The 136,849-nt window shown below is 50.7% G+C and overlaps 2 protein-coding genes, 1 long non-coding RNA gene and 1 pseudogene across 5 annotated transcripts; 1 reads left to right on the top strand and 3 right to left on the bottom strand.

Annotated features, from left to right (window-relative positions):
* The first annotated feature begins 15,507 nt into the window (after window positions 1-15,507).
* IDH2 (isocitrate dehydrogenase (NADP(+)) 2) lies at window positions 15,508-34,618 on the top strand. Of its 2 annotated transcripts, XM_082736084.1 has the most exons (12): window positions 15,508-15,532; window positions 16,481-16,700; window positions 26,013-26,104; window positions 26,978-27,143; window positions 28,330-28,490; window positions 28,580-28,723; window positions 30,438-30,574; window positions 30,761-30,912; window positions 33,376-33,488; window positions 33,641-33,738; window positions 33,833-33,925; window positions 34,299-34,618. In XM_082736084.1, the coding sequence occupies exons 1-12, from the start codon at window positions 15,515-15,517 to the stop codon at window positions 34,381-34,383; spliced, it is 1,479 nt and encodes a 492-aa protein (XP_082592210.1). In that variant the 5' UTR covers window positions 15,508-15,514; the 3' UTR covers window positions 34,384-34,618. The 2 variants fall into 2 exon arrangements, with proteins under 2 accessions (XP_082592210.1, XP_082592209.1); XM_082736083.1 differs by lacking the exon at window positions 15,508-15,532 and having other exon boundaries at window positions 16,484-16,700.
* Window positions 34,619-35,889: 1,271 nt separating this feature from the next.
* Window positions 35,890-101,805, bottom strand: ZNF710 (zinc finger protein 710). The gene is made up of 5 exons (XM_082736082.1): window positions 101,682-101,805; window positions 45,881-47,372; window positions 42,918-43,109; window positions 42,237-42,411; window positions 35,890-38,577 (listed from the first exon to the last, which is right to left on the bottom strand). The coding sequence occupies exons 2-5, from the start codon at window positions 47,342-47,344 to the stop codon at window positions 38,411-38,413; spliced, it is 1,998 nt and encodes a 665-aa protein (XP_082592208.1). The 5' UTR covers window positions 47,345-47,372; window positions 101,682-101,805; the 3' UTR covers window positions 35,890-38,410.
* Window positions 62,712-75,785, bottom strand: LOC309867339. The gene is made up of 3 exons (XR_014313120.1): window positions 72,612-75,785; window positions 64,336-70,258; window positions 62,712-64,294 (listed from the first exon to the last, which is right to left on the bottom strand). It is a non-coding gene; the product is annotated as an uncharacterized lncRNA (long non-coding RNA).
* A 20,386-nt stretch (window positions 101,806-122,191) lies between the features above and the next one.
* LOC309868127 (cytochrome c oxidase subunit NDUFA4 pseudogene) lies at window positions 122,192-123,185 on the bottom strand (annotated as a pseudogene). The gene is made up of 3 exons: window positions 123,153-123,185; window positions 122,467-122,636; window positions 122,192-122,254 (listed from the first exon to the last, which is right to left on the bottom strand). The product of its transcript is annotated as a cytochrome c oxidase subunit NDUFA4 pseudogene (transcript).
* Window positions 123,186-136,849: the final 13,664 nt, after the last annotated feature.

The raw sequence follows: 136,849 nt of genomic DNA, 5'->3' as shown, positions 1-136,849 counted from the left end.
AGGGAGAGAAGAGAAGCCCAATGAGCAACGGTAGTTTGGATCTAGACTTGGAAACATTTGAGGACAGTGGACTGGTGGGATCTGATTGTCACGGGCATGCCTAACCCATGAACACAGTCATGGGGCTGGGAGCCAAGGAGCAGGCTGCGGCTCTCCTTCTGTCTGGACGACCTTGGGAGCACCTGACATGGTTCAGCAAATGGCTGGCCATGGTGCCGGGCATGTCCGTCCTAGGCATTCCTGAGATAGTCTGTCCTGAAGTGTGTGTGGTGGGGGGTGGGGTGGGGTGCTGGTGGCTTGGGAAGATAAATAGCCTAGAGCCAGGAAAGGGAAAGGTCACCTTCTGGACTGTGTCATGGGGGAGGGAACACAGTTCCCAGGGAAACGAGCCCTGGTCCTTAAAAAGTTCATTGAGCCGGGGCGCCTGGGTGGCTCAGTGGGTTAAGCCGCTGCCTTCGGCTCAGGTCATGATCTCAGGGTCCTGGGATCGAGTCCCACATCGGGCTCTCTGCTCAGCAGGGAGCCTGATTCCTCCTCTCTCTCTGCCTGCCTCTCTGCCTACTTATGATCTCTCTCTGTCAAAGAAATAAATAAAATCTTTAAAAAAAAAAAAAAAAGTTCATTGAGCCTGTCCTCAGCACTTGCTGTGGTGCCAGGTCCTGGACTACAAACATGAATGTGATTTGTCCATGATTATGGGCTCCAAAGGAACACCTGAGGACCAAATTACTGATGGCCAAAGCCAGTTTATATAGGTTCATGAGAGTTAATTATGACATTTTCAGGAATTCTGCAAGCCAGTTATTTAACACAGTCAACATTAAAAATTAAATTACACAGGGGTGCCTGGCTGGCTCAGTCAGCAGAGTGAGAGACTCTGAATCTCCGGGTCATGAGTTCGAGCCCCACGATGGGCATAGGGATTACTTAAATAAATACTAAACTTAAAAAAATTAGGTTATATAAGCCTATAATTAAATAAGTGATATTTTAAAGATTTTATTTATTTGACAGACAGAGATCACAAGCAGGCAGAGAGGGGAAAGCAGACTCCCCAGTGAGCAGAGAGCCCGATGGGGGGCTCGATCCCGGGACCCTGGGATCATGACCTGAGCCGAAAGCAGAGGCTTTAACCCACTGAGCCAGCCAGGCACCCCAATAAATGATATTTTAAAAACTCAAAACTCATCGCTTATTTATTTTACTAGTTATCTCTTCCCTGGAGGATATCTACATCTATTGTATCCATATGATAGAAATAGAATATAAGAGAAACACTATAAACTCTGTTCGGTGATCTTCTGTGAGTAGTTTGAAACTGATGGGGGCTGAAGTGCTTAGGTCAGGAAATCAGCGTGCACGCACATGCACACGCACATGCACACGCACACGCACGCACACACGTTCCTGGAGCCGACTGTTCGTGACATTGACCAGCACCTCACACGACAATCTCAGGTCAGGAGTTTGGTCCTAGCCACGTCTCATCCGTTCCAATAATCCGCATCTGCCCCAGATATACAAGCACCTCAGTCTTCAGGTTTCCCCACCACATTCGGATCAGAGTCTGCTGCCTCCGACCGGCAATTGTCCCCGGCCCATACTACCAGCGGTGAGAACACTGGCGGCCACTACGGACCCCAGAACTCGCCGTGTCCTCCCTCAGTGAGCTCTCCATTCACTTTGACAACACCCCTGGGAGGTGGGCGCTGAACTTTGACTCTGCCCATTTCACAGATGCTAGAGCGAGCCACTGAGAAGCCCAGCAGCTCTCCCCTGAGGCTGCTGGCTAAGATCAGCGTAGAATCCTCTTAGAACCTTCAGCTCTGCCACTAAGGACTAATCCCCTGATCCGACAAGGGATGCGGCTTCAGAGGCTCAGGGGCTATTCCTTCCGCTTTGGTTTCCAACTACCACAGAGCATTCGTTTCCCGATGGTTTGATCGTCCCTGGTCACATCCGTGAAACTGCGGACAACAGGAGGCCCGTCCCAGGTCTTTAGGAGACTTTCAGGAGTAAGTAAGGCAGTTCTCGAGTTAATGATCCACCATTTCAGTGGACACAGTCCTTCTAAGCCAATCAATTATTAATTAGCAGTTGAGGAACTACATACCCACCTCGGCTCAGGATCTGGACACCCCCGGGAAAGGTAAAACCTGGAGGAGTTCATTTATTTTATTTTTATTTTTGTATTTTTAATTAAGAAAAAAAGATACTATTTATTTATATGACAGAGAGATAGAGAGCACAAGTAGGCAGAGTGGCAGGCAGGAAAGGTAGAAGCAGGCTCCCCTCAGAGCAGAGGGGTCCTAATGCAGGACTTGATCCCTGGCATCCTAGGACCCCGACCTGAGCTGAAGGCAAACGCTTAACCACCTGAGCCACCCAGATCCCCTAAACCCCACAGCATTTAAATAACATGTTGAAAGTTACACAGTTTGGAAGAGACTAGGACAGCATATTCACCAGCCCTGAGTCCAGAGCCCCTGTGTCGGGGGAGGCATGTGATGAGTATTTGGCAGCCATTAAAACAAACAAACAAACACCTTTTATAATGGGATGCTTGGGTGGCTCAGTGGGTTAAGCCTCTGCCTTTGGCTCAGGTCATGATCTCAGGTTCCTGGGATCGAGTCCCACATCAGGCACCTTGCTCCGCAGGGAGCCTGCTTCTCCCTCTGTCTGCAGCTCTCCCTATTTGTGTGCTCTCTTTCTCTCCGGTAAGTAAAATTTTTTAAGGGTTTTATTTATTTGTGAGAAAGAGAGAATGAGAGAAAGACAGAAAGAGCATGCGAAGGGGGAGGGTCAGAAGGAGAAGCAGACTCTGCCTACGCAGGACTGGATCCCGGGGTTTCAGGATTTTAACCTGAGCTGAAGGCAGTCACTCAACCAAATGAGCCACCCACGTGCCCAGATATATAAAATCTTTTTTTTTTTCTTTAAAGATTTTACTTATTCATTTTTTAAAAAAGATTTACTTGACAGAGAGAGAGAGAGAGAGAGATCACAAGGAGGCAGAGAGGCAGGCAGAAGAGAGAGGAGGAAGCAGGCTCCCTGCTGAGCGGAAAGCCCGATGGGGAGCTCGATGGGGAGCTCGATCCCATGACCCTGAGATCATGACCTGGGCAGAAGGCAGAGGCTTAACCCACCGAGCCATCCAGTGGCCCCCAGATAAATGAAATCTTTAAAGAAAAAAAAAAAACCTGGAAAAACAAACAAACAAACCAAAACCTCTTAATAGAAGAACACCTAATGGCCAAGAAAAATGCCCATAAAGTATGAAGTGAAACACAACAAAAACGCCACAAAAAAATTGAGTTTAAAACATAACTGTATTTTATAAATTTGGGGTACATGTTGTTTTTCTCATTTTAGCATATCTGAAATACAGTGCATCAAAAATCAGTTCCAGGTAAATTACAGATATTAAAGTAAAAGGTGAAATAATAAAGATTCTAGAAGGTTCTAGAAGATACTACAGGAGCGTATCTCCATAGTCTCAGGGTAGGAAAAGATTGAATAAGCAGGAAACAAAGCATAACCATAAAAAGTGGGATAACTTAAAATTAAGAATTTCTGTGCAATCAAAAGACATATTAAGTGGGGTGCCCTGGGGCACGTGGGTGGCTCAGTTGCCTAGCCTGACTTCGGCTTTGGTCGTGATCCAAACCCAGGGTCCTGAGTTCCAGCCCCAAGTAGGGCTCCCTGCTCAGCAGGGAGTCTGCTTCTCCCTCTGCCCCTCCCCCCTGCTCACAGGCTCCCTCCCTCTCTCAAATAAATAAATAATTTTTTTTTTTTAATAAATAAAATCTTTTAAAAAAAAAAGAAGAGGGGAGCCTGGATGGCTCAGTCAGTTAAGCATCTGACTTCAACTTAGGTCATGATCCCAGGGTCCTGGGATAGAGCCCCGAGTCAGCATAGAGTCTACTTCTTCCTCTCCCACTCCCCCTGCTTGTGTTCTCTCTCTCCCTGAATTTCTCTGTCAAATAAATAAATAAAATCTTTAAAAAGAGAGAGTAAGTAAGAGAATGAGAAGGTAAGCCACTGAATGAGAGAAAACTTTTACAGTGTACGTGTTCAAAAAGGGGACTTATATCAGAATGCAGTTCAAACTCCTACAAATCAGAAACAGGAAGAATCCAATGGAAAAAAAAATAAGCACAAGACTTGCAACAGGCACTTCATAAAAGAAAATAATCAAATATTAAATATTAAACACATGAAAAGGAGCTCAGTCTCATCTGTTTCCAGGCAAATGTAATTTAAAACCGCCAGAAGGGGTACCTGAGTGGCTTAGTTGGTTAAACCCACTGACTCTGAATTTCAGCTCAGGTCGTGTTCTCAGAATCCCGGGAAGGAGCCCAGCATCTATCTGTCTGGGCTCTGTGCTTATCATGGAGTCCGCTTGGGATTCTCTCACCCCCTCTGCCCCTCACCCTGCTCTCATACTCACTCTCTTTCTCTCTTCAAATAAATAAATATATCTTTACAAAATAAAAAACAGGGACGCCTGGATGGCTCAGTGGATTAAGCCTCTGCCTTCAGCTCAGGTCATGTTCTCGGGTTCTGGGATCGAGCCCTGCATAGGGCTCTCTGCTCAGTGGGGAGCCTGCTCCCCCCATCTCTGCCTCCCTCTCTGCCTACTTGTGATCTCTGTCTGTCAAATAAATAAATAAAGTCTTAAAAAAACAAAAAACAAAAAACACAAAAAAACCAGTTTTAATAAGTAAGTAAGTAAATAAATAAATAAATAAAAATAAAACTGCCACGCGATACCTCTACACATTCAGGAGAACGACCAAACCCAGAAGAATAGCACCAACCGTCAGCAAAGACTCGGGAGAAACTGAAACTCTCATACAATGCTGGTGGAAAATAAATTAGACAATCAGTTGGAAAAACCATCTGACAGTGTCTATGAAAGCCGAATGCTTATGCAGTAACCTATGAACCACTAACTCACTTTTAAGTGTCACCCAACAGAATTTCCTATGTACCTTCGGCAAAAGACAACTGCTAGAACATTCATACAAGCCTCACTAATAATAGCCCCAAACCAGAAAAAAATAAATGTCCATTAAGAGTCGAATGGATACATAAATTGTGGCAGATTCATAAAATGGGATTTTGCATAGCAACTGAATAAATTTTAGCACATTATGGGAAAGTATGGATGAATTTCACAAATGGAATGTTGAGAAGACACAACCTTGTGCATACATGCTGCCTGATTCCATTTCCACCCAAAACGAATATAGACAAAACCAGTCATTTCAGGGCACCTGGGTGGCTCAGTGGGTTAAATTATTATTTAAAAAAAATATACTATTTATGGGGCGCATGGGTGGCTCAGTGGGTTAAAGCCTCTGCCTTCTGCTCAGGTCATGCTGGGCTCGATTCTAGAACCCTGAGATCATGACCTGAGCTGAAGGCAGAGGCTTAACTGAGCCCCCAGGCACCCCTGCTGTCCTAAATTCTACTGAAATGACTGGTTTTGTTGTTGTTGTTGTTGTTGTTGTTTTTAAAGATTTTATTTATTTATTTGACAGAGAGAGATCACAAGTAAGCAGAGAGGCAGACAGAGAGAGGGGAAGGGAAGCAGGCTCCCTGCTGAGCAGAGAACCCAATGCAGGGCTGGATCCCAGGACCCTGGGATCATGACCTGAGCCGAAGGCAGAGGCTTAATCCACTGAGCCACCCAGGCGCCCCATAAATAGTACATTTTTAAAAAATAATAATAATTTAATTTCTAAATGAGTAGAAATAGATGTATAACTTCTAATCCAGTAAAGGGGGTCAGGGAGCATAAAGAAATCTTGACTGACCCAACAGAAAACTAAAAAAGATGTGGGGGAAAAAAGCAAACGAAAGGCATGGCAAGCAGAAAATGGGGAACAAAGTGATGGAAATAAGCAAAACATCTTCAGTAATCTCTATAAATGTGAACAGTTTAAATGTGCCTTTTGTAAGACCAGGACTTTCAAGTATAACTACAAAAATAAGATTCGGCTGCATGAGGATACATGTAGAAACTGGTGACAGAAAAGATGGGTGTAAAAAGCATGAAAAAATATGTAGCAGACAAAGGCCATCCAAAGTCAAGCTGGGTGTGGCAATATATAACATAACACGACATAATATAATATAAATATATTTTTAAAAGATTTATTTATGCATTTATTTGAGAGAGAGAGAGAGCATGAGAGGAGAGAAAGTCAGAGGGAGAAGCAGACTCCCCATGGAGCTGGGAGCCTGATGTGGGACTCGATCTCAGGACTCCAGGATCATGACCTGAGCTGAAGGCTGTTGCTTAACCAACTGAGCCACCCAGGCGCCCAATATAATATAAATCTTTTTTAAAAAAGATTTTATTTATTTATTTGACAGAGATGACAAGTAGGCAGAGAGGCAGGCGGAGAGAGAAAGTGGGGGAAGCAGGCTCCCCGCTGAGCAGAGAGCCCGATACGGCGCCTGATCCCACAACCCTGGGATCATGACCCGAGCCGAAGGCAGAGGCTTTAACCTACTGAGCCACCCAGGCGCCCCCCCCAGTATAATATAAATCTTAAAGCAAAAAATAATATAAGGTATAAGGATGACTGCTATTTATTTTTTTAAAAGATTTTATTTATTTATTTGACAGAGGATGATTGTTATTTAATGATAAAAAGAGTAATTCACTAGAAAAATAGACCACGCATGAACTTATACTTAACATAGCTTCAAAATATATACGTTACCACGTATGGAATGCAAAGAGAAAAAAACACCCCACCACCACCATGGGGGGCCTTAACACTTCTCTCAGAAACTAACAGAACTTCTAAAACTCTGTAAGAATGTAAGTTCAAGGAACACAATGGAGAAGTGTGTTCTCAAGGCCAGACGTAGAACTCTCTACCTTCGAGTTAGGGGCCCTATTTTTTGTTTTCAGAAACACACGGAACATACAGATATAGCCACATATTGGACCACAAAGAGTCAGTAGTCAGTTAAGTGCCAAAGAAGACACAGCATTAGACATAGTTCAAAAAAATATATAAAGGGGCGCCTGCGTGGCTCAGTGGATTAAGCCTCTGCCTTCAGCTCAGGTCATAATCCCAGCGTCCTGGAATGGAGCTCCGCATTAGGCTCTGCTCAGTGGGGAGCCTGCTTCCCCCTCTCTCTTCTGCCTGCCTCTCTGCCTACTTGTGATCTCTCTCTCGCTCTCTTTGTCAAATAAATAAATAAATAAAATCTTAAAATATATATAAAATCCCAGTTGGGGGTGCCTGACTTGCTGGGTAGAGAAAGCTATATATCCAGGTGACTCGAGGTATTGGGGTTCTCAATTCGAGCCCCACGTTGGGTGTAGAGATTACTTTTTTTAAAAATTATTTTTTTTTAGAGATTACTTTTTAAGGAAATCTTTAAAAATAAGATTCCTACCTTAGTTGGGAGAGTTGTTCACATTTTTGCCCATCTCTTCCGATCTGACTTGGTGGAAATAGCTGGTTCTTCGACCTGCTTCTGCCTTCAGTCCGTTGCTGGATGGGGTTTGGGTTGAGGTTAGATGAAGATCCAGCTTCACACAGATCTGCACTTGGGTAAAGAAAAGGGAAGGGGGGGTTTTTTTGTTTTTGTTTTTTAAGATTCATTTGGGGTGGGGCAGAGGTAGAGAGTGCAGCAGACTCTCCGCCAAGCAGGGAGCTACAATTTGGAGATAAACTAGTGTGCTCTATCTAGACACTTGTGTTAGCTATTAGCACACCTTTCTACTTTCTTCCCAATTCCCAATTGGAGCAATTCTCCAGTCCTTAGCAGTGAGGTGGTTTTGGAATGTAGGTGAGGTTCGGTGGGGTGGTGTCCGGAGACCACCCCATCTTGAGACTTTAGCAAAACGGTGATTTTATTAAAAGCACGGCGACAGGATGGGTGGACGAGAGCTGCTGCTCCGGGGTTGTCAGGAGGGGCTGATTCTATACTTGGAAGTTGGAGGAAGTCAGGAGCAGGGAGGTTTCAAAAGGGTTTTTGTATGTTAAAGAAGATCCTCAGGATACTAGAGGTGGGGGGGGGGCTATATCAAGCTAAGGTTGTTTTTCCCTATGGCAAGACATTAACAAGAAGATGTTGGGAGATCCTGTAAGAATGTCACCCGTGTCCCCTCACCCCAAGAGTGCGGGTGAGGGGAGGTGGTGGGGTATGAGCTTAGCCTTCTGCTCCCTCACCAGCAGACCAAACGTCCTGCAATTTAATTAACTTAATTCTGATACCATCCACCTGGAGGAGACATCAGATCCCACAGGATAAGGGCTCACTCCCACCAGACTGATGCCAAGTGCAGATCTGGGACACTGGAACTTCGGATCAACAGGCTCTAAATTAGGGATTCCTGTGACCCTCTCCCGTGGTCCCCTAGTTTGCTGGAAGAGCCCACAAAACTGAGGGAAATGTGGATTTACATTGACCAACTTACATTAAGGGATTTTATAAAGGATCTGGATGGACAGTGAAATGAAGACGTACAGAGAGGGAGGTCCAGTGGGTCCCGAGCAAAGGAGCTTCTGTCCCTCCTGATGAATAACAAAGGACACTCCTATCACTCAGGAAATTCCAAGGGTTTTAGGAGCTCTGGGCTTGGGTCTGGAGACAAAAAGAATGATGTCCAGATGGAACATCTAAGAAGCTACATTTCAGGAGGTAAGGCTTTCATTTGAGTTCAAGCTGAATGTCTGTCTAAACCTGTTTTTTCTTTTTTTAAAAAACTTATTTGACAGAGACAGCGATAGGGGGAATACAAGTGGGGGAGAGGGAATGAGAGAAGCAGGCTTCTGGTTGAGCAGGGAGCCCAACGCCGGGCTCCATCCCAGAACCCTGAGATCATGACCTGAGCCGAAGGCAGGCACTTAACTGCGCTATCCAGGCGCTCCCAAGACCCTGATCTTGATTGAGTTAGAGAAAGTGATGTGTTATTTGTCCAAATGTACACAGTTGCTTCCATGTAAAAAATCAGCTTTCTCAGGGCACCTGGGTGGCTCAGTGGGTTAAGCCTCTGCCTTTGGCTTAGGTCGTGATCCCAGGGTCCTCGGATCGAGCCCCACATTGGGCTCTCTGCTCAGCAGGGAGCCTGCTTCCCCCTCTCTCTGCCTCTGCCTGTCACTCTGGCTACTTATGATCTCTCTCTCAAATAAACAAATAAAAAATTTAAAAAATTAGCTTTTTAAAAAAAATCAGCTTTCTAGTTCCTTTCATTAAAACATATTCTGGGGGCGCCTGGGTGGCTCAGTCGTTAAGTGTCTGCAAGCGTCTGCCTTCAGCTTGGGTCATGATTCCAGGGTCCTGGGTTCAGGACCCACACTAGGCTCCCTGCTCCGCAGGAAGCCTGCTTCTCCCTCTCCTATTCCCCCCCACTTGTATTTCCTCCCTCCATGTTCTCTGTCAAATAAAATCTTATTAAAAAAAAACAACAAAGAAACAAAAAGACACATTCTGATCAGATAATCTTAGGCCAGATAGCCTAGCTTCAAGGCTGCAATGTAAAAACAGAGAACAAATGATCACTTTTCTGCTCACTTATCAGGTTTAGGATCTTTACCAGATGCATGTTAGCTTTCAAGAGCAACAGCTATGCTGTCTGTGCCAAAAATTTGTTGTATTGTCCTTGAGTATGAAAACAGTCAGCCGGTGGTACACGGTCTGCACTGGTCCTCCCACAAACAGTCTTGTGACTGTCACGGGGTTGTTTTCATCCTGAAGCAGGAGGAGTTCTAAGGTCACCCTTTTCCGTGAAAATCTGGATCCACTAGTCCTCTTCATTCTTTCAACATCAAGGGATCCCCTGCCAGCCAAGGGGGCAGCAAGTCTTACATCCAAGTATAACTGCTTCTTACCAAATGCCTTTATCTTTCTTCCTTTCTTCCAATTTGTCTTTGCATGTGGTTATTATGTCCACCCACGAGTAGTTTCTTGTTTTCTAATTCCGGACCATGCTCACATGTGTCAGCTTTCCAGGAAAGGGCTCTGAGCTGCAGGGCTCCTCCATCCAGGCCGACCATGTGGCCAGGCTCTTGGGTTATACATTGGGTTATACATTGGGGGGTCCTGGGACTCACCCCTGCATCAGACCTGCACCCCGGTCCTTCCCCAAGGGTGTACCTGGGCATGGTAAACACTGCAAGCACCAGGGCCACCCCAACTTGCATGGGTCAATCTGGACCAAGGCCAAGGTGGCTTTTCTGCTCCAGGTATCCGGACGCGACACTGCCCAGACTTGGTTTTCTGCATTTCCTGGGGTTTCCTGGTCTCTGAGACTGGGTGAGACCCCATCAAGGTTGAGCCACCCAGGCACCCTTTTTACTGCTTTCTTAAAGATACCTTCATACTGCTTTCTTTAAAAGCCAAAAAGGGGGGACGCCTGGGTGGCTCAGTTGGTTAAGCGGCTGCCTTCGGGTCAGGTCAGGATCCCAGGGTCCTGAGTCCCGAGTCCCACATCGGGCTCCTTGCTTGGCAGGGAGCCTGCTTCTCCCTCTGCCTCTGCCGCCACTCTGCCTGCCTGTGCTCTCGCTTCTCTTTCTATGACAAATAAATAAATAAAATCTTAAAAAAAAAAAAAAGCCAAAAAGGGATAGGTGGTGGGCAATAAAATCACTGCTCCTGTAGCCAGGCGCCTCGGTGTCATGATTCACGGTAAAGTGCAGCTGTTTTCCCACCTGTGCAAACAACACAGGCGGAAAGGCACGTGACCATCAGCAGGAAAGCAAGTTTGCCCTCCTGGATACCGCCGCTCCTCCCCCTCCAGGTCCGCGGACCACACTTTGAGAACTGTTGCTCTAGGTGGCACCGTCTTCTCCTCGTCTCCATCTCAGTTTACATTAAGTTATCACCATTCCTCGTTCGGTGCTCCTGGGACCTGCGCCGGGGGCACAGAGGCCGCAGGCGGGGGGCGGTGGCTTCCAGCGGAGGGGCGTGGCCTGCCGCCGGGCAGCCAACATTGCCCGCGGGGCCCCTCACCCTTCTTTCCTGACCTCACTTCCTCTTCTCCTCCCCCAGCCTCTTTAACCCTTCACGTCCCCCGGGATGGAAGGGAAGCCCCTGGAGTACTCCTGCTGTACCACACCTCATTTACTGGGGCATTTGTTTAAAAAAAAATAAAAAGTCTACATCTTGGGACGCCTGGGTGGCTCAGTGGGTTAAGCCTCTGCCTTCGGCTGGGGTCACGGTCTCAGAGTCTTTGGATCGAGACTCATTGGGCTCTCTGCTTGGCAGGGAACCTGCTCCACGCCCCCCCCCGCCCCCCCCCCCGCCTCTGCCTGCTTATGATAGCTCTGTCAAATAAATAAATAAAATCTTAAAAAAACAAACAAACCTGCATCTTGATTGTTCTTTTTCTGCTTATAAAACTAATAGGGGCTTATTATATAATATTCAAACACAGAATTGTATATAGTAGAAGTTGAGAGTCTCCCCTCACCACCACACCCCCCCCCCCGTTTATGTGGCTTCAATTTTTCATATATGTGGTTTTTTCACAATTTCACAATTTTCTTTTTTTTTTTTTTTTTAAGAATTTATTTATTTATTTGACAGAGAGAGATCACAAGTAGGCAGAGAGAGAGAGGAGGAAGCAGGCTCCCCGCTGAGCAGAGAGCCCAATGCGGGACTCGATCCCAGGACCCTGGGATCATGACCTGAGCCGAAGGCAGTGGCTTAACCCACTGAGCCACCCAGGCGCCCCTCACAATTTTCATATATGTGATTTTTTTATGTGGCTTTCAATTTTTACATACATGTGATTTTCACACATATGTATGTATATATTGATAGGGTAGTTCTCTGCAACTCAATTTTTTTTAAGATCGATTTATTTATTTATTTGTCAGAGAGAGAGAGAGCACAAGCAGGCAGAGTGGCAGGCAGAGGCAGAGAGAGAAGCAGGCTCCCCGCTGAGCAAGGAGCCTGATGCAGGATTGATCCCTAGAACCCTGGGATGGTGACCAGAGCTTGAAGGCAGCCACTTAATGGACTGAGCCATCCAGGCGTACCCGCAACATTTTATTTTCATTTAATGTATCACATTACAATTTTTCACATCAGCAAATATAAGTCTACCTCATTCTTAGTATAACTGACATTGGACATAAAGTCGTTCGTAATTTTCCCCTGGTATAAACAGTGTCGCAGTGAATAACTTGCTCTTTTATGTCTCTAAACAATCTGGTGAGTATTTCCATGGTGTCAGTCTTTCAGAGTGGAATTTCTGGATGAACAGAGCCTTCCTCTCTGCCTACTTGGATGAACGTGAATGTGCATTTTATAAAAGGATGGAGGCTACCCAGTTACCCTCCAGAGAGATACTAGCCCACACTCCTTCCAACCACATCCACGGTAATTTTAAAATGGCCTCTTTACACATCCATCTCTCTGACACCCCCAGTGGCTTGAGGTCCCCGCACCCTGCTTCTCCTTCCACTCCCCCTGCTTGTGTTCTCTTTCTCTCTGTCAAATAAATAAATAAATCTTAAAAAATAAATAAATAAAATCTTCCAAGTTTGCTTCTGGACCCTGCCTGTTATTGTCCGCAGATTTCTTTGACAAAGTTAAAATTAAAGTAGTATATGGTGGGGCGCCTGGGTGGCTCAGTGGGTTGAAGCCTCTGCCTTCCGTTCAGGTCATGGTCTCAGGGTCCTGGGATGGAGCCCCGCATCAGGCTCTCTGCTCAGCAGGGAGCCTGCTTCCTCCTCTCTCCCTGCCTGCCTCTCTGCCTACTTGTGCTCCCTGTCTAGCAAATAAATAAATAAAATCTTAATAAATAAATAAGTAAATAAAGCCTCTGCCTTCAGCTCAGGTCGTGATCTCAGGGTCCCAGGATCGAGCCCCACATCAGGCTCTCTGCTCAGCGGGGCACCTGCTTCCTCTCTCTCTGCCTTCCTCTCTGCCTACTTGTGATCTCTGTCAAATAAATAAATAAAATCTTTAAAAAAAAAATAAAGTAGTATATGGTGCTCTTTTATTGGGGGGGGGGATTGTTTACCTTGCATGATGACTTAGGTGTATATGAATGCTGTGTGCCCCTCAACACCAGAGCAGGCTTGAGAAGGTGGGCTTGACTGATGTGGGGGGTTGGGGAGTTTGGGGTTAGTGTGGGACTTGCTGGAAGGACGGGCTGTACGAAGGCTCAGAGTCAGGGACTACTTGGAGGAATGGCTAAATTTAGAGTTTTGGGGAAGAGGAAATAGTAGGAGAGAAGGATGGTGAGGAGGTGAAGGTGAGTAAAAGTTACAAGCCATCAGACTTGACTGTATGGGGCCTGGAGAGCTACTGTCCAGAGCTAGCTGGGGAGTGACTGCTCAGGGCTGTGCTTCAGGCCAGTGGCAGTGTGACTGGGAAGGGGAAGGGACAGGCTTCGGGCAGGGACGTCAGTTTAGAAATGACCATAAATAGGGGCACCTGGGTGGCTCAGTCATTACACGTCTGCCTTCAGCTCAGGTCATGATCCTGGCTGGAGTCCTGGGATGGAGCCTCACGACAGGCTCCCTGCTCAGCGGGGAGCCTGCTTCTCCCTCTCCCACTAGCCCTGCTTGTGTTCCCTCTCTTGCTATCTCTCTCTGTGTCAAATAAATAAAATATTTAAAAAAGAAAGAAAGAAAGAAATGACCATAAATAGCTTGGCTATCAACACACACACACATACCCACCCATGCCCCCCCCCCCCCCACATACCCTGCCTTCTCTGCTTTTCTGATTCTAATAATGGCGTGACTATCCCTCCAGCCCCAGGGATGGAAGTCTGAGTCACTCTGACTCCTCCCCCAGCCCAAGTCCTGCCCACAGCGATTCCTGCCCATTCCATCTCTGTAACACCTCTGGTCTTGAGGGTCCTGCCAGGACCTTGGGTGAGGCCCGGCCCTCCTTCAGGGACTTGGACCTCCGCGGCCCAGGACCGATCCCCGGATCCCCAATGTCCTGTCACTGCTGTTGCCAGATGTTACCCCCTGCCAACAAACACTGTGCACCTAGTGCTCTAGAGGGTCCACCGGGGGAAGTTCAAGTCGCTCCCTCTCCCAGACAGCCTGTTCAAGCTCCTCCCAGGTGGTAAATATCCTTAAGAGCCAGCCAGATGTGCAGTCCTGCCCTAAACCAGCCAGAGTCTCCCCCACCAGAAGTAATTTTGTGTTTGGTGCTTTGCTCCCCACTTAAGCTCCTCTTGGGACACTTTCTTCCTGTGCCCGGTTTGTGGGGATGGCACAGCTCTGTGTCTGGCTCCCCAGGGGTAGAGACCGAGTCTGGTGCCTCCATGCGAAACTTGCAGAAAACCTCGATTCAGTAACTAATTGCCGTTTGTTTGATTAGAAACATGGAAGTGTGGAAGTTTCTGATTCTGCTGACCCCACACTGGAGGATCTGGGCATTTTTCCTTTACACACCATCTTTCTATAAAGTGGCTTTCAGGTCCAGTAGCTGGCACTGCCAGGAATTCCAAACAAGTACAGTAAATAGGGACTCTGTTTGCTCCTTCTTTCTTAAAAGAGTAACAGACTGTGAGCCGGGTCTATGGGTATGAGCTAGGGTTCTGGTGCTTCCCAGCTCTGTGACTTTGAGTGTGTGTCCTAACCTCTTTGAGCAAATGCGAGCTGTGTCACCAAACAGGCACCTTATGGGGAGGGCTGGCATGGAGCGGGAACCCAGGGACGCAGGGTGCAAGAGGATGTTTATTTTTTATTTATTTTATTTGACAGAGAGAAATCACAAGTAGATGGAGAGGCAGGCAGAGAGAGAGAGAGAGAGAGAAGCAGGCTCCCTGCTGAGCAGAGAGCCCGATGCGGGACTCGATCCCAGGACCCCGAGATCATGACCCGAGTCGAAGGCAGCGGCTCAACCCACTGAACCACCCAGGAGCCCAAGAGGATGTTTAATCAGAAGACCTCGTCTCACTGTCCTGGGCTACTGCTGGATTTGCAAAGGATACATGGGCCCCCACCCTCTCTGCAGGTGACGGTTTGACTCTGGAACACCCCGAGGCTTCAGGTCTGCCTCTCACTAGGGCTTCTGACACCCTAGTCTGCCACACAAAGGAATAGATGAGTGCCTCGGGGTGGGCAGCAATTTCTTCATGGCCATTTCAGAAGTGGTAGAATGGGCAGCTGACAACCATAACCGAATCTCACTGTTCAGGCTACAAGGATCTTCAGGGGGTCCACGCTCCCTGTTGACAGGTATGGACACAGAAGCCCAGGTGCCTGATAATACCGGGATGGCAAAAAGGCAAATACCAGGGGCTCTCAAGGTCTTCAACTGTGTTTTGAATAAGAGGACTGGGAACAGAGTGAAAGGCATCATGAGTCATTCTGGGACAGGCTGGCCCAAGATCAGGCCTTTGACTTGAGACCTCAGACTTGGGCAGGGAGGGGTGTCCAAAATCAATCTCAGGGCCAAAGCAGTAGATCTGCCTGGTTGGGACAGGGAGAAGGAAGTGTTGAAGTCAGAAATTCAAGGTCGCTTTCTTGGCCCAGCCCCATCTGGCAATGCGGACTGTGAGGCAATGAAGGGGAGAGCTGGGGCCACAGGGCAGAAAAGAGGTTGCTAGTATGTGGAGTTGGTGTGACGGGGAAAGCGGGGGCTGGGGTCAGATTTTTCTACATAAAACCCGACCCAGCTGGTGTCTCATTTCCAGAACAGGGGCGATGAGACTTGGGTCGCCTGTGACAGAACCAATCATATTGTCTTCTGCAGGCCAACAGGCAAAGATGGGACTGTTTGCCAGGGTGGATCCTGACCGCTTCCAGATAAATCGGGATAAGCACCGACCACAACCGTGGAGCCGAGGGTGTGCCCCAACACTTTTCCTTGCGTTATGTCACCCACCTCTCCCGGCAGCCCCGCTACGGTGGTAATTCCCATTTCGCACGGGAGAAAACAGAGTCTGGCGGGGCTGAAGGACTTCGAGGATTAGCAGCTTGACCTTCTGGTGAGAAGCAGAGGAGGAGAGATTTCAGCTCTTGACTCTTTGCCGCCTTGCCTGCCCAGCGTCCCCAGGAGGGGGACAGTCTGCACAACTCGTGGACGGGACCGGAGTATCCGCGAGCGCGAACTTGAGGAGAGCCGACGTGCCCGTGGCCTCAGTCCAAGAACGCGGAACCCGCACTTGGTTCATGCCAAGGAGTTTCAGCCCAGCCGACGCGAAGGGCGCAGGCGTTTGCTCACTTTGGGGGTTTAAGCTGATTTGTCAGCAACGGACACCCAGGTTTAAATAGGGCATCCCGGAGAGAGGGGTTTAGCCTCGTTGACAGGTGCCCTAAGCCCTCGGCTCCCGCCCCAGCGCGCGGGTCGCGGTGGGTCTTTCGGCCTCTTGCGGCAGCCCCTTGGCGCCAATGGAAGCGCGCGCTGGGCGCTGGGGCGGGGTCCGGCTCGTGCGCGGTTGGGGGGGGGGGCGGAGGAGTCCGGCCCGGCCCGGCCCCGGCCCCGCCTCCTCCCCGAAGAGGCCCAATCGCGTGACGGCCTCCGGCAGCCCCGCCCCGCCCCTGCCCGCGCTTGGGCGCCGGACGGGCCTGGGCTGCACGCAGCCAGGCAGCCGGGGGCAGCACCGGCGCTCGCGTCTGGCCTGCTTGGCGGGATGGCTGTCTACCTGCGGGTCGTACGTTCGCTCTGCCGAGCCTCCGGCTCCGGGCCGGCCTGGGCGTCCGCAGCCCCGACGGGCCCCAACTTGCAGGAGCAGCCGCGGCGCCACTGTGAGTGCCACGAGGAGGGTCCGGGCGGGGCGCGCGCCCGGCACCGCGACGTGGCGGCCTCCCGGGCGGAGACCTGGGAGCCGGAGTCGGAACAATCGCTGGGCTGGGGACGGCGGGCTTGGCACACACACAAAGAGCGGGGGGCGGCCACACGCTCCCCGGCCCCCGACTCTCTGGCCGCGCCAGGCGCAGGGGTGGGGACTTGAAGGACGGTGGCAACTGGTGGCCCTGGCGCGGCGGGTCCTGCGGCCCTGCGCGGGCGGGGTCCCGGGCCCGGAGGGTATTTTGCCGCCTTGCCTGCCCAGCGTCCCCAGGAGGCGGACAGGCGAGCGAGTAGGGGGCGGGTGCACCCGGCCCGGTGTTCCGGTGAGAGCGAGGGTCGCGGCGCGGGCCGGGCTCAGACAAAGGCGGGGAGGAGGCATCCACTTCCCCTTCCTTTGCAGCGGGGCGCTCGGTAATCCCTCCTCACTGTCAGGCCCGCGGCCGCTATTTTTGGAGCCTTTCACGCGACCGCTGGAGGAGCGTCCTTTTTATTTTCCCTATTGTTTGGTGACCCCCACCCCCCACCCCGCTCCGCTCGGGTCTCAGGAGCCTCTCCGCGGCCCGACCTGCCTTTTCTCGCCAGTACGCCCCTGCACTGCTCCTTGGCTCGCTCCTCTCTCCTGCCTGGGCAACTGGGCGGTTGGGCAGCGGCACCAAAAATGCCACTTTCCTGAATAGTTCCTCACTGCTTCTGTGACACCCTTAACGTCCCGCTTAGAAGAGAAAACAGTAATCAGGTCAGAATAAGCAGGATTTAGCCTGAACCTCCATTACCAGCCTCGGCTGCCCCCGACCCCTAACCCCGTGGCATGTTGGGCATTGGCCAGTACTGTGACTCTCCACTGCCAGCTACAAAAGGCAGGGAGAATGTGGGTCCCTTGGCTCTGTCCCTTGCCTGTTGCCACGGAAACCCCTTTCCTGACCTGGCCTGCAGCCCCCTCCGAGTGAGCCAGGACAGTGAGGAAGAGGGAGTGGGGCCCAGGCAGCTTGGCCTTACTGTTAGGGTAGGGTAATCTTTAACAAGTGTGGGAGCAGCTGACCAGAATTGAGGAGGGGAGGGGGGAATCGCTGGCCCACCCCCCTTCTCCTGCCAAGAAGAAAGGGGCATTTCTGCTTTTGTATTTCTGGGATTTGTCTCTAAGTAGTCCGTCTTGCAATTCTCAAGATTCCAAGTGGCCACAGGCCTCAAAACGGAGTTTTCCATATGGTACCAACTTTAGCAAAATAGAGTGGGAGTTAAAGACATTCTCCGGTTCTTCCTATTTCTCCCCTGCACTGATTGTAAGAAAGAAAGCTTTTTTAGTCGTAGGTCTTTCCAGATGTCCCCAAGCCGTTGGTTTATTAATGGGGCCAGTACATAGTATTTGAGTTGGACAAGAGATTCCAACTGGGCTTTCTGCTAGCTTGTTACCTGGCAACGCTGCAGGAGACAGAATGATTTGGCATTCCCCTCGAGGACAAGGAAAGAATATATTTTCTTTGGCTAAAACACTCGTGTGTCTTTGCTGCTCGGTAATTCATGCATGGCTCTAGTTTTGGAATTCCTAGGCCTCCAGCGACTGCTGGTGGTGGTTCCCATATGCTGGCTTTCTCGGCTTTTGGGAAAGTGAGGGTAGGCTCGGCCCAAGCACTCACGGGGAGAATGGTCTTGTCTGGCCTGCCTTACCTCCACTCCTCACCTGGGAACTTCTTGATTTTCTCACCCCACCTCTTAACTTTTCAGACCTTGGTGACTTGCCTGCACTCCTAGATTTCAGGGAGTCACTTAATGATTGTTCAAAGTTCTGCAGACCCACCGGTGGAGGGATTTTATTATTGTTTTGTTAAGTTTTATTTATTTGAGAGAGAGAACAGGAGAGGGGGGAGGGTCAGAGGGAGAAGCAGACTCCCTGCTGAGCGGAGACCCTGATGTGGGACTCGATCCCCAGACTCCTGAGCCAAAGGCAATTATCCAACCCACTGGGACACACAGGCACCCCCACTGGTAGAGTTATTATGTGTTCTCTGCTGAAGCTGGTTTCAACCACAGCAGGTAGGACCACTGCTGCCCCATCAGAGGTATTTTGGGTGGGCATGTTTAGGCATGGCAGGTTTAGAGGAACATCCTCCAGAAGGCCTGGGGCCAGCCCTCATATCCTCCCTGGGAGGTTGAAGCCTGTTGCGCTGGTTCCATTCAGGGTACGAGGTGCTGGACACTGCCCTCTGATTCCTGGAAGCCAGGCTCTGTGACCTGTCCTGGGGTTTACACTAATGGAAATGCATGTTGAAAATGCCAGTGCAGGGACCCCTGGGTGGCTCAGCCCGTTAAGCACCTGCCTTTGGGTCAGGTCATGATCTCAGGGTCCTGGGATCCAGCCTAGCATCGGGCTCCCAGTTCAGTGGGGAACCTCTTTCTCCCTCTGTCCTTCACCCCACTCATTGTCTCTCTCTCTCTCAAATAAGTAAAAACTTTAAAAGAATATAAAATGCCAGTGGATTGCATATTTTAACACAGTGTAAAAGTGTGAGCTTTTCCAGGGCAAGTTACCCACTGCCTGGCAGAGATGGCATCCATGTACATTTGTGATGGTCTAGGTGCTGGGGTATAGCTCAGTGGTAGAGCATTTAACTGCATTTGTGATGGTCTGGTGCAGTCTGCTGATGAGAATTCCTCCGTCTCTGTGGCTGTGCATTCCAGGATGGGGGGAGGGGACTGGAGGGGAGGGGGGAAGAGCGCATTTCATCCCAACAGGAGGCAAGGGCAGGACAGACCAGATTGACTGTGACTTGACATTTCATTTGTGACTTCAACAACTACTGTGTTCTCCTGTGGGTCAGGCGCGGTGCACGGTGCTGGGGATAGAGCCAGGGGTAAGAGGCAAAGATTTCTGCCCTTGGGGAGCCCAAATTCTGATGCGGGGACAGTCAGTAAAACAAGGCCAAAGTTGGCTAGTGTGGTGTAAAGTAACACAAGCTGAGGGGAACAAATCAGCCAGGCAGGTATGCGAGAAAGTTTGGATGGGACGGCGGGGGGGGGGGGGGGGGGGGGTGGGGGGTGGGGGGGGTGGGGGGGTGGGGGGGTGGGGGTGGGAAGACCTTGAATCAAGTCCTAAGGCAAGGAAGCAAACAAGGCCATTCATTTGGTTGTCAGGTGCCAAGGCCATGCTGGAGGGGACCACCTTTGCTTGAGGGAGGAGTGCCCGAGGCTGACACAGAGTTAGGACCGGTGGTTAGGGACCGATTAGGTCAGGCCTCATGGGGGGCCTTGCATTTCTGAGGGCTTTGACCTTTACTTTGAGTGCAAGGGGAAGTTTTGGAGGGTTTTGAGAAGATTTACATTAAACAGGAGTGCTCTGGCTGCAAGGTCTTCCTAGGAGGCTTGTAGTCCTAATCTGGCAAGAGTTGGAGAAAAGAAAAAAGAGGGGAGTAGCGCTGGGGGGTGGTGAGAAGGGCTTGGATTCCGGATGCATTTTGAAGGAAGAGCCCCTCACCTTTGCTGATCTTAGCTTCTCTGCTGACCACAGCCAAGGTGGGAAAGTGGTAAAGCACTCACTCTTCGGTGGCTCTCTCGGGACAGAGAGACCTTCAGCCTTGAGTTTGGAGCGGCAGGCCGATCTTGAACCTGGGGAACAGGCTTTGAAATCCTTACTTCGTGTTGGGTGCTAGCGGTCCAGATGGGGAGGAGAATTGGCCTTCCTGGCCGCCGGCGGCTGCTGTAATTCCATTCCGCACTCTGGCCGAGAGGATAGCATGCAGTATTGCATGGAGGCTGGCCCTTGGAAGCTGTCAGGGAGGTCCATGCGCTCTGTTCCTTGGATTTCAGATTACTTGTCATCATTGTCTCCCAGAGAGGGGCAGATGCTAGGGTGTCTCTGCCATATTGGCTGAACCACACACCAGGTCTCCCAACTCCGATGCCTTGGGGCACACGACCTTGGAGAGTAGGTGATAGGCCTGGAATGAAGGAGAAGCTGTGCCCCCTGCACAGCCCATCCTAGCTGTGGGTGAGCGCCAGCTCCGTGTGGGGAAAGCAACTCATGCTTCAGGAAGAGACTGGGGGGCTCCGGGGGGTTCAGTGGGTTGAGCGTCTGCCTCTGGCTTGTGACATTCCAGGAGTTCCTGGAAATGCTGGGTCAGGCTCCCTGCTCCCTGAGGAGCGCCTGCTTCTCCCTCTGCCACTCCCCCGCTTGTGCTCTCTTTCTCTCTCAAATAAATAAATAAAATCTTTAAAAAGAAAAAAAGAAAAAAGAAGAAGAGACTGGATTTTTATGTAAAATCTCCTGGGTTGTCTCTCCCTCCCACCCCCCCCACGGGTTTAAATTTTTAAAAACTTAAAAAAGATCTTATTTCTTATTTTGTATCGTGGTAAACAACTACACAACAAAAATCTCTATCTTGACCGCTTTTAAGAGTGCAGTTCACTAGTGTTAAATATTTTCACATTGTTGTTGTACAGCCAATCCCCAGAGCTCTGTAATCTTGCAAAACTGAAACTGTACCCGTTAAACAACAAGGCCCCACCCCCTCCTACCCCCAGCTCCTGGCAGTCTCCGTGCCACTTTCTGTTTCTTTCTTTCTTTTTTTTTTTTTTTAAATATTTTATTTATTTATTTGACAGAGAGAGATCACAAGTAGGCAGAGAGGCAGGCAGAGAGAGAGAGAGGAGGAAGCAGGCTCCCTGCTGAGCAGGACCCTGAGATCATGACCTGAGCCGAAGGCAGCGGCTTAACCCACTGAGCGACCCAGGCGCCCCCCACTTTCTGTTTCTATGAATTTGACTACTCTAGGTACCCCCTGTAAGTAAAAATAAATAAATAAATAAATAAATAACTAAATAAATAAATAATATATAGTAACTAGCTTATTTCGGTCCTCATAATGTGCTCCAGGTTTATCCCTGTCATAGCTTGTGTCAGCATTTTCTTAATTTTTACGGCTGAATAGTCCATGCTCTATATACTCATTTAAAAAATAGTCCACTGCCTTCCACTTGGGTCGCGATCCCAGGGTCCTGGGATGAGCCCCACATTGAGCTCTGCGGGGAGGCTGCTTCCTCCTCTCTCTCTCTGCCTGCCTCTGCCTGCTTGTGATCTATGTCAAATAAAATCCTAAAAAAAAAAGTCCATTTGAAATTTGTTGACCTTCTGAGTAAAATACAGGAATTGGGAAAAGCATAGGCAGTATGGTTATTAATTCCTTGCGTATTTATTACGTATGTTACTTGCAGCTGGATTGAAAGTGTTTGGGATGTAGCGGTGTTGTCTGTCTGTGTAAGTATTCACATGTTGAGTCTGCCCGCCATCCCGGGGGAAACGGACTTTGTGGAATTTGAACCTAAAGAACTTGAGCAGCAAAAGCTGTTGACTTAGCTCCAGATCCCATTCATCGCTGTCAGAAACCTTGGCAGTACTGCCTTTTTTAGCTTCCGAGCAAGTCCATTCATATTTGAGTGGTGGGGACCCCAGTCTTGGAGAAACTTGGAATTAGGAACATTGTTTAACGTTTGGAGGGACATTTCTCTTAACCTTCCTGGATTTGTTTCCAGAGTCGTCTTCTCTCCAAGGTTCCTGTCACATTTTGTTCATCCGTTCCTTCCTTGACAGACACTTGAGTTGCTTCTGCCTCTTGGCTGTTGTGAATAATTCTGCTATGGACATGAGTGTACAAATATCTCTTTAAGACCCTGCTTTTAATTATTTTGGATATATATCTAGAAGTGGGATTGCTAGACAGTGTGGCAGTTCTTTTCTTTCTTTTTTTTTTTTTTTTAAGGGGGGAAGGGCAGAGGGAAAGGGAGAGAGAGAATGCCACGCAGGCTTCACGCCCAGAGCAGAGCCCAAGTACCCCCCACCCCCAACTCCATCTCCCCACCCTGAGATCATGACCTGAGCTGAAATCAAGAGTTGGATGCTTAACCCACTGAGTCCCCCGGGGACCCCTGGACAATATGGCCATTCTATCCTTAATTTTTTTTTTTCTATCTTTAATTTTTTGAAGAACCATCATACTGTTTTCCGTAGTGGCTGCAACATTTCCATTCTCACCAGCTGTCTTACACAGGATTTTGGTTTCTCCACATCCTCACCAGCACCTGTTGTTTTGTTTGGGGGAGGTTTGTTAAGTTAGTTTGTGTTTTTTGATAGTAGCCATCCTTGTGGGTGTGAGGTGGTATCTCATTGTGATTTTCATTTGTATTTCCCTCATGATTAGTGCTGTGGGGTGACTTTTCATATGCTTATTGGCCATTGATATATCATTTTAAAAAATATTTTATTTATTTATTTGACAGAGAGAGATCACAAGTAGGCAGAGAGGCAACAGAGAGAGAGAGGGAGAAGCAGGTTCCCCGTTGAGCAGAGAGCCCAATGTGGGATTCGATCCCAAGACCTTGAGATCATGACCCAAGCTGAAGGCAGAGCCTCAACCTACTGAGCCACCCAGGCGCCCCCCATTTATATACATTTTTGAATAAATACCTATTCAAGTCCTTTACCCATTTATTAATTGGTTATTTGTTGTTACTATTGTTTGAAATCACCTGATTTTAAAACCTTGGTCACCAATTAATATATTTTTAGAAAACCTGCCTGAGCAGTGTCTTTTTTTTTTTTGTAAATTTTTCATGATTTTGTAATTGTTGGTGTTTTTTTTTCTTTTTAAGATTTTATTTACTTATTTGACAGACAGAGATCACAGGTAGGCAGAGAGGCAGGCAGGGAGAGAGGAAGGGATGCAGGCTCCCTGCTGAGCAGAGAGCCCAACATGGGCTCAGGACCCTGGGATCATGACCTGAGCCGAAGGCAAAGGCTTTAACCCACTGAGCCACGCAGGTGCCCCATTGTTGGTGGTTTTTATTTTATTTTTTTAAAGTAGGTTCCATGCCCAGTGGGGGGCTTGAACGCACAACCTTGAGATCAGGAGTTGCGTGCTGCACTGACTGAGCCACCCAGGCGCCCCAAGCCTCTGCTGCTTTGCCTCCCATGGCTGCGCCCATCTCTGGCAAGTGTGCCTTCAGGGAGGCTCTACTTGTGACTTTTTTTTTTTTCCCTTAAAGATTTTATTTATTTATTTGACAGAGCAAGTGAGAGAGAGCACAAGCAAGGGGAGCGGCCAACACAGGGAGAGGGAGAAGCAGGGTCTCGGCTGAGCAGGGAGCCCGATGTGGGGCTCGATCTCAGGACCCTGGGATCATGACCGAAGCTGAAGGCAGGCGCTTAACCAGCTGAGCCCCGCAGTGCCCCACTCCTGCCTCTGTTAATAGCCCCTGCTTGCCCACTCTCTCCATCTGTAGGTTTCCCCTTACATACTCAATCCTTGAGGTCTGCCACTGTTAGATTTTTCTCAGTGTTTCAGGAAGAGGTACTTAACATCTGGTTGTAAATAAGTGGGCCCTGTTGTTTTCTGAGGGTTTGACACCTGCCGGCACAGCAGGGAGGGCTTCCCGCTGTGATCTTGCCATTGAGCCCTGGGTGCAGGGTGTCCACGGCCCACAGGTTGCTGTGTCTGAAACCCAAAACTTGAGTGGAGCCCAGTTGAGGCTGAAACCTTTAGGACTGGCCCCGGGTGAATTCTCCTTTGGGATTATAATTACGGCAGATTGAGTAGTTAAAAAAAAATCTTCATTCGCTCTCATGACATTAACTCATAAGAGATGTTCTTAAAAACTAAGCGGGCTGTGCAACACCTCAGTAGACTTTCTGCAGGTCCTAAAGCCCTTTTATACTCAAGCTTTCAACCAAGAAGGGTGGAGGAATTTTTTAACTTGGGTCCAGAGGCCCCTTCGAGTCCTGGAAGGGGTGGTAGATCGCTGCCAGCCAGCTGCGTCTGCCTTGTTCTCTAGGGAACGGAATGTTTGGAGTCTGTGTTTGCTCTCTGCTTCTCTGCATGTGACCCACGAGGGTGTCCAGAGCCGCTCTTCAACCAGAGACCTGGGATCTAGTCTGACTTCTGACACAAGCCACACTCCTAATCTCATTTTTTTTCCTAAATAATCTCTCCCATTCTTTTTAGGTTAAAAAAAAAAAAATCTGTTTGCATATCCTTGGGAGATTATTTTTAGATTAAAAAAAATCTGTGCACATCTTTGGAAAGTGAGTCATTTTTGCTGCACATAATTCACCTTTTTCTTGGTGGGCCGGGGATGTCAGCATGAGTCACACGCTGGTGCGTGTTACAGGACGGTGATAGGCTTGCGGTTGTGGGGTTTTGGTCGTTTCTGTTTTAAAGGTGTGTAGGTGGTCCTGCTTGTTTAGTCTCAGGCCTGCTTTTCAGAGATTTCTTTCTCTTGCCAGCCTCCCAGCGGTGGTCACTTCTGATGTTTTTAAGTGAACGTCCTGGTCCCCTCTTAGGACTTGCTGTCTAATCTCTGGTGAGGCAGAAGACCCAGAACAGTGTCTGTAAGGATTGTGTGCAACGTAAGAGTCCGTCGGCCCTGAGTGAGGGCTGAGGCGGCTGCTGGGGACAGAGTCCCGCTCTCAGCTGTCCTCCTGCCTGAGCTTTCTGGTGACAGAGGCCCGACTGTAGGTTTTACACAGACCCGCTTGCCTGACTCTGGAGGCCCTGCTTCTTCCCCGGCTGTGGGCAGAGCGACCTGCTGGAACAGGATACCTCTCTGTCTGCTACAGGCTAAGGTTCATCACGCTCTCCCTCCAGGTAGCCTGCACCGATTGAAGGGGGTGGGCGGTTTCCTTGAGTTTTCTTTGGAATTCACTGCTCAGACTGTTGATTTGTCTCTTGAGTCAGACTTTCCTTGGAGAGCACCCCCCCACACACTTCTCTTGTCCTCTACCATCTCCCTGGACCTTAGATGCTTCTCTGACAGGACTGGCCTCCCTGAGTCAGCTTGGCTCGAGGATTCTGAGTTCTGTTCCAGTTGCCCTAAGCCTATGCTTTCCATGGATTTCGAAAGGTGTGAATCCTGGATGTGTTGTCTTCAAGCAGTGTAACGGAACGGGGTGGCAGCGGCTCGTAGGTGTCCCTCCCTGACTTACTGCTGGATGGGGTGACCCCAGCTGGCTGTTAGGCTCTGTGTTGGTCTCTGCTGCCTTCAGATCCCAGGGCAGAGGGTCTGGTGGGCCAGACTGGCATCCTGCTGGCCAGTTCTGGGCAGCCGTCCTGGGCGGGGGAATCCAGGCCCCCCCGGTGGCCGGGGAGCTGCTCCTGCGGAGGGGGAGGGAACATGGCTAACGGGGCCCTGTTCCCTCCTTGGTGAAGGGCAAGTCCAGCCAGGTAGGAGAAGGGCTCCCCCTCGAGCGTCCTAGAGCTGTGATCGCTGCGTGGGCCTGGTTTCAGATGCCGACAAGAGGATCAAGGTGGCGAAGCCGGTGGTGGAGATGGATGGCGACGAGATGACCCGGATCATCTGGCAGTTCATCAAGGAGAAGGTAGCCCCTCCCACAGCGGGTGGCTCTCCGCTCGGCCCCTCATCCCTGTGACGGCCCCCGGGGCTCACCTGCCACCCCGGTGGGCAGCCGCAGCCCCGTTCCCATCCTTCCATCCACCCTGCTGTCATGTCCACACCGTGCATGGTTTTCAGGTCGTCGGGCAGGGGCCCCTCCTCAGCCATCTGTCTTGTGCCAGTGCCGGTGCTGAGGCCCGCGTGTTTTCCAGAATGGGGGGGGTGCACGTTCAAGGCCTGTCCTGTATGGTGTCCGTCTTGATGTCCCACGGTCCGGTGGGCGTTCTCAAGGGAGTGGGAAGAGCAGGGTGGCGCGCTCACCTTTCCTCAGCGGTTCAGGGACGTTATCTGGGGTCGGGGCCGAGGTGTGTCCTGACAGCCGTGGGTCTGAGCCATCATGGTGGATGCTCCCAGCGGGGCTGCCGGGCTTCTCCAGAGTCTCGTGGTCTGGATCTGCCTGGAGAGCTTGTTGGCCATGTAAAGACCCCCGTCCTGTATTGTATGGGCGTCCGTAAGAAAAAGGTCGAGAATGGCCACTTCTGAATGGGGAAGAAGAGGGAACCCATTGTACGGAGAAATCTAGATTCATCTCGAGTTGGTGGGCCATCGCAGTCCATGCTAGGAGCTGGGCCCTCTGAGGGGCTGCAGCCTGGTCCACTGGCCTCTTTCCAGAGAGCCCTGGCATCCTGACAGCTTCCGCCTGGCCCCTCTGAGGAATGGCTGATCCTACCCCCCCCCCCGCCCCCGCCATGCTGCCCCCTTCCCTCATCCCTGCCCTTCCTGGGTGTCCTGTGCTATGGCCCTCACAAGCTCCTGAGACACACACACACTGATGCCTGCCCCCGTCATCTGTCCCTAGCTCATCCTACCCCATGTGGACGTCCAGCTCAAGTATTTCGATCTGGGGCTCCCACATCGTGACCAGACCGACGACCAGGTCACCATAGACTCGGCGTTGGCCACCCAGAAGTACAGTGTGGCCGTCAAGTGTGCCACCATCACCCCTGATGAGGCCCGTGTGGAAGGTATGAGGGTGTGGAGGGGAGGTGGGTGGGTCGGGGCAGTGGGGGCTATGCCATGAGCCCGGTCTCCCTGCGATAGCCGGGGGGATAGGGGAGCCCTAGGGGTTCCTGCAGATGAGGCTGGGTGGGGTGGTGCTCCCAGGCCGGTGGTGCTTGTGCTGTGCTGTGTGGCTCTGGCCAGGGTAGGGGTCCTTGGCGACAGCGAGGAGGAAGTTCATGCTGATGCTGTTATAGTAAGGACAGGCTCTCTGGGCAGCCTGCCCCTCTGGCCTTCTAGACTGTTCCACAGGCAGGTTTACGTAGACACTGGGGCCACCCCTGTCCAGCAGAGTGCTCTATGTCAGGCATGTATCCTTGAGAGCCTCAGGGCTCTCTGGCTTGTATCTCTCCACTGTCTGGGCACCACAGCTCTGTGGCCGGGGAAGGGTCTCAGAGAGGTGCCCTCACCAGGCTTGGACTGGCTGCTGGGCCCTGGTTCTGGGGACCACTTTCAAGGGTTCCATGAACTCAGGGACCATTGTGTGGACAGAGGGGCCAGGTTTGGAAAATTTGAGAAAGAGTAGCTCAGGAGTTTGCAGAACTCTTTCTCTGTTGCTACGTCCTGCAGTGTGAGGGCTCTGGGAGAAGGCATTCAAGGCCCATTTCCAAATGCCCCAGAGCGCCTCCTGTCTTTCGGGTGGAACCTGACCATAGGCTGTTGGAATCATCTTAGTTAGTGTGAAGCTCTTTTTGCAGTTTTTCTCTCACTTCTCCGGAGTCCTGGGATCTATGCATCCCTGTTTTGTGGACGAGGAAGTAGGGAGTCACCCTCTCAGTAATGCGGGCTGGACCCGGTGGCTGGAACCGCACGTCTGCAGTGCGGCCAGGTGCTGCCGCATCTGAGCATGATGTGGGAAAAACGGCAGATGCTAGCCATTTCTAAGTTTATTTAATTGCCCAAAGGCTAAGTGTTTTAGCAGTCATTTCATTTTTCAGCTCAGGTTAAGTGACTTGCATAAAATTCACAGTTTGAGGTGGTGGAGTTAGACCCAGAAGCCAAGAAATCTGATCCCACAGCCTGCACATTCGAATCCCAGACAGCCCTGGGCCGACTTCCAGGGCTCCCGTCTGGCTGCGTTCTTGCTGAGGGTTCAGATTTTGGTTGGAAGGTGGGGGCTGCAGCGGGGCCACTTTGACTCTGTCCTCACAGAGTTCAAGCTGAAGAAGATGTGGAAGAGTCCCAACGGGACCATTCGGAACATCCTCGGGGGGACCGTCTTCCGGGAACCCATCATTTGCAAAAACATCCCCCGCCTGGTCCCGGGCTGGACCAAGCCCATCACCATCGGCAGGCATGCCCATGGCGACCAGGTGGGTGCCGGCGAGGGTGGGCTCGCACTGGCCGGGGCACCCTCACCCAGACCCCCCCCCCGGCCTGAGCCGTGCTCTCGTCTCCATAGTACAAGGCCACGGACTTTGTGGTGGACCGGGCCGGCACGTTTAAGATGGTCTTCTCACCGAAGGACGGCAGTGGTGCGAAGGAGTGGGAGGTGTACAACTTCCCCGGCGGCGGCGTGGGGATGGGCATGTACAATACCGACGAGGTGAGGCCCCCGCGGCTCCTGAGTGTGCCCCTCCCTGAGCCTGGACCCCTCCCGGGCCGCTGCGGACTGTGGGTTCTCACTCCCCCTGTGTCCGTGGCTGAGGCAGGTCTGAGGCCTGTGAGCAGATGCAACCAGGACACGTTCAGGGGAGCCCGCAGTGTGCCTGGGGCACAGTGGGCGGGAAGACTCCTGATTAGCGAGCTGCCCACTCCCTGACTCTCTGTGCTCTTTCTCCTCCACCCCGACCTCCTGTGCTCCTTCTCCGACACCCCGACTTCTGTGCTCCTTCTCCTGACACCCCGACTTCTGTGCTCCTTCTCTGACACCCCGACTTCTGTGCTCCTTCTCCTGACACCCCGACTTCTGTGCTCCTTCTCTGACACCCCGACCTCCTGTGCTCCTTCTCCCGACACCCCGACTTCTGTGCTCCTTCTCCCGACACCCCAACTTCTGTGCTCCTTCTCCGACACCCCAACCTCCTGTGCTCCTTCTCCCGACACCCCGACTTCTGTGCTCCTTCTCTGACACCCCGACTTCTGTGCTTCTTCTCCGACACCCCGACCTCCTGTGCTCCTTCTCCTGACACCCCGACTTCTGTGCTCCTTCTCCGACACCCCGACCTCCTGTGCTCCTTCTCCTGACACCCCGACTTCTGTGCTCCTTCTCCGACACCCCGACCTCCTGTGCTCCTTCTCCCGACACCCCGACTTCTGTGCTCCTTCTCTGACACCCCGACTTCTGTGCTTCTCCGACACCCCAACCTCCTGTGCTCCTTCTCTGACACCCCGACTTCTGTGCTCCTTCTCTTCCACCCCGACCTCCTGTGCTCCTTCTCCCAACACCCCGACCTCCTGTGCTCCTTCTCCTGACACCCCGACTTCTGTGCTCCTTCTCCGACACCCCGACCTCCTGTGCTCCTTCTCCCGACACCCCGATTCTGTGCTCCTTCTCCGACACCCCGACCTCCTGTGCTCCTCCAACACTCCGACCTCCTGTGCTCCTTCTCCGACACCCCGACTTCTGTGCTCCTTCTCTTCCACCCCGACCTCCTGTGCTCCTTCTCCCAACACCCCGACCTCCTGTGCTCCTTCTCCGACACCCTGAACTCCTGTGCTCCTCCGCCTCCCTCCTGGGGGCACATTAGTTGGCAGCATGGTTCGCTTAGCCAACTGGATAAGCATTTTTCCCTTCCCCAACTCTGGGCTTTCGTGTCTTCCGCGGTTGCCCTCATTCTCGGGCTGTGAGGAAGTGGCCACAAGGAACCCCGGCTTGTCCCCTGCCAACTTCGTTGCCCTGTCAGAAAAGGGCCTTGTTGTTCATGGTTCTGGCAAGAGTGCCAGGCCTGGTCCCAGGACCACCTCCGAGCCAGGCATGGAGGGCTCAGAGAGGATGAGCCCGGACACCGGTACCCTCTAGAGACAGGCAGGTGGGTGGGGGGAATGGGGGAATGAGACCCACCCCAGCCATATGGTCTCCCCATATGGGGAGAGGAGGGTAGTTCCCAAAGCAAACTTGAGGGGCTGCTTTCTCCCAGAAGTTGGGAGGAGGCTGCTGGGCCAGTAGAAACAGCTGCGGCTCCCTCCAGGGTGTGGGCGGGTGGTGTGGAAGGAAGGAATGCCATTCCAGGGGTCGGACCTGGTGCCCAGCGACCAGAAAGGGCTGGCGGTCCCCAGGCTGGGGAGCACACCAGGGACCTCTCTCTCTCCCCCCGCAGTCCATCTCGGGTTTCGCACACAGCTGCTTCCAGTACGCCATCCAGAAGAAGTGGCCGCTCTACATGAGCACCAAGAACACCATCCTGAAAGCCTACGACGGGCGCTTCAAGGACATCTTCCAGGAGATCTTTGAGAAGTAATAGCCTCTTGCTTTATTGCTCCCTAAGGATTCCACAGCCTTTCTTGCCTGTCCCCCTAGCCCCCAGCCTATGGGGGTGGGGGCCACTGTCCTGGTGCATTTGGTTCAGCTCTGAGCTTTGGGGGAGAGCCCCAACCTGTCAGCCTCCCGCCCTCTCCGCACAACAGGCCCTTTTGCTCCCAGGCACTACAAGACTGACTTCGACAAGAATAAGATCTGGTATGAGCACCGGCTCATTGATGACATGGTGGCTCAGGTCCTCAAGTCTTCGGGCGGCTTCGTGTGGGCCTGCAAGAACTATGACGGAGATGTGCAGTCGGACATCCTGGCGCAGGGTATGCTGGGAGCATCATTCCCCGAGGGGGTGGGTTGTTGGTCTTCTCTGGCTGCGGGATTTTTCAGACCCTTTTCATAGAGAACTTCTCTGGCGTGGCGCGCTGGCTCGTTGCAGGATTTCCCATGGACAGCAGGGGGCAGAAACTCTCTGACATCTGAGGGAGGAAGGCTTCCCAAATTAGGTTTGGACTAGTGCAGTACAAAGGCTACTGTTAACAGAGAAGAGAGAACAAAGGAATTCAAGTTCTAAAGGGCTACGTGTGTCAGCTTTGAGGTCGTCCCTGTCCAGAGGCCAGGTGACTGTGGCTCCGGGTTTGGGCTAGGGTTGGCTCTGAGAGAAAAATGGGATTGAGCGCAACCGGCTGCTTTTTGAGGCACAGAGAATTCATTTTGCACAGTAAATCTGTTGGATGCAGAGTATTGGGGAAGGTGGCAAAGCCCCAAGCCCTAGAGTGTTTTAGGGGACAAATTGGCTTGCGGCAGGAGTGTGAATGAGGCCGTCAGATAGGTAGCGGGAGAACTAGCCCAGTCCTGTTGGGAAGGAGAGCTGGAAAGGCTGTGGGAGTTGACCACAGGGGAAGTACAGTGAGGGAGGAGAAGCAAGGTTACAGGAGATGGGCTGAAGTCTAGCTCCTGATCAGGAAGAAAGTGAACTCCACCCAGGTTGTGATGAAAAAGCCTAGGGGCCCGATGTTCTATAAAAACCTTTGGCTTTATTATTTCAGTAAGTGCAGTGGTGATCCTCTCGCTAGAACAATTCCTGTCTAGGACGGAAGGATGAAAAGACATAGCAGACTAGAGAAAGGCATGAAAGTTACCCTTACGTAATAAGGAATTGGTGAGTGTGAGGGTCCAGTAAACGCGGAGAAGAGACACCCTCCCCCCAGCCAGACATTCTTAGACAACTAATTTCCTTTTCCTTTTTTTTTTTTTTTTAAAGATTTTATTTATTTATTTGACAGAGATCACAAGTAGGCAGAGAGGCAGGCAGAGGGGGAGGAGGAAGCAGGCTCCCTGCTGAGCAGAGAGCCCGGTGCGGGGCTCGATCCCAGTTCCCTGAGATCATGACCTGAACCGAAGGCAGAGGTTTAACTCATTGAGCCACCCAGGTGCCCCCACCTCGCCTTTTTTTTTTTTTTTTTAAAGATTTTATTTATTGGGGCACTTGGGTGGCTCAGTCATTAAGCCCTGCTCCGTGGAGAGCCTGCTTCTCCCTCTCCCTCTGCTGCTCCCCCCAGCTTGTCCTTTCTCTTTCTTGCTGTCTCTGTCCAATAAATAAAATCTTAAAAACGTTTTTTACTAATTTATTTATTTGAGAGAAAGTGAGAGAATACAAGTGGGATGGGGCACAGGGTTGAACAGAGGGAGAAGCAGGCTCCCCAATAAGCAGAGGGACCGACATGTGGCTCCATCCCAGGACCCCAGGATCATGATCTGAGCCGAAGGCAGACTCCTAACTGACTGAGCCATCCAGGTACCCCTTAGACAACTTGTTTTGTTAAAGAAGTTTTTCACTTTTTTGGGACGCCTGGGTCGCTCAGTCAGTTAAGCATCTGCCTTCAGCTCAGGATGTGATCTCTGGGTCCGTGATGGAGTCCTGCATTGTGCTCCCTCCTCAGCAGGGAGTCTGCTTCTCCCTCCGCCTGGTGCTCCTCCTGCTTGTGTGTGCATTCTCGCTAGCTCTCTCTCGGACAAATAAAATTAATAAAAAAAATGTTTTTAATAAGTTTTTGGCATTTACTCTTATTTATTTTTTGACAGACAGAGATCACCAGTAGGCAGAGAGGCAGGCAGAGAGAGAGAGAGGAGGAAGCAGGCTCCCTGCTGAGCAGAGAGCCTGGCGCGGGACTTGATCCCAGGACCCTGTTACCATGACCTGAGCTGAAGGCAGAGGCTTTAACCCACTGAGCCACCTAGATGTCCCAATAAAAAAATTTTTTTTCACTTTTTTCTAATTCTTGGGACTTAGAATTCTTATTTTGGTGCCACGGGGTGCTTTTGAACCCCAGGAGACCTTGACCATAGGAACGGTTGACATCTGGATTTGGGGAGATTTGGAAATAAGTCTCCAGTTTAAAGTCACCTAAAAGAGCAGTGGATAAAAGTGATGTTTATGCAGTTGTCTGCTCTGTGCTTGAACGGGCCGTTTGGTTATGAGCCAGGCTGGAGGGGGTGGGGGGAAGGAACTCTTGGGGTCTGGGGCCCTGGGGGCCACAGGCTCGGGGACACCTGGTGGCGGGGACACAGATGTATGTTCACAGGCTGATGTACACCCCGCTGCCCTGTGCGGGGCTCTGGAGACCCACAACAAGGGTAGACAAGCCCGAAACGGGGGCCTCCTCCCAGGCGCCGTCGGGGGTCCTGAGCTGAGAGGCAGCTCCCAAGCAGGAGGGCAGGTGGGCTCAACCTAGTGGTCTGCGGAGTGGTGTTGGCACTGAAAGGAGGGCCTTTCCCATCCACAGGTTTTGGCTCCCTTGGCCTGATGACGTCTGTGCTGGTCTGCCCGGACGGCAAGACCATCGAGGCCGAGGCTGCTCATGGAACGGTCACCCGCCACTATCGGGAGCACCAGAAAGTGAGTGGGAAGACTGTGGTCGCATGCGCTTCTACCCCAGGGAAGCTGGGGCTGGCTTGTCAGTCTGGGAGCGGGCACCTGCATCCAGGCGGCCCCCTTGTCAGCTGCTTTGACTCCTGAGCCCCCTGTGACCCCTGCCTCCCCCCACCCAGGGCCGGCCTACCAGCACGAACCCCATTGCCAGCATCTTTGCCTGGACTCGTGGCCTGGAGCACCGGGGGAAGCTGGACGGGAACCAGGACCTCATCAGGTGAGCGGAGCGGGAGGGGGCCTGAGCTGGCCCAGGGTGGGGTCCGGGCCCAGGCTCTGTAAGCTGGGGCCTCACTCTGCCCCACTGCCTGCAGGTTTGCACAGACCCTGGAGAAAGTGTGTGTCCAGACGGTGGAGAGCGGAGCCATGACCAAGGACCTGGCGGGCTGCATCCACGGCCTCAGCAAGTGAGTGGCCTGTGGCAGAGAGAGGGGGGGGCTGGCCTTCCCGGACCTCAGGGCTGGGTGGGGAGAAGCCTGAGGCTCCTCTTGGAGGCAGCTTCTGGAATGGGCTTCGCTGCCACGGGCCTAAAGTGAGACAGGTCCACAGTCCTGAGGCCCAGTGAGTTTGTCCCCATCCCTAGTGGCTCGAGCTTTGCCCTCCCCTTCCGGACGAGCGCCTGCGCAACTCCAGGCTAGGTGGCCTGACAGGCGGCCTGGGTGTGCTGCTCCCTGTGGGCCCGGGAGGGAAGCCCCCCCCCCCCAAGGTTCCTGAGCCCCAGCTCTGCCCTGGAAGGCCTGGCGGGACCTGTTCCTCACTCGAACCGTGTTCTCTCGGCAGTGTGAAGCTGAATGAGCACTTCCTGAACACCTCCGACTTCCTGGACACCATCAAGAACAACCTGGACAAGGCTCTGGGCCACTAGTCGGGGCTGGGCTGGGCCGAGCTGGCCGCTGAGTGACCGCCCCCCCCCCCCGCCTTTCTAGGGGACATTTTTTATAAGCAAAATGTTTTTAATATCTTCGTGTTTCGCCTCATGGTGATGTGAGGGAACAGCGTGTTTTACCTCAGCCCGTCAGTGTGTTTTGCATACTGTAATTTATATTGCCCTTGGAACACACGGTGCCACATTTAGCTACTAAAACAGCTCTTCACAAAAATCGGCTGCTGTGTTTGTGCCCGGGGGAAGGAGGCCGCCCAGCCCGGGCCCCGGAGACAGAGGGCCTTCGGGGCTGGTAGGTTGTACCCAGGACAGACTGGGACCCTGCAGACCTGTGTCCCGGGCCTCCATCCGTCAAGGGCCACCTGGAGGGGAGGGGACAGGCAGCAGCATGAGCGTCCTGAGTTCCCTCAGAGCTACCTGATGAGCCGCTGGGACTCGGGGCGTGCAGGCCTGTGGGCTCCCTGGAATGACCTCGCACAATCCTGTTACTGTACCCTCCTCTCTCTCTCTGCTTTGGGATGGCCATCACTTCCCGTGAGATTTGGGTTTTTTATTTTGTTGGTTCAAACCTCAACATCTCCAGACCTCTTTCTGTGGCCTTTTCTTGGACTTCAAAATGGATCCCACACAGCAGCTGCCCCTACGTCCCCTCCACGACTGCCTGGGGCTTGGGGCTCGGACCCGGACTGGGGGGGGGGTTGGCGCGCAGTCTAGACCACTGGGTTCCAGACTCAGGTTCATCTTCACTGTTCTTCGGCAAAACCGGAAAGGTAAGATTATCAAGTTGCTGTAAAGCTGGAGAGATCCGTCAGAAGGGCTGGCTTTCATGCAGGGATTGCATTCGACTTGGTGTCTGGTCCCCTTCACTTGCTACAATATATACGTGGCAACCCTAAGTCCATTTCCCCAGTCACGGGAGGATTCTCCTGGCTCCTGACACTGGACAGTTGGGACCTTGGGAGCCTGGATTTTTAGCCCCCACTCGCTCTGGTGGCCTCCATCTGGTCGAGGGACTACTTACTCTCTTCGCCAATACCACGGAACTTCCCGGGGCTGTAGGAGGAAAGCTGGTGTGCTAGCTCCGCATAGGCCCATCTCCCGGGGCAAAGCGCAAGGTTTCCGGCCCTTTCATGCCCATCACAAGGAGCTGGCAGCCTCCGAGTGCAGTCTGGCATTGTGAACTGGCTTCGGTCCTGGTGCCCTGTTGGGTCAGGAGGGAAAGTGGCTTTCCTCTGCAGGTGGTGGGAATTCTGGGGCCTGGGCCCTGGGCTCTTGGGGGGCTCTGGGAGCAGCTCCCGGTAGGCACCTGGCCCTTGCAGGTGGCCATCCCCAATGAGGCAAAGGATGGTCTGGGTTTCCTCCCCTCCTTGGAGAGAGATTCCCCCTGCTGTGCGGGGTTTGGAAAGCCTTGTTGCGGGTTCCTTGTGGGGGAGGGGTGAGGACCGAGTCCTCAAGAACCAGGGGAAGAAGCACTCACAGTCACCTCGCTAAAGAATATTCATTTATTTATAATTATTGCTAAGTAAACTTCTCTTTTAAACAGGAACATAAAAACACAGTAGGGCTTTGCACAAGTGGAATTTCTAAACAGGTGGTTTGTATACACGTCAAAATAAGTTAGGATGGAATATGTCCAGGAGTTTCCAAGTCACCCAAGAGGCCGCGCCGGTGCCTCTCTTGAAAGGTCGAGGGAGGGGTGAGGACAGGAGCCTTGCCGAGACCACCCCCCAGCTCCGGTGTGTGAGTTGTGCTGTTTCCTTCTCTTCGCTTTGCCCGGGTCCAAGGCACAGGGCAGGGGGGCGTTCAAGTATCGAACCTCGCAGAGGGCCGGTGCTGATGGCGGGGCTGGGGGAGGAAAGGACAGCCCCACCCTGGGGGCAGACCTACTCCCTTGGGTTTCCATGACCAAGGCCACTGCACTGGCAGGAAAGAGGAGGAGGACGAGGAGGTACAGGGTTCTTTTTGGTACCAGGGGAGAAAGACATTGTGGGAAGAGGTAGTTTGCAGGGGGTGAGGCTTCTGCTCAGCAGGAGAAAATGTCTTCTACAGTGACGGGGTCACTGCCACCTGAGGGTCATCATGGCGGGCACCTGGGGGGCCGGGGGGAGGGCCTCGGGGTTCTGGAGGGGAAAGGCTCCCGTGAGCCCCCAGCTCTCTTGTCTGCTGCCTCTTAGCGGGAGGTTTAGCAGAGAAGGAAGGGGCACTTGGCTGCCTGCTCCCGAGGCCACCTTGTCCTCCCTCAGTCCTGATCACAGCCACCCTGAAGCCTGGCTTGGTCCTTCACTAAGGATACAGCTTTGGGGGCAGCTGCATTTCCGGCTGGTCCTCCCGTCCACCCCGGCTGTTACCCCTCCTTTCCTGGTTTCCGGGCTGAAGCTGGTGGCTTCACCTCCTTCGCGCCTTTGGGGACAGCCCCGCCTGCCCCTCCCCACCGAGGCCTCGGGAGGCGAGCGGGCAGGAGTCCGGGTGCCCTAGCGGTTCCTGAATGTGCTATTTCATGCCCCGGGCGGCCTGTCTTCAGTTCCCAGGGCGGGAGCTGGCCTGGGGACAGAGGCCAGGAGAGCGGGCAAGCGAGGGAGCGAGCCGCCGGCTGAGCAGAACCAAGCGGCTCCCGCCACTGGTGCCGCGCGAGTCACTGGCTGGAGGGGCCGGGCAGGGAACAAGGACCTGCCCGGTTCGGCCTCCCGCCTCCTGCCCCGGCCCGAGGCTCCCCGCCGGCAGCCCGTCCCCTCCGCGCCTGAGCCCTGCCCCGCCAGCTGCCCGCTCGAGGTTGGGCAGGCACGAAGCACGCACAGCACATGAGGGAGCTTCCGTTTGGAAAAAGAAAATGATCTCCATCAGAAAAGAATAGGCTACACAGAAGTGGAAAGGAAAACAAAATAAATTACCTTCAAAATACCCCATTTGCTCAAAAAAAATTTTTTTTTTTCTCTATGGTCTTCATTTTCTTTTTAACTAAGTGGCTCTTCTTGGGAACCTGTTGACTCTTGGCTGTCCTGCTTCCTCAACACGGATACTTGTCAATAATACAGCACCCCAGCCACCCCCAAGGTGGTCCTGGGCCGCCTCTGAGGACAGCCCCTCTCGGTCCCCTGCCCCTCATTTGAGGGGCCTCCGTCTGCTTAGCAAGTGCCCAGCCAAAGGCACGTCCCTGCTCTACTCAACATCGGGGGACCCTGGTGCAGTGACCCGTTCAGCAAGGAACTGGATGACAACTGCTGCAATCTACTTTAGGGACACCCACTTTCAAACTGCTGGAAGGTGGGGGCCTTCGGGGGGTTGGCTGGGGAGGACACCGGCTGGGGGCTGGGCTATACCCCGCTTTCCTGAGGCCAGGACCGGGCTGCATGCATGCCTGGCTCCGGAGAGTGTGGGAGGCACCAGGAGGTAGAAGGCAGGGGGTCCTGCCTGGCTGTTGACGGATGGGGTGGGGAAGGGGGCTCTGGGGCCTGAGCGGTTCCCAGCCCAGGGCCTGGTGGGGGAATAGGGTGGGGGTGGGGCGGGCAGTGCTGACCAGCACAGGAGCTCAGACATCCCTAGAGGCAGGAGTTGGTGGGAAAAGGAAACAAGGCCAGGCTCAAGTTCTGTCTTCCTCCAGTGCCAGGACCCCTGAGGAGCTTTCAGGAGGCCCCGCTCACACCGCTGCCCCAGCTCTGTGGGGCCTGGACAGACCTGAGGACCTGGGCCCTAGTGTCTTGGCCCCATATGGCCCCCGCCAGCATTTTTCCCGCTCTCCCACAGCAGCAGGCCAGGGCGACCCAGAGCTGGGCCCCTGTGTTCTCCTTCCTTCCCCAGATGCCTGGGGCCTGTGCCTGGGTCACAGCTGAGGCCAGTACAGTCTCCATTTGGTCTACAAGTCCCTAGTGGTGCAAACGACTCGGTGGGAGGGAAGGAGGGCTTAGGACCGTGGGGCAGTAGCTTCTCCGCTGCGGGAGGGGTGGCCCGCAGCACGTGGGTCTCCCCCCACATCCCCCGCCCTCCCCGCCCCCTCTGGATGGCCCAGCTTGTGCTATAGCACATTGTAGTAGGCCATCTCCTTCATGGCCTGTTCGGTGAGGACGCTGGCCTCGGCGCTGCTATCCACACCGGCATAGGCGTAGGCGTTCTCGAAGTCCTCCATCTCCTGCTGGCTGTCGAGCTCGGAGGGGTCAGTGCCCGTCAGCTCCATCATGGGGTCTGCAAGACAGGGGCACAGTTAGGCCCGGAGGCTGCCTCCCGGGAAGAGCCAGTCACTTCTACACGGACGCCGAGGGCCTTTGTCAAGAAAGGGCTTCCTAGTCATTGCTTCCAGAGGATTCTCCACGGCTTCTCTTCCTTCCTGTGCCAGGAAGCCCCAGGCTTCTCAGATGTGTCACCAGACCTGAGCGCTGAAGGTGGGGAGGGGGGCGTGGGGAAGGGGGAGCGGTGCAGGCTTGGCCTTGAACTCTCGTTTGCCCTCCTATGCATCCTCTGCAGTGTTTTGCATTGATCCCCTTGGCCACATGAAAGCCTGCGGCTCTACATCATGTTTATACACCCATTTAGCCCCTACTGCATACCTGGAACTTTCCAAACACTGTCTCCTGAACACACACAGCAATCCCATGGAGGAGGCCAAAAGGAAGTTCAGAGAGGTTAATCAACTTGCCAAAGGGCACCCAGCTGTTGTTTTGATCCACTCTGCTGCTCTGCCTCAAATGGCCAGAGGGAGCCCTTTCTAACCTCTGGCTTCCTACCAGCCTTAGTGCTTTAAACCAGCTCTGCCCAGTGGTCTCCCTGGGCCTTACTCTTCAAGGACAAACACCCAAGGTAGGTCAACAGAGATGCACGAGGCAAAAACTCGAAGAGGCCTCTTGTAATTTAGTCAATTTGAAATCTTACTATAAAGTTCTTAGCGTCAGAACAAAAGCCAGATGGAAAGCTCCACAGGGCGGCCCGGGGCTGCCTTCCATCAGAGGGAGGGAGGGAAGCCCGGGGTATGATCTGGGGACCCTGGGAAGCTGGCTGGCAAGGACTGTGGCTGAGTCCCAGTGCACCTAGGAGAAGTGATGTGTTTTGGGGACAAACAGACCCCGGTCAAGGGGGTGGCCCTAACAAGTCTAAGGCAGGGTTTTGGCACTATTAACATTTGGGGCCAGAATTCTTTGCTGCGGGGGGCACTAGGATGTGCATGGTATGATGGCTAGCAGTTTCCCTGGTCTCATCCAGATGCTGGTAGCATCACTGCAGGGACAGCAACCAAAAATGTCTCTGCACTTTGCCAAATGTCTCCAGGGGGCAAACTCACCCCCAGCTGAGAACCAGTGGTCTAAGGGCAATTCTGTCCCTTGTCAACGAGTGGTTCAGGAATGAATTCAGGCCAGTGAATCATGAGGAGAGGCCTGCTTGTACATTTTTTGAGTTCACACAATTCTCATCAGTTTCACAGAGCAAAGGGAAGAGTCTCTTACTTTCCCACTGGTTGTGCAAAAGGAAAGAAGGGCAATGGCAGCCATCTTGTGACCATGAGGAAAATCAGAGCTAATCAGAGCTAATGCTGTGAACAGACACAGGGAACCTCATCCTGGTGTCATTGTTGAGGGGCTCAATCAGCCAACTCTGAAGACGGCCGGGATTTCGAGTTCTTTGTGAATCTACTTCATTATTGCTTACGTCAGTCTGAGTGTGGCAGGTCTACTAGGCATGCCCAGAGCATCTGACCCACCATGAGTCTTCCTGACTTTATAAAACAGGGTCAGCAGTTTGAAATCTTGAAGACACTAGGCTGTGTCTTCCTGAAAATCCTAGTGCCATACCATCATATAATGCATTTGATTAAACATTAAAAACAAGCTAATAGCATACCACTTTTTATAAGGACATTGATCCATCTCCCAAATTAGAGTTCCAGTTTATTAGATGGTTCCTTCTAGAATATACACTGCCTTTCTCCTACATCAGTGTGAAGCCCGAGCTTTTTAGACCAAGGTTGTATGTGAGAGGCAGGCTGGCTTGGGTCCCAGCCATTCCAGTGCCAATCACTCCTGTACTGCCTGTCATCTGGAGAAGTCAGGAAGAAAACAGTCCTATGCATCCCTGTTACTGACCTCAGACAGAAAGAGTGTGTGCCTCCACCATTCCCTGGGGACAACGTGTGCAGGGACAGCTGTTTCCAAAAGGACAAATTCTGCTCCGGTCCCTCCTGGTTGGGTTAGGTACATGGTGGGTCTGCCAGACTGTGGCTAGTCAGACCCTAGTACACACAGAATTATCTAAAGTGCTTTAAAGTGCTGATCCCAGGCCATATGCCAGATCACTTACTTCGGACTCTCTGGAGTTGGGACTCAGGCATCAGCATTTTAAAAATTCCCCAGGTGCTTCCGATGCACGGCCAAGTTAGAGAATCAGACCTTTAGAGTCCAGATCAAAGGTTCTCCAAGTGAGGTCCTTCATTGGCAGCTTTGGTATCCCCTGAGAACTTGCTGAAAATGCAAATTCTGCAACCCTATCCCAGACCTACAGATTCAGATGCTCCGGGGGTGGAGCCCTGCCATTTGTTTTAACAGATTTCCAGGTGATTCCAATGCAAACCAAAGTTCGGGCCTCTAAAACTCTACTGTGTGACAGATTGCCCTGGGATCTTTTTTGAAATGCAGATTCTGATTCGGCAGGTGTGAGGGAGGGCTGAGTCTGCAGTTCCAGCAACATCCCAGGCGATGCTGATACTGTTGGTTCTCATACCACATTCTGAGTTGGAAGGGGCTGCACAGAGCACGTCTGTGCAGCTAATGGGGTTGCATCCTTGCTCACAAGAATAGAAAACTGAAGGCATCCGTTTCTGCCAGAAAACCCAGGCCACTCCCTGGTTAGCTGCTGCAAAACCAAGTTAGGGTGCCCGCAGCCATACCCAACCTCTGACTGACTGCCTGCGAGTAATGTCATCCAGGCAGGTTAACTCACCCATATTGTTCCCTGCTATGTGGTCTGAGAAGGCATGCCGGACAGTCAGCTAGCTCCAGACCACCCAGGGAGCCTTTCCAAAGTGCTATCAGCTCTTTCTTCCAGTAGAATCTCTAAAGTCCCTTCTTCCCTCAATAAGGCCAGAGAGACTAATGTTCTTCCACAACTGATGAATGTGGAGGGCACAGGCTGTCGCTCACACTTAGGGATGTCACAACACCAGCCTATGAAACGGCTACCGACTGCAGAGGTGAGGCTCCTCCTCTAAGTGCGTGGCCTACATGGTCTTTGGCAAGCACCATGAAAAGTGTGATGGATTGTGGTCACACTTTTTGCCTTGGCTGCTGGGAAGCTCAGAGCTCTCCCTGGGGCTGTCCACACACCCTCCCGTAGATGGGACTGGGACCTCACCCAGCTTCCCTCATCTCTCTGACTGCCCTATCCCCTTTTGTTATTTCCTTTCCCAGCCAAGCTTTTTTTTTCTTTTAAATGTCACTGTCACAGTCATACAAGTGTCTGTCCTCCCCCCACGCCTAGGTGTTGTGATCCTCCCTGAGTACCTAACTTCTCTGTCCTTCAGCTTCTGCATCTCTAAGATGGGTATGATTAGCAGAGCCGACCTCCCCATGTGGAGCCCCTGAGTTAATAAAGGCCTGGCACACAGTCAGCACTCAATCAATAGTGGTTAGTATTTTTATTTATCATAGTTTACGTGAGCCCGCTGAAGTCCTCTGAAGCATACATACACGCCCCATCGCCAGCACCACCTTCCAGGGCGCCTCCCGGCCAGCCCTCAGCCCAGCCCAGTGAGGTCTCAGGCCTGGCCAGCCTTCCCCGGCCCCTGATTGGACAGGAGGCTCCCGAGTGAGCTGTGATGGGACCGCTCCGGCACCGCCCACTGTGCGTGGCCCACCCACCTTGGCTGTCCAGGCCGATGTCCATAACACCGTGCTTGACCTTCATGTGCCGGCTCAGGTTGCCCTTGAGGTTAAACTTGCTGGAGCAGTAGGGGCACTTGAAGGGCTTGCTGCCCGCGTGCAGATGCATGTGACCCAGCAGGTTGTACATGCGGTTGAAGGACTTGCCACACACCTGCAACACGCCGACTGGGCATCAGGAGCCTTCCGGGGGGCCCGCCCCTCTCCCACCCCCAGCCCGCTCCCACCTCCCTGCGGGGGCTTGAATCTCATTCGCTATGGACAGTGCTCACTCTGTCCTTTCCTAGGTGACCAACCCTAGAGGCCTGAGAGTCATAGAACCAAGGTCACTGCTCTACTCTACCTGAGCCAGAGTTACCAGAAACCCAGGGCTGGGGTCTCCAGCCACACTGAGTCCCATGCCTGGGCTTCTCCCCTCTGGCTGTGCCAGGACCTTCACCCCCTCCCCACCTTCCAAAAAAATACCACCTCAACAGCATATAGGCTCTGAACACCATGACCCACGGTGACCCACCCCCGCAACCCTGAGCCTCGGCATTTTCACCCCAAACTGGGCTCCCCCTGCTTGGTCAGCTCTGGGCAGGTCCCAGCTGCCGCCATCATGCCCACCCAGGGCCACCCTTGGGGATGTCCTGCCCAGGGACGCTGACAGCCCCATACCTTGCATTTGAATGGCTTCACAGGCGAGTGTACAATCATGTGGGTCTTGAGGGTCTGCTTCTGCACGAAGGTCTTGAAGCAGATGTGGCACTGGTAGGGCCGGACGCTGGTGTGGATCAGCATGTGTCGCTTCATGTTTGCCTGCAGGGTGAACTCCCGGCCGCACACCTCACACTTGAACTCCTTCACGCCCTGGAGGGGGTGGGGGTGGGGGTAGAGATGATGGTCAGGCCACACGATGGGCACAGCCTCTGGAAGAGTGTGGGTGTGTGCAGGGGTAGGGGCACAGTGTCTGAGTGTGTGCACGGCTTCCAGAAACCGACTTCCTGGGGGTGTTCTGGATGGGTCCCACTCGTGGAAAGCCACTGGGAGAATGTCAGGACAGGGCCACCGTCTCCAGAAAGCCTTCCGGTTCCTACCCACACACCTGCTGTCTCCTGCCCACCTGGGCAGGTATACCTCTAGGTCTGCCCCAAGGCAAATGTGTATACTCATTCATTCGTTCATCCAGGAACCATCTACTGGGAAGCATCATGCCAGGCATCTGGGATCTGTGGTCAAGGAGACAGCCACAGCTTGGTGGACTGTCCTCAGGTCAAGGGCACATGTATGTGTTTTTCCCCTTAGTGTTCTGTCTCGGCGGTCCTTCTGGCTCACGGACCCCCCTTGACAATCTGATGGAAAGTATGGACACTAAGGAAAAAATGACACTTCAGGGGCGCCTGGGTGGCTCAGTCAGTTAAGCGTCTGCCCTCAGCTTGGGTTGTGATCCTGGGGTCCTGGGATTGAGCCCCGCTTCGGGAGCTCTCCTAAGCCTCTGCTTGTGTTCCCTCTCTCACTGTGTCTCTCTCTGTCAAATAAATAAAATCTTTAAAAAAAAAAAAAAAAGAAAGAAAGAAAAATGACACTTTCATCTGAATGCAGAGTTCTCAAACCTCTGGAGCCCATCTAGTTTACCCCTTGAGAGTTTCCCAAGCTTCCCTGGTGATAAGAACCAACCGCCTTGTTGCTCACACAGTCTCTGGAAGATTCCTCCCTGGAGGGGCCGGGCCCAGGAATCTTTGGTCTCAACAGGTTGCTGAGATGATTCTTATCATTGAAGTAGTTTGGGACACCTGCCCCGGGAGACAATGCTTCCAGTGGCAAAGCCTCTGGTTTGACTGTAACAGGCTTGTCCACGGTCTGGAGGGGACCCCAGAATGGGACAGGGTGTTGTGAGCACAGGAGGTCCGACGTATTGTTGGGGGGAATAAAGTCAGGACAAATGCGGGGACCTGATCTCTCTGCTGAGCCAGTCACACAGTAGACCCCCAGTGGGACAGACATGTGTTTGGGGTCACAGCTGCTGTCCAGACTGCTTACGTGAGTTTTGTATTACAAGGTGGCAGCGCCTCTGTCTACCTCCTTCAGCAGACGGGGCTGTGTGTCCTGTACCTGGACTCGGGGGACACACTGAAGATGTGTCTGACCACCAGGGGGCCCCACCTCCGGGCGCTGACTCCCTAAGTACATATATGCACGCACTGTGCAAATCCAGACTGACGACAGGCATGTTTTCCATCTTGCCGGCCTCTGATTTTTGTTCTCGGATTTTCTTCACGGTATTATTTCTCTTTTAACACTTTGCAGACTTATGGGGCTTTTTAGTAGAGAAGAAAAATGGCACAGAGAGGGTCCATGTGCTTATGGTTCCCACCACCGCCCCCTGCAGACATGAAGTCAGTCAGTCGTCTGGTTTCACTCGACACACGGTCCCACTTTTATGGCCGAGCCTGGACTCAGCTTCAGAATCCTTCTTAACATCACACTCTGGGCAGCTGTACCCTACTGACTGGGGAGCAGCGGCCAAAGCCTACAAGTCATCTCTGCTCTAGAGGAAGATAGTCTCCGGGTGGGGAAGGAGGGAGTCACCCCCAACCCCACCACTCGCTGCAGCGTCCACTGGGAGAGGTGAGGACGCAGGCTGGACCCCGAGGGGCCTACAGCTGCCATTATGGAACAAGGGAGCTCTTGCACGTTGAGCTGCAAAACGTGAAGTTGGTTGGATTCAGGGTGGAGACGATGGTGTAAGCTGAGGGCCGAGTGAGGCTGTGGGACCCAAAAGGCCTCATTCCATCAGCCTGGACAGAAGGCCCTCTCGGAAGGGGTGACAGTGGCTGAAAGGCAGGGTGGCTTGTGGGGAGGAAGAGGGTGGTGGGGGACAGTGGGTCAAAGTAATGTCTCGAGGACACAGTGGACAAGGCCAGTGTGCTCCATCTTTCATCCCTACAAATCGCTCTGCCTGGTTTGTGTCCTTTTCCATAACAGATATTTTTCCTTCTTTCGGTTCCCTTTTAAAATGAAATATATTTAAGCTTTTTCCTAAAGGGAAACCACAGGTTTGGACACAGTTCGGTAATTACAAGGAGCAAAGAAAACCTCCACTTCTGACCGTCTCGTCCACTGCCCTGTGGCCTCCGCCCTCTGGGAGGGCTGGCTGCTTCGGAGGTTCTCCAACTGGGTTCCCCAGGGCCTGCTGGGGCTTCTCCAACATTTTATTCAAAAACTTCAAAAATTAAGTTTTACTGTTAAAAAAAAAAAAAGCCCTGAGTTTCAACTGTATTTTTTTTCTAATACGACTCCGAAAGAATATGTAATTATAAACATGACAGGTTCATCTGCCTCCCGTCTCTATAGCTCCCTAAGGGATCTGAAGCAGGACTTTGGGGAGCACTGGACAAGGCCTGCAGGAGGAGAGGGAAGAGCCTCAGGCCTGGGGCCAGGCCCCTTGGGGGGAAGGAGAGGTGCTGGGGAGGATGTGGGGGGGAGGAGCAGAGGCGCCAGGGCAGCCCCCAGGGAGGGCCGGCAGCTAGGTCCCCTCCCCCAACAGTCCCAGGAGGGCAAGTGGCTAGAGCCCCCCTCCCCCCTGGCAACCCTCCCCCCCAGTGCAGGTGGCTTGGTACCCCCCCCACAAGCCCCCCTACCTTGTGGGTGAGGGAGTGCTGCTTCAGGTGGTGGATCTGGCTGAACTCCATGCCGCACTCCGTGCACACGAAGGGCCGCACGTTCTGGTGCTTGAGCATGTGGTTCTGCAGCTGGCTGCGGTAGTGGAAGGACTTGTCGCACTCGAGGCACTGGTACAGGGTGGGGCCCTGGTGGGAGGCCAGGTGGCGCTTGAGCTGCGTCAGTGTGGAGAAGTCCAGGCCGCACTCCACACAGACGTGGCAGCGGCCGCTCTCATGCTTCACCTCGTGCGCCTTGAGCTCGCTGGGGTAGGCGAAGCCGCGGCCGCAGAAGTGGCAGCTGTAGGGCTTGACCTCCGAGTGCAGCAGCATGTGGCGCTTGAGGTGGCTGGTCTGCGTGAAGGCCTTCTGGCACACCTGGCACTTGTGGGGCCGGGTGCCCTGGTGCGTCAGCAGGTGCGTCTGCAGGTGGCTGGGCTGCTTGAAGAGCTTGCTGCAGTGCGGGCACGAGTGCGGCTTGATGCCGTTGTGGCCCAGGATGTGCGTCACCAGGTTGTACTTGGACGTGTAGGACTTCTCGCACATGCGGCACTGCCAGCGCTTCTGCCGGTCGCCCGCCTCCACCAGGTAGGAGTCGTCGATCTGCACGTTGATGTCCAGCCGGTCCAGCTGCGCCTTCTTGTGGCGCTCCACTGTGGAGCCGGCCGCGTCCGCCTCGAACTCGCTGGCCTCCTGCCACACGAAGCCCTGCTCCGGCTTCACGGGCTCTGGCGACTCCAGGGCGGGGGCCTCGGGGTCGCCCAGTGGGGCCAGGTGGGGCGCCTCGAAGCTACACTCGGAGGACGGCAGGGGCTCCGGTCCAGGCAGCGCCACGCCGGGCTCTGGGAAGCCATCCCGGGCCGGGTCGGGGAAGTGGGGGTCGTAGGCGGTGGCGTCCAGCTCTGGCCGCGGGGCTCGGGGCAGGTGGCGCAGTGTCCGGGGCTTGCGGCTGAAGGCGCTCAGGTCGATCATCTTGACAGCGCTGCTCTGCACCAGGGCCTCGCCACCGCCGCCGGCCACCTCGGCAGGGGCCTCGGGAGGGCCCACATCCTTGTCGTCACCGGGCACGGAGACCTCGTAGACCTCCTGCTCCTCCTCCTCCTCCACCTTCTCAAACTTGACCTTGGGCACCAGCCGTACAGGTGGCCGCGTCTTCCGTCGGGTGTGCTTCTCAAAGGCGGCCTCCACCTCCAGCACCTCCTCTTCCACCGGCTCCTCCAAGGCCCTCCCGTTGCAGGCCAGCTGGTAGACGTCGGGGCCGGGGGGCCCGGGCTCCCCCATGGCCGTCCCGGACAGCTCGGGCCCCAGGTCCGGGTAGAAGGCTTCGGCGCTTATGGTGGCTCCGAAGAGCTCATTTTCCGAGACCAGGCCCAGCACGGCAGCCTGAGCCAAGGACAGCACCACCACGGCATCCGTCTGTGTCCCTGAGTCCATGAAGCCCTCCATCCCGTGGCGGCTGGCTAGGAGGGCATCGCTGCAGGAGGAGAAGGGAGCGTCAACACAGCCGGCTCCAGGCTGCACACAAAACAGACACACACACACACACACACACACGTTCAGCAGAGACTTGGCTAATTTGGGCTGTGTCTGTCCCTGGTGTGTTTCTCCCGCTGTCTTGGGAACAGGACACCCTTGTCATCATGGGGACGCCCTCTGTGGATCTGCCCATCATCTCCATCTCCCTGTGGGATCCCAGATAAGCTGTGCCCCCTCGCCGGCCTCAGTCTTCCCACCTGTTAACAGGAAGGTAGCATTTCCACAGTGGTTCTCAAACTATGTTCCCCAGAACGTCCTTCCAGAGAGTTCCTCCAAAAAGCTGATTTGAAATTGTAAAAAAATAAAGATTCCTCTCTTTCAAAAATCGATTTTAGAGAACCCATTTCCTCAAACGTAATATACGCCTTCCCCCAGGACATTTTGTAGCCCCACTGGCTTTGTTCCCCAAGGTAATGAATTTTACACAGACCTTGAGACCATACAGTGAGGCGTTAAACAACCATGACCATCAGTAAGGGCTTGACCATATGAATGAGCTGTTGTGGTTTTTAGTTTTTATTTTTTTAAATGTGTTTTCATTATTACTACATATATATATATGTATATATATATATAAAGATTATTTACTCATTTATTGGAGAAAGAGAGAGAGAGAGTAAGTGGGCGGCGGAGCAGAGGGAGAGGGAGAAGCAGGCTCCCCACTGAACAGGGAGCCTGATGCGGGACTTGATCCCAGGACCCCGAGATCATGACCTGAACCGAAAGCAGACACTTAACTGAGCCACCCAGGCACCCCGTTTTGGTTTTTTAAAAAAAATATCAATACAGATAGAGATCTATCTCTATCTATATTGAGGTGGGGGGGAAGAAAACAAATATATGGCAAAAATAAGGTAACACAAAAATAAATCAGGTGCCAAGGTCGATCTCAGGGTTACCACCTATCTATGAAGCCTGATGCTCCACGACTGTGTCTCTCTAACAGGTGATTGTTCTGGATTAGCGAAGTATTACACATTTAGATATCTAAATGTATGCCGATTAAAAGTAGGCCTTTCCTCTGATTTGTACACTGGCGTTCCACGTAAAATGTGATCTGACGCAAGTCCCCATGATGGTTAACGCCAACGTTTGAGAGCACTGTCTGAAATAAAGACCAAGAGTCGACCCTCAGGTTCGCAGGCACGCGCTCTGACCTGACCGGTTCTTCTAAAAAAGCCAATGCTCTCACCTGTCGGGGTCCAAACCCTGGTGCACGGGCTCCCTGCCTTCCTGGGGGCGCAGTCTGGGTAACGGGCCTTTGCACACGGCTCCTCCCACCAGCCTCCCAGGCTTCCCTCAAATTCCACCTGTTCCTGGGACTCCCTGGCCCTCCCTCGGGCCCAGGCACCCTCTCCAGGCCTCCCCAGGACTGCTGTGTGTGCCCCGGATGTGGGAGGGCCTCCTCCCTGGCCTGGGACACTCAGCCTGACTGCAAGGCCCACCCTCACTCGGCGCAGTCCCATCAGAAGTGCTCCATAGGGAGGAGAAAGATTATTGCTGGGGTGGCTCCTGGCTGCCCGGCCAGCTCTGGTCCCAGGGTCAGGGTCAGGGGCATGGCGGGCTTCAGCCCTTCCTCAGGAAACTGGCTCTGGGCCTCCTGCCTCCCTCCCCCCCACAGGCCAATGGAGCTTCCCCTTCCTGAAGCTGGCTAAAAATAAAACACCCCAGACAGGAATTTAGCTTCCTTGAAATGGACACTAAAGATTAAACTATTAATCTTAAAGTCAAGCTCTCGTGGGAGGGTCAGGTGGAACGGAACCTGACTCGGGCTCAGGGTCCATCCGGAACAGGCCGGAAGGGCTAAACCTCATTCAGCCCTGCCCCAATGCCCCACTGCATGGAATGGGGGTGGGCAGCTTGGCCCCAAGTCTGAGCTCTGTCACTTACAAGGGACTAAGAAAGGTCACTTCAAAGTCTCTTCTGCACCTCAGTTTCTCCATCTAAAACATGGCGATGGGGGGCGCCTGGGTGGCTCAGTGGGTTAAAGCCTCTGCCTTCGGCTCAGGTCATGATCCCAGGGTCCTCGGATCAAGCCTCGAGTGGGGCTCTCAGCTCAGCAGGGGGCCTGCTTCCCCCCGCCCCCGCCTGCCCCTCTGCCTAATTGTGATCTCTGCCTGTTAAATAAATAAGTAAAATCTTAAAAAACAACAACAAAAAACATGGCGATGGAAAGACCTACCCACGGAAGGTTCGTGAGAGCCCAGAGGTCGTAACTAGATGAAGGGGATTTGTTAATTATCAAGCCCTCACCAAATGCAAACAATTAAACTTATTTATTCGCCCAGATCCTGGAAGAAGAGCTTCCTGATGAAGGCCATAGAGCAGAGAGACGTCTCCCTCCCGGGGCCCCCAATTCAGCAAAGGTTGGGGTGCTTCTGGGATGAGAACCCATTCATTTCTTTGTGCCACAAACGCTTGCTAATAAAATCCCTGCTCCGGGTCCAGCCCTGTGCTCGGAGATGCGAGCTGGGGGAGTCAGAGGGTGAATCCTTAGAGACCGCTGTGCCCACCACGCCCACCCTGTGGGGCAGCATCGTCGCCTCCCCGCACCCCCCCCCAGGTCACCAGTCTGACACAGCACCCGGGAGCAGCCCTTATGCTGACTGTGGGTTTGAGCAAAGAACCCGCTCAGCACTTTTTCTAGACTCCTGTGAAGTCAGGGCCAGGGAGGGGGCCACTGACCGCCAGCAGTGGAACCAGTGCTGGGGACTTGGCCCTGGGTCTGGAGTTCAAAACCGGATTTTGCCCTTTCCTTGCTCAGGCACATCCCACAGCCTCCCAGCCTGCTTCTTCTTGGGTGTGGCGGGGGAGCAGTGTCTCCTCTCCTCGTGGGGTGGGTGAAGAGGACGGCAGTGTGGATGCTCGTTCCCTCTCTGCGCGCCTCTCTGTGGCCCCAAAGCCGGCACCCTCCCCTCCTGGCGACCTCGAGGGAACATGTGCGAAGAAACCATCAGGCCTCTGGCAGCCGGTGGGGCGTGGGAGCACAGGTGGTCCCCCATGGGGCGGGGCACCCTCCAGCTTATTGTCCCTGCTAGGAGTGCCCTTTAAGAGTGCAAGGGACCACTCCTAAGGATCACACCAGCCTCTGACCCAGCAGGCGTCCCCTGCCTCTGGGAGCAGGCAGGCTGAGTCAATGTTTCTGTGACAGGAGCCTCGGCCTGGGTGTGAAAGGCGACCTGCCCGGGTTTCTCGCTCGAGAGGAGCTTGTGCCCATGCGGGGAAGAGCACACAGGTGCCAGCAACTAACCCTGAAGATGGGCAGAAGAGCTAACTTCCCATTAACTGAGTGCTCACCAGGTCCCAGGGGAGCCATTCAATCCTGAAACAAGCCCCTGGGGGGTGGGGCGAGATGCACTCCACGAAGCCCAGGAACCCAGGGCCTCAGTCACAGGCTCGAGTGTCCCCTCAGTCACAGCAGAGCTGGGCCGTGCAGGCCTGGGGGCCCTCCGGCCTGGCCCCATCAGGGCCCCAGGCCTCCAGCTCTTTAATCTGTGCGACCTGGTAGGTCGTGTCACGGCTCTGAGCCCGGCCTTGGCTCCCAGGCGATGCCCGGTCACCCCCAGGTTCCGAGGAGCCAGCAGGTGCTCAGATGGGGGGGCCCAGGTGACCTCCAACTGGGAGGCCTCCGAGCTGTCCCTGCCCAGCTGGTCCGGGGACCCCTCTAGCGCACCTCTACTCGGACTGCACTTCTTGCTGGAACCCTGCACTAGCCCGTGCCTGCGTGGCCCGTCAGATCCCTGCGCTTCCACTTGGCTGAGCAGAACACCGCCCCCCCCAACCCATCAGTGCATGTTCAGTGGGGCGACAGGGTCGGCTGAGCGCGCGCCTGCGTCTGTGTGTGCGTTTCAGAGGGGCCCTGTTTGCTGAGACAGAGGCTCAGAGAAAGAAACAGAGGGAATCTAATTTACCTGCATTGTGCATGCGAGCTCTGTCTACCAGACACAGAAACGAGGAGTGCAAAGCTGGGGACTCTGCAAACCAGTGTCCCTATTTCTCTCTTCTGGGTCCTCTTTTGGGCATCCCCCCCACCCTCCCACTGGCTACAGCCCTTCTGTTTTATGCCCTAGCTCGACACTGCCCAGGCCTGGAGGAGAGCCTGCCAGGTGTGCACCACCTGTGGGCCAGGTGCTCCCTCTTCACGGTCCCCCTTGTGGCCTCCCCTCTCAGGACAAGGCCAGCCCACCCCCCCCCCCCAATTTATATGGCGCTCAGAATAAAAGCTCACCACGGTGACCCCAAGAAAGGGGAGCTCAGACCTTCCTGGGCTCTCTTCTGGGCAGGCTGCAGCTCAGCCTCCTGCCGGGGCACCCTGGGTTCCCAGCGTGGACAGAAAGGACATGACAAAGGCAGGAAAAGAGAGGAGATAGAATAGCTGGTTGGTGGTAGCTTAAACACTGGGACGGGGGGGTGGGGTGGATGAGAGACCATGGAGGGGGCAAGGAAGAAGAAGGGGAGAAGGGAAGAGGGGAGAGAGAGGGAGGGGGTGGGCAGCTGTAGAGGCAGAGGAAGGGGAGGGAAGGAGGAGCAGCCCTACATCCCCGGGCCAGGCACCACCCAGGCCAGCCCCCTGGGGAGGGCCCCAAGCCTCACCCTGAGGCCCAGCAGGAGGCCTGGACAGTGACCCCGGCCCCCAGAGCGCTGTCACTTCACCTGCTGCTGTACTATAAGGGTTCCTGTCAACACCAACATTCTTGTCAAATGCGTTAAGGGTGACTTGCTGTGTGACCCTGGACGAGTCACCTGACCACACAAGGTCTTGGTTTCCTTGTTTGTAAAAAGGGCACATGTGGTTTCTCGGCCAAGGTTAATCCTTGGCCTACCTGCCTGTCTCCCAGGGTCCCCTCTGCAAGATGGGGCAGCACTTGTTACCCACCCCCATTGTTCTAGAAGGTGCCTTTCCTGTCAGCGAGAGCCCCTTCACGCATCCCCACTCTGAGAGCCCGAGAGGTCTGGGGAGCTCGGGGCGGCCAGTGTCCCTAGAACACAGATGGCAGGGCAGAGCTTGGGAGGAAGGCACCGGAGCCTGGTCTGCCTCAGGGCCCCCGGGAAGGAAGTGACCAGCAGGTTATTCCTTGACTAAATTCTACCACCAGGACATCTCCAAAACCAACTGACAGCACAGGATCCCCCTTTGGGATGTCCCCATGCACCCGTGATCCACTCACTTCTATGACTACCCTGACGGTCTAGAGGTGCCCCCACCTGTGCCCACACACAGGCTGCAGGGGGCTCCAGGCTTGTGCTGGAAGGCAGGTTTGGCCCTCGGCCCCTTCATCTTGGCCTTGAGGCACCAGGTGGCTGAGACGCTATGTCTCCAGTCCGGCAACTGAATCACTAACTCAGCCAGAGCTCCTGGGTACCCACTAGGGGCTGATACTGGTCTTGGTTGTCGGGATACAGCAGAGAGCACTCAAGCAGCTGCCCTGAGTGAACTCAGTTACAGTGGAGGCACCAGGATCTGGCGGGGTAGGGGAGGGCATGGGGAGCGGTGTGTGTGTGTGTGTGTGTGCCTTACTGGGGTGGGGTAGGGGCAGGGCTGAGGCGGGGTAGGGGAGGGCATGGGGAGCGGTGTGTGTGTGTTTGTGTGTGTGTGTGCAGGGCTGAGGCGGGGTAGGGGAGGGCATGGGGAGCGGTGTGTGTGTGTGTGTGTGTGTGTCTGCCTTACTGGGGTGGGGTAGGGGCAGGGCTGAGGCCCCAGGGAGCGGTGTGTGTGTGTGTGTGTGTGTGTGTCTGCCTTACTGGGGTGGGGTAGGGGCAGGGCTGAGGCCCCGGGGCCCAGTGGAGACAGTTCAGGGCCCCATAGGGAGCAGAGAATGGTCTCACATCTTGGTCTGGCATTTGCACCCTTTGGAATGTGATTCAGCCTCCCCTTTCTGCCCCCATCACCAGCTGCGGGGGTGGGGGGTGTGCGCATGTGCACGGGTGTGGGCCGCTGGGCTCTCTGCCCCTGGGTGTGGAGGGGACAGGTAGCTGAGCCCAGGGAAGGAAAAAGGTGGTTACAGGTATGACCCGGCCTGTGAGCAATCCTGGACTTCAACTTGTAGCAAAACTGCCGTCTGGGGGCGCCTGGGTGGCTCAGTGGATTAAGCCGCTGCCTTCGGCTCAGGTCATGATCTCGGTGTCCTGGGATCGAGCCCCGCATCGGGCTCTTTGCTCAGCGGGAGCCTGCTTCTCTCTCTCTCTCTGCCTGACTCTCTGCCTACTTGTGATTTCTCTCTCTGTCAAATAAATAAATAAAATCTTAAAAACAAAACAAAAAAAACTGCCGTCTGTGTCCTCGGCTGTCTTCCTCACTGCAGACTTCAAGGTAAATCCCCAGAAAGGAAGAGGAAGCAAAAGCCAGGGCTGGAGTCTTGTGCAAACCTCGGGGCTCCTTGCCAGTCTCACTTCTGCCAGCCCGGGGCCTTCACTGGATGCAGCAGCCTAAGGCCCGAGCTGAGGGCACGGGTGGGGGTGGGGCGCAGCAGCCAAGGGGGAAGTGTGGGAGTCTCTGTCTGCCTCAGCTTCCCCTTTTCTCTAGGGACAGATTTGCTGAGCCTGCCTCAAGGAGTCGGGGTGGCTGGGCCACCAGCACATGTCACCAACCCACAAACCACACAAGGGCCTGATGTACCCGTACACTGTGTTCAGACACTTCTTGCTACACCTGATCCTCCCAAGCCTTCCTGACTGCAGTGTGTGTGTTCACATGTACACACACATACATGCCTGTCTCCGACCTCAGGGCCTTTGCACAGGCTGACTCCTCTGCCAAGCCCGAGTGAATAACCCCTCATCCTTTAGGGTTCAGCGCAGGCACTGCCTCCAAGGAAGCATTCCTTAGCCTGAGGGCAGGGCGAGGGCCTCTTCTACAGCCTGAGGCCCTCAGGTTAATATTCCTGTAGACTTGGCTGGGCCGTGGCGCCCGCTGTTTGCTCAAACACTAATCTACATGTTGCTGTGAACGCTTCTGTGGATGTGATTAACATCTACAATCAGCTGACCCGAAGTAAAGCAGACTGCCCTCCTTAATGTTGGCAGCTCTTATCCAATCAGTGGTAAGCCTCCAGAGAACAGCCGAGGTTTCCCAGAGAAGAAGGGATTCTGCCTGAAGACCGAATCATGGAAATCCTGCCCGCGTTGCCAGCCTGCTCTGCAGATTTCGGACTTGCCAGCCCCCACAATTGGGTGAGCCAATTCCTTAAAATAAATCTCGCTCTCTCTTTGTATATATATATCCTACTGGTGCTGCTTCTCTGGAGAACTTGGTACAATCACGCTGATTCATGACTGTATGTTTACGATCATCTCGCCAGCAGCCGGCCCACCCAGAGGACAGGGACTGGAGGGGAGCAGAGTGGGTCCGCCACGGAGTGTCCTGGGAGAGAGGCACCAAGCTAGGGGAAGGGGGAGGCAAAAGCTGACAGCTACTGGGTAAGGTCCCCTCCTCCAGGACGCTGTGACGCCTGCACCCAAGGAAACAAGGGATGGAGTCCCCGTGGTGAGAGGCACAACCTTGGGCTCCCTGTATTTGTGTGACCTCGCAAACTGTCCCGAGGGCAGACATCCTTGCTTCACAGGATCCAAAGGCCTCAATTGATTAAGAGGACCAGCGCCTGGGCCTGGAATCTTCTGAGATATTTTCTTTTTAAGTTTATTTATTTTTAGTAATCTCTACACCCAACGCGGGGGCTCGAACTCATGACCCCGAGATCCAGTGTCGCACGCTCTTCCGACTGAGCCAACCAGACGCCCCCGGGCATCCTAGCGTTCCAAAAGTCCCCAGCTGATCCTGATTCTCCCAGCTAATTAGTTAAGATCTGGCGAGCACCCTCGCAGTGACCTGGCCTCGAGGGTGAATTAGGAGTATCCTACTTTATTAATAGGTGGAATTTAAGAAACAAAACAAAGGGAAAAAAAAAAGCAAAGGGAAAAAAAAGAGAGACACAAACCAAGAAAGAGGTAACTCTAGTGAAAACACTGCTGCTGACCCGAGGGGAGGAGAGGGGCGTGGGGGAAGCAGGTGCTGGGGATTCAGAAGCGCACAGGTGATACGCACAGTGACGTATGGAAATGCTGAGTCACTATCGTGCACACCTGAAACTAACGTAACCCCATGTTAGGTAACTGGGATTAAAAAGGAGGACCTACCTTCTTGAGGCTGTAACAGCTCACCCCACGTGGGCTCCTTCCTCTCCCTCCCCTAAGGGCAGCTGCCCCACTCCCAGTGCGGGGTCACCCCACACAGGCGGTACCCATGGGAGCTGGACCTAGATCCTGGCCTGCTCCTCCCCATGCCCCAAATGGACTTGGGCCAGACGGGCTCCTCTCTGGAAACCTGGCTATGCATCAGGCCTCACGCCCTCAACCACAGGGATGTCCGAGGAATTCACCCAGGCACGCCGTGAGACGGAGTCAGGCCAGGTCAAGAATGGGCAGAGCTGAGCGAGCCTGAGGCATGGGGAGTGGGAGGGGAGGGCTGGGGGCTGTGCCTGGGTCTCTGAGGAGCAGGGCCCTGGCCAGAGGTGGACTGAGGCACCTTCGGGAGAGGTTGGGGAGCCCCGTACCCTGGATGGGCCCGACCCCTGCTTTTGAGATGGGTCGGGCCCCTTGTCCTGAGATGGGTCGGGAGGGTCTCTGATCCTTATAGAAATGAGCCTGACTAAAAATGACCCAGGCATCTGAGGCAGAAATTAGGGGAGCAAATGTCACGCCGCCTGTAGAGATGTGGGTGTGGGAATGATGCGGTGTCTCTGATCTGAAGTCACCAGGCCCCCAGAAGCTGTGGGCCCCCAGCCTCCCACCTGACGCCCCACAGGCTCCCTGGGCAGATGCGTCTGTTTCTTCACCACAAAGGAAGAAAGCTCGGTTCTGCCACAGCGGGACAGTGGCCCTGCTGAAGGGCCTCGGCGCGCACACTGTCGCCGTGTACCCTCAAGGCTGGCCTTGGAATCTTCATCGGCAGGGCTGGAAGGAACTCTGTGGACCCTCCTGTCCACCAGCATCAAAAATTTGGAGATGTGGGAAGCCAAGGCCCCGAGCCCTCCCCCCACCTCAAAGAGGAACCTGAGAGCTCTTGATTCTGGCTACATTTCTGTCCAACCATGTCAACAAACATGGTGGTCACTCCACACTCAGCCTCCCCCTGGGGTGTCTGTTTCCACGGTCTGAGGGCCTCGAGGGCGGGCACGGTGGGCACGGTGGGCTCTGGCAGCAGTGGAGTCAACCAACCTGCAGGAAGGGTCCTGAGCTCTCGAGAGTTGGCCCTCACTGCTGGCCCTTGGCCTCCAATGCTAGAACAGTCCTAGCTCCCCACCCTGCTCAGGGTGTCAAGTGTGTCCTGTTCCCACGGTCAAGTGCAAACACCTCCACCAAGGACTTAGAGGAACTTGCGTGATTGGTTTCTGCCCATGTGACAGCTTCGGGGCGTGCTGCTCGATCCCTGACTTATCACCCCAGAAACGTGGGCTTTTTTCATCTTTTAACAGACCTGCCTGCACACAGCCTTTTCATACGCTGTTCCCCCTGAATGGAATGTTCTTCCTCATCTTTTGCCTTTCTAGGGGGCTGCCCTTCCTCAGGAAGCTGTCCCTGACTCTCCCCATGACCCCCAGTCAGGCCTGACTCCCCCACGTTCTAAGAAGCTAGGCATGTAATACTTTCCCTTCCTGGACCTTATTAAAAGTCATAATGCTGTATCTCTTTATGTAACTCTTGGCTTGCTGGCTGGCCCTGCGGTTAGCTCACCCTGACAAGGCCAGAGCAAAGAGCATGTCTGTGTGCTCCCCCCCGCCCCCACCCCCGTGCCTTCCCAGCAAAGTGTGCACCCAGAACGAAGGCCGTCCTTTTGCAAAGACCCATATTCAAGTGCAAAGAAAAAAAAAAAAAAAGAAGCCCTTTGCTGAGCCCCAGGTAGAACCAGCTCCTCCCCTGAGCCTAGACTTCCGCTCCTTGAACTCCACGACCAGCGCCAGTTCCCAGGAGAAGGGACAGCAGGCCTCGTGTTTCCAGAAAACTCCATGTCTTTCCTCCAGTTCCAGAAGCAAAAAGCACATCTGCTCTCCAGACAACGACCCCGTGCTGGACCCAAAGATCACCAGCTTCATGTCACAGGGAAAAACAAACAAAACTTGGGCTTACAAGTTCATGGGACAAAGATAAGAATCACAGATGGTGGAACGACAGGGCATTTTATTGGGCTTGAACTCCGTCGGGCCCTGTGATGAGCACACACAATCTCTCGGCTTCCGGGAAGCCCTCTGGGGACCCGAGGACCATTTCTGTTGTGCGGTTGTGGAAACGGAGGCTTGGAGAGAGGCAGCCCCTGTCGGGGGGGCGGGGAAGGGGGGACTGTGTGCAGCTGACTCCAGCTGGGTCTCCCTAGGACCCGGGCCAGCTCTGGGCAGGGATGAGCTGTCCAGTTGCATCTTCTACTCCCGCTGACCTCAGTTTCCCCGCCAGGGCCGGAGTCAGCCGTGGGAGCCCCTCATGGCTTCCCTTCTTCCTCACCAAGCCCCGCCCTCGCGGGGACCTCAGCCTTCTCCATCCTGTCTTCCTCTCCCTCCATTCCTCCCCTCCTTCCGTTTCCGTGGCAACCCCATCCTCTGCTCTGCCGCTTGGTCCCGAGCTCCCATCTCCTCTTTCCTCTTTCATCTCTCCCCTCCGCGCGGGGTATGGTCCACCTACCCCTCTGTCCTTTGCTTCCGGTCTCTCACTCCCTTTTGCTGTGCTTTTTATCTCCTTCAATGTTCTCTTGTCATCTCAGGGCGACATTTATTTATCTCTTGCTTAAGATAAAAGAAAAAGGAGGGAAGGAAGGAAAAGAAACCCCCGTTTCGCCAGCCCGGCTTCTCCAGAACCTAGAGACACAGATGCAGAGTCACCCCAGAAGGGGCCCCCTGCCCGCCACCCTGCAGGCTCCCCACGGACCTCACCTGTAGAGGGGAGGAGGCAGATGCACGGCGGGGAGGATACCTGGGAGGTGTCTGGGTGAGGGCTCACTGGGGCAGGCACTCCAGGGGCCTGCACCCTGCTCTCCTAAGCTGGGGGAGACGCCGGAGGTCCCCTGAGGATGCAGCAAGGGCAGGAACTAGAGCGTGGGGTGAGCCACGTCCGGAATCCCTCCTCCGGGGAGCCCACGGAAGCCCACGCGCACATGGCCCTGCGCCGCCGGCCCCAGCCCCACATGCGGGATGCCCAATCTACCAGGCGACGTACATTCCCGCTCCAGACGGGATGGCGGATCCGTTCCTTCCTCAAGATTCACTCTTCACCAAAATCCTAACCTGTCTCCGAGAAGAAGACACGTCCCCTCTGCTAACCAGCTCTGCATCTCCCCAGTCTAAGGCAGACAGAAGGTGGTCGGCCCATTTCCCTCCAGCCATCATCTACCGAGCTTCTGTGACGGGCTGGGCACGTGATACGGGCCGTCCCATGGAGACAAGCATCTTAATTTTCATTTCACAGATGGGCAGACCGAGGCTTGGAAAAGCGGTCACTTGTCCACATCACGCCGTCAGTAAGAGGTGAAGGTGGGCTTTGCACTGGTTACAACCATGTTCTTCCCCAGTTAGGTCCCTTCTGCCTGAGTCCCCAGGAGGGGAGGGTCAGCCCCCCCCGCCCCCGCTCCGGCCCAGCCAACCGCATCCCCCCAACCCTGCCTGCTGCATTTCTGTGTTCAATCTAGAGTGATCAGAAATGACAAGAGAAACAAAGAGATTTACCACGGAAAGACAAGGAAGCCGATTATCGCCGTGGCCCCAGCGTCTCAAAGTGACAGAGAGGATAGATAGCTCGGTGGAAAATGGTATTACTCTCCTCCAAGACCAAAGTCACCTGGGGAAGAAAGAGCCTGTGGATCTTCGGGTGCCCCACAGGCCTGTGAGCCTCTGTGGACGCTGTGACCCGTTGCTGGGCCAGGGTCTCGGGCCTGGTATTCGTTCCCTAAGTCCCGGGACTCAAAGGCTCTGCTGGAAGGGCTTCTGGCCCGCCCTGTTGGGTGCAGCTGGCAAGGCCTGGCCACAGGAGACAGCACGTCCCGGGCTGAGGCCTGCTGAGCCCACAGAGGCACGAATGACACAACAGCTCTGCTTCTCCCCCAAGAGGCTGGCTTAGTGCCTCAGGAAGCAAGGTCGGGAGCAAGGTCGGGGAGGAAGAGACAGGAAGCAGCAAAAAGGGATGGGTGAGTAGGGATGGACAGCCCCTGGCTCTGCAGATGAACCGAGTGAAGCAGGGAACCTGGCCTTCAGGCTGGCAGGCTCGGCCTGCCCCCGGTCTCTGCCACTTATGAGCTGTGTGACCTTGGGCAATTTCCTCAACCTCCCTGGGACTTGGTTTTCCCATCTGTAAAATGGGAGGAGGGATATGGCAAGGCCCTGCCTTAAAGCTCCTCCTTCAGGTCAGGCTTGTAGCTGATGAGATCGTGTCTGGGAGGCATGGGAGCCTCACAACAGGACCCACTTCACAGCGGAGTCCAGTGACCTGCCCTGAAGCCACCAGATCACCAGAAAAAGGCGGAGTTTAAGTTTCCTTCTTGGCCAGTACTTTTAAGGGCGAGGAGATCAGGGAGATCGAATCTGGTAACAATGCTGGAGCGTAGTAAGGACTAGGTTTCTAGGAGCTCACGTTTGTCTTCTTCCCATCACCATCCACTCTGCTGGGCCAGGCTGGTGCGGGCTGTTGGTGGGACCCCAAGATCCCCACTCTCAGGGGCCTCACAGTTTGGTTAGAAGGCCAAGACTAAGAACCACGGAGCAGAAGAGCCGACTGGAAATGAGCCTGCAATTGTGGGGGTGCCACAAAAGGACAAAGTCACGTTGCCCCCCACCATTTCAGCCTGGGGGGGGTCAAGAACATTCTTCCTTGTCATGTGGCACTTCGGGAGGCCACGGAGGCTCGGGCTGCAGAGTCGGCCGTTGGTGTGAGCCTGTCTCTTCTGCAACAGGGGACCGAGGTTCCCCTTTTCCAGAGCTGTCAGGAGGTTTCCCTGAGCCCACTAAACCCAGCGAGTATGATCCCTGCTGCTCTGTATACGGACGTCGGGCAGAGGGGCAGGGAAGCCTCGAGATGGGGGAGGCTGGCTAGGAAGCCCCCCATCCCCAGAGATGTAGGACGGAAGAGGGTCTGTCCGGCTGGAGGCAGAGGGTGGACAAGGGACAGTAAGGAGAACAGAAGAGCCGCGGGCGCAGAGGGTGCTGGGGGATGAGGGTGGAGGAGGGCGGCCCGGGCCCAGAGCCCTCCCCTTCTTCCCCTCCACCACTGCCGGTGTGAGTCAGCCCCCAGCAAGGCTGTCTCCCGATGCCCAGGCCGTAATCAACATTTATTTTGCACACCCACACACCCAACTCGAGAACGGATTTATGCCAGGAGAGGAGTAGAAAATGCCTCTCATTCACGGAAAGCCTCCATGTAGCTCCCGGGGGGTGGGGAGGGACAGCTGGCCCAACATTTCGGCTGACAGCGTACACAGGCAGACGTCAGACACGCACGCCGGCCACCCGGGCCGGAATCAGCGGCGAGCGGGAGCCTCGTGCAAATCCATCCATGCTTAGTCACCTTCATGCAGCGAGGGACGGGACCCACGCAAGGGGCGGGAGCCGGCGTGCACACGCACACTCGCGGACCCCGCAGGCTGGCCGGGGAGGAATGCACGTGGGGGCGGAGGGAAGCCACCTGCGACTGTGCGAGAGGCGGGCAGGGTGGGTGGGCTGGGCATCCCAGCGCGGGTGGGGGCTGCTGAGTCTGCCCAGTCCTGGGAGCGAGCTCGGTGGGCCACGGCAGGCCTCATCTGCAGGCTGGAGGAGAGGTGAGGGGAGTCCGGGAAGGTAGGGGGTCCTGGGAGGGAGAGCCAGGAGGGGCCCTGGAGGGCAGGTCCCCAGCAGGGAGGTGGATCCGCAGACCCAGAGGAGAAGTGCTGCTCGAGTGGAGTGGCCCACTCAGCCCAGAGCGCTATCTGGTTCCCTCTTCAGTCTAGATCACAAAGGATGATACTCAGGGGCTCCAGAGGCCTCAGCTGCAGAGCCATGAGCTCTGGGTCGTGGATCCCCAGGCGCAAAACTTCAAATGCATGTGGTCCCGGGACCCAAGGGCCAAAACGACTTTAGTGGAGGTGACAATTAGAAAACAAAACTTCAAATGCATGTGGTCCCGGGACCCAAGGGCCAAAACGACTTCAGTGGAGGTGACAATCATAAAATGAATAGCTATCTGACCTTCAGCAGGGGTGACTGTGGTCCAGCTTGAAGGCTTCCTCCCCACCATCCCGTGGGATGTGGAGTCAGCCGGGCCACTCCCTGCCTGGCTGAATGGCCTTAGGTGATTCGCTTCACCTCGCAGAGCCTCAGTTTGCTCAACTGTAAAATGGGGATAAGCTGCCCGCCCTACAGAAGGGTAGAGAAGACTAAACAGGATCATGGGGTGAAAGTACCCAGCATGCGGGCTGGCGTTTGGTAAATGGCGGTTTTTTTCTTTTTGGTTTCACCACTACAATATTTGTGCACCCACGATGTGTGTCACCTAAGACTCTAGAATATCTGGCATGTCTTTTATACTACGAAAAATACGCTCTCACCACTCCCATGAATGAGCACGACCACGTGGGAAAAGCATCTCCTATCGTGAAGGAGAGAAAGCAGCCAAACCAGGGACATGGACAGAGAGGCTGGGAATGAACCTGACCTTATGCAAGGTTCCAGTTTCGTTCTCAGCTCACAAAGGAGCCCCTGGCTTGTCTGGGGACTTGGCATTCCCGACCCCAGGGTTTGTGGGCCGTGAGGGTCCCTCGGGCCCAGGGCCCAGAGTGGAGCCCTCGAAGAGTCAGGAAGGCCTCTCCCCACCAGACGTGGAAGCCCTCTTCACAGGTGCCAGACATCGTCTTTTCAGAAACATTACAACCCGGGGCGCTTGGGTGGCTCAGTGAGTTAAAGCTCTGCCTTCGGCTCAGGTCATGGTCCCAAGGTCCTGGGATCGAGCCCTGCTCCGGGCTCTCTGCTCAGCATCCCTGCCTACCTGTGATCTCTATCAAATAAATAAATAGAAATCTTAAAAAAAAAAGAAACATAACAACCCATCAAGGCAGCCCCAAAGACCAAATTCCTAAACAAATCCCAAAGCCCAACTCTCCTCCCGCAAATAGTTGATTTCTGGGACCCCTGGGCACCTGCTCAGTCTCTCAGAGCTGGGATGGCCCACCGTCAGCAAACAATCCTGATGGTCACAAGGTGAAGGGAAGACGCTGAGAATGAGACTCCCCCCCCCGCCCCGAACCCGGATTCCCTGGAAGGAAAATGCCCACGAAGCTTCTTATGAGAAAACCACACTCAGGGACACACACACAGGTCAGGGGACAAGGGTCACTCTCTTCCCTGCACCGCAGCACAGGCCTGCCTCCGGGAGGCTGGGCAGAGCCCCTCCTCCAAACACCCCCCAAGCTGGGTGCCAAGTGCAGGATGAACACAGGCTCTTCCGGGACTCGGGAGAGCCAGGCGGCGCTGGGGAGGGAACCCGCCCGCTGGGGCGTGCACAGCCCTCCAGGGCACCCTGCCCGGGATCATCTCTGCTGGGGGCCAATCTGGCCTCTCTCCGGGCAGCCCCGGGTGTGGGCAGGGACCATTCCTGCTCTACACACCAGGGATGAGGGTTCCGGCTGTCCTGGGAGCTACAGTGCCGGCCCGTGCCAGCTCGAAGGGCACCACCTGACCTAGTACTGACCACTGTCTGTGTCGTTGGTACTGGTCCCATCACCCCCTATCCTACACATAAGGAAACTGAGACACGGAAAGATTCAGAACAGCAGGGCTTGATCTCACCACCCCGAGATCATGACCTGAGCCGAAATGAAGACTGGGACACTTAACCTCCTGGGCCACCCAGGTGCCCCAGGCAGATGGCATTTAGAAACTTCTAGGGGAACGTGAAATTGCTAGGACATCCGGGCAGGGTTGGTAAGGTGTTGGTCTGTAAGGATTACAGAGAAGAGTGGCTTTAAAAGTAGAAGCGCTGGTTTAGAGCCCAAACTGGTTTCCGAAGGCCTAAGTTCAGTCCTGCCTCTGTTCACGCCCAGAGGTGTGACTATTTCTCTCTCCCAAAGTGCGGTGGCATGGACAGCCCCAGCCTCACACGCTGAAAAATGGAAAAGAGCCCACAGAAGAACCTGGCACCACTGCCGGCTGCTATTATTAGCACTCGGCACCCTGCTGGGGCCGTAGCACCCCTTGATGCCAGTCCTCGAAGGGGGGGCTGACCCCCCGCTCCTCTGCAGCCCTGGTGGCCAGGGCCCTGGAAACACGCCTGCCTCTCAAAAACCTTTCCACAGACACAGACCCTCATTCCTCTGCCGGGAGCTGCTCCCTGTTCATCTCCAGACCGGGGTGGCTGTGGGCGCCTTCCCAGAGTGTGAGGAGATGTTCCGGCCCAAACCGGAAAAACCTGCCGGCCGCCCACACCCCTAACACTTGCAACCTCCAGTTTTGCCAGCAGGTGTCCTGAGAGGCAGGTGGGGCCAGGAAGAGCAGTGGTGGCCTTCTGGCCGGGCGCCTGTCTCCGATCGCTCCAGCAGGGACGACGCCAGCTTCCCAGGCTGCTCCATCCTTCCCTGGAGTCCAGATCCCAGACTTCGCCGGGTAACCCCATTCCCTGCTACCTTAACCCATAGTCCACTTCGTCCAGCTCCCCAGATCCAGAGTGAGGACACAGTCCATGCTCCAGGCATGCTTCCTGAACAAATCACCTTTTGGGGTGTTGGGGGAGGGGTGGGGGTTCAGATCTACCTCCCCGATGCTCTTCCTCCACCTGGACCCCGGTGGCCACAGGTGAGCCGCTCTCTGTCCCTACCTGTCCTGCTGTCTGGCTTGGTCACTAGCTGTTCCTGCCCGGGCCACCCTCCATGTCTGGTGCTGACCTGTCCTTCTACCTTCCTCCACAGACATGGCTGGAACCTTGTCCCAGTCTCCTTTGAGGAGGAGGCAGCCCCTTTCCCTCAAGGTGCCCTCAAGGCGTAGGGGTATGGGGCTTTCCATCCTACCTTGCACTCAGATTTGTGCTGTGCTAGAACCATCCCACACCCATTCACACCTCAGCAAATATTTACGAAGCCCCTGCCCTGGGCCAGCGGGCCTGGGTGTGGCAGAGGAGGGAGACACAGAGCTTGCCCTGGGCCTCCCCTTGGGCCTTGGGGCTTATGCCAGCATGCTCATTCCACATCACCTGGGTCCCTCGCACCCCAGGGCTCCCCGTATCTCCGCAGGTCACCTAGACATTCCTCCTGGGCTCTGAGAAGGGGCAGAGGGTCTCCCAGACCGGCAGCCTGAAGCCAGCCCTCCATGGGCAAGAAATGGACCCCCCAGCCCTGGCCGCCCTCTCCCGCAGGCCTGCCTCCCCCACACTCCTCAGGTAACCCACTCACAGGCCGTCCCTCTCGGGCCTCAGGCTCGAGGCCTTCACCACACCCCGGCTGCAGCCTCTGGAGGTGCCTGATTTCTTGCCTTCTTGCTACTCCCTGAGCAGGGGGTCAGGCCCCATGTCCTCCACCGCCACTTGCACCCCTGTTCTCTGTCCCCTCTACCGGTCATCCCAGGCGAGTGCTTCTAAACGCAGAGGCTTTGATCTGGGCGTCCCCCCTGATCTGGAGGCAGCCCTGCCCTGTTCTCCAGGCTCCAGGCCACTCACGGCTTCCCTCCATCTCTGTTCCTTCCTCCCGGTGGGCTCTGCTGTCCTGTCTTACCGGGGCTTCCTCAGACTCTCCCCTCTGTGCTGATGTCACTAGATGGAAGCCTCTGGTCCTCACCCCGCACTTCCTAGGCATCAAACCTCTGCCAACCAGCCCTCTGAACTCCATAGAGGGCTCGCCTCCCAGCAGCCGTTGGCCCCTCTCAGCATCCTCCTCTGGGCTGTTCCAGGTTTTCAGTCCCCTCTGTGGGACTCCAGGGCCAGGTGATGCGGGACCTGCTGCCCCCAGGGGATGGGGGTCGCAGGCCACACAACCGAGGCCGTGCGTGCGGACCCGGCCTTCTCGTGCTCAGCCCGCGTACCGGATCCCTTAAAGGAAAGCCAAGTTCTCACAGAGGAGGGTGTTTTGGGTGGGTGGGGGGGTCTGCATCACGTGGGACCTTGACCCTCACATCAAAGTCCCCCCTAGGGCCAGGCAGAGATGGAGCTGGTCCCCAGGGCCACCTCTGACTCCTGCAGGCGGCAGGACTGGCCCTTCCCGGCAAGAACGGTCGGCCTGTGCGCAGCTCCCTCTGGTCTGGCGAAGCCCCTTTCCAAACCCCCTTCCCCTCTCAAAGTGGGAGCCTAGAGGAAACCATGTCCCACACGGCGGGCTTTTTTTCTTTTTTTTCTTTTTACACATTTAGAGCAACGGAGGAAAAGGAACACATTCACATTCTCCCCCGCTCAAATAAACCGACTTCTCTGTTCGTTCCATCCCTTGAAAACAGAAGCACTATTCAAAAAGAAAAAGAAAAAAGAAGAAAGAAAGAGGCAGAAAGAACTGAATAGAAGAGGAAGAAGGGGGGAAGGAGAGCGGGAGGAGTGTGGTCCCCGAGGGAGCCGGGCAGGGCTCGGCATGAAAGGCAGAGCGTGGAGGGAAGGACAGCAGAGACACAAAGCGGGAGGGAAAGACGGAGCTTTGAAAGGAAGAGTGTGCTGTGTGAATACGGGGCAGGGGAGGGGGGCGCTTGAAAAGGAGCAGCCGAGGCGGTGACCCCCTCATTCACACTCGTGCCAATCACGGTGACAATGCAGACCCTTCCCTTCATTTTTTCCTTCTCCCCTTTCTGGGGGAGAAAGGGAGGCAGGGAGAGGCAGAGAACTGCAAGTTAATTCCTAAAAATACCAAAAATAAATTCAGTTCCATCGGAGAAGCATCAAAGGGCGGCTTGAAAGGCGTCCCCCCCCCCCCCACGAAACTCACTACACCCGCGAGAGCGGGGCTCCCTCTCTCGGGGAGCGGGGGCGCAGGTCCTCGGCCTGCAGCTTGATTTCAGGGTCCTGGGTGAGCCAAGGCGGGGAGGGCCTCAGGGTGCGACGCCGTCGGGGAGGCCTGGTCCCCGTGGGCGGCTTGGCCCTTGTGGTTGTCCTGCTCTGGCTGAGAGCTGAGGGCCCAGGAGGGAGGGCCCAGGAGGAGGGTCTGAGCGGGGAGGCTGAGCTGGGCGGGCAAGCCTAGCGGGAGGCACATGGTACTTGTGGAGTGAATGACACTCCAGTGGCTCTGGGAATGGGGGGGGTGTCCTCTGCAGGGACTCGGGCTAGGAGGGTGAGATGTGGTGTGGGATCACTGTGCTTACAGGGGAGGGGCCTCTGTGGCATCAGCACTTTCCTGAGTTAGCCAGGATCCAAAGACTGTGGGATATGTGGGTGCACCAAGGACCCCACGTCCCTCATTCCTCCCTGCAGTCAGATGTCGGTCAGGACCCAGTATCTCCCGTGTGCTCAGCCCAGTGCTAGGCTCTGGGTAACACAGCACATAGGCCCCTGCCTACCTGCACACAGCCCTCCGTCCAGTGACCGGAGTGGCTCCCAAGACGTCCCTCTGAGATCACGGGTGAATGTCCCCAGTCCCCCTGTCTTTGTCTTTCCTGGTCTCACCCTCCTTGTCTTTCAATACTCAGTGAGTCATGACAAAACCCAAAATGGGGTCACCTTTATGCAGAGGTTCCTTTTTCCTTCTGATCACCCAGACGCCAGATAATGAGAAATGCCTGGGAACAGAGAGGCCGGGTGCAGGAAGACTGATTGGTTTATTGATTGATTGATTGAGCGAGTCTCCCCCTCCCTCCTCTATTGAGCAATCAGTCTGTGCGGAGCTCAGTGGCGTGGGCTGGGATTTGAAAGTGACAAGGACCAATAGGAGGCCCCCTGACACGCTTGAGGCCAATCTAGTGGGGGGTGGGGGTGGGGTGCACCATCGTGCTGGGAAAGGAAGCCCTGCCTTTGCTAGCTTCATCTGGGAAGGGCTGTTAAGTTGGAACGGGCCCAGAAAGGCCTCCAAACTCAACAAGGACACCGAGAGATGAGGCACATGGAAAATGCAAAGGAGCGCAGGGTAGGACATTTCTCTGCACCACCAGGAGCATGTAACTACTCTTGCTTTTCAATCCAATAAACGCAAATTCCCACAAATATTTATTGAGTGCCTGCTATGTGCCAGCCGGCTCTTGTGCGTTCCTTGAGAATGTGGTGAACAAGGCTTGCCCTCGAGAACTCAACTCACGGTGTAGGGGGAGCAGAGGCAAGGAAACAGGTGATTACAATCTTGTGGGGGGGGCATGGGGGCCCCCCGAGGAAGAGCAGCCTGGGGGAGAGCGAGGCTGGGGGGAGGGGGTCAGGGAAACCTTTTCAGAGGAGGAGGCATGGAGTTAGTTATTGTAATCCGTTAAAACGAACTTGATTGTCATTTGAGAAAGCTTTAAAGAATTTCACCAGCAAGATACCCCATTGTCTAGGAAAAAAAAAAAAAAGAAATTGATCAATGAACTATGGATGAAACATCTGATAGATGTTTTCTCGATCCTGTGGTGAATTGGGGAAAATCAGAAATGGACCCAGAAAACTAAGCTGCTGAGAAAAATAATGAACTCTTTTTAAAGAAGAAAAGTAGCTCAGTACTAGGCTCCGCGATGAACCCTGTGTTACTAACATTGTGAATTTCGTCCCAAATTGTGATAGAATAATATTAAGCAGGAAGGACAAGAGTACGGAGGCGACAGATAATATCCAAAATTGCTAAATGGAGAAGTGGTAGGATCAACATATTGTGTCAAAATGTGGAGGTGAATAACAGAGGGGAAATGAAAGAAACTGAGAATTCATTTCTGGGTCTGGAAGGCTGCAGCGGCCAACGAGGCGGGCGGGGCCTGCCGTTTCCTCCTGATCAGGCCTTTAGTATTGTCTGACATTAAAAAAAGATGCATATGGATTAGTTTGATAAAAAAAAAAAAACACAAAATGAAAAGCGAGCAAACAAGCAAAAAAGACTTGGCACTCACTGTAAGCCGACCTGGGATCTTTCTGGAGTACTCAGCCGAGAAACAGAAAGGGCAGCATGCTTATACATTTATGAGAACAGAAATTTCTTCGAGAAAGAAGAGCACGATTCAGTGGGCTCCTGCCCAAGGTAACACAATTAGAAGAGAAAGCCTGAGTCCCGGGACCCCTGGCCACACCCCAACCTCAGCTTGCCACCTCCACCCCCGATGCTCAAGCCTGGAGGCCACCGCGTCCAAAGCTCCCTCACGCTCGGACACGCACACACGCGCGCGCGCACACACACACACACACATGCCTACACTGACTGTTCCCACCAGCCACTCTGCTGGACGTTACAGTCTTTTCTAGGCCTTTTAAACTTGAAACACGTGATACCAACACCTCACTTGTCCAGAAGTCCCTTCTCTGGCAAACTCACTCCCCCCCAGACCAGGGCCCGGTGGAGGGTACCAGCCAGCTCAGAAAGCCCGGAAATTGATCGGACTGAGGATGCCTCTGAGAGGGGTCTTAGCAGTTACACTCACTCTTCCCTCCACGGACAACGCCCCTCCCTCGCAGCCTCTGGACTCAGTTCTGTTTTGTTTGTTTGTTTAAAGATTTTATTTATTGGACATGGAGACGGAGAGAGAGAGTGAGAGAGAGCACACAAGCAGGGGGAGCAGCGGGCAGAGGCAAAGGGAGAAGCAGATTTCCCGCTGAGCAGGGAGCCCGATGCGGGGCTCGATTCCAGGACCCTGGGATCATGACCCGAGCCGAAGGCAGACGCTTCATGGACTGAGCCACCCAGGCGCCCCTGACCTCAGCTCTAACAGGCTTGCTTGTGTGTCTGGCTTCCCAGACAGGCAGATGCAGGCCCCAGATGAGAAGGACCAGTAGGAAGGTGACAGTGTGGGACCGGTCAGGGCGGGGACGGGCAGCTCTAGCGCCTCCATCCATCAGTTCAGTCACTGAGCTCCTGACCGTCCAGACGGGTCTGGTCCTATAAGAGTACATCCAGGGCTCTGTTTAGCACTTGGGGATGCAGGGGCTGGGCCCAGGGCTGAGGTTCGGTGACATGACCCTGTACCTTACCCGGTGTCCCAGCTGCCAGCTCAGTGCAGGGCGCATGGGAAGCCCCGGCGTGGGCCAGAAGGGCTGGGCTCGGGGCCACCTCTGCCCGCCGTGGGGATCTGGGCATGAACTCAGTCTCTCAGAACCCCATCCACGCAGCGGCTAGAGAACCCCTGCCCAATCGGGCCAGGCTTGAGGTGGATCAAGTGAAATAATCTTCCCAGTTGGCTGAAACATTTCATAAATATAACGTGCTATCACGAAGGCCGCCTCTTCTTCTGGCGGCTGGATGGGACATCCCATGACGCGCACAAGGGCAGGGGACAAAGGAGTTACTCTCAACTGTACCCTCTGCCTTCGGACTCTTTTGGACACAATGAAGCAATTATCGGGCACAGTTTCAAAACCACGCAAACTTAACTTGCGCGGACACAATCAAAGACAAAGCCAGAATCCATTCTACAAGATAGCCGGCCTGCCTGGGCTCTTCAAAGGCACCGGGACACGCACACAAAGCAGGGGGACTGTTCTAGACTAAAAGAAACCAAAGAAACGTAACAACCAAACGCAACGCGTGAGCCTTTTTGGATCAGGAGAAGAACCTAAAAAACGCGTTCATAGGACAGCTGGGGAAAATCATCTGATTATATGTATTATATTATTGGATAGCGGTCATTTCTTTAGGCATGATGACGGCATTGCAGCTACGAGGGAAAAGTTCTCGGTCCTAAAGACACCTGCCGAGGTATGGAGGGGTGAAGTATCACGCTGCCCCGAACTCACTTTCAAATGATTCAGCAAAACCATCTGAAAGAGAGCGAGATAAAGCAAACGTAGCAAAAATGGTAACTGGGGAACCCGAACCCTAGATGAAGGTTCTTAGCTTGTGGGTTAGGCTCGACATTTTCAAAATACAAAGTGATGAAGAAATAGATCCTGCAGGTGAATTGTGACTTGTTCTTTGTGCTTTTGGGGCCCATCTTTGGTTTGTTACCCAACCTGCCCAACGCAGACTCGACTCCAGGAGGACGGGGGTCACACTCCCCGCTCCGTCTGCATGGCACACACGGGGAATCCCTGGACGGCACGCGGGACTCCACAGGCAAGGCTGCTCCCCGCCAGCCTCGGCCACAGCGGGCCCCGCCCTGCTGCCAGGTGCGGGGGGGCGGGGGTGCGAGGGGGAGTCAGCACCTGGGCATGGCTTCCTCTCGGGTCGGCCGCCAGCCCCGGGGGGAGCTCATCTCTTCCCCTTCAAGCCCATCTCCTGTGTGCCCAGATTTCAATACTTTAATAATTTTTTAAGATTTTATTTATTCATTTAACAGAGAGGGAGAGCCCAAGCGGGGAGAGCAGGAAGAGTGGGAGGGAGAAGCAAGCCGTCCGCCGAGCCAGGAGCCGGACGTGGGACCCGATCCCAGGACCCCGGGACCCCGACCCAAGCCGAAGGCAGCTGCCCAATGAACTGAGCCACCCAGGCATCCCCAGATTTCAATACTTTATACCTGGGCCCATTGGCCCCCTGGATCTGGAGTTCTTGGAGGACAGAAGCCCAGATAGGGGTACCCGACGTCTGAAGGTCAGAGAAAAGGATCCAGATTGCAGGGACCACGGTGCTCACGATGCTCTAACAGGACCTCGAAGTGCCCGCTGGAACCTGTTTGGGCTGGAACACACCGGCTCAGCCCTCATCCCATGCTAGCCGGGTGCTGGCGAAGGCTGGAAACCCCAGGCTCCGTTACCCAGTGGTGATGTTGTTCCCTAGAGAGGAGGCCTCAGTTTCCCTTTCTGAACATGGGCCCTGCCAGGTGACTCAGGGATCTCCAACCATCCCTCGTTAGCGCTCACTTAGCTCATTCTGGCCAGAGACTCGGGGTTGATTGAGCAAAGCAGCCCTCCCATCGTCACGAGAGACAAGTGCTAGTGTGTTCTCGCCGAGGCCATCTCCTGCAAGTGCTCACAGGGGATGCTCGGACTTGCTGCCCCGGGCGACCAAATGAAAACACCCCGAGTGGGCCCATCCCCAGAGATTCTGGTAATTTCCAAAGCCCCTGGGTGATTGGAATGTGCACCGGGGTGCAGTACCATCCCTTAAGGAACCAGATCAGAGGTGAGACAGACCTTCTCTCCTTCCTGCTGCCCCTCTCAGGTCCTCTCCCCTCTCTACCTCCCCAAAGGTGGGGCTCAAAGGTCCCTTCAGCAACCCTGTGCTGCCCGCCTCTCCGGGCGGACGGGGCCCTGAAGGCACACGAGCATCTGGATGCCATTCTCAGGCATCAGGAAGCCAGAGGACAGTTTTAGGCAAGGGACCATGGTGACCCAGTGGCTGCTCGGAGCGTCCTTCTGGTTACAGTGTGGCCACGGTGCAGGCAGGCCGGGACAGCGTTCACTGGGCTTATCTGTTAACTCCTCCACTGTCCCCACCCCCCACCCCTGGCCCTCCGTGGAAGCCTGGAAACTTCCGTCTTTGGGAACCATGGCCAGGTTTATCACTGGGGCACGAGCAGTATCGCAAGGAAGAATAGAGCAGGCTTTCTTTCCACTGTGGCCAGTAGGGCTGACAGCTGAATGTGGGCAGGACATGGTGAGTGACAAATGCTAACAATGAGAATTCATTCCAGGCTCCCAATGGGCAGAGACCATCTGGACGGAGCCAGAGGCCACTGAAGGGGCGTCCCTTGGTGGGGGAAGGTGCTGGCTTCAGCCACTTCAGAGAGAGGCTCTGGAAATCCAAGGAGCATTCTTGCTCATTCAAAGGGGCATTAAAATCAAACAGCACCGCATGAATGGTTGGGAAATGTCACCCAGCAAACACGGGAAGGGTTTCCCCCCAGATGAAAGCAATGGGGTAAGAAGAGGGAAACAGAGCTGGGGCCGAGGGGGAGGACGGCCCAGAAAGAGGGGAGGAAAGGAAGGAGGAGGAGGAATGGGAGAGAGGGTCGGTCGGTGTTTCGGAGTTTAACCCAGGAAAGGGGAAACAGGGTGGAGGAGAAAAAGGAGAAGTGGGAGTCCCTCCAGCCCTTGGGAAGAGCTGCCCAGGGACAGGGCGGGGAGAGCACGTCGCAGAACTCACAGCTGGGTGGAGCCCAAGTCCCTGTTCTTCCGAAAAGAAGCCCACTGTGGCCACCCCGGAAGCCTCAGAAATCCGTCCGGCAGGACTGACCTCAGGGTGCATCCCCCCGCCACCACGACGGTGCCAGGCTCAGGAGGGTCTGTGCTTGGTTCTCCCGTGCGCTGCTCTAGCCATCTTGAAATTCTTCCTCATTTTCAAACCAGGGGCCCTCATTTTCATTTTGCAACAGCAAATTATGTAGCCGGTCCCGGCTGACCTTTGCAGAGGACATTTTTGCTAGAAAGGCAGGAGCAGGAAGGCAGTGGGCCGGCTCCGGCTGCGGCTCCGTGTTTGCTAACCAAATACGCATCCTGGCCATGTTGACTCAGCCAGCCCGTATTAGCAAGGATGGGGCTTCCCAGGCTGGCTGAGAGCCGGCCAGCCTCAGATGAAGTGTGAGGAGCTGTGCGTGCCTGATGGGGTGGCATCATTCCAGAAGCTCCAAGGGTCCGCCCCACACCGGGCACAAGACAGTCGTGACCCCATCCCTCCATGGAGGAGGCACGGGCGATCCTCAGGCCCCAAACTCAGGCTGTACACCACCCAATCCTGGAGGCCCGCCTTCCGCAGTTCACGGACACTGAGGGTCCCCATCCAGGGACGTCTGGGCTCCTCTGCGCAGAGCGGAGACACCATGTCCATGGGCGCTGGGCTCCGAGAAGGGAGGCTCAGCTCATGGCCGGCACGCAGCAGCCAGAGAGCTACAGGGTTTGGGGACAAGACCATGGATTCATGTGTGGCCCCTGCACCATTCACGGGACCACCGTGCAGTCACTAAGTCTCGAAATGAACTGACCAGGAGGATCCAGTCCCACACCGCGAGCACAGGCCTGACAGCTCAGCCTCGTCCCGTGCTACCCTCCATTTCTCCACAGTCCTTCACTCAAAGGCCAAGGTGCAGGCCAGGGACCCCACATCCCAACACACTGGCCTCTCCCCACTGCCAGAACTTTCCTTCTGAAAACCAAAGGCATACTCTCCAGATTTCCTTCCTACCAGCAGGGAGACCCTGGGGTCTGGTGCCTTTCTGGAGCCCCCGCCATCAGCCTCCTGCTCCGAAGGGGCAGAGGACCCCAACAGCCTCATTTCCAAGGGCCTATAGTTCAGATGATCAAAACCTCTTGTCCCCAACCTGGGGGCGACTGGAAGAAGCCCAAGTCCCCACAGGTGCCAGGTGGGCAAAGGAAACACACCTGTAGGCAAAGTCCAAGGCAGCTGCAAGCTGGGAAGCCCCACCAGAACCAAGCCGGGCTCACCAGCCCTGCAAAGGGCGTCTTGGGCCGTAGGGGACCGGAGGGCAGAAGGGCCTCATGGAAGGGGCCAGGAGAGTGAGGCAGTGAGGCAGGAGGCCAGGCCTCCCTCTCTGCCAGGGAAGGGCCCTCCAGGAACTGGATTAATCAGCAGGAAACTGATGACTGTTTCCCCCCGCCGGGGGCACAGAAAATACACACACACACAGACACACACACAGGAATTCAGAAACCGGGAAGGCAGCCGGCGACTTCCTGGAGACCCACAATGCAATCCACTTCTTTCAAACAACACAGACAAAGCAGCACCAAGAACCCTCGCTTTCCCAAGTGCAGAGTCCCCCAGCGTCATCCCATTTTTATCTCGCACAGAAGCCCTTCCAGGAGGGACTGTCACTGCCCGTTTCCTAAACTCTGAGAAGAGTCGGGGAGAAGGAAGGCCCCGGGGCCAAAGTCCTAACTCTTAGTGTGCATTTCCCAAGCCCGGCCTGCAAGTCCTCCGAGGGACCTGGCCCTTGCTGACCCCGGGCCAACAAATCTCTCCCCCAGGATGCCCGGCCAGGTTTTCCCTGAATCTTTGGGGACACGCAGAAGGGCTCACAACGGAGTGGCCAGCTGGTGTAGCAGCCGACCCCCGTCTGCACGAACCAGCCTGTGGGGCTCCCGTAAAGAATGAGAACTAAGGGTGGCTCCTGGCCCCCCCAAACCCCGACCGTGGCAGGAGGCACGTGATGCCCACACGGTCCACGCCGGGCTCACGATGCAGCTGCTGGTCACACCCTCGGATGCTGTCCTCAATTTCTCTGGGCTGGGTGACACAGTGCAGAACAGCACCATCGGCCCATGGCCCATCCTTTCGTGTGGCTCTGGCCCAAGAAGGTATGACAGTGCTTATACATTTAAGAAATTAAACATAGGGGCACCTGGGTGGCTCAGACGTTAAGTGTCTGCCTTCAGCTCATGTCATGATCTCAGGGTCCTGAGCCCCACGTGGGGCTCCCTGCTCATCCAGAAGTCTGCTTTTCTTGCTCGTGCTCTCTCTCTCTCAAATAAATACATAAAATCTTAAAAAAAAAAAAAAGAAGAAGTTAAATGTAGATGTGTAGCTTTCCTCTTAGGCGGACACTCCACTGCTAGGTAAGAGAGCCTCAAATTTGCCCTTTCGAAGGTCATCTTGCTTGCCTCTCCTCTCTCTTAAAACAGGAAAAAAAACACAATTTAAGTTTCTTAAGTGTTCTTGGAATTTACATTCAACTGCACACAGCCTGCTGAGCTCCACAGAGCTAAGGTTTGAGGAGAATGTTCTGTCAATGGGAAATTCACAAGTGTTCAGTTGGAGTACAAAATTTGCAATCCTTAGCCACGTTCATTGCTCTGCTGGGTTCCTCCAGATGGAAATGGACTCTGGTTTATACTAGCCCAAGCATCTGGAGGTTTCATCTCTGAAGGACAAGGCCACTGTAACAGTTGAGGGTTGGCCCGTGTTGTCTGCAGCAAGACCGGCAGCTAGGAACCACCCAACGTTACTTTAAGGTGCGATCTCTTCGGTCCTGCCTGGATCCAGTGCACTTGGGGCTGGACGCAGGCAACTGCATTTCTATATATATTTTATTTTTTTAAAAGATTTTATTTACTTATTTGAGAGAGAGAGAGTATGAGAAGGGGAGGGTCAGAGGGAGAAGCAGACTCCCTGCCAAGCAGGGAGCCCGATACGGGACTCGATCCTGGGACTCCAGGATCATGACCTGAGCCGAAGGCAGTCGCTTAACCAACTGAGCCACCCAGGCGCCCTCTATATATTTTTTAAAGACTTTATTTATTTGCGCAGGGGAGCAGCAGAGGAAGAGAGAGAAGCAGACTCCCCACTGAGCAAGGAGCCTGATTCGGGACTTGATCCCACGACCCTGGGATCCTGACCTGAGCCGAAGGCAGATGCTTAACCGACAGAGCCACCCAGGCTTCCCAAGGAAACTGCAGTTTAGGGTGCCTGGGTGGCTCAGTGGGTTAAGCCACTGCCTTCGGCTCAGGTCATGATCTCAGGGTCCTCGGATCGAGTCCCGCATCGGGCTCTCTGCTCAGCAGAGAGCCTGCTTTCCTCTCTCTCTCTCCCTCTCTCTGCCTGCCTCTCTGCCTACTTGTGATCTCTCTCTGTCAAATAAATAAATAAAATCTTTAAAAAAAAAAAAAAAAAAAAGAAACTGCAGTTTAACAATTCCCTCCTGAGCAGGGAATAATGAATGACACGGCTACTGAAGATGGCCTGGGTATATGAGAACCCAGAGTTACGGGGCACCACGGGGCACCTCAGAAGCTTTGGCCTGGGGAAAGCAAAACAAGCCCAAACCAACAAGAGAAGCTGGGCTTACTGCACAGGGCAAGTGCTGTGTCAACCCCTGGCATAGAGACGCTAGTGGCATAAATCCCATTTGTTTGCTGAGAAGAGCAGCCTCCCCTTCTCCACTCAGCTGAACCTGGCACGTAGGAAACACTCAACTAACGTCAGCGGCTGTTGTTCACGAACGAGGAAATTAATGCCCAGAAATGCTTGCGATTCACTGAAAGTTAAGCTCTTGACAAAACCAAGACCTGCCCTGGAATTCAGGCCTCGTTCCTCTGGGCCTCAGTCTCCTGATCTGTAAAGTGGAGCTGATGTAGTTGCTGATGCTTACGTAGTTGTGAAAACTAAAGGAGAGGGCGGCTTTGAGACCGTGTTTATTAGCCTGCCCTCCGGGGAGCACTCAACAAACGGAAACTGTCCACAGAACCAGCACTCTCAATTTTGAAAGTCTGAGAAGGCCAGAGAATCTGCTTCTGTCTGGCTGGAGTTTGTTTATTCCACATGGATGTTAGCATTAAATGCTCTGGTGAAGCTGAATGGCCAAAACGGGCCCTCCGCCTTAGTGGGGGCTCCTTCTGGTTGGACAAGGAGAGCTCACCACCCTGCAAACAGGCCGCCCCCTGACACACACCTGGCCTGGGCCTGCTCCTGGGGAGACCAGCTGGCGGAAACTCTCTGCAAACACGTCCCCGGCCCTGAGAGCTTGCCCAGTGGGCACCCGTCCAGCACGCTTATTATGTCCATAACATGCCAAGCATGTTGGTGGGCACCGGAAAATACAAGAATAACAGTAAAGAAACAGAGCAGAGCCCTCCCTTGCCGCGAGCTTACAAAACTGTAAAGTGGGTACAAGTTTTCCTCTTTTTAAGATTTTATTTATTTGACAGAAAGAGAGATCACAAGCAGGCAGAGAGGTAGGCAGAAGGGGAGGGGGAAGCAGGCTCCGTGCTGAGCAGAGAGCCCGATGCGGGGCTCTATGCGGGCTCGATCCCAGGACCCTGAGATCATGACCTGAGTCGAAGGCAGAGGCTTAACCCACTGAGCCATCCAGGTGCCCCCAAGTTTCTCTTTCTTTTTTTTTTTTAATGATTTTTTTTTTTAAGATTTTATTTACCTATTTAACAGAGATCACAAGTAGGCAGAGAGGTAGGCAGAGAGAAAGAAAGGGGGAAGCAGGCTCATTGCTGGGCAGAAATCCCAATGCAGGGCTCGATCCCAGGACCCTGGGATCACGACCTGAGCCAAAGGCAGAGGCTTTAACCCAATGAGCCTCCCAGGTGCCCCCAAGTTTCTCTTTCTGATTAAAAAATTCTATTATAAGATTAATAAAACTACCCACTGCAAAGAGTTTGAAAAGGATGGAAGAGAAAAAAAAAAAGTTAACACTCCTCGCCCTAACCCAGCTGCTTGTGTATTTCTTCTTGGTTTTCACGAGGTGTTGATGGTGGCACCTATAACCTCATGTCGGGCTCACTTCCCCTCACCTGGGCGACCAAGCAATTGTCCACGTCATATGTTCATAATTAGTGGTCTATGTTCATAAACACAGCATATCCACACGAACACACAGACCACACCGCACGCAAGGACACTCAGATTGCTTCCTGTTTGTCCATACGGCCCACAAAACGCCTGCATGTGTTCACAAAGAGAGAAGGTAAAGAGAAGAGGCGGATGTATGATTCGATGGTGTCAGATGAGTCTGGGTTGAACAACGCCACGGTGTGCACTTGGATAAGTCACTTAACCTCTTTGAACTTCAGCTGTCCCCCAAAATGGCATAACACCTCCTTCATACGGCTCTGAAAGAGGATTAAGCTAGAGACAGTACAGGGCCTGACTTTCTTTATGCACTTTCATTTCTCTTAAATACCAGAAGGTTGTCACTGTGACACTGGAATGCCGCCTTTTTTTAAAAAAAGATTTTATTTATTTATTTATTTATTTATTTTGACACAGAGAGAGATCATATGTAGGCAGAAAAGCAAGCGGGGGAGGGGGAGTAGGTTCCCTGCAGATCAGAGAGCCCAATGCAGGGCTCTATCCCAGGACCCTGAGATCATGACCTGAACCGAAGGCAAAGGCTTATTAACCCACTGAGCCACCCAGGTGTCCCTCCTGAATGCCTTCTTAAGGGCTGGGACAATCTGCAGAGACACACTTTGGAAGATGTAATCCTCCACACAGATAGCTAAATTCCAGGAAATTTGGAATTCAAAACCGAAGTAATTCAGGAGTGTATATATTCTGCAACTTCAAAATGGTTCAGGAAAAAAAAACCAAACCACATACATGTACAGATGAAACAAATATGGCAGCAGATATCATGGCAACATCTAAACATGAGGGCATGAGTATTTATTACTGTACTGTTCTTTCATTTCTATTTGCAATTTTTCATTATAAAACCTTGGTCAAAACTCCTGCTTTAGGGGCGCCTGGGTGGCTCAGTGTGTTAGGCCGCTGCCTTCGGCTCAGGTCATGATCCCAGGGTCCTGGGATCGAGTCCCGCATCGGGCTCTCTGCTCAGCGGGGAGCCTGCTTCCTCCTCTCTCTCTCTGCCTGCCTCTCTGCCTACTTGTAATCTCTCTCTGTCAAATAAATAAATAAAATCTTAGGGCGCCTGGGTGGCTCAGTGGCTTAAGCCGCTGCCTTCGGCTCAGGTCATGATCTCAGGGTCCTGGGATCGAGTCCCACATTGGGCTCTGCTCAGCAGGGAGCCTGCTTCCTCCTCTCTCTCTGCCTGCTTCTCTGCCTACTTGTGATCTCTCTATGTCAAATAAATAAATAAATAAATAAAATCTTAAAAAAAAAACAAAAAAACAAAAAAACCTCCTGCTTTAAAATTAAAAGGTAGGGGCGCCTGGGTGGCTCAGTGGGTTAAGGCGCTGCCTTCAGCTCAGGTCATGATCTCAGGGTCCTGGGATCGAGCCCTGCATCAGGCTCCCTGTTCAGCGGGGAGCCTGCCTCCCCTCCTCTCTCTGCCTGCTTGTGTTCTCTGTCAAATAAATAAATAAAATCTTAAAAAAAATTTAGAAGGTAAAAAACCATGCAATACTTTAAAAAACTTGCATTGAATTCATTTATTTGTTCAATAAGTAATATTCAGTACAACATCCCTGATGTAGTGAACCGACCTGTTCTCTGACCTCACAGAGCTTACCATCCAGCACTTCTGTGGGTAGGTATTTACTTGCTAATTTTATTGGCTGTTCATTGTCTCTTAAAGGTTCAATCCTGATTTAACAAAACAAAACAAAACAAAACAAAACTTTTTATTTATTTATTTGGTGGGGGGAGAGGGCAGAAGGAGAGGCAGAGTCTTAAGCAGACTACGTTCTGGGCAGAGCCTAAAAAGGGCCTCAATGTCACGACTCTGGGACCAGGATGTGAGCCAAAACCAAGAGTCGGATGCTAAACCAACTGCACCACTCAGGCATTCCTAAAACTTAATTTTAAAAACAAATATATCTATGATTCTAGTAGAATCAAAATACTAACACTTTAGAGTATCTAATTTTAAAATCTTTTTCTCTAGGCTCTCAAATGTTTTGTAGAATTCACAGAGCAGTTACAATTTTTTCTTTAAGTGTAGTCAAATCTGTTGGATTTTTTGATGATGACTTCTTTTTTTTTTTTTTTTTTTAAGATTTTATTTATTTATTTGACAGACAGAGATCACAAGCAGGCAGAGAGGCAGGCAGAGGGCGGGGGTGGGGGGAAGCAGGCTCCCCGCTGAGCAGAGAGCCTGATGTGGGGCTTGATCCCAGAACCCTGGGATCATGATCTGAGTTGAAGGCAGAGGCTGTAACCCACTGAGCCACCCAGGAGCCCCTTTTTAAATATTTTATTTATCTGACAGACAGAGACCACAAGTAGCCTTAGAGGCAGGCAGAGAGAGCGGGGGAAGCAGGCCTGCTGCCAAGCAGAGAGCCCGATATGATGCGGGTCTTAATCCCAGGACCCTGGGATCATGACCTGAGCTGAAGCCAGAGGCTTCAACCCACTGAGCTACTCAGGCGCCCCTATGACTTTTTAATTTCTAAACTTTGGAAATGGACCTCTAGCCCAAGATTTGGTATAGAGTAAACTGTATATACTGAACGTTTACTTTTTCTTTAGTATGTATTTCTGTTTCAGTATTACTGGGGATTCTAAAAGCAACGTTAGACGGTGAATATGATGGCGGGCCTCCTTACTTTATTATGGGTTTCAACAGGAACGCTTCTAGTGTTTCATGGTTAATTACAACATTGGCTATTGGTTTGAAACAGATACTCTTCATCATGCTACAGATGCACCCTTCCATTCCTTTTTTGGTGTATTGATTAGGTAGAAATGGTTGTTCGATTTTAATCAATTTTCCCCTGCATATATTGGAATCAATTTGGTTTTACTTCTTTAACCCATTAGCATGACGTAGTTACTATATAAAGCTTTCCTGATATTGACAATTGCCCCCACTGGGTTATGGTAGATGACTTGTTTAATATATTATTGAATTCTATTTCCAACATAACATTTCCATTCTTTAATATGGTCTCTGTGCCATGGTTAATATCAGGCTTATTTTGCTTTGTAGAATGAACTGGATCATTCCATCAATCTTGTGCTAAGCCATGGACTTGCTTAATGTTATCAGTATTATCAAATTTGAAATAATTACCTAGCAAAAACACTTGGGACTGGTGTCTTCTTTGGGTAAAGGGGGCAGTGCTTTGATAACAATCACAAGTTTGGGATTTTTCCCCTCAATTAACAACATACATATTTTCAGAAGAGCCTTCATTTACTTGAGATTTTCAAACTGAAGCCGATTGTGCCTACATTTGTATTTCTTAAAATGTCTCTTATCGCAAGGTTCCCTTTCTCGTTCCTATTATTTTTTTCTCTTCTTTCTTTTACTTCTCAAGTAGATTTGCCAGAGGTTAGTCTATTTTATTGTTTGTTTAAAAACAGAATCAGCTCTTGGACATACTTGCTAATTTTACTGTGTTTCTGTTTTCTAATTCATTTATTTCTGGCTTTACTCTTTTTTTCTCCCCATTTTCCTCAGAGGCTGTTTTTTAGGCTTTTTTTCCCCTAAGATCTCAGGCTAATGCTCAGTTTATTCTTTTTCTCTGTCTCCCTTCTTCATAATAAAAGCATTTAAGTCCATGAGAATAGCGCGGCTGTCTCCCCGAGGTTTGGTTATGTGGCATTCTGGTTTTCAAGGCTTTCTAAGTATTTGTCACTAAATTCTTTATTTCTTCCTTGACCAAAGAGCAATTTAGGAGAGGGTTTTAAATTTTTTCAAGAGGTTGCATTTTGGTTTTAGTCTGTTTAAATTTACAATTATTTTGGCTACGTTTACTGCACGGTGGATCAAAGAAGTCCCCGACTGGCACAATTTCTGTTGTGGGTGGAACGTGAGTTCTTACAGTTGGTTACTGGGCTGACAGAAATGTCTGCAAAGCATATGCTCGCTTGCAAAGCACAAGGCTTTTCAAAAGTTCTTGCTTGCCATAATGTTACGTCAAATGAAAGAGAAAGAGGATACAAAGTTCAATGTGCTTGTAACCACGTTTAAAATACGGTATGTTTACATATGTGCGCTGCAGAAGGCTGGGACCACAGACATAAAGGCACTGAACAGTGTTGATACTTTTTACTTTGAGGAGACTATGGGCAATTTTTACTTGCCAGTATTTTCTTCTTCTTCTCCTTCTCCTCCCCCTCCCCCTCCTCCTTCTTCCTCTTCTTCTTCTCCTTCTTCTTCTTTTTTTTTTAAGCAGCATGGAGCCCCACACAGGGTTTAAACTCACGAGCCTGCGATCAGGATTCGGACGCTCAACCGACAGAGCCACTCTGACACCGTGACGCTTTCCCGTATTTTTAAATTTAAAATTTTTCAGATTTACGATCTTAATAATAAGATTTCCCTGAATGCTCATTTGCCTACGCTTTGGTTAGAGAAAGGCTTCTGCCACGACGGAGTGTTTTTGCACACCGTCCCCTGGCCACGGTTAAGGAAGTCACCAAACGAAGGTTGAGGAATGATGGGATTTGAACTGTAATGACAATGGCAATGACACCTGAAGATGGCGGCCCTGGGGAGGGACCCACAGTCACTCTGGGGCTGGAAGGCCCCTCTGGAGGAGGACGTTCATTCCCAGGGGCACCCAGGGGAGTCACCCCCATCCTCCGCGGTCCCCACTCGCACACGAGCAAGCCCTTGGTACTGGGATGGCAGACTCGTCCTTTGAAGGAAAAAACCAGCAAAATCCAACTACTACAACGGACCCACGTGGGCTTTTATTTTTTCCCTTCCTACATGATCTCTAAGGCCCACCCCCCAAAACCACATTTCCAACCCCAACCCAATTGCTAGAGTTGAACTTGAACTTGAAGCAACTCTGTCCAAACCCCCCACTGGGCCCTTGCAAATGCAGAAGGGAGCTCACCAGTGGGGTGGTGTGCCAGGAGTTCCTGCGGCTCCCCCCACAACTCCAGTTCTCCCTGCAGGCACCAAGTTCCCACAGTCTGATCTGTGTAGCGTCTAAACAGACAACTGAAGCACCCAAATCAGAATGCAGCCAAGGGGGGCGCCTGGGTGGCTCAGTGGGTTAAGCCGCTGCCTTCGGCTCAGGTCATGATCTCAGGGTCCTGGGATCGAGTCCCACATCGGGCTCTCTGCTCAGCAGGGAGCCTGCTTCCCTCTCTCTCTCTCTGCCTGCCTCTCCATCTACTTGTGATTTCTCTCTGTCAAATAAATAAATAAAATCTTAAAAAAAAAAAAAAAAGAATGCAGCCAAGGACTTCCAGCCATCACCCTTTGGAAGAAGGCTCTCTAGGAGAGCCGTGTTCTCAGCCCATCAGCCAGCAGAAGTGCTCAGAGGGAAAATGGGTGTGAGCTCGTATTTTCGGTCTAATTTTTATCTAGAAGCCTCTCCAGTGGCTCACCCGGCCCACCTCGGGATGTCCTGCTTCACTGTTCCGGTGTGCCCTAGGGGCAGAGTGGTTCAATGGATGGAGTGTGAACTCTCAAACCTGGGTTCCAATCCCCCTACCATCCCTTACAGGCACAAGGCCTTAGGGAAGTGGCTGCCTGCATGAACTTGTTTCCCTGCCCCTAATGAGTCCAGAAGGCTGTTTCTTGCAGGGTTATTGAATTCAGAGAGTCTAACCCTGTGCCGGCCCGGAGCAGGTGCTCAACAAACACAGGATCTTTTCTGCCTTCTCGTTCTCTTGCCCGGCTTCGGGGAAATCCAGTGCGAAGATCTCACGCGCTCCTGCAACATTTCAAAAGCGCTTCCTACATTCTCAAGTCAATTTGGTAACCATAAATATGTATTAGGAACACACCCTGGTGGAAAAATTTTACTTGGGGTTATTTCTTGGCGAGTTTTAAGAAATACAATCAAGCATAGAAAATGCACTTTTGTAAATTATCTGTAAACAATGGGTGCAAAGCTGAAATTCTAGGGGAAAGGAGGAGGAATTCAAGCCGAAGTGCTACACTTATTTCTCTGAGGGCTTTCTCGACTCTCAGGTCAACGTTTCCATGGGGATTTATGCACATGGATTTAACTACAACATGAGTCCCAAGTCCCCTGATTGATGCCAGTGATCTGTCATGTTGCTCCTTTGCTCAGAGCCCATGGGGGCTCTGGCTAGCCTCTGAATTAAGTCCAAGCCTTTGGACACATTCCCAGGCCAGCTCCTGCCTCCAGCCCCATCTTCTACCATCTCCCCTACACATCCTACCTGCCATCTCCACCAAACCACCACTGAGTCTTCAAATGTGCCGGTTCTTCCTGCCTTGGCATGTTCCAGTACCCAATGGGATGCTCCTGCTTCCCTTGTCTGCTGAGACTCCCCTAAACACCACCTCCACCAGGCAGTCTTCTCTGCATACACTCCTACCCCCACCATGTTCCCAACTTCCCGTGCTCTTGTTTGCAAATCCAATATTCCTTCTGGCTCACTGGGCACAAAGGCCCTTCCATTTCCTTTTATGCCACAGAGCTGAGCACATGGTAGATGCCTGGGAAATGTTTGCTGCTCTGATGAAGAATAAGGAGATTCGTAAGAGAGAAGAGAACTCAGGAGGGCTCTTCCCTGACTTGACGGCCCTGCAGTACGCAGGTAATAACGATTTCCATGTGCTATCCCGCACAGAGCACAGCTGTAAAAAGTAGGCTCATAAACCCATTTCACAGGCCATGAAACCAAGGCTTGGTCGGGAAGGCTGTGCCTCATCAGGGCTGGGAGATGGTGAGCCAAGATGCAGAGCCATGGCTCCTGTGAACCCGAGTCCTGTGGCTTAAGGTAACGTCCTCCCCTTTGTGTCAGAGCCACTTCCGTGGGGAGCTTGTGGCAAAAAGAGCAGCTCCCTGTTTCCATAGTGAAAACACTTTCTGTCCTGCAGAGCTCCCCAGGGCCAAGACGGTGCCCAGGCAGAAGCTGGAACACACAGGGGGGCAAACCCATGACCCTGTCTCGGGCCACCCTGAGCCGGGACCCTCACCCTGGGACCCGGCACGGTCCCCACTGCTAAGGGCGGGGTTCCACACGCCCTCTAACTGGACACTAAAGTTGCCCACCGCTTGTGCCTTTGGTGGGTCCAACACCATTAAAAGTGGATCCTCATCTTCCCCAGGTCTTAATTGGCTGAAAAGCGAAGTGACAGGTTTCATTCTCTGTCCAGCAGCAGAATGGGATCTAAGGGCGTGTCACAAATGGGGGGGGGGGGATGGTGATGGGCTATTCAGAGACAAGAGGCAGGACCCGGCAGATAAGAGATCTCATCCACCAGACAGATAACGGGGCTCCAATGACAAAGGAGCTTGAAGCCGTCGCTGGTGTATCGAGAGAAAGGAAGAGCATATTAAATTTTAAACAAAGCCCACCCAGGGGAAGCCTCCAGCCTCCCTCTCCCGGCCCGCGCCTCTCATTTCCAGCACAGGTTCATAGAAACTGAAACATCCGACCCTCATCTCAGGGGGCTGGGTTTTGTGTGTGTGGTTTTTTTGTTGTTGTTGTTGTTTTTTGGAACCCAACGGGCAGCAGCTGGCATGCTGGGTCTCTGGGTGGGAGAGGGGCAGCCTGGGCCTCTAGGAGCCCCTGTGGCCTTTCCACCAGGCCTGGGAGAGCAGGTGCAGAGAGCCAGGAAGGAGCGGTGGTGACACGCTTGAATGTGCCAGATCCCGAAGGTGGGCACCAGCCTGGGTGTCCCCGGCACAGCAGAGGAAGGAGGGAAGCTAAGAAGCAGGGAAGGTCTTCAGAGGCCATGCCAACCAAAACTGCCCCAAAGAACGGGCTGACACGCAGGAGGAAGAGAGTCGAAAAGGAGGAAGAGCGAGTGTGAAGCTGGAACAGGAAGGCCCGATTTAGCCTGAGCAAATGTTACTTCCTCCGTAATTCCATCAAGCCTTCCTCCAGCCCAGCGGTGCAGGAGTCAGGCTGGCGCGGCTGGAGGTCTGGGCAGACGCATTCCTCCCCTGGGGAGGAGGCGGGGGGGTTGCATAGAAAATCCCCAGGACCTGTAATCCCAAACCCCAAGCCAGGTCGGGAGGAGCAGCCTTGGTCTCTGGCCTCAGGGTGGGATGTCGGCTGTTCGGGCATCCTCTTGGAAGAAAGACTGCCAGAGTTCCCCACCACTCTGGAACCCTCGAAGCCAGGACCGTCCCAGGCCTTCTAAGGGTGGGTACCTGGAGGTTTCCCTGGGGAGCCGAAGGCTTGCCCAGCTGCCAGTGATCTGAGCAAACCCAGCCCTCGGGTCCCCCAGCAAGCTCAGGCTGCTGCCCCGACACCGACTCTCCATCAGCACGTGCTCCCCGTTTGGAAAAGTGATGTCTGAGAACACCCAGCCGGGGCTTAAAAGAAAAGGCCTTTGGATTTACCCAAAAGGAGGAAAAATAACAGTATAACCTTCCTGGAGGGCTGTTTAGCCATCAGAAAAGAGCCTTTAGAACGTGTCCTTGGCCCAGGGATTCCCTTCTAGAAACAGATCCCAAGGAATAATCAAGGCTGTGGGCAAAAATACCCAACAACGTCCCTTAGCAGACAGGAAGAGAGAACATACTGGAAACGCAAGGAGGCTGCTTAACTGTATTGTGGTCCTTCTGTTTGAAAGAATATTATGCAGACCCCCCCCCTTTTTTTTTTAAAGATTTTATTTATTTATTTGACAGATAGAGATCACAAGTAGGCAGAGAGCCCCATGCGGGGCTGGATCCCAGGACCCTGAGATCATGACCTGAGCCGAAGGCAGAGGCTTTAACCCACTGAGCCACCCAGGCGCCCCTATTGTGCGGTCCTTTAAAGTGAGCTAGAGTCGATGAGCTTAGGAGGCGTACGGAAGCTGAGTCCCTATATGTCACACCTGAAACTAATGTAACACTGTATGTTCACTCTCCTGGAATTAAAACGGGAAAAAAAATAGTGGTGCCTGGGTGGCTCGGTTGGTTAAGCATTTGGTTGGTCCAGGGGTCCTGGGATTGAGCCCCACAGAGGCCTCCCTGCTGGGCGGGGAGGATGGTTCTCCCTCTGCCTCTGCCCCTCCCCCTGGCTCGTGTGTGAGCTCTCCCTCTCTCTCTAATAAATAAATAAAATCTTTAAAAAAAAATAAATTAAGTGACTTGGAGGAAGACATTTAACTCCATGAAAATTTTAATCACAAATTGTTACAGAAGAGAAAAAAAAAAGGAAAGAAAAAAGTAACATGAAGGTACACATGGTATGATCTCTTTTTAATTAAAAAAATATAGGCTGGAAAGGCATATAATATACTGAAATATTAATAATTATAGAAGGATTTTGTTTTCACCTTTTTGCCTGTTTATGTTTCCTAAATTTTCTGCAAAAATCATAAATCTCTTTGTAACAAGAAAAAAAAATCAATAAAATCTATTTTCTAAAAAACAAAAGGAAGAGATCCAAGAGCCAAGAGACTGTTCATTCCTTGGACATTCAAACCTGAACTGGATTTGGAAAACAAACAAACAAACAAAAAAACCCCCCAAACTGAACAGACATCTTAAAACCACCTAAGAATATTTTCAAGAGCTAAGGGGTAGTTTCCAGCAAAGAGGAATTAAAATCTCTGGGAGGTCGGAGTGAGTGCAGGCGGGGTGTGAGTCATAAGCAAGACAGCCAACCCCCCCAGAATACTCAGAACCCAACTTCTCTGTCCAGGTCTTTCAAGTAATTGCCACCGGGAGAGGGAAACAGAGCAAGCAGTGGGGCCAAGGTGCAAAAAGGCAAAACAAACATTTCTTTTGTCCTTTGTGGAGGACGGGACAATAGCTTTCTCTTTAAACAGTAAATTTAAAAAGGGTGGTGGGAGAGGCCAGTTCCTGAGCTCAGATGGGTTAACCTACCTGGATAGGGAATAAATTTTTTTTTAAAGATTTTATTTAGTTGACAGAGAGCGAGCACAAGTAGGCAGAGAGGCAGGCAGAGAGAGAGGGAGAAGCAGGCTCTCCACTGAGCAGGGAGCCTGATGCGGGGCTTGATCCCAGGACCCTGAGATGGTGAGCTGAGCTGAAGGTAGACACTTAACTGAGCCACACAGGGGACCCTAGGGAATCATTTTTACAACAAAGGCATAAAAGCTCTAAGAGGGGGGGTTGGCGGGGGGCTGGATGGCTCAGTCGGTTAAGGGTCTAACTCTTGATTTCAGCTCAGGTCACCATCTCAGGGTCGTGAGACCAAGCAAAGGTAGAGGGCGTGGTTCTGTTCTGGGAGTGGAGTCTGCTTGGGATGCTCTCTCTCCTTCTCCCTCTGCCCTCCCCTCTGCTCGCACACATGCTCTCTCTGTTTCTAAAATATAATAATAATAACAATAACAATAAAATAAGATAAAATAAAATTGGGGTTTGGAGGACAGATTCCGACAAGCTCTGTAACTGAAACAAAAGAACTTAGCTGATGTTACACAGAAGTTCTCCTGGAGAATGAGCTAGAACCCAGGAGGACTGGAACTGGAACACTCGGGAGGGCATTAAGAGTACTCAGCACACGATTTATAGAAGTTGGCCTTTGCCTAACAGAGATGACCTAGAGCCCAAGGAAGGAACAGTTCCATAGAAGATGGTCTTAATTATTTCAAGCGTCAGGAAAACCCAAGGAGGAATCATGGCAGACATCTGAATTTCTCCAGTGCTCTTTATGATCAAAAGCTTTAAAGTCTACCTCTAATAATAAAAAGAATTTATTCATTTGAGGAACGTTTGCTGAGTGCCTCCGACCCACACATGCACTCAGTGAACGGCTGGGTACAAACTTTACACAGGGACAGCTCTGTGATGTTCAGGGCACTTCCACCAGCCAGACAAACACGAATGGACAGGGTAGGAGGGTGGGCCACTGGGGCGGATCCCTTGTCAAGATACCAAGTAGCATCTCGACAGGGGTTGGACGTGCCGGCTCAGGCCCAAAGATCCTAAAGATTTCTTACCCCCTTTATAAGTCCTCGGCCCCAAAGGACCCTGCCTCTTTCTTAAGAAATGATGACTCCAGCTCAGAAAATAAATGTGATGCCACACACGAGGACAGGTGGTGCTGGATGATTTTGTAGCTCTTAAAGACATCAAATTCTTCCCCCGGGTGAAGCTGTACCTATAAATTACAGCCTCGTATTATACACGGCCAACACCTTTAGCTTTGTTCTCCTACAGCATTTCTCCTTGACAAAAAAGAAGCTGTCAATACTCTACTTTGAAAACAGCATAGAAGACCAAAAAAAAAAAAAAAAAAAAAAAAAAAAAAGGAAAGAAAAAGAAAAGGAAAAAAAAAAAAAGGCAAGCAAGCACTTTTCCTTCCCTTTAATTAAAGGGATGCCATCCACTTGCACCTCTGGATAGAAAAATAGAAACAGAAAATTATTCTTCCAGAATCTTCTAAGTACCAAGTGCCTTTAGCCCTAAAAACTTCTCCGCCATTTAACAAAGTGAAAGCCCCGGCTTCAGGCTTCAGGCACCAGGAAGTGTTCCCTCAGCACCTGGCAGCAGCTGGTACCTACCTGAGGCCAGTTCACAGACAGTAATAAAAGCTCCCTTGAAATAATGTTAAGGTTCAGACACTCTGATAAAAGCTGGGAACTTCAAAGGTAGGGCTGCAAAGCCCATCCCTAATCCTCCTCATTGTGTCTGATGTGGCTGGCTGGGCTCGGGGGGCTGTCTCCACCACCTACTGCCTGAGCTCTGCCCCATAGGCATTTGAGAGCCAGCAAGCCAGCTGGGGGAGGTGGGACAGAACTTTCCACTCTCTCCCTTGGGAGGGGTGGGCCTTTGGCCATGGTGTACAGCCAGTGCTCTTTTACCAATGGGATGTCAGTTAAAAATAAGGGAGGAAAACAAGACAAAAAAAATACTTCTCTACAGACAGGAGCCCAGTGGCTCTGGAGTGATAACTAGATTCAATGCCAGGTTCCAGGGCTCTCTCCGTGAACTTGAGCACATCATTTCGGACTTGAAGCTTCAGTTTCTCTGTCTATAAAAATGGTAACCTCACAGGTGAGGGGAGTAACTAAGATGCCCTGTGTGAAAACGCAGAGCAAAGGTGAGGTTTTTCTTCCCATCTTTCCTTATTTCCACCTTAACCTCCTCCTTTTTTTTTTAAAACCTTAACTTCCTTTTTAAAAGATTTTATTTATTTATTTGACAGAGAGATCACAAGTAGGCAGAGAGGCAGGCAGAGAGAGGTGGGGGGAAGCAGGCTCCCCGCTGAGCAGAGAGCCCGATGTGGGGTTCGATCCCAGGACCCTGAGATCATGACCCGAGCCCAAGGCAGAGGCTTAACCCACTGAGCCAACCAGGTGCCCCTTAACTTCCTTCTTTAAAAATAATTTTTTTGGGGGGAGGTTAGGTAGGATATGCGCATAAGGCATAAAATTCGAGATGTATGAAAAGTAACCTTGCAGAGCTACTGCAGACAGGCAATTCTGTCCTGTCCTCTCTCATTTAAGAAAATATTTCAGTGACCAGGACCACACGGATACACAGGGAAACATTCACATTCTTTTTTGCAGCTGCACAGACTGCATTGTATGATCATAGGACAATTTATTTATCTGTTCCCTCCTGGTGGACATTAAGATTTTCTTTTTATTTTCTATCTTTTTTTGGGGGGGGGGCTTCTTACTTTTACAATCAATGATGTAATGAACTGTCTTGAAAAATGCTTGTTTTGCATGTTATGTCACAGACCTGTGAGAAAAATTCCCAGAACTGGAATTGCTTGTGCACTCTGGATTTTAATAAATATTGTCAAAATTCTCACTGTACAACATGCACTCTACAGACAATGACGGGAGTATCTGTTCCCACTAGGACTTCTCCAGAATAGAGTTAACTTGCATCTCTCTAATTAGCAGAGGGCTGAGCATGGTCTTACAAGGTTAAGAACCATTTGTATTTCCTTTTCTGTGAACTGTCCATGTTTGTAGCCTCTTTTAAAAATTGAGTTGAGGGGCGCCTGGGTGGCTCAGTGGGTTAAAGCCTCTGCCTCCAGCTCAGGTCATGACCCTAGGGTCCTGGGATGGAGCCCAGCACTGGGCTCTCTGCTCAGCGGGGAGCCTACTTCCCCCCACCCCCCACTGCCTACTTGTGATCTCAGTCTGTCCAATAAATAAAATCTTTTTTTTAAAAAAGATTTTATTTATTTATTTGACACAGAGAGAGAGAGATCACAAGTCGGCAGAGAGGCAGGCAGAGAGAGAGAGAGAGAGGGAGAAGCAGGCTCCCCACTGAGCAGAGAGCCCGATGTGGGGCTTGATCCCAGGATTCTGGGATCATGACCTGAGCTGAAGGCAGAGGCCTTAACCCACTGAGCCACCCAGGTGCCCCAATAAATAAAATCTTTTAAAAAAAAATTGAGTTGAGGGACGCCTGGCTCCGTTGGTGGAGCATGTGACTGGATCTCTGGGTCATGAGTTTGAGCCCAACGCTGACCCTAGAGCTACCTGAAAAAAAAAAAGATGAAATAAAATAAAACATAAAAAAAAAGTTGAGCTGTCTTTTTCCTAATGATTTGTAGGAGCTCTTTAGATATTAAGGAAACCACTCTATCTATGACCTATGTTGCAAAAATGTTCTCTAGTTTTGAGAACTAGGAGACTCTTCTGATTCCATTTATGTTGATTTTAGCCACACAGAAATTTCTTACTTGTGTATAAATATGTCAATCTTTTCTTTTATGGCTTCTGGGTTTTAAGCCATAGTATCTCCTGGGTTCATTTTTTTATATTTACCATCTTTAAGCCATCTGAAATTTATTGTGTTATAGTGTTTTCATTTAAAAAAAAAAGATTTTATTTATTTATTTAACACAGAGAGAGAGATATCTCACAAGTAGGCAGAGAGGTAGGGAGAGAGAGGGAAGCAGGCTCCCTGCTGAGCATAGAGCCCGATTCGGGGCTTGATCCCAGGACCGTAAGATCACAACAACCAGAAGCAGAAGAGGCAGAAGCTTAACCCACTGAGCCACCCAGAGCCCTTAGTTTGTTTATTTTTTAAAGAAAGCCATCAAATTGTCATTTTAAGTCACACATTTTAAAATGCCATCTTTATTCATATCAAATTACCTTTAATTTGCCTCTGAGTCCCTTCTCTTTTTTCCTCTTCAAATCCTGCCCAGCTGCTTCAAATCATGCTCCTTCTCTCCATGGCTCTCACATCCCTCAATTCCACTTGTGAGCCAAGACTTGATCCATGTTATCATGACGGACAATCATGCAAATTGTGCTGAATCCCAGAACAAGTGAAGATCTCAGAAGCATCCCTTCATTTTACAGCTGAGGATACAGAGATCCAAAAAAGTAAACTGGACTCATCTAAGACTACGGGGCAGGTTTGTGCTTCGATTTTTTTTTTTAATTCTATCCAAGAAGAAGACAAGACTTGATTTTGCTCAATGAATAGGTCTCTATTAAGCAACTACGATGGCCAACAGTGCACCAGGTGCTGGGGTTCCAGAAATAAAGGGCACCGCTCCCAGCTTTCCAGAAACTCAGAATCCAATGTGGGGTCTAAACACGCACATCTACAGACTAAGGGGTAAGGCAACAGGGGCCAACGGATGTGGGAGAGCAGGTCGATTCTGCAAGGGATGGCTCCGAAGATACATGGTTTTTAATTGGGCCTGGCATGACCAGGACTTTGTCCAAATATGTAGAGAAACTATTTGGCAATAGGGAAACGATGAGACAAAGTAGGGTGTCTGGTCATATAAAATTAGGAAGGAAGTAATCTGGTTTCGTGTTGCTATGGGTGGGCTTTCAAAAAAAAAAAAGGCTCCATTGAGGATCTGCGGTCATTGCCAAGCCCTGGAGACAGCACACTAAGAATTATAAATAAATGGACCCACCTGAAGGGCCTTCAGGTGTCTGGTAGAAAGCACATATCCTCTGTGGAAGAAAGAACTCTCATTCTGTATTTCAAATAATCCTCGCAGATAGAATTCCAACAAACATAAACTCACAATCAAAAATCATGAGACATGGGGCCCCTGGGTGGCTCAGTCGGTTAAGCGTCTGCCTTCGGCTCAGGTCACGATTCCAGGGTCCTGGGATGGAGACCCACGACAGGCTCTCTGCTCTATGGGGAACCTGCTTCTCCCTCTCCCTCTGCCTGACATTTCCCCTGCTTGTGCTCTCTCTCTCAAGTAAATGAATAAAATCTTAAAAAAAAAATCATGAAACATACAGGGATACCTTGTTAAGCACTTGGTTAAGCATGTGACTCTTGATTTTGGCTCAGGTCAGAGCCTGCCTTGGGCTCTGTGCTCAGCGGGGAGTCTGCTTGAGGATTCTCTTTCCTCTCCCTCAGCTTCTCCCTCCCTCATGCATGCTCTCTCTCTCTCTCTCACTCAAATAAATAAATAAATCTTAAAAGCAAAAGCAAAAATCATCAAACACATAAGAAGCGAGCCCTCAAGAGTGGGAATAAGCAGAAGCATCGTAGGACAGAAGTGTCCCTGTAAACATTTTAGAGACTGGAATTATCGGATACAGAATCCAAAAGTAAGAATAGTTAATGTGATTAATAAAATGGGGAATTAACACAAGTAAGGAGTAAGAGATTATTAAAAAACACAAACCACCATGTGTCCTCAGAAAAGGATAAAATAGAAACAAAGAAATAAAAAAATATAATTATCCAGATTAAAAACTCAAAGGATGAGCATCAAAAATTGTAACTGCAACAGAAACATGCAAATAAATATTAAAATTTGTGAGTCAATATTGATACTAACAATACTTCTGTGGAAGGGTTAACCAGAAGGTTAGAGATAACTAAAGAGAGAATTAGTGAGTTGGAAGACAAGTAAGATATTATCCAGAAAACATTACAAAAAACCCAAAAGACTGAAAATGAAATGAAAGTTAAGAAACATAGAGGACAGAGTAAGATCTACCTTACATCTAACTGGAGTTCCCAAAAGAGAGACCAGAGAGAGCTAATAATGGAAAGATAACATTCCAAGAGGTTAACTGCTAAAAATCCTTTAGAGCTGATAAAAGTCACCAATCTTTGGTTTCACCCAATGAATCCTTAGCCAAAGAGATTCAAAACCACTCCTAAGGAAATAATAATGAACTACAGAACATACAAATGAGTGTGCATACGTGTGCGCGCACACACACACACACACACACACACACACACAGACATCCCACCACCACCATCAATAACAACCAGGCAGAAGATAATACTTGAGAATTGTGCTACCAATTTCTCAACATCAACAACCGGCCAGAAGACAATGGAATACTATCTTTATTTACTTTATTTTAAAAATATTTTATTTATTTATTTTAGAGAGAGAGTGCTCATGCACAAGCAGGGGGAGAGCAGAGGGAGAGGGAGAGGGAGAAGCAGACTCTGCACTGAGAGTGGAGCCAGATTTCAGGATCCTAAAATGATGTCCGGAGCCAAAATCAAGAGTCCCATGAGCGGACCACCCAGGCCTGACTGTAATACTAACTTTACATACTCAGAGAAAATAGCTACCAAGCTAATGTTTTATACCCACTAAAACAATGCGTTAACAACAAGGATGACACACGATTTTAGCCAAACAGAAACTGAAAAGTTTATGACTAAAGGTCTTCACCACATGGGGTTCTGATCTCAGAAGGTAGGTCTGAAATGCAAGGAGAAATCTAAGTAAACAAAATGGAAAACAGGTGGAAAATCAAACCAAAGGTTAACTGCACAGAACATTAAAAATAAATTCCCCCGGGGGGCCTGGGTGGCTCAGTCGTTTAAGCCTCCCTCTTCATTTCAGTTCAGGTCACGATCTCAGGGTCGTGAGATTGAGCCCCAGGTCCTGCTCTGCACTGGGTGGGCATGGAGTCTGCTCCCTCTCCATCTCCGTCTGCCCTCCCCTCTCCCGCTCTTTAAAAAAAAAAAGTAATTGCCTCATTTGTGGAACTGAAAAGAGAGAAACAAGATGTATCTAAACCCCTGTGTGACAACTGAATGTGTCACAACAGTGACTTTACATAAAGCATTCCAAGGTCGTTGCATTATTTGAGAAAAGATAGAGACACCACCTAATTTTATACCTTCTACAGTCTGCATGCATTAAAAGAATAGAAACAGTGTATAACCTGCAACATAGGAGAGGAAAAAACAAAGTGAAGGGAAGAAAGAAAGAAAAAAAAACTTTTAATCAATTAGAAAAAATGAACAGGGGCGCCTGGCTGGCTCAGTCGGTCAGTGGAGTGTGCAACGCTTGTTCTTGGGGTGGTGGGTTTGAGCCCCATGATGGAAGTAGTGATTACTTAAAAATAAAGTCTTTAAAAAGTTAAAGAATGAATGAAGACTTAGAAACAGAAGAAAGAGAAAGCACAAACTAATAAGATGGCAGAAAGAGATCCATACATATCTAAAACTAAAAACCAATGTTAACCCAGCTCTGGACCGTTTACAGGACACATGAAGACAGGGACATAGGGTAAGAGTCTGAAACCACAGCCAAGGAAGGGAAACGAGCAGCAGAGAGCCATGGCAGAGGCACCAAACTGTTGCCAGGAGAGGAGGGAATGGCAGAAAACAGTAGGATCAGAGAGGCAGGGAGAGAGCCCCGAGTGATAAGCCAACACTCTCCACGAAAGTATCTGGGACAGAGAAGTCAGGTAAGTAGAGGCCCTTAAACGGGCTGCCAGGTGTGATCTGGGGGGTGGGCCAGGGGCCTTTGTAAGAGCAGGGAGGAGAAGGGGGTTAAATGTTCTCCTGTTTCAGAGCTGGAGAGAAGAGTGGGAGAGAGGAAGCAGGGACAGACAGGGTGAACTCTTCTCTGAAGTCCTGGGGGGAGAGAGTGATATGGTAATTGGGGAGAGGCAGGGCCAAAGGAGAATGTGGGGTGCACAGGCCTAGGGAGGCAGCTGGGGCAGGGCACAGGGGATGTAGGGGTGGGACTGATGGTAGGCACTGACGTCCCAGCTCGGGGCAGGGGTGGGCAGGAGTGTTAGGGGATGGGAAGAATCCTGAATGTCAGAGCTGACCTGCTTTCAGGTAATGGCAAGACCACAGTGAACGCATCCCCGTCAGCCCCCAAAGGGTACCTGATGCTTTTCAGAAGGCCGGAGGGGATGCGGTCCTTGTGAGGACATTGTGATATGGTGCACAAAACCACCACCAAAGCTTGGCTCTTGCTTTTTACCGAACGCACACGGGAGAGCTCTCCCCATCTGGAGACCCATCCCACCGCTGCCCCACTGGGAACGGGATGGGGTCATGGAAGGCGTTCAAACATGACCCAGAAGACAAACCACACATCACCAAGAGTCGTCACAGAAGTTACAGCTTCCCGTGTAAATCTGGAGCGAGGATCCACTCCTGCTTTCTGTGTGATCATTCTTCCCTGATTTTGATCCCCTTAAATATTACACACCGGGGCTACAGAAGGAAGAAAGGGAAAGCAGTCGGGCCACAACATGATCCGCTACCCTCAGCTTCCGATGGCACTGAAAATCCTCACGTTTCCAACACGTCTCTCAGTACTTCCAAAATATACACACAATAGAGCGTATAGATTTAATATCAGAAACGCCTTTACGATATCAGTTGCAGAAGACAGAATTAAAACCCCCGTACAGGTCAACCCACTTCTCCTAGTCCCTTTATTCCACTTATAAATATATAGATTAGAAAGATAATACACACTGATAAAAATTCACATAACACAGAAATGAATTAAAGAGAAAACAAAAGGCTTCTGTATTTGGGGGTAAGGCGCTGGGGATGGGGGAAGGGTCAGGTCTTCGAGCTACACACATTAATTAGTAAGTAGTAAGAACCAGTCATTTTACCTTTTTGCTGCTGATTCGACATACGTTTTTGGCCCTGCTTTGGCTTCTCACATCTTTTAATCCCCCTTTTGGAATCTACCCCAGTCTCTTGCCACCAACTCACACCTTATTCGACAGTGCATGTCTTTGAGCACCTCCCGCCCAAAGCTAGAATCTTTAATTTAGCCTGGCCGTCTTGTTTTCTAATTTGTTTTTCTTTTCCTTTCTTTCTTTCTTTCTTTTTTTTTTTTATCCTGAGCAAACAAAAATGAGTTGGGCCCAACAGTGACACAGGCTCTCATGGGCTAGCCCAGCAACCAGGTGCGATGTGCAACCTGTTTCCTCGGGAAAAACCTTTCTGTTTTGCGCATGAGCAACCGGGAGACACTTAACCGGAAATCGTAGGGACTTCCATAACCTCCACCTCTGTTCTGCCAGAAGCGTTCTCCCCTAGTCCCACCTGCCCCGTTAATGACGAGAGGCTTTGTGAGCAGGGACGCTCTGGGGCCCGACTGTCCAGTGCCAGGCCTGCTTCTGACACTTGACCTCCGGAAAGCTCTTCAACCTAAATGACCAGATATACAGCAAGTGCTTACCACGGGGCCCAGTCCTTGGCAAGTGCTGTGTCCTAAGAGAGTTGGGGAGATTGGTTAAGAAAGGCATTTGCCCCTAGTTCGGGGAGACCACAGACCCCTTGGAAGCTGGCGAGTGCTCTGGGTGCAAAGTGCACGCTCACCCCTGTTACCCCCGGCACAGGTGCACATGCAACTCAAGTACCCCCTCCCCGCCACCCTTTCCCCCGCCGCTGGTCCTCTCTACACTGATGTGGGGATCTCAGGCGCGAAACTCTGTGGCAAGGCTTTAAGTCTCATGTTCACAAGCAATGGGCTATTGAGCAACTCCCCCGTTTCAGGTTCCGCTTTCGGCAGAATTGTTACACCTTTCTTCCCCAAAGCCCTTCTGACCCTTGCCCGTTTTGCTCTCGATTCAGGCCAGATCCTCCCTGGGTCACCTTAAGACCATCTCTCTGCATGCAACAAAGCTGCACATGCTCTCTGCAAATCATTCTGATCCTTCCCCACAGCCCTCGATGGTGGGGCCGCTTGTGCAGCATCTACTGACGGCAGGCCATGGCTCGGACCCGTGCCTGCTGAGCCCTCCCACACCCCCACCAGGCCCCCGCAGAGGTGGAAGCTATAGACGCCCGGGCCCTTGTTCTTAATAAGCTTGGAAAGAGCGCAAACCAGCAAAAGCCAAAGATGACAGAGGCCAGGAGGAACTCATGAGATGATCTAATTCCCTCATTAACCAGGGAAGTAACTTTCCCAGTGGCCACCCCACTCATTCACGGCTGACAAGCTCCCGGCTCAGTACTTGGATTCCTTTGGCATGTCTCAGACTGTACCATGCAGGTGAGTTGCATAAAAATGCAGTTTCTGCACTTCTGACAGGCTCCTGGGCCGCGATGCTGATGCTGGGGGTGCCGGGACCGCTTAGAGGAGAAAGGGTTTATGTCAAGGTTAATGGACTGTCCCACCCTGGCTAAAAGCCTCTTTGCCCACCCTTCCCGTGGCTGTTTCAATGGCCTTTCTTCAGGAAAGCTCCCTTCTCCTCCATCCTCCCTGATTATCGGCTCCCACGGCCTCTGTACCATTCTCCCTTTGAAGCGTTTATAACAACTGTAATTAAAGAGTATTTGTATAATTATTAGTTCAGTGTCTGTCTCCCAGGGAGACTACAAGCTGCATGAGGTCGGGCCCAGCACAGAGACTGGTAAATCATACTGTCAATGAAAGGGGAGCCCTGGTGCTCTAGGAGACCCTGGCCCAGAACCCTGGAGTAGAAAGGGAACATTTGGGGGCGCCTGGGTGGCTCAGTTGGTTAAGCGACTGCCTTTGGCTCAGGTCATAATCCCAGGGTCCTGGGACTGAGTCCCGCATTGGGCTCCCTGCTAAGTGGGGAGCCTGCTTCTCCCTCTCCCCTCTGTCCCTCACCCTGCTTGTACTCTCTCTGTCAAATAAATAAATAAGATCTTAAAAAAAAAAAAAAGAAAGAAAGGGAAAGTTTACACCCATGGAAAACACCTTCTGGAGGCCTCAAAGGCCAACAGATGATACTTCTAGCTTTAGAATTCCCAGCAGTTTTAAATACATCCCAACTAAAATTTAAGCTGAAAAGGATACTTCAAAAAAAAAAAAAAACATCTAAATGTTTATCAGGAGCAAAATAGTCCCAGATCTGGTACTAGCCATTCTGCTTGGGGGATAGTTAGGCCTCTCAAAGAAGCATTCCCTTAGCGTCTTCCTTGGGTGAATGGTCTTGGAGCACAGTGTGGGCTCTGGCTGTGGGAGCAGAGGGCACGCGCCCTGACCAGCCTCACTCTACTACAGACCAAATGTTCCTTTTTGAGTTCTCTTGCTGCCACCCTTTTGAGGAACCCCAAAGCGCTGAGGCCTCAGCATCTTGGTGTGGGGACAGATGCCTGACCTCGTTGCCAGGGAGGCAAAGTCCGAAGCCAGACAGCCGGGGTTCAAGTTTATCAGCTCTGTGCCCTGGGACAAGTGACTCAACTCCTCTGTGCTCTAGTTTCCCCATCTGCCAAATGGGAACACGAAGGGACATGACATACACAAAGAGCACAAGCCCGGCCTCAGATACGTGATTATTACTGTTTTCTGTCTATGCAGTGCAATTTGAGATCTCTCTGTTGTTTTGCACAATCTCTACCCAGTGCCTCCACCTATTCCGGACCGACTCTTCCCAGCTCCTCCTGCCTTACCTGTCTGGAGCTTGTTTGAAGCCATGACTCACTGCAAAACTCTGCAGGTTCCATCAATCACCTTCCCATCCCCGCCTCTGTGTGTCACTCGTGGGTTCCTTCTGGGAGGGAGGTCTCTTTCCCAGTGCCTAGTACACTTACTCGCCAAGTATTACAGAGGGCCCACCATGTGCCAGGCTTTGCTCTGGGCACAGGGGCTCAGCAATGAACACAGACTTTCTACCCTCACGAGCTGACGTTCTAGGAGGAGATCTGGCCCATGAACAGATACCAGTTCAGGCCTCTGACTCTTCCTCACACCCATTCTTCACGGCAGATTAGTCCTAAATAAATCGTACATGAGTACAAAGCAGGAAGAAAGCAGGCCAGATCCCAAACTGCTGACTGTGACATGGGGACATCCTGTTGATGAAATGCTGCCCCACGGAACTGGGGGTCTTTGCTTCTAGTTCCCCCCAGCAGTCACCGCTGGCCTGTCAAACCCTTCAGAACAGTACATGGGCAACACACCCGGACAATAAGGCTTTCCATCTACCTGTCCTCTGCAGGCAGCATACACCCATGGTTTCCTTATTCTCAGAGCCATGCTCTTTGGACAGAGCCTGATTCGGGACCCCCCTGCAGGAAGAGAGGCCATGGCCTTGTGTTGAAGAGCACTGGACATGGACTCTAGAAGCTCACATTCAAATGCTGACTCTGCCCACAGAGTGTGGCCCTGGGCATGGAGCTTTTCTTGTGCCTCGGTATCTCTTAGAAAATCTCTGATGTGTCTTCCAGCTTAGTCTTAGGGTTGAGATCAACCATCATTAACAGGAGACTCAGCAGACGCAGAGATGCCTTCATTCAGCAACATGAGCCTGGGACCCGGTGGTGAGCAAGCACCCTCTGAGACACACCCGCCTTCTCCATTATTTACTCCCGTCTAACTTCAAACTTGAACTTTTTAAGCAGACTCTGATAGAAATATCTCTGGGCCCCAAGGCAACCCTAAAATAGAAGTCATGCAAAATCTCCGGTGGTCCCATTAGTCTCCCTTCCTTCAATTTGAGAACGGCTCCAGACCTTGTCTGTCTCCTTGTCTCCAGACAGCGAGCCTAAAATAAGTCCCCTTGGTAGGAAATGCCCGGTTGGAATGGAAGGGACCCCAGTACGGAACAAATGACCTGCCGGCCACACACCACAGGACAAGGACTCACCTAGGAATCTGCCTGGAGAAGAGTGAGCGCCTATCCCCATTTCAACTCAATGCAACTCCCTCCATAGACAAGTGGGCAACCAGGAGAAACCACAGGAAAGAAAATGTGACCCAAACGCGCCCCCCCCCCCAATTCAAAAGAAAGCAGCTCTACTCCCATTGCCCTAGAGTGAGAAAGCCAGGTCCTGCAGGTGTCTGGAGCACGGGAATGCAGCTGGAGCTGTAGGTGATCAATTAGGGTCAGGCGGGTGCCTGGCCCAGGGTGACATGTGGCTCATGGGCCAGTTAATAAAGGCATCAAGAAAATTCTAGAAAACAATATTCCCTTTTAAAATAAACAAGAAAGCTGGGGTGCCTGGGTGGCTCAGTGGGTTAAAGTCTCTGCTTTCGGCCCAGGTCATGATCGCAGGGTCCTGGGATCGAGCCCTGCATCGGGCTCTCTGCTGGGTGGGGGAGCCTGCTTCCCCTCCCCCACCTGCCTCTTTGCCTACGTGTGATCTCTGTCAAATAAATAAACAAATAAAATAAACAAGAAAGATACGATCATACTGGGTCACCCCCCAAAAACTGGACAGGCCCCTGGCTTAATCACAAACACTAAAAATACATGTTTTATGTCTAATGACAATTCGGGGTGGTTTTCTTCCCTTCTCCCATAAGACCCGGTACTCTGAAGGCCCCCTTCCCCCAGAAAAGCACATTGGGGTGCAGGGCCAGGGCCCTCTACTTGGGAGAAATGAACTTTGACTGTTGTTGCTTACACGTGTACAAAGGCAGAACTCAAAGAGTAGCTTCAAAGTTGGCTGGGTGACCCCCAATGGTGCAAAGTCCTGCTTTGCACACCTGTGGGGGAATTTTTTGTGAATTTCCCAGGCGCCCAAGAGAACCGTTTCCCTCCGCTCCAGGTCCACACCGGCTAGGAGTTTCCACTTTGCATAGAAATAAAGGCGCTCAGGGCGTTCTTAACAGTTAGGGCGCTCAGCCTGCAGCTCAAAGGTGGGCCACCAGGATGGTCATTCGCGGACCGCTCAGACAGGGAAGGACGAGCACCTCGCAGGGTCCCTGTGAAAACGCACCCAGACTACGGCTCTGCCTTCGCCCCAACCAACGCTGAGCTTAGAAATACACTAAGGGCCGTTTCGGGTTAGTTAAAACCCACGCCAGCACCTCCCAGGGCTCTTAAATCTTCCCAAACTACAGCTCAGACTGGAGGGAAGCAGTTGCAGCGACCATAAAAGTCATCTTAAAAGGCAAGTTGGAAAAAAACCCGATACGCACTAGTTAGCAAGTCCGCAGTTCGGGGGGCGGTGGCACCAGGGCCGGATCTGCGGGATCCGCGCGCCTGCAGGGGCTGCCCCGTCGGTCCCCGGGTCCCCGCGCCCACCCGGGAGCCTCCCGGCCCCCTAATCTGACGCCGCCGATCACACCCCACAGCTCCGTCCAATTAGGAAAATGACCGCGAGGAGACAGAGAGGGGCGACGAGGAAGGGGAAGTGAAACTAGGGAGCCTAGGGACAGGCCGTGGGGACCCCGCCAGCCGGCGAGCGCCTTCAACAGGTCCCCCGCCCGGGGCGCCCCGACGCCGGCCCGGCCGGGTTCCAGCAGCGCACCGCGTGTGGCCGCCGGCTGCCCTCCAGGGCGCCCCGGATCCCCCACCTCCTCCGCGGCGGCGCGCTCGGCCCTCCCCCGCCCCCCACCCGGGACGGCGGGGACGCGCAGCAACCGCCCCCCCACCCCACCCCCCCGCCACCCGGAGAATAAAGTTTGTGGGCAGCCGCAGGGGCGGGGCGGCGCGGCGAGGGGGTGAAACTTTGAGTCCCGGGCCGGGTGTGGGGGGAGCGCGCGGGGCGCCGGGACACCCACGTGCGGGCCCGGGAGCCGCCGCCGCCGCCTCCCCGGCCTCCCGCTCCGCCGCGGCCGCCGCCACCGCGGCGCTTTCCTTTCATTTCTGCTTCTCTCTCTCCCTCTCTCTCTCCTCGCTCGCTCGCTCATTCGCGCGCTCTCCTCGCTCTCGCCCTCTTTCGCTTGCTCGCTCCCTCCCTCCCTCCCCTCCCCCTCCCCGCCCCCCCCCCCCACCCCCCAGACGCCATCTCTCCCTCTTTCCCCGGCTCTCCCTCTCTCCCTCCAGCTCCCCGGCATGAGGGAATGTGGAAGTGAAAGGAAAAGACGACATGTTTGCAGCGCGGCGCGGGCCTGCGCGCGGCCGTCCCCGGGGAGAGGCGGGGGGCGGGTCGGCCGCTGCCGCCTCGACCCACCCCCGCGCCCCCCGCGCCCCCGCCGGCGCGCCGCCCGGGGGCTGCGGGGCCAGGGGGCCGGGGGGCCGCGCGGGACACTCACCCTGCTCCGGGCGCGGCTCCTGCGCTGGGGCCCTCGGCGGGCCGGGGCCGGGGCCGGGGCCGGGCCGGGGGCTCCTGGCTGCCCACCGCCCGGGCTGCTGCTGCGCGCCCGCCTCCACGCGCGCCCGCCGCCTGCTCCTGCCGCCCTCCCTCCGGCTCCTCTCTTTCTCTCTCTCTCTCTCTCTCTCTCTCTCTCTCTCTCTCCTCCTCTCTCTCCCTCTCCTCTCTCGCTCTCTCTCCCTCCTGCTCGCTCTCTCCCTCCCTGGAAGAAGGGAATGAGGCAGGGCTGACGTGAAGGGATGCAAAACAGCTCCTCCTAACCCAGCTCGCAGAGGAAGAGAGACAGAAAAGCAGCCCTTTTATCTCTCTTTTGTTTTCTCACTTCCTTCCACCCCCCCAGCACCCCCCTCTTGTCAGCCCAAGTTTTCTTTTCTCTTTCTACCGCAGAGAGGATTTTTCTTCCTTTCTTTCTCTTTCTTTCGGTTCAACTCTCCCACTCAAATTGAAAGCCTGGAGGGTTTTCTTTCTCCTTTTTTTTTTCTTCCCTCTTTTCTTCCTTCTTCCTCCTTTCTTATTTCTCTAAAAGGGTTTTGTTTGCTGTGGGAGTTTCGTTTGAAAATCAAGTCACGCCTTTTTTCCTCCTTTTCTTTCTTTCTCTCTTTTTTTTTTTTTCTCCTCTCAGCAGAAAAGGGGAACAAAGATTAACTGAAGCGGGGGAGAGGGGGAGCGTCAGAACCTCGCATGGAAATGGGGGGCCCGGCCCGGCCCCGCACAAAGGGGGCCGGGGGGCTGCGTGCCCCCTCCCCCCCTGGGAAGCCCGGGGCGTCCTCCCGAGAGGAGGGTCGGTGGGGGTGGGGGCGGGGGCAGCGGCGGCGGCTGGGTGCCGGTTCCTTCCGAAGTGCGGGCGGGGGCCGCCGAGTCCGCCCCTCCCCAGCCAGGGGTGGAAAGCTGGGTGTGTTCTTTACTTATATATTTTTAAAGTAGGCAGATGGGCTTGGAACAAACATCCCCGCAGAGCACTGAACTGTAAAAGAGCCTTTAAACAGCTGTTTGCAGAGCCCTGGACGGCCAGGCTCGAGGGAGCGGCGCGGGCTGCGAGTGCCGGGACCGGGTTGAGAAGGGGCTCGGAGGAGGCGCTCGGAGGAGGGACCGGCCCCCCGTGGGCTCTCCCATCCCTGGGCCTGGGCCTGGGCCTCGGCCCTCCACCCCCGACCGGGCGCACGGCTGGGGGGCGCCGAGGCGTGGCCGTTCGCAGCGCGGGGGGTCAGGCCCCAGCGCCTCCCCGCGGGGCCGCGGCCTCTGGCACAGCCTGGCCTCCCCCAGACCCCGCTCCCGGGCCGGCCGGACCCTCGGCCTCCCAACGTCCGGCACGCCCGCCACTCGGAGCCGCTTCTTGACTCAGACGCTGGGCCGGTTTCGAGTCCTCGGACTGAGCCAGGCACAGCCGCCAGGAAGGGTCAATTATTCATGGGGCGCCTGGGCGTGCTCCCAAGACCTGCTCTGCCCTCAGCTTCTCCGGAGAAGTGGGGAGAAGACAAGGGAAAAGTTCCCAGAGCAAACTTGGCCACGTTTCTCATTTTCCCAAGTAAGTATTGAGCACCTGCTGGATGCCTGACCCTTGGACGGGGGCTGCTGCCAGGGGCTGGGGAGAAACGTGAGGTCTTCGTGGGCCCCGAGGGTTTCCGCAGGAAACAATGCCAGAGCGGCTGCAGCCCAGGACCAGGTCATCGAGAGGAAGGAAAGCCTGAATCCTCACCCCTCCCTCCTCTCTTCCTTCCCCTTCCCTTCCTTCCTCCCGGCTGCTTCTCCTTGGCTCCACCCCTTCTCCTCATCAATTCCTCCCACACTTCCCTGCTCTCCCTGGCTTTTCACTGGAGGGTCCCTTCTCCCAGCGAGGAGCAGATGCTGAGCCCCATTGTCTCTCCCCCAGTGACTGCAGCCTCCCGGGGACAGGACCTGCCACTCTTCACCCCTCCCCCCAGCCCAGAGGCCCTGGCCTTTAGAGACTGGAGCCCCAAGACCACTGCCCCTCGCCCACCCTAAACCAGCTCCTGGTGTTGTGAGCAGTGACTCCAGTCACTCAGAACATGGTTTGTTTCTGCCTGGGAGTGAGAAAACAGGAGCCCGAGACTTCTTGGCTTTAGCAAAGGAGGACACCGTGGTTTTCACATCAGAGCGCTGAGCCCAGGATGACCCCAAAGCATTCGCCCACTATGCCCTCTTAATAGGATAGACAAGAAGCCACATTACTGTCATTTTATATCCCACTTAGTGCACCTAAGCTGTGTTCTCCAAACAAAGCAGAACACAGCTCTGATAATCAAGCATTCAATTAACAAATGCTTTCTGGCTCCCTCCTCTGTGCCCACCACCGTGCTGGTTGCTGAGGACCTCGCCATCGGCACGAGTGGCCCTCCCTTAGGCTTCGCAGCCCTCCAGGGGAGGGAAAGTGGCAAGAGGACAGGCAACCGTGATGCTGTGTGATACATGCCAGGATGAACCAAGGAAGCCCCTAAGGGTACTCGGGCTGGGGTGATCAGGGATGGCTTTCTGGAGGAGGTGGCATCTCAATGAGTAGGCCTGTGCCAGGCAAATGCGTGGGAAGGTACGGCCTGTCCAAAGGCCCCAGAGCAAAAGAGAACATTCTTACAGATTCTTGGAATTGCCACAAGTATTTGCTGTAGTGTGGAGTGGAACGGGGGAGTGGGGAGTGAGGGCCGGCAGGCACACAAGTCAGGGAGGGGCCAGTGGGGAGTGTGTTAGGGCGTAAGTCGGGGAGGGGGGGCCCCTATCTGTGCGAGATACAGCACATTTTAACTTCTTCCACTTGCTAGCTTCAAGAACTTGGGTAACAGCAGCCTCAGTGAAATGATAGACTCAGTTTGGTCACTCCTGTACTGGGCCTGGAAGGGCCCAGGCTTACTTGCTGCATATCCCTGGGCAAGTTGACCCAAGTTTTCTCATCTGTAAAACGAGGATGAAAGCCCCTCACAGAGTTATTGTGAGCCTTGCCCGAGCCCATGCCCAGCACAGGATCTGGGACAGAAATGTCGATATATGGTAACTTTTATTCATTATTATAAATCAGGGAATGACTGACAGGGAGGTGCCCATACAACCTGGAAGTGACATTACATTCTGGGTTGAAACCAGAATGACTCACGGTGTCAGAAATGTGATATGCTCCCTGGGGGAGAAGCACTCCTTCGAAGATGGCCCCTGTCCCGGTGGGTGACTGGGATTGGGGCAACACCAATGTCTGATCAGGATGCCCAGGGTATCATCTCCTGAACATGACTGGAATGTAGAGACCGGAGTTCCAGAGGCCTCGCCTGATCAGTGGAGTTGTATGGCCTGCCTGAAGAACAAATAGGAATCCTAAAATCCAGGAGAGCCCCTAGGAGCAGACACCTGGGTGTGTTTGCTCAGCAGAGAGAAATAGACACAGACATTCACAACAAGGGGGAGAGAGGGAGAAAAAGAGATTATTGATTCCTCCAGAGCCCAAATGAATTCCCTTAAAACCTCTCAGGCCTTTGCTTGGGTTCCTCATTCCCCAAGCAACCAGCAGATGAACTTGGCCCCACCAAAATGCCCCTGGTTGGAGGCAGACCCTGGTGTTCCAGCTTCTGCATTGTAAACATTTTATATCTCTATTATTTCTTTATGACACAAGTTCATTGTGAAAGAATTTGAAAACCAGCTAAGCCCAACAGAAAAAGAACCCCCTGTAGAGACATTGTATCTTGGTGGAGATCCTTGGACAATTTATACCCATATACCCACATGTAAATGCACATCCCAGTGAAACTGTGCAGAGTAAATCTTGTTATACAGATGAATGATGATACATGTAAATATCTTATTTTTACAAAATTAACAAAAATGACATAGCGCTATGCCTACTGAACTACAACAACTTCTCTACTTGGTAATGGGCCACAAATATCCTTCCTGTGTATGAACATCCACGTCATCACCCACGAATGATACCGTTCCATGGTGTGCGTGTGTCTTCATTTGTTTAAACGAATTGTTGCACTGTGGGATGTTTCCAGTTTTCCACTTTCATGGACCCGCTCCAATGAACATTGGAGGCTCCCGAGTGCCAGGTGGATGTCGGCTTCTGGTCGTCATTTCACATAGGAGGACACTGACATGCCGAGATGTTAAAGCAAACTTCCAAGGCCACAGCTGTGGTGTGGCTGAACCGGACTTGGAAGCCAGAGTTCCCATTTGAGAATTCTTTTCCGGGACGTCCGTTTTCACCTATTCCTTTTTTATAAAAAGATTTATTTATTTATTTATTTGACAGAGAGAGAGATCACAAGTAGGCAGAGAGGCAGGCAGAGAGAGAGGGAGAAATAGGCTCCCTGCTGAGAAGAGAGCCCAACTCGGGACTCCATCCCAGGACCCCGAGATCACAACCTGAGCCAAAGGCAGAGGCTCAACCCACTAATCCACCCAGGCACCCCTGTTTTCACCTATTCTTTAGAGCAACTGTTCCCTCCATGTACCTCCCCGGTCCCGTGACCAGGAGGTCACCCCAGGACAGGTGACCCACATCCTTCTCTGACACCTTTTACACTTCAGGAGTGTCCCCTTCTGGGGGGAATTGGGAGGAGTAAAAGCAGTCTTTTATGACAGGGGCTTCATGATGCTGCATTTCGTAAATTGTAATGCCTCCGTGAATGTCAGGAGCTCCCAGCAAGGGCCTAGATGCACAGTTAGACACCAGTGCTATTGAGCCAAATCCCCTGACCTGCCCCAGCCCAGGAAGGAAGCCTCCAGATTCATACTAGGGAGGGAGAAATCCGCTGTCGTGAGGCAGAAGCAGCCAATGGTGGCATCTCCAGGGCCTGCCATGGTTCCCTGCCTAAGAGCCAAAATGGGAAGGAAGGTTTGTTATTATGAGGTGTACTCACCCTCGTGGTCTCCTGAGGGAGGATGTGTGCATGCCACAGGCCTTCCAGAACGTTCGTTGGTAATCAACATCCCTGAAAATCTGAGGAATGTTGTAAACTGAGAAAAGGGATGAAACACAGCTCTTCCAGTGTTTCAATGGATGTGTTCACCAGAGTAACGGCTTGGAGATTAGCAGGTTAAACAAACAGATTAAAATCTGTTTGTTTGTGGGTTTGTTTTTTTTTTTAAGATGTTATTTACTTATTTAAGAGAGAGCATGAGCAGGGAGGAGAAGAGGAAGCAGGCTCCCCGCGGAGCAGGGATCCTGATGTGGGGCTCAATCCCAGAACCCCGAGATCATGACCTGGACCGAAGGCAGATACTTAACCAGCTGAGCCCCCCAGGCACCCCTAAAATCTGTTTCTTTCATTGACAGAACTAAACCTTTTAAAACTGACCTTTGAAAAAGTATGACTGGTCACTTTGCAGTATTTAATACTGGATTTTTAGTATCTAACCTCTTACTGGAATCTGGTGTCAGACCCCAGGGTTGAACTAAAAAGAGGCGTGGAAAGCAGAGGTACGTCTGGGGCCCCGAAGGACAGGTTAAGTGGCAGGAGACCCAGAAATGGCAGAGAATCACTGAGAACTAAGGCGGGGACCGGGGTCCCACAGAAGGTGGGCGATGACTCAAAATCCTCGGAAGTATAGCAACACAATTTGGGAATAACCAGGGTTTCCAGAGCAAACCCAAAGAAAAGCGAAAAGTCTGTGTGGCTAGATGGGGTGAACGTCTAACATCTGCAGATTCTTTTTCCAGGAGTAATGACAGGTACATCAGATAATCCAGTGCTCCCACCCCCTTCTTGTGACCCAGGGTGCATGTTTGCATGAGTTCATTCCCGTCATGTAACTTAACTGGCCTTATTTGCATAAATATAAGAATAAAAATATGCCCAAAGAAACACGGCCACTGACCATAAACAGGAAACTGCCAGGATCACCAAACAGTTAAAAACAAATAAACACATAAAAGCCACAGTGATGACAGGTATTGCTATGGGAAGGCTAATTAGTACGAAGCCTGGAAAATTGATTGATATTAGAGATCAAGAGTTTAAAAGTTACTCTGATTCAGTAACTTCAGTTCTAGAAGTCTGAGAGAAAAACATCAAGGTGAACAAAAATGCATGTGAAGGATGTTTATTAAAGCGTTGCTCATGCTGGCAAAAGTTAGAAACAAAAAAAAGGAGACGGAAATAATCCAAGTATTCAACAATGAGGAAATTTTTAAAGAAGTTAGGGCATGCACATTTGATGTAATACTATATAGCTACTAAAAACCATGTTTTTTAAAAAAAAGATTTAATTGATTAACTAATTAATTAATTAATTTAGAAAGCATGGGTTGGGGGAGATGGAAAAAATCTCAAGCAGATTCCCCACTAAGCACGGAGCCCAATGTCGGGCTCCATCCCTTGACACTGAGATCATGACCTGAGCAGAAACCAAGACTAGTGGTGAGCCACCTCTAAAAACCATGTTTTTGAAGAATATTTAATGACCTGGGAAATGTTTGTAACATCGGAAGCAAGATACAAAATTGGATCTGTGTCAGAATTCTATTTTAGTACAAATTTATGTATGCATACATATTTATCCCCCGAAACACATATTTATATGTTTTACACATATAAATTCAATATAAATTTAAATATTATAAATGTTATTATAAGTTTAATATAATTATAAATATGTGTAAATAAATAACATTTATTTATCCCCCAAAACACATATAAAATACTAGGGAGGAAATACAAGTTTAAAAGAGTTATTCCTGGAGACACCTGAGCGGCTCAGTGGGTTAAGTGTCTGCCTTTGGCTCAGGTCGTGATCCCAACGTCCTGGGATCGAGTCCCACATTGGGCTCCTTGCTCAGCAGAGCCCAGTACCAATACCTTCCTCTACCTCTGCCTGCTGCTCCCCGGCTTGTGCCCTCTCTTTCTCTCTCTCTCTGGCAAATAAATAAAATCTTAAAAAAAAAAAAAGTTATTTCTGTTTGTGGGAATTATAGGTGATTTTTATTTCCATCTTTGACTCTTAGAGTATTTGACAACTTTCTATGTTGATGATACTATTTTAAACAATGACCGATATTTACAGAGCAAGATCTAGGCTTCTTACCCCCTCCATAGTCAATGGCGAAAAGACCCAGTCCAGGCCTTCAAGAAGCTTCTACTCCGTAGGAGAAAACAGTCAAGCAAACAGCAAGTGAATTCTGCAGAATGTAATTCTGCCTCCTCCCTTGGAAATGTTTGAGGACCTAGGAGGAAAGAGGAACCAGCGTTTTGGTTGCTGATGATTTGGGCTCTGGGTTGAATAGACTATCTGTTGTGAAAGTGTATTGTGCAAAAGGAGAATGGGGCTTTTTATGAAGGGAGATAAAGAGGGCGTGGGGTGGAAACTGCTAGGCTGGGGGAGGAGGAGGCAGGCCTGGACGTGGCGGTTGGACTGTGGGCAGGGCTGCCCTGAAGGACCTTCCAAGTTGTCCTCCTCGTTCTACACCTGGGTCACAGTGTCCAAGGCCTGCCGAGTGCTTGGCGCTCTCTTCGTTAACATTGGCTCAGCCAATGTGTACTGTCCATAAGAATGGATGAAAGAATCAGCATATAACATCGGGGGTCGCGCTCACACATTTCCTTTAAGGCATCAATTGAACACGTTGTCTGGAAAAGAAAGACACGATTGTGAGGCCCTGACGATGAGCAGGACGGGAGGAACTGATACTCCTGACCAAGGCGGGGAGGTGTGCGTGTGTGTCTGGGTGTTTGTGTGTATGCGTGTGTCAGCTTTAATGTCAGGAGGGACCCGAGTTCAAGTTTGAACGTGGCCACAAATGGAGTCGAGGAACTCTTGGCTGTGGCAGCTTGCGAGCTGTGTGACCTTGGCCAGACCCAGTCTCGGAATGCTTCACTGCCTAGAAAATGGGCTTAGGACAACCTAAGTTCCTGGAGATCAGAAGAGATAACTATTCCTGCAAGAGAATGCTGTGTAGACAGCAAAGCACTCTGCAAATGGGACAAGCTTTTAATGTCAGTATGATTACCTATAAACCCCCAGGCATCACCTGCTCCGCAGGGACTGGGGAGGGGTAGGGACCATAGCGTGACGGCTTTGCTGTGTCAAATCTTCAGACATGAATTCTCTTTTTGGTCTCCTGCTTTTGCCTTTAATCTTTGCTTCATCAACAAACATTTACTGTGAACCCACAAAGTGTCCGCCACCCTCAGGGGTCTCCCAGGCAACAAAGGGTGACACGGGTAGGACTAGTGATGACTTACATGAAGAACAGAAGAGGCAGACCCAGCTCTTATCTTTGGGTAGACTTACTTAGAAGTGGTGACGTTTAAGATGAGTCTTGAAAGAAAAGTGGGAATCAGCTCAGGGAAACAAGCGGGGGACACGCTTTGAACAGGGGAATAGATTTTAGGAAGTTCCTTATGCGGCAGTTTCCCAGTCCGAAGTCTTGTCCTATCCCACTGCTGAATGAGACAATAACACGCCAAGGGCCTTGCACAGAGCCTGGCCTTCGGTTGTTCCTGTAGAAAAAAGCCAGTTCTTTGTCCTCTTGCTATCAAAATCACTTCCCCTTTGAAGCTTACTTCCTGCTCACATTTTGCGCTTTCCACCCCCGGCTCCTGAAGATATTTTGCCTGTTGGCTGGGGCTGTAAGTTAGACTCAACCTATTTGCCAGGATCCACAGAATAAATTTAAAAGTGGAATTTTCGACCGTAAAGAAAAATCTCAGTAAATTTGAAATACATGCCTCGTATGGATCACATCCCTCATTCACAATATGCTGAAACTAGAAATGAATGGCAATAGGTTCTTTAAAATTCTCCAGAATTGCTTTTAGATAAAAGAGAAAAGGATAAAGAGTTAATTTGGAAAATAACCCAAAGATGAACCAGATCTATGAAAATCAATGGTGTATGTGAGAAGTTCTTCTCAAAAAAAAAATTTTTTTTTAAGGATTTTATTTACTGGGTGCCTTCGGCTCAGGTCGTGATCCCAGGGTCCTGGGATCGAGCCCCACATTGGGCTCTCTGCTCAGCGGGAAGCACAAGTAGGCAGAGAGGCAGGCAGAGAGGGGGAAGCAGGCTTTCTGCTGAGCAGAGAGCCCCATGCGGGACTCGATCCCAAGACCTGAGCCGATGGCAGAGGCTTAACCCACTGAGCCATCCAGGTGCCCCTCTACTCAAAAATTTATTTAGCTTTATTTATTTATTTATCTATTTATTTATTTATTTATTTGAGGGGATTTGTGGAGGGAGGAGCAGAGAGAGAGAGACAAGCAGACTCTGCCTCACGAGCACAGAGCCCAATGAAGTACTCCATCTCACAACCCTGAGATCATGACCTGAACCGAAATCAAGAGTCAGACCCTCCACCGACTGAGCCACCCAGTTGCCCCCAAAATTTGTTTAGCTTTTAAGATGATTTTACTATTAAAATCAGAAGAAGTTAAACAAATAAAATATTCACTACATAAATTTAGAAATATCAGAAAACAAAAGCCCAAATAAAGATAAGGAAGGAAGGATGCCTGCGTGGCTCCGCGCGTTAAGCATCTGCTTTTGCTCAAGTCATAATCCTGGGATCCTGGGATCGAGTCCTGCATGGAGCTCCCTGCTCAGAGGGAAGCCTGCTTCTCCTTCTCCCCCTGCCCCTCCCCGCCTGCTTGTGCGTGTACATTCTCCCCCTCTCAAAAGATAAAATCTTAAAAAAAAAAAATAATAAGGAAAGAAGAGATCAGGCAAAAAGCAGAAAGGAATAAATTAGGACAATGGAAAACAGTCCAATTAATGCATGTGCCTTTGAGTCGGTTCTTTTTGCAAAAACGAGGTCTAGATAATATAATGGGCAAACGTAGTGAAGAAAAGAAAGCAGAAACACAAGCCGAAATGGTGGGAATAACAGAAGCAGAGAGACTTTAAAAATAAAAATCTAAAAAGAGAGTACGGGACATGGCTGACAAATTTTGAAAACGCCCATGAAAAAGGCAATTTTCTGGGAAAAAGAAGATAGAAAAATTTCCCTGTGTGACAGAATCAAAAGGAGAAAATCTAAAGTGCCTCCTTTGGTTTCTGCTCAAAAGCACCCTGGACAGAGAGACTTCCCCAACCAACTTTCCAAAGCCCCGCACTCCCACCCCACTGTGTTTCCATTTTCCCCGGAGCGCTTCACACCATCTGATATGACATATGTCTAATTGCTTCCTTGTTTCCCTTCTTCTCTCCCCACTGGAATAGGAGCTTCCTGAGAAGAGAGAATTTGGTTTTAGTTGTTTTTTTTTTTTAATTAAACTTTTTGTTTTGACATAATTGTGTTTTTTTAATTAAATGTTTTATTTTGAGATCATTCTAAGAAAACCGCTTGGCTTGCTGTTGTATACCTACTGCACAGACCTGGCACACAGCGGACTCTAGAAATAAATACTGGTTTAATGAATAAGTGAATTGAGGAAGAATTTAAGGGAGAGATCGAGAACAAAGTTGTCAGTCCAGAGGGTTTTACTGGGGGGGGGGGAATGGACGTCTTTGAAAGTTATGGGGCATGAGTAACCCCATGTTCTAGAAACTAAACCGAAATATAGCATTTTCTCAAAGAAGAAAACTGCCTCCCCCCCCAACAGAAGACTTGAATAAGGAGAGACCCATCCTATGCCTGGGGTAAAGGTTAAATAATGTGTAGGTACAAAGGTGAAATGAATTTAATGGCTTAGTGCAAACCCAAATGTGACTCTTTTTCAGACTTTCGCAAAAAAAAAAAAAAATATATATATATATATATATAATTCATTTAGCAATATAAACAATTTCAAAGAAAATTTTGTAAAATAAGAGGAAGGAGGGAGGGAACTGATCGATATATAAAACATACTACAAAATTATAATATTTGAACATACTAGAAAATTATAATATTTAAAATTGTGTCATATTAGGGCAAAGATATACAGTTATTTTATTTTTTAGTCATCTTATTTTAATTAATTAGTCATTCATTTTAGGAAAGAAAGGAGAGAGAGAGTGTGCCGATGCTGGGGGGAAGGGAGGGACTAAGGGAGAGAGAGGCTTGTAAACAGCCTCTATATCCAGTGCAGAGCCCAGCTCAGGGTTCCATCTTAAGACCCTGAGATCATGACCTGAGCCAAAATCAAGGGTTGGTTGCTTAACAGACTGAGCCACCCAGATGCCCCTATTTTTCTTATCTTTTTGTGTTGTTTTTATTTAAATGATGTGCAGTTATTTTATTTTATTTTTTAAAGATTTTATTTATTTATTTGACAGATCACAAGTAGGCAGAGAGGCAGGCAGAGAGGGGGGTGGGGAAGCAGGCTCCCCGCCGAGCAGAGAGCCCGATATAGGGCTTGATCCCAGGACCCTGAGATCATGACCTGAGTTGAAGGCAGAGGCTTTAACCCACTGAGCCACCCAGGTGCCCCGATGTGCAGTTATTTTAATAGATTAAAATAGATAGCTCAAGGGGCGCCTGAGTGGCTCAGTCAGTTGAGCATCTGACCTCCGCTCAGGTCATGGTCCCAGGGTCCTGGGATCAAGTCCAGCATTGGGCTCCCTGCTCAGAGGGGAGCCTGTTTCTCCCTCTGCCTGCTCCCTCTGCTTGTATCCTTCTCTCTCTCTCACTCTCTCACTGTCAAATAAATAAAATCTTTTAAACTATTTTTTAAAAATATTTTATTTATTTATTTGATGAGAGAGATCACAAGTAGGCAGAGAGGTAGGCAGAGAGAGAGAGAGGGAAGCAGACTCCCTGCTGAGCAGAGACCCCTGATGCGGAACTCGATCCCAAGACCCTGAGATCATGACCTGAGCCGAAGGCAGTGGCTCAGTGGGTTTAAGGCTTTATTTGAATTGTATGATTTTACATTTTTTACATCAAGAATATGCCCATGTTCACTTACACCATTTTAAAAGGTAAAGTGGTGACAAAAACAAAAAGGCAGAGTTTTAGACATTTTTAAGTATTTTAAAAGCTGTCTTTAAAAATTATATAAACAGCAGGTATAAATGATTTCTTTTTTTTTTTTTAAGATTTTATTTATTTATTTGACAGACAGAGATCACAAGTAGGCAGAGAGGCAGGCTGAAAGAGAGAGAGGAAGAAGCAGGCAAAGAGCCCGATGTGGGACTCGATCCCAGGACCCCGGGATCACGACCCGAGCCGAAGGCAGCAGCCCAACCCACTGAGCCACCCAGGTGCCCCAATGATTTCTTTTTAACTGTAAAATCCCAACAGATAAATGATCAAAAGATACCGTAAGTCAGGTCACTCAGGAGAAAATAACCAGAAAACAAAACGACAAGAAAACGTTCGTGCTCACAGTCATTTAAATAAATCCAAAGTGGAAGCCAGCACGGAGGGTTCAGATTCCAACTTCCCTTCTGGGCCCCAGGACTGGCTCCCTTTTGGGGGAACCCAAAGCCCAAGAGGGTCCCTGCTCAAATGCTCCTAGCTGGAGATTTTGCCAGCGCTGCCCTCCTGTGGAGTGCGTGGCCCTGTCCCGCCCCGACAGGGCCCTCCGGCCCTTTCTGCGGCAGGACGCAGTGTGGGCGGAAGGAGATCCAGTAGGGTGGCCAGGCTCAGACAAAGCTGAGACCTTTGCTGGCACCTGAGCACTAGAGCATGGGGAAAGGTTGGCATTAGGCCTTCCCAGAGCTGGGAGGAAACCAGGAGATGAGGTGGGCAGGACAGATGAAAACAAAGGGATTTTAAGGCTCATGGAGCAGGGGGCCCCGGGGTGGCTCAGTCGGTTAAGCATCCAACTTTTGTTCTAAGCTCAGGTCTTGATTTTGGTGTCTTGAAGGAGCCATGTGTTGGGCTCCCTACTTAAAACTCTTGGAGCAGAGTGGAAAAACTCTTGGGCTCCACTGTCTGGCTCCCTAGTGTTGCTGACAATGTGTGGACCCTGTGTGTCCACTGTGCGACTGCACTGTCCGTCTGGATCCGGACAACTTGGGTTAAAATCCCAGCTCTACCAACCACTTACTTGATGCCAGGAAAGTGAACCTTCCTGAACTCTTTTTTTACTTTCGTGCATTGAGGATAAGAACAGAGCTCCAGGGGCACCTGGATGGCTCAGCTGGTGAAGCATCTGGCTTCCACTCAGGTCATGATCCTGGGGTCCTGGGATCAAGCCCCATCAGGCTCTCTGCTCAGCAGGGAGCCTGTTTCCCCCTCTCCCTCTGCCCTTATGCTCTCTTTCTTGCTCACTGGCTCGAGCACGCACTCTCTCTTTCTCTCTCAATGAATGAATAAAATCTTAAAAAAAAAAAAAGAACAGAGCTCCAGGGGTGGTGGTGGGAGGACGGTTCAGCGAAGAGCCAGCGAGGTGCTCAACAGGAGGTCAGGCACAGTAAAAGGCTCACTAGCTGGCCATTGAGGGCTGGTTTATCATTCTCCAGAGGCCTGACCTCTCATCAGTGTGAAGTGGTTCTTGGATATGAACTTGTGGGTCTTGTGGCTGCGGGCCATCTCCGCTCACATGGTCTCTATATGTCACTTGTCCAAAACAGAGCTCCTTATCCCCTTCTGGTCTTCATAATAAACCTGTCCCCACACTGGGCTCCTGTCAATGGTACCACCGTCCATCCAGGGTCAACCAGAAACCTGCCATTCCTTCTCTTTCACCCCTGATGTCCATTAATCACTGAGGTGGTTGATTTCACCATGGAAAGTCTTCTCAGGCACTTCCTCTCCCATGGGCCTGGTCCAGCTGCCAGTATGTCCTTCCCCTGTGACAGCCTCTGGCCGCTCTGGGTCCACTCTGGACCCCTCTGTCCTATTCTTCAAAAAATATTCTCTTAATAACTTAAACCCTTTTTTTTATTTATTTTTGTGAGAGAGAGAAAGAGAGAGAGCGAGAGAGCAGGAGCTCAAGTTGGGGGAGAGGGGCAGAAGGGAGAAGAAGCAGACTCCCAGATGAGCAGGGAGCCCAATGTGGGACTCGATCCCAGGACCCTGGGATCATGACCAGAGCTGAGGGCAGACGCTTAACTGACTGAGCCAGGCAGGTGCCCAACTTAAACCCTTTTAATGGACTTCTACTGCTCTTAAGATAAATCAAAATAAAAAGCCCTATTTACTAAGCAGCTACACTATCCCATGCTCTGTGATTTATCTCCTTCAGCTCTCGAAACCCTGTTAGGTAGATACCATCACTTCCAGCTGGCTGGATCACCTTCAACAAGTTCATTTAGTGCCTCAGTTTCATCATCTGCTAAGTAGAGATAAAAACCTTACCTCATTGGGTTATTGTGAGGACCAAACTAGTTCTATCACAGACACTGCTCAGAATATGCCCGGCATGTAGTATGTGCTCATTAAACTGAGCTAAGTGTTGGAGAAGATGCGCTGTGTGGCAGATAGGGAAAGAGAAACAGAGAAGTTAGAAAACTCACCCAAGGGCTCCCGGTGGCTGAATGGCCATCACTGTGCTGATCTTCAGGGAGCGTCCAGGTGTCCTGTCCGTTGCTCACCATGCCTTGTTAGGGTTTCTGGGCTTTATCTTTTAAGAAAATGATTTCCAGGGGCACCTGGGTGACTCAGTTGGGTTAAGCCTCTGCCTTCGGCTCAGGTCATGATCTCAGGGTCCTGGGATCAAGCCCCACATCGGGCTCTCTGCTGGGCGGGGAGCCTGCTTCCCCCACCCCCTCTGCCTGCCTCTCTGCCTACTTGTGATCTCTCTCTCTGTCAAATAAATAAATAAAATCTTTAAAAAAAAAAGACAATGATTTCCAAAGTGTGTCTGTTAAATGACAATGCATAAGAGGTTGTCTGTGCCAGAATGGGCAAAGGATTGATGGAGAAAAAATCAAAACAGGTCCTCTACCGAAAGATTCCTCAGAGCCTTTACTTTGTCATTATGTGTATATGCCATAAAAAGTTTCTTAAACTTATTTGACCCAAGATTAAGGGCTCTAAGGCACACACGGAAGGCTATAAGAAATGCTACTGTTGGTCCCGGGCAAACTTGAAAGGTTTTTGGAGGGTTGCAAAGGATGGGATTTTAGGCAAAGAAATTCTGTGACACGGTTGCCACTGTGAAGAGAGCACATGGGAAAGGAGAGGGAGTCTTGTTCTCGGGGAAACGGAAGCAGCAGAGAATCACCCTCCCGGTCCAATGGGCAGGTGTGGGATGGTGCTCTGTGTAGGCTCAGCTGGGGAGCTGTCCCCATACTTCTAGATGGTCAGAGAGGGGAAAGCCTGAGGGCTAGCGACACTTGGATTTGAACGCCCCTGGGGCTGAGACTAGCGCCTCTCTTGTTTATTACCTCCCACAAGCCCAGGTCATTCTTCTCCCCCGTAGCCAGGTCTCCTCCTTCCCAGCACCTCCTGCCCCCGCCTTACCACCTCTAGCCCCCGGTGCTGCAGAACCACCACCTGGACAGGTAATGGGACCATCTCTTTTGGATTCCACTCGTGGGCCCCGAATGGCCTAAATCATGGTGCAATCGCAAAGACCCGCATCTTCCAGACATCCCTGTTAAAAAAGATGTCAGATGAATGTTCTCCTTGATGTACCTACGTCAAGAAAAAGGAAAACCGTAACATGTGAGGGGAAATTCAGCCTAACAGGGAGCCCTGCTGCCAACCTCCTGAGTCCTTGGAAGGTGGAGAAGCCCCCTTCAGATCCTTACAGGAGTCTCCATCTGCTAGCTCGTGCTCATTAATTAGTGTCCTTTTTCTCAGGCATCAGCACTCGCAGCAAATAATGACAAGGTTTCAGATCCAAAATCTTTTTTATTTATCACTCACTGTTGTAAGCTTTGCTTTCTATTTTTCATTGCAAATAGCCAAGCATTTCCACTATATTATGGACTGCATTTTACAGTGTTAGGCAAGTTGGGGGAGTTGACAATAAAATATGCCCCCTCCCCTCTCCCCACATGGGTAAAAATGTGCTGAGTTTGAAACTGATTTACAAATGATTTTTTGGAGCATAATCTGTCTGGAAGCTATTTGGCATATCTCTGTAACCACAAAATTGTGGATCTGATTGTGAGTTTGCTCACCCCAAGGAGACTTGCTTTTCTTTCTTGTCTTCGTCCCTCCCTTCCTTCCTCCCAGCAACCCTCTTTGTGGCTCCCATTCTCTGTGACATCCAACAGCAACCCCCCCCCCCACACCCCTCCTTCCTGCTTCTTGTGATTTTCCCCAATGCTGCTTGGAGGGCGCCACCCCTCCTCCGCGCTAAGTTCAAGTCTGGGTGGGTGTTGACCTCACCGAAAGGTGATCTATATACCCAGGCCCAGCCAACCAACACAGCATGTTTCCCTGTGTCCCTGCTGAGCTGAGTCAGGCCAGCTAGAGCCAGTGAAATTCTCTTAGCTTTGTGGGGCCAGCCTTTCCCTTTTCCTGAGAGGGTAAGCGCTGTGACCGCCATCTTTCCATGACCAGAAAGTGAGGCCAACATTGAGGAGAGCAGAGCTGAGAAGTCTTTGGTCCTCTGATAGGCTCGGGGGAACTCCACTGACATGGGGGGCTTTTGCCCTATAAACCACTAAATCCACTTGGCTTAAACCAGTTGGGGTTGGGTTTTCGGTCACTTGGTAACCAAAAGGGTCCTTATTGGTTCCCTCGCTCTGTCACGTCTAGCCAGCTCTTCTGCTTTGGCGACCCTCATGGCAGGTTCCCCGATCCCCCAGTGCGGATCACAGCACACCGCTCTTCTCCCTCTCTTTGGAAAATGAACAGTGCATACGTGTCTTGCTGAAAGAAAAGGAACCGTTTTTAAATATTCCGAGCTTCAGTCTGCTCTGTACCTGCAAATAGGCAAGTCACATATGTTCCCGGGGCTCCAGCAGACACTAGCTGTCCTCTGGCAGCCGGCCGGAAGCCCGGAGCAGTTCTCCTGCAGGGAAAGGCAGCCAGCCCGCAGGCAGAACCAAGGAGACGTGAACTCAGGGTGTTTTGAGTCCCTTGATCCAAACTGACCAGACTGGCCTCTCCTGCGCTTCTCTGGAGGCAGAGAGAATTCGTGCCATCTTTGGAAGAGTAGTAAACCTGGCTGTTAAGAGGGAAGAAATGCAGTTAAAGGCATCAGCCAGATCTGGGTCCAAAACCTCATCTCACGGCTTGCAAGCTGTGTACTGCAGCAAGTGACTGAGCCTCAGTTATCCCATCTGTAAAATGGGGATAACAGTATCCACCTCATTCATGGGGCAAAGCATCACGCCTGCAGTAAGCAGCCCATATATGAGGGGAAATCATGGTTCTTAATATAATTAGTTATCTCCAAGCCTGGTCTCCCCTGAGTTCGCTGAATGAAGCATGCTGTTGGCTGTTAATGGGGAAGGTTCTAAAGATGGAGAAGGTGGACAGTGGCTATGGCTTGGCTACTCTTCAGCGGAAGTCATGGGCTAAAGAACATGAACTTTAGCTTTAAGGATGGCTTAAGTTCAAGTCTGGCTCCATCACTTATGCGCTGTACGACCTTGAATAAGCTATGAGTGACTTTTCTGAGCCTCCATTACCCCATCTGTAAAATGGGCAGGTGGAAGCCTATCTCAGAAGCGTGTGAGGAGGTGATGAGCTAGGGCGTGCACCTGCCTGGCACATTGTTTAAAGCTCAGTAAGTAGCGGGGTACAGCTCCAGTGTGTCCAGAGGCCGGCTCTCCCAGTGATGGTCCGTAATTATGTAAGCACAGCAACGAGGCTGCTGGTATCTTTATTTAAGCGGAATTAATTATTCCTTAGACAAGGGATGTAATTTACGGTGAGAGACAAGGAAGAGAAGCAAAAGGAGGAAGGATAATGAGAAAAACAGCACGTGTGAGGGAGGAAGAGCTCTGCGAGATGGCGCTGTCTGGAGATCTTCCCGCAGACTGCTGCTCTCTGCCAGCCGATGCCAGCAGCACTGGCCCAGGTGTTGGAGAGCTGGGGCCCAGCCTGCGCTTCCTCCTCCGGAAACTCGCATAGCCTTGGCTCGGGCGGAGATGCCTTCTGTAACTGTGTGACCTTGCACGGGTCACAGCTTCTCTGAGCCTCATGCTCTCTCTGTGAGATGAGGGTATTGACGCCTGTCTCTTTCACAGGGTGGATGTGGGGATTGAAATGCGGAATGCGGATGCACTTTTAAAATTCCCTAGAATCCTCTTACGGGCCCAGATGGACTAAACAGTCTATGGTTTGGAGCGTGCCATTTTCCAATGCACATTAAACACTTTGAACATGCTTTTCCTTTTTCTTTTCTTTTCTTCCTTCCTTCTTTTTTTTTTTTTTTTTTTTAAGCAGGGGAGAAACAGAGAGAGGGAGAGAATCTTAAGCAGGCTCCATGCCCAGTGTGGAGCCCGACACTTATGACTCTGAGATCATGTCCTGATCCGAAATCCAAGAGTCCGACACTTCACAGACTGAGCCACCCAAGCGCCCCGAACATACGTTTCCCATGTCTGTTTCATGCCCTGGAAGATGGGCTTGTGCCTGTACCTGTACCTGCAAATAGGCAAGTCACATATGTTCCCAGGGCTCCAGCAGACGCTAGCTGTCCTCTGGCAGCTGGCCGGAAACCCGGAGCAGGTGGGAAAGGCAGCAACACACAATCTGGCTGGGGCTGGGTTCTTGCTGGAGGATTGATTGGGGTGGGTGTGGCTGTTAAACGCAGCATGGGTGGAGGGGTTACACAGGAGGCAAGGCTAGGTACTTAGGCATCAGACAGACCCGAACCTGAAACCTGGCCTCCAGCTGGGAAACACTGGGCCGATTTTTTATGAACTTTCCAGTCTCCCTTTATTCATGGGCACGAGAGCATTACTGTGAAGACAGAAAGAGAAACGTGTGTCAAGTGCTTAGCATGGTTCCTGGCACCTTTTCCATCTCTGTGAGTTTTGTTTTATTCCCCCAAAGAGGAGAAACAAATCAGAAACTCCCAAACCCCTGAATCCAGCCTGGGTTAATTCGGAAATGAACACTCGACCCTCCAAGGGTGAGTCTGATTTTCAAATGTGCTTGTCTTCCTTCACTTAATACTGCTTGATTGGCTTAGAATGGCAGAGTGAGGACTCTCGCAGTCAGAGGGGATATTAGCCAGGGCTTGGAGCCATGGCCTCAGGAATCTGCAGAGAGCTGCGTGGATGCCAGGAAGGCCCAGTAGGCAGGGTTCCAGGGGTCGGCTGTTGAAGGTGGTTTGCAAACCCCACAGCCCCATGCTTGAGCCCATCACAGTGCTCCTTCCATGTGGCTGAGGTCCTTCTAGAAGAGTCCCATCGCCGTAGACGTTATTACCTCTCTCTGCTGCGGCAGGAGTCTATTGCCATCACGGTCATCCGTGTCCAATTTTATTTTTGTTTTTTCAAGTTTCAGAGCTTTTTTTTTTTTTTTTTTTTGGCAGTGTAAACCCCAACACAATACACCAGCATGATTTCATGCATTGAGAGAGGAAATCTTTCCTGGATAAAGAGGGAAATTATGCAGATGACTTCGGCACGACCTCCCTCCTAGGCAGCCATAGAGTGAAACCTTTCATTTAGAGGTCTGGCCCTTCTTTCTGCAGTTTGCTGTAATCTACATTCACCAAGGAAAACTTGTACTGATCGGGGCACCTGGGTGGCACTGGCTCAGTGGGTTAAACCTCTGCCTTCGGCTCAGGTCATGATCTCAGGGTCCTGAGATCCACACTGGGCACCCTGCACAGTAGGGAGCCTGCTCCCCGCCCCCCACACCTGCTGCTCTGCCTACTTGTGATCTCTCTCTCTCTCTCTGTGTCAAATAAATAAATAAAATCTTAAGAAGAAAAGCATATTGATCATGGGGACCCAGTGTGTTCCAGGGTCCTGGGTTATTTTTCTCATCCTGACATCTGGATTGAACAAGGCCAGCAGCAAGATACTGCACACTGCTCCAGTACCTTCCCCTCCAATAAATACAAAGAGAGAGATCAAGCTTGGATGCTTCTTGGCTGGACCAAGGATCTGGAGAAACAATGGTGGCGGTAGGAGCCTTGTGTCCAGAAGAAGAACAGGTCAAATCTGCAAGTCCCTACACCTTGTGTTCAATTTTAGATCGATTTCTAGAATTCTCCAGCATCACCAACCAGGAGCTCCAGGGTTCTGCCTGCTAGGCCCCCCTGAGCATGAGCTGGGGTGCTGAGGCTCAGTGCTGAGCACATATGGGGAAGGGAGTCCAGAATGCTTGAGAACTCAATCCTTTCCGCAGGGAAGGTAGAGGTGGAGTGTCTGGAGGCCAGAGGCCAATGAGACAAAGAACACTGTTCTCTTTGAAACCTTAGGCTGGCATTAATATCATCGAGGCTTCAAAAGACATCCCATCATTCTAATAAAAAATGAAAGCCGGAGAGGCTCCGTGCCCAGACTGGCCGGCATACACGTGCCAGGCCAGGCGCCTCCAGCAGAGGGCGCACGCAGGGATGGGAGGTGCCGCCACGCCTGGTCCCATCTGGTCCCGCACTGCCACAGCAGAGCAGGTACCTGGAGAGGCACCGCCCCAGGGATACGAGTCATTCCAGAGGAGAGGCCCCGGGAGTGTTGGGGGCGGGGGAGATAGAGACTGGAGCACGTGACCCCCCAACCTTGCACCCTAACTGTGCGCATCTGTTTGTTAGGCATTTGTCGTTTGGCGCTGATTGGGTTTCCACCTAGTGCAAGGCACAGCCACACACTACTTCCAGATTCACCTGCTGAAGACACCGCTGGAATCGCGTGCTTCCGCTCCAAGACCTGCAATGACTCCCCATGTCCACGGCTTCATGTGATGTCTCTGCCTGGTGTCAAGACCTCTGACGTTCTGCGTCATCTCTCGGTGCAGCATTCCCCTTGGGCAGCAGGCAGACTGGTGCCCTAGCCCACTCCCCCGAAACTGCTGCCTGATTTCTTCTTTGTAAAATGGCCCTGATAGTGCCCCCTGTCCCTCATAGAGTCGCTGGTGTGTGGATTAGGTGAGAGAACACGTAAGCACACAGTAGGCATCATGATAAATGTTTTTGGCGATAGTGATGCTGCGTCTCAAGGAATTCCTTCCTTTACAACACCCCCCACCCCACCCCACCCCCCGCTTTGCCCAGTCAAGACGTCTCTGTCTTTCACAGCCGGGTTGAACGCTGCTCTTCTTTCTAGAAGCCGAGCAGGGTCCCTTGGGGCCAGTAGTTTGCAAAGCTGGGACTCACCCGAGAAAATGTTTTTCTTTTACATGGCTTAAAATGTTTTCTTTTGGGGGTAGAAGCACATAGCATAAACTTTACCACCTTAACCATCTTTAAGGGAACGGTGCTGTCGTGTCGAATATATTCACACTGTTGTGCAACACATCTTTTGAACCTTTTTATCTTGCAAAACCAGCGCTGTACACATTAAACAAAAACTCTCCATTTTCCGTTTGCCTCAGCCCTTGGCAACCACCCGTTAACTTTTGTCTCTATCTATTTGACTACTTTAGATACTCAGTATAAGTGGAATAAGGCACTATTTGTCTTTTTGTGACTGGCTTCTATCACTTAGCATGATGTCCTCAAGATTTTTCTGTGTTCAGTATGTGACAGGATTTCTTTCCTTTTTTAAGGCTGAATAGCGTTCTACCATATAGTGTATATACATACATACATATACATATTTGTGAACCACATTTTAAAAAAGAATTTCTCTCTTTATTTGAGAAAGAGCAAGAGAGAGAGAGAGAGCATGCACAGGGGGAAGGGCAGAGGGAGAACCAGGCTGGGACTCCATCCCAGGACCCTGAGATCATGACCTGAGCTGAAACAGAGAATCTGCTGCCTAACTGACTGAGCCACCTAGGTGCCCCACCATAACTGTATTTTAAAAAAAATTAACATATAATATCTTATTTGCCCCAAGGGTACAGGTCTGTGAATTGTCAAGCTCACACACTTCACAGCACTCACCATAGCACATACCCTCCCCAATGTCCATAACCCCACCCCCGCTCTCCCTACCCACCTCCTCCTGGCAACCCTCAGTTTGTTTTGCGAGATTAAGAGTCTCTTATGGTTTGTCTCCCTCCCAATCCCATCTTGTTTCATCTTTTCCTTTCCTACCCCTCAACCCCCCCCCTTTGTCTCTCAAATTCCTCATATCAGGGAAAGCATATGATAATTGTCTTTCTCTGATTGACTTATTTCGCTCAGCATCATACCCTCTAGTTCCATCCACATCATTGCAAATGGCAAGATTTAATTTCTTCTGATGGCTTCATAGTATTTCATTGTGTATATATACCACATCTTCTTTATCCATTCATCTGTTGATGGACATCTAGTTTTTTTCCATAGTTGGGATATTGTGAACATTGCTGCTACAAACATTTGGGTTCACGTGCCCCTTTGGATCACTACGTTTGTATCTTTAGGGTAAATACCCAGTAGTGCGATTGCTGGATCATAGGGTAGCTCTGTTTTGAGGAACCTCCATGCTGTTTTCCAGAGTGGTTGCACCAACTTTTATTCCCTCCAATGTGTAGGAGGGTTCCCCTTTCTCTGCATCCTTGCCAGCAGCCAGTCGTCGTTTCTTGACTTGTTAATTTTAGCCATTCTGACTGGTGTGAGGTGGTATCTCACTGTGGTTTTGATTTGCATTTTCCTGATGCCGAGTGATGTGGAGCACTTTTTCATGTGTCTGTTGGCCATCTGGATGTCTTTCTTTGCAGAAATGTCTGTTCATGTCTTCTGCCCATTTCTTGATTGGATTATTTGTTCTTTGGGTGTTGAGTTTGATAAGTACTTTATAGATTTTAGCTATTAGCCTTTTATCTGATATGTCGTTTGCAAATATCTTCTCCCATTCTGTCAGTTGTCTTTGGGCTTTGTTGACTGTTTCCTTTGCTGTGCAAAAGCTTTTGATCTTGGTGAAGTCCCAATAGTTCATTTTTGCTCTTGCTTCCCTTGCCTTTGGAGACGTGTCTAGCAAGAAGTTGCTGTGGCTCGGGTCAAAGAGGTTACTGCCTGTGTTCTCCTCAAGGATTTTGGTGGATTCCTTTCTCACATTGATGTCTTGCATCCATTTTGAGTCTATTTTTGTGTGTGGTGTAAGAAAATGGTCCAGTTTCATCTTTCTGCATGTGGCTGCCCAATTTTCCCAGCACCACTTGTTGAAGAGACTGTCTTTTTTCCATTGGACATTCTTTCCTGCTTTGTTGAAGATTAGTTGACCATAGCGTTGAGGGTACATTTCTGGGCTTTCTATTCTGTTCCATTGATCTATGTGTTTTAGCACCACTACCATACTGTCTTGATGATGATAGCTTTGTAATAGAGCTTGAAGTCTGGAATTGTGATGCGGCCAACTTTGGTTTTCTTTTTCAGCATTCCTCTGGCTCTTCGGGTTCTTTCTGGTTCCATATAAATTTTAGGATTATTTGTTCCATTTCTTTGAAAAAAATTGATGGTATTTTGATAGGAATTGCATTAAACCTGTAGATTGCGGGTGGGGGGCGGTTAAAAAAAAGCACATGTAGATTGCTTTAGGTGGCATGGGCATTTTCACAATATTTATTCTTCCAATCCATGAGCATGGAACATTTTTCCATTTCTTTGTGTCTTCCTCAGTCTCTTTCATGCGTACTTTATAGTTTTCTGAGTACAGATTCTTTATCTCTTTGGTTAGATTTATTCCTAGGTATCTTATGGTTTTCGGTGCAATTGTAAATAGGATCAACTCCTTAATTTCTCTTTCTTCTCTCTTATTGGTGTATAAGAGTGCAACTGATTTCTGTGCATTGATTCATATCCTGACACTTTACTGAATTCCTGTACAAGTTCTAGCAGATTTGGAGTGGAGTCTTTTGGGTTTTCCCAGACCCCAAAGGGGTATCATATCATCTACAAAGAGTGATAGTTTGACTTCTTCTTTGCCAATTTGGATGCCTTTAATTTCTTTTTTTTTTTTGTCTGATTGCCAAGGCTAGGACTTATAGTACTATGTTGAATAGCAGTGGTGATAGTGGACAGCCCTGCCGTGTTCCTGACCTTAGCAGAAAAGTTTTCAGTTTTTCTCCATTGAAAATGATATTCACTGTGGGTTTTTCATAGATGGCTTTGTTGATATTGAGGTATGTACCTTCTATCCCTAAACTTTGAAGAGATTTGATCAAGAAAAGATGCTACACTTTGTCAAATCCTTTTTTAGCATCTATTGAGAATATCATATGGTTCTTGTTCTTTCTTTTATTAATGTATTGTATAACATTGATTGATTTACAGATGTTGAAACAACCTTGCAGCTCTGGAATAAATCTCACTTAGTCGTGGTGAATAATCCTTTTAATGTACTGTTGGATCCTATTGGCTATTATTTTGGTGAGAATTTTCGCATCTGTGTTCATCAAGGATATTGGTCTGTAATTCTCCTTTTTGTTGGAATCTTTGGTTTTGGGATCAAGGTAATGCTGGCCTCATAAAATGAGTTTGAAAGTTTTCCTTCCATTTCTATTTTTTGGAACAGTTTCAGGAGAATAGATATTAATTCTTCTTTAAATGTTTGGTAGAATTTCCCTGGGAAACCATCTGGCCCTGGGCTCTTGTTTGTTGGAGATTTTTGATGACTGCTTCAATCTTTTTACTGGTTATGGGTCTGTTCAGGTTTTCTGTTTCTTCCTGGTTCAGTTTTGGTAGCTTATATGTCTGTAGAAATGCAACCATTTCATCCAGATTGTCAAATTTGCTGGCATATAGTTGCTCATAATATGTTCTTAAAATTGTATTTCTTTGGTGTTGGTTGTGATCTCTCCTGTTTCATTCATGATTTTATTTATTTCAGTCATTTCTCTTTTCTTTTTGATAAGTCTGGGCAGGGGTTATCACTCTTAGTAATTCTTTCAAAGAACCAGCCCCTAGTTTCGTTGATTTGTTCTACTCTTCTTTTGGTTTCCATTTCATTGATTTCTACTCTTATCTTTATTATTTCTCTTCTCCTGCTGGGTTTAGGCTTTTTTGGCTATTCTTCTCCAGGTCCTTGGTGTAGGGGTACAGTTAAGTTGTGTACTTGAGACCTTTCTTGTTTCTTGAGAAAGGCTTGTATCGCTATATACTTTCTTCTCAGGGCTGCCTTTGCTGTGTCCCACAGATTTTGAACAGTTGTGTTTTCATTACCATTCGTTTCTATGAATTTTTTCAGTTCTTCTTTAATTTCCTGGTTGACCCATTCATTCTTTAGTAGGATGCTCCTTAGCCTCCATGTATTTAAGTTCTTTCCAACTTTCCTCTTGTGATTGAGTTCTAGCTTCAGAGTATTGTGGTCTGACAATGTGCAGGGAATGATTCCAATCTTTTGGTACCGGTTGAGACCTGATTTGTGACTCAGGACGTGATCTATTCTGGAGAATGTTCCATGTGAACTAGAGAAGAAGGTGTATTCTGTTGCTTTGGGATGGAGTGTTCTGAATCTGTGTTCTGAATATATCTGTGGTGTCCATCTGGTCCGGTGTGTCATTTAAGGCCTTTATTTCCTTTTTGATGTTTTGCTTGGATGATCTGTCCATTTCAGTGAGGGGGTGTTAAAGTCCCCTACTGTTATTGTATTATTGTCAATGTGTTTGATTTTGTTATAAATTGGTTTATATAGTTGACTGCTCCCATGTTAGGGGCAGAGATATTTAAAATTGTTAGATCTTCTTGTTGGACAGACCTTTTGAGTATGATCTAGTGTCCTTCTTCATCTCTTATTATAGTCTTTGGCTTAAGATCTAATTTCTGACATAAGAATCCCCACCCCAGCTTTCTTTTGATGTCCATTAGCATGGTAAACTGTTTTCCACCTCCTCATTTGAAATTTGGAGGTGTCTTTGGGTCTAAAATGAGTTTCTTGTAGACAGCATACTGATGGGTTTTGTTTTTTTTTTAAATCCATTCTGATATCCTGTGTCTTTTGATTGGGGCCTTTAGCCCATTTACACTCAGGGTAACTATTGAAAGATATGAATTTAGTGCCATTGTAATGCCTGTAGGGTGACTGTTAGTGTATATTGTCTCTGTTCCTTTCTGGTCTACTATTTTTAGGCTCTCTCTTTGGTTAGAGGACCACTTTCAATATTTCCTTTAAGGGTGGTTTGGTGTTTGCATATTCTTTTAGTTTTTGTTTCTTCTGGAAGTTTTTTAAATCTCTCATTCTATTTTCAATGATAGTCTAGCTGGATATAGTATTCTTGGCTGCATGTTTTTCTCATTTAGTGCTCTGAATATATCATGCCATATATCTTTCTGGCCTGCCAGGTCTCTATGGATAGGTCTGCTGCCAATCTAACGTTTATACTATTGTATGTTCCATAGCTCTTGTCCTGAGCTGCTTTCAGGATTTTCTCTTTGTAACTAAGACTTGTAAGTTTTACTATTAGATGACAGGGTGTGGACCTATTTTTATTGATTTTGAGGAAGGTTCTCTGTGCATCCTGGATTTTGATGCTTGTTCCCTTTGCCATATTAGGGAAATTCTCTACTATAATTAGCTCCAATACACCTTCTGCCTCCTCTCTCTTTCTTCTTCTTCTGGAATCCCAATTATTCTAATATTGTTTCATCTTATGGTATCACTTATCTCTCAAATTCTCCCCTCATGGTCCAGTAGTTGTTTGTCTCTCTTTTGCTCAGCTTCTTTATTCTCTGTCGTTTGGTCTTCTATATTGCTAATTCTCTCTTCTGCCTCATTTATCCTAATAGAAGAGCCTCATTTTCTATTGCACCTCATTAATAGCTTTTTAAATTTCAACTTGGTTAGATTTTAGTTCTTTTATTTCTCCATAAAGGGCTTTTATTTCTCCAGACAGGGTTTCTCTAATATCTTCCATGCCTTTTTGAAGCTCAGTTAACACCTTGAGAATCATCATTCTGAACTCTAGAACTTTCATATTACCGATCTCCGTATCAATTAGGTCCCTAGCCTTTGGTACTGCCTCTTGTTCTTTTGTTTTTGTTTTTTTTTTCATGGTGAGTTTTTCCACCTTGTCATTTTATCCAGATAAAAAAATGTGAATGAGAGAATAAAATACTAAAAGTGTGGCAAAGACCCCAGAAAAATGTATGCTAACCAAATCAGAAGAGACCCCAAATCAGGGGAAGAAGATAACGAGGTAAAAAGAAATTTTTAAGAATTTAAGAAAAAATATATTAGACTGGTGAATAGAACAGAACCACCCACTTGATTTTGGGTATATTTTGGTCTCTTAGAAGAAACAATCTCCTGAAATTTTAAAGAAAGAAAAAAAATATATATATACACACACACACACACACAAATATAAGGTAAACATGATGAAGGGATGGAATACAACTGTAAAGATGAAAATTTTAAAAATTTCTAGAAAAGGAATTGATAAGTTGGTTGGAAAAAGAAAGAAAAAGAAAGTGGAGAGAATGTGCTCAGGCTGGAGACTAGAACAAAGCCATGTACTAGATTTAGGTATATTTCAATCCATTAGAAGAAATTGTATCCCAAAAATTTTTAGAAGAAAAAAAAACCCTATATGTATACAAAAAATAAAGTTAGATATGATGAAGGATAAAATATGACTATAATAATGAAGGTTTAAAAAAATTTTTTTAGAAAGGTATTGTTAAGATAAACTAGTTAAAAAACCTTAAAGGGGGAAGGAGGAAAATTTAACAAATTAGAATAAGAAAAAAATAAAATAAAAAATTTAAATTGCAAGACTAAAGAATCATGGGGAGAAAGCCTTGAATTCCATGCTTTGCTTTCCCCACCTCTGGAATTCCACTGTTCTCCTTGATCAGTGAGCTTGGTCTTGGTTGGATTTCTTGCTGATCTTCTGGGAGAGGGACCTGTTGCCATGATTCTCAAATGTCTTTGCCGGAGGCGAAATGCCCCGCCCTTGCCAGGGGCTGGGTTAAATCATGTGCTTGGTTCGCTCTTGGATCTTTTGTTCCCTGAGCGCTTTCCATAGAGTTCCAGAGGACGGGAATAAAGATGGCGCCTCCCAATCTCCACCTGGAGGAGCTGAGAGCCTGGGGCCCCACTTCTCAGTGCAGCCTCAGAGAAAAGTGTTCAATCCCTCCCATCTCCCTGCTCTCCGGCCGTGCTCAGAGCTCAACCGGCCTGTGACTGAGCATTTCTATCTCTGGTGCATGGCCCTGTTTGGAGTCGCCAAACCCAGCAGATTCCTGCCACAGACTCCCAGAGAAGGAAGGTGATTCTCCCCGGATCTTGTGGGGTCCCTGCTCAAAGAGCAGTGGTAAAACTGTGTCGCGGATCACAGTTTAAGGTGACCCCAAGCTGAGAATTCACTCCTCAGCTCCATCTCTGTAGTTGGTGTCCCCGCTCTGATACCTGCGAGCTCTGCCACACCCAGACACCCCCGATCCTTCTGTGACCCTGCAGGACCCGAGACCACGCTGTCCCTGTGAGGGCTCAATCCCCACATAGCCTCTGGAGCCACGTCCATCAGTGGAGCAGATTTCTAAAAGTTCCGATTTTGTGCTCTGTTGCTCTGCCACTTTCTGCGAACTGGCCCCTCCCCCCACAGTCTATCTTCCCGTTGCTTCGGATTCACTTCCCCACACGTCCTACCTTTCAGAAAGTGGTTGATTTTCTGTTTCTGGAATTGCTGTTCTTCTCTTTGATCTCCTTTTGGGTTTGTAGAGGTTCGGAATGGTTTGATAACTATCTAGCTGAACTGCGACCTGATGTCGTCTCAGTCTGCTATTCCTCCCCATCTTGACTCTGCATTCTCCATAACTGTATTCTTAATCCCCTTCATCTGTTTCAGCCACCCCTCCCACCCACCTCCCCTCTGGTGATGGCCAGTTTATTCTTTGTATTTAACAGCCTGTTTGTTTGTTTGTCTCTTTCCCCTTTGTTCTTTGTTTCTTTAACTCCACATATGAGTGAAATATGTTATTTGTCTTTCTCTGACTTACTTCACTGAGGGTTATACCCTCCAGATCCATCCATGTCATTGTAAATGGCAAGATTTCATTCATTTTTATGGCTGAATAATATTCCATTGTTTATACACACCACATCTTTATCCATTCATCTATTGATGGACACTTGGATTGCTTCCATTATTTGGCTATTATAAAAGATGCTACAACAAACATAGGATGTACATATCTTTTCAGATTAATGTTTTCATATTCTTTGGGTAAATACCCAGTGGTGGAATTACTGGATCATATGGTAATTTTATTTTTAATTTTTTGAGGAATCTCCATAGTGTTTTCCACAATGGCTCCACCAGTTTGCATTCCCACCAACAGGGCTCCTTTTTCTCCACATCCTCGCCAACATTTGTTGTTTCCCATGTTGCTGATTTTAGCCATTCTGAGAGGTGTGAGATGATATCTCATTGCAGTTTTGATTTGAATTTCCCTGATGAAGAGTGACATTGAGTATCTTTTCATGTGTCTGTTGGTCATCTGGATGTCTTCTTTGGAGAAATGTCTGCTCATGTCTTCTGCCTATTTAATCAGATTATCATTATTATTATAATTGCTGTTGAGTTATATAAATTCTTCATGTATTTTGTATACTAACCCCTTATTAGATATGTCAGTTGCAAATGTCTCCTCCCATTCAGTAGGTTGTCTTTTAGTTCTGTTGATTGTTTCTTTCACTGTGCAGAAACTTTTTATTTTGATGAAGTCCCAATAGTTTATCTTTGCTTTTGGTTCCATTGCCTTAGGAGACATATCTAGAAAAATGTTGCTATGGTTATTGTCAGAGAAATTACTGCCTGTGTAATCTCCTAGGATTTTTATGGGTCCAAGTGTCATATATAGGGCTTTAATTAATTTTTGAGTTTATTTTTGTGAATGATGTAAGAAAGTGGTCCATTTTCATTCTTTTGCATGTAGCTGTCCATCCTCCCAACACCATTTGTTGAAGAGACTGTCTTTTTCTCAATGGATATTCTTGCCTTCTTTAGCAAAGATTGATCAACCATATAACTGTGGGTAGTTTTATTTCTGGGCTCTCTATTATGTTCTATTTATCTATGTGTCTATACTCCTGTAGGTACCACACTGTTTTTTATTACTACAGCTTTATAATGTGGGATTGTGATACTTTCAGTTTTCTTCTTCTTTTCCAAGATTATTTTAGCTATTTGGGGCCTTTTGTGGTTCCTTACAAGTTTTAGGATTATTTGTTCCAGTTCTGTGAAAAAGGCTGGTGGTATTTTGATGGGGATTACATTAAATGTGTAAAGGGCTTTGGATAATAAAGATATTTTTAACATTATTGGTTCTACCAATCCATGAACATAGAATATCTTCCCGTTTGTGTCCTTTTTTATTTTGTTCATCAAAGTTTTATAGTTTTGGGAGTACAGGTATTTCACCTTCATAGTTGAGTTGATTCCTAGGTATTTTATTATTTTTGGTTCAGTTGTAAATGAGATTGTTTTCTTAGTTTCTCTTGTTGCTACTTCATTATTAGTGCATAGAAATGCAACAGATTTCTGTATATGAATTTTGTATCTTGTGACCTTACTGAATTCATTTATCAGTTCAAGTGCAGTTTTTTTGGTGGAGTCTTTAGGGTTTTCTGTACAGAATATCACACCATCTACAAATAACAAGTTTTACTTCTTTCTTATCAGTCTGGATACCTTTTATTCCCTTTTTTTGCCTGATTGCTACTGCTAGAACTTCCAGGACTGGGTTGAATAACATGATGAGAGTGGACATTTTTGTCTTTTCCTGACTTAGGGGAAAAGCTTTCAGTTTTTCACCAATGAGTGTGATGTTAGCTGTGGGTTTTTCATATATAGCCTTTATTATGTTGAGATATGTTTCCTGTAAACCTATTTTGTTGAGGGTTTTTTTTTTTTTTTATCAGGAATGGATCTTGTCAAATGCTTTTTCTGCATCTACTGAAATGATCATTTTTTTAAAATATCCTTTCTCTTGCTGATGTGATGTATTATGTTGATTGATTTGCAAATGTTGAACCTCTCCTGCATCTTTGGAATAAATCTTACTTCTTGTGGTGAGTGATTTTTTGTGTTAATTGTTGGATTTGTTTTGCTAATATATTGTTGAGAATTTTTGCATCTATGTTCATCAGAGATATTGGCCTGTAGTTCTCTTTTTTGGTTATGTCTTTATCTGGTTCTGGTGTCAGGGTAATGCTGGCCTCATAGAATAGATTTGAAAACTTTCTTTCCTCTTTTATTTTTTGGAGTAGTTTGAGAAGAACAGGTATTAACTCTTTAAATGTTTGTTAGAATTTGCTTGTGTATCCATTTGGTCCTGGACTTTTGTTTTTTGGGGTTTTTTGAGTACTGATTCAATATCATGGATGGTATAGTTAGTCTATTGAAATTTTCTATTTCTTCTTGATCCAGTTTACAAAGTTAGGGATTTATCCATATCTTCTTGGTTGTCCAATTTGTTGGCATATAATTTTAATAATATCCCTTTATAATTGTTTTATTTCTGTGCTGTTGGTTATTTCTCCTCTTTCATTTTTGAATTTATTCATTTGAGTCCTCACTCTCTCTCTCTCTCTCTCTCTCTCAATAAATCTGGCTAGAGATTTATCAATTTTGTTGATCTTTTCAAAGAACCAACTTTTTGTTCATTTATCTTTTCTAGTGGCTTTTTTTTCTATATCATTTTCTTCTGTTCTAATCTTTATTTCCTTCCTTCTGCTGGTGTTGTGTTTTGTTTGTTCTTCTTTTTTAAGCTTCTTTAGGTGTATGGTTAGGTTGTTTATTTGAGATTTTTCTTACTTCTTAAGAATTCCCTTTTAGAACCACTCTTGCTATATCCCAGAGATTTCTGGACAGTTTTGTTTTCATTTTTATTTGTTTCTATGTTACTTTTGATTTCTCCATTGACCCATTCATTATTTAATAGCATATTATTTAACTTCCTTGTATTTGTGGTCTCTCCAGGGATTTGTTTGTTTGTTTGTTTGTTTTGTTGTGTTGTGGTTGATTTCTAATTCCATAGCATTGTGGTCAGAAAAGATGCAAAGTATGACTTCAATTTTTTGAAATTGTTGAGACTGGTTTTGTGGCCCAATATGTGATCTGTTCTAGAGAATGAACCACGTGGACTTGAAAAGAATGGGTATTCTGCCATTTTAGATGGACTGTTCTGAATATATCTGTTAAATCCATCTGGTCCACTGTATCCTTCAAAGCCACTGTTTCTTTGTTGATTTGCTGTTTAGATGAATTTAGTCCTTTGATATAAGTGGGGTGTTAAAGTCCCCTACTATCACTATAATACTATCAATTAGTTCCTTTATGTGTGTGATTAACGGGTTCATGTATTCGGGTACTCCCATGTTGGGTGCATAAGTATTTACAATTGCTATATTCTCTTGTTGAATTGTCCTCTTTGTTATCAGTGTCCTCCTTGTCTCTTGTTATAATCTTTCTTTTAAAGTCTATTTTGTTCTACATTGGTATTGCTAATCCAGCTTTCTTCTGACATCTATTTACATGACAAATATTTCTCCATCTCCTCACTTTGAATCTGGAGGTGTCTCAGTCTGAAAGAGTCTCTTGTAGACAGTATATAGCTGGGTCTTATTTTTTTACGCACTCTGTCACCCTGTGTCTTATTTTATTTATTTATTTGTTTATTTATCTATGTCTTTTGATTGGGATGTTTAGTCCATTTACTTCAAAGCAATTATTGATAGATACGTTTTTATTGCTATTTTCCTACTTATCTTTTTGGTTGTTTTTGTAGATTTTCTCTGATCCTTTTTTCTCTTGCTCTTTCATGGTTTACTGGCTTTCTTTAGTGATATATTTGGATTCTGTTCTCTTTATTCTTTGCATGTCTATTTCTAGTTTTTGATTTGTGGTTATCGTTAGATTTGTAAATAAGCTCTTCTGTATGTAGGAGTCTCTATTAAGTTAATGGTCACTTAAGTTTGAACCTATTTTTTACTCCTCACCACCCTTTCTACATTTTAGGTATATGGTGATGTACTTCACACCCTTTTTTTTTTTTTCTATCGTTTTTGTGCTTCCAACTTTTTAAACTCTCACTTATGGTTTTTCTTTCCACTCAAAGAGCCATCTTTAATATTTTTTGGAAGGCTAGTTTAGTGGTCATGAACTCCTTTAGTTTTTGTTTGATTGAGAAACTCCTTATCTCTTCTTCTATTTGGTAGCTTTGCTGCATAGTTTTCTTGGCTGCAGATTTTTCCTTTTCAGAACTGTGAGTGTATCATGCCACTTTCTTCTAACCTGTAAAATTTCTGCTAAAATATCTGCTGATGGCTTTATGGGGTTTCCCTTGTATGTAATTGTTTTCCTATTTTTAGCAATACTTTTTCCCTTTCTTTTAAAAAATGATGTTTTTTATTTATTTATATTTATATTTATTTATTTTTCAATTAACATATAATGTATTATTTGCTTCAGGGGTGCAGGTCTGTGAATCATCAGTCTTACATAATTCACAGCACTTACCATAACACATACTCTCCCCAATGTCCATCACCCAGCCACTCGATCCCTTCCCCCAACCCCCTGCAACCGTCAGATTGTTTCCTGAGATTAAGAGTCTCTCCTGGTTTGTCTCCCTACCTAGTCCCATCTTGTGTCATTTGTTCCCTCCCTTCCCCCCAATGACCTCCTGCCCTCCCCCTCAAATTCCTCATATCAGAGAGGTCATATGATAATTGTCTTTATCTGATTGACTTATTTAACTTAGTGTAATATTCTCTAGTTCCATCCATGTCATTGCAAATGGCAAGATTTTGGTTTTTTGATGGCTGCGTAGTATTCCATTGCATATATATATACCTCTTCTTCTTTATCCACTCATCTGTTGATGGACCTCTAGGTTTTTTCCATAGTTTGGCTATTGTGGACATTGCTGTTATAAACATTGAGCTGCATGTGCCCCTTAAGATTACTACATTTGTATGTTTAGGATAAATACCCAGTAGTGTGATTGCTGGGTCATAGGGGGGCTCTATTTTCACCTTTTTGAGGAACCTCCACACTGTTTTCCAGAGTGGCTGTATTAGCTTGCATTCCCCCCAAGACTGTAGGAGGGTTCCCCTTTCTCCGCATCCTCACCAACCTCTGTCATTTCCTGACTTGTTAATTTTAGCCATTCTGACTGGTGTGAGGTGGTATCTCACTGTGGTTTTGATTTGTATATTCCTGATGCTGGGTGATGTGGAGCACTTTTTCACATGTCTGTTGGCCATTTGGATGTCTTCTTTGCAGA

This window comes from Mustela nivalis, assembly GCF_964662115.1.
Source record: "Mustela nivalis genome assembly, chromosome: 6".
Taxonomy (NCBI): Eukaryota; Metazoa; Chordata; class Mammalia; order Carnivora; family Mustelidae; genus Mustela; species Mustela nivalis.
Note: the sequence above shows the minus strand (reverse complement) of the source record. Positions and strands in the feature narration are given on the sequence as shown.

Excerpts from the sequence above, each read along its gene's own strand:
- IDH2 (XM_082736084.1), top strand. Across the intron at positions 16,701-26,012 it reads GGAGCAGCCGCGGCGCCACT|ATGCCGACAAGAGGATCAAG; the intron begins GTGAGTGCCACG and ends GCCTGGTTTCAG. Across the intron at positions 30,913-33,375 it reads GTCGGACATCCTGGCGCAGG|GTTTTGGCTCCCTTGGCCTG; the intron begins GTATGCTGGGAG and ends TCCCATCCACAG.
- ZNF710 (XM_082736082.1), bottom strand. The coding sequence starts at position 47,344 with ATGGAGGGCTTCATGGACTCAGGGACACAGACGGATGCCGTGGTGGTG. Across the intron at positions 43,110-45,880 it reads AGCACTCCCTCACCCACAAG|GGCGTGAAGGAGTTCAAGTG; the intron begins GTAGGGGGGCTT and ends CACCCCCTCCAG. Across the intron at positions 38,578-42,236 it reads CATCGGCCTGGACAGCCAAG|ACCCCATGATGGAGCTGACG; the intron begins GTGGGTGGGCCA and ends CCTGTCTTGCAG.